The 136,581-nt window shown below is 33.0% G+C and overlaps 1 protein-coding gene and 4 long non-coding RNA genes across 6 annotated transcripts; 1 reads left to right on the top strand and 4 right to left on the bottom strand.

Annotated features, from left to right (window-relative positions):
* Window positions 1-13,630: 13,630 nt before the first annotated feature.
* On the bottom strand, window positions 13,631-14,305 carry LOC136273848 (uncharacterized). The gene is made up of 2 exons (XR_010712103.1): window positions 14,263-14,305; window positions 13,631-13,865 (listed from the first exon to the last, which is right to left on the bottom strand). It is a non-coding gene; the product is annotated as an uncharacterized lncRNA (long non-coding RNA).
* Window positions 14,306-57,957: 43,652 nt separating this feature from the next.
* LOC136273846 (uncharacterized) lies at window positions 57,958-96,248 on the bottom strand. Its single transcript, XR_010712100.1, has 4 exons — window positions 96,149-96,248; window positions 79,229-79,277; window positions 72,548-72,598; window positions 57,958-59,133 (listed from the first exon to the last, which is right to left on the bottom strand). It is a non-coding gene; the product is annotated as an uncharacterized lncRNA (long non-coding RNA).
* LOC117690639 (uncharacterized) lies at window positions 84,021-91,099 on the top strand. Its single transcript, XM_034475084.2, has 9 exons — window positions 84,021-84,472; window positions 85,494-85,755; window positions 85,922-86,102; window positions 86,352-86,437; window positions 86,824-86,961; window positions 87,174-87,820; window positions 87,958-88,097; window positions 88,354-88,535; window positions 88,920-91,099. Exons 1-9 carry the CDS (start codon window positions 84,239-84,241, stop codon window positions 89,726-89,728), a joined length of 2,679 nt encoding a protein of 892 aa, XP_034330975.2. The 5' UTR covers window positions 84,021-84,238; the 3' UTR covers window positions 89,729-91,099.
* Window positions 96,249-110,598: 14,350 nt separating the features above from the next.
* LOC109618614 (uncharacterized) lies at window positions 110,599-128,833 on the bottom strand. Its single transcript, XR_010708563.1, has 3 exons — window positions 128,132-128,833; window positions 114,621-114,646; window positions 110,599-111,489 (listed from the first exon to the last, which is right to left on the bottom strand). It is a non-coding gene; the product is annotated as an uncharacterized lncRNA (long non-coding RNA).
* On the bottom strand, window positions 115,076-116,458 carry LOC117688019 (uncharacterized). Of its 2 annotated transcripts, XR_010708562.1 has the most exons (3): window positions 116,183-116,452; window positions 115,545-115,777; window positions 115,076-115,191 (listed from the first exon to the last, which is right to left on the bottom strand). It is a non-coding gene; the product is annotated as an uncharacterized lncRNA (long non-coding RNA). The 2 variants fall into 2 exon arrangements; XR_004600805.2 differs by lacking the exon at window positions 115,076-115,191 and having other exon boundaries at window positions 116,183-116,458.
* Window positions 128,834-136,581: the final 7,748 nt, after the last annotated feature.

The raw sequence follows: 136,581 nt of genomic DNA, 5'->3' as shown, positions 1-136,581 counted from the left end.
TCTCATAGCATAGAATTGAAATCTCATACCATAGCATTGGAATCTCATACCATAGCATACAATCTCATAGAATTGCATTCGTCATATCATACCATAGCATACAACATTATTTTAACTCGGTTTTAAATGTTTTTATTTGAAAAAATAAATGTTTACATGATAGATTTGTGGTAAACTTTAGCTTCTTATTATTTTACTTCGAAATGTGTGGAACTCTTCTGTGTATGGAGGCGTTTTTGTTCAAATCCCATAGCATATCATAGCATACCATATCATTAAGCCCTTCATTTCAATTTCTTATAGCATAGCATACAAATCTCATAGCATACCATACACATCTCATAGTATATCATTAAAATCGCATACCATAGCATAGCATTAAATTGTAATGCATGGAATGACTATATGTCTGGGTACACTTGTAAGAAATACATGTACATGTGCATGTATATGTCATAGAAAGATGACCACATACTCAAGGTATATTGAAGGAAAGGCAAGGTAAAGGGCAAAATGCGTATTGTTTTTTTTTTGTCAAACACATAGGAGCGATTTTCTCTTTATGATCATATATACCTACAAAGGTAATTGTGCTAATATGGGGAATCTTTCGAAATAATTTAAAATGACAAAATACTGAATAAACAAGCTTCCTAGGTTTAATAAATGCACATTGTTGAGTACATTAATTGAAATACTATTATCTCTAGCCAAGTGTCCTATTCTTTATTTCCAGATAATAATGAATTAAACACATGTGGTTGTAATAATGTAAATCATCAATTGAAGCATATGTGTTTAAGATTTCAAGGTGTTTGAATTGAACTTAGTTTACTTTTAAATTGTAAGTAGTACAATGTATAAGTTACTGTACAGAGGGGGAAAACAATGGGCGCTATTGTTCTTAATCGAATGGAGCTATTGTTCTGGGCGCTTGCGCCCTTAGAGAGGGGAAAAAGAATTGAGTATTGTCTGACCAACGGTGGCTGGAAATCAAATCGGTGCCCCCAAAGGCAACATCGATACCCCAACGAGGAGGGGGGTGTTACTTTACAGAGAGGTTAAACATACAATAGAGGGGGTAATTGTTTTCGAATGAATACGATCCAACTTTGATCGATTGTGTTTTTAACAATGAATGAAAGTTCAAAGGAATGCAATGTGCGATGGCGCAACGCACTGATACTGACGTCTGAATTAAACGATGGTTATCACTAAAATGGTTTTTATCAGATGTAGAAAAGGCACCGATTAACGAAGTGTGGTTGAACATTATCAATGAACAGGATCAGCTCCTACACTCGAATTTCATTTTCTGTTTCGGACAGAAAACGTCATATAATAGGTCGAGCTAGTCGTTTTCATGGTCAGATGGGTTATCTGATCCAAAAAAGTACACAGTGATCCCATTTGTACTATTTAGGGGGGTTATTATCCATAAAACTTTATACAGTAATAGATATTCATGTTTTCAGTACATCTACTCTTGGAACATTAGATTTGACTTCATGTTTTGACCGTGTAGACAGACTCCAACCAATTTATAACGCAACTCAGGTGATTATGTTTCCTACGATTGAATTTTACTACGTGGCTTTGCACACTTTTCAAATATCAATCAATAGATGAGGAACGGGGTTTACTTACTCTTAGTCATATAAAATCAAAACTGTTGAAGTTTCAGTTAGTTTATTTAAACAAACAATAAAAGGAATCCAATAAAATTTGATCAAATACAAGAATGATTATACATGTATACATATACACAATACATAATATACACAGATTCAACCTTAATTAAAATGCCACATGTATGACACATAATGAAACAGGGGTACAAGCGTGAAATAGTTATATGCAATAATCGTCTCATATAGTCCAAAATGTTACAAGTTTTTAAAAATATTGTTTGAATGACATTAAATTTAATCTCTGTACGAGGAAAAAAAAAGGAAAATCTTCTTATGACTATGAAAATTAATTCAACCAACCCATACCGAGTGTTAAGGAGAATCATTGTATCAAAAAATGTAAAATGTAGAATGTGGAAAGCCGGATATAATTCTTTATAATTAACATAACCAAAAAAGAAACATTGATGATATAAAAGAAGTATGAATAATACCTAAATTCTCCTTTGATGGTAAAAAAATATACGAGCGTTTTCCTAATCTATTTTATAAGAAGTTTATACTTATTAAAGACTTTTATTTAATCTCATTTCCTACATATATAAGCATTAAAATCATTATTGTTTAATGATATAAATTAAGGGTGAACTATATAAATAAGTAACAACGATAAAAAAAATCAGCCTTTGATTTTATCCTTTTTATTAGGCAATCATAGATACAGAGTCAATACAAATACAGTTACAGATATGATAGTTGAAAACATTGTACAAAATACGATAAATATATTAATCTTTATCAACTCTGAGTCAAGTTTTAAAGAACCTTAATCCTTGCTAAAACAAGATTAATTTTCAAAATTATCTTTTACCATAGTTTTGCACCAGAATTTAGAATCTCGATCATAGAATTTGAAGACAAACATTTTGAGATGTTCATAAGAATTGTTTTATATAGAAATAGTTTTATGTAAATATTACGTAATTTTTTTAAAATGGTCCCATAAAAGTGGAAAAGGGGTGGGGGCAACTCTTTTATTTCAATTTATTGTATGCTAATCTAATAAAAATCTTTGCTGCGTAAAAAAGTGGGGGAAGGGGGGGGGGGTGCAGGACCCCCTGATGCTACGTGCCTGTATTCTTACGCCATAGCTAGGTCACTGGATCATGTAGATCACTGTCCTGTCATGAATGTAATGTATTAACTACAATCGATTTTTCTTAAGAACAATGAATCTAATAGCAGTTTAGAATGTGCATATTCTTACGCTACAGCTAGGTCACTAGAACACGTAGATTTCTGTCCAGTCATAAATGTATAAATTACAATAGATATGCATTTGAGTAAGTGCAAACTCTGCAAAGAAAATGATCGAAAACTGCTAATAAATGGAATTTTTCTCAGTCCAAGGGGCATAACTAATTAAGATATTGTTATGATAAATCTGTAAACAAAAATTTCATTTTAGTATGTGCAACTTCTGTGAGGAAAATGAACAGAAACTTGGTAACAGACAGACGGACAGCAACAAAGCAATATACCCTCCCTTCTGCAAAGGAAGGCATAATTAAAAGGCGAGAATTATATGTCGCAAGCGATTAGCATTTTACGTGTTTATTGATTGCTAGCTTTTACCAAAAAATCATATCGAAAATTTTCGAAAAGTTATTCGGCGTGTTGTTATATCATTTTAAAACGCCTGCACTGGAATGAAGATCTTGTAAACATTGAGAACCAATTATAAAGCTTACACAAAGAAAGCAAAAAAATTTAATATATCATAATTTTGTATCAATTGTATTAGATTCCTCTGTTGACTCTCTTTTAGCTTCTTTAGTGTTGTACGAATCTTTTTGGACTGTGCATTTACAATTCATGATTCGTTTGTTTAAGAAAAACGCTATAAATATCGTTGTTCCCTGCAAACTGTTGATTATTGATGAGATATATTAGAACGTTGTAAAAAGGAGGAAACCGTCGATAATCTGAAGAGACCAGGTGATCTCGGTTATTGTGAATAAACGACAAAATATTCCGAATTCATTCCTAACAGATTGGTATCCTGGAACTTTGGGGACACGTTTTATGGAAATAATGGTTCTAACAAAGAAAAATAGACTAGATAGACACATAATACCAACATGTATAATGAATGAGGCTAATCGTGAATAAGGATTGTCGATAAAGCACATCCCATTTCCATACCCAATAATACCATTGCCAGAAACCTGCCATGATATTATAATGTTTAAAACTACTACCACGCATGGAAAAAAAGTGATAAAAGCTATATATACTCTAAGAATATCATTAAAACCAACGCTTGTATTTATGTTTGAAAATTTAAAAATTCTGTACATATGAAACGAACTCACCGTCATGGTTAAAAACGACACTAACCAAAAATAATGTAGAGCTATACCAATTCCAACACATACCACATTAGATGATGAACCAAATTTACTTAACTGAAAAATTATGAGTTAGAATCAGCGAGACTATCAGTATCATGTTTATTTTTCCGGGTGTTGTTCTCAAATCTTTTTTAAAAAACATAAATCAGAAATGAAATCAATAAATACAGAATGGAAGTAACGTTTAAGATAAGCGTAATTTTTGAAAGAAGGGCATTTTGGTTTTGTTCGTCTGAAGAAAATGCGGCTATGTAAGATCCAACATTGTATTCTTCAGTGCAATTCCTTGCTGATCCATCGGGTAAAATTTCAAACAACTCATAATTGTAGAGTTTATTTTTCCCAATTACCAATAATGTTCTCGATTGTTTATCTACACGATATTCGCCAAATTCAAGTGCAACTTGAACGCAAGTTAACAGTTTGGATATTCGAACAGTTTTATATTTCTGCCTTTTTTGTACTACCTGATATTTCACAAATTCTGGTAAAGTACATCGAGAAAAATATTCAGAGAGATATATCTTAAATGGGTTATAAGGTAATCGATTTTGATGCATATTGAACGAAAAGTGAAGATTAAAAGTTTCATTTCTCGATATCGCCATCTTGTTTTTAATAGCGATTAATAACATTTCAATATCAACTCTCTTTACAGCGTGTTTGATAAAAATGCCTACTGCAATGCTCCCTGAAAACTGGGGGGAAGATAAGATTTGATTCCTCTTAAAGCAAGGCTGGTCTATTTGAACAAACAAATATTCTATCGAATCTGAATCTATCTGAAGCTTGGACAGTATTGCTTGTTTGATTTCCTCTGATATAATGACTAACAGATCATGTACAGGTAACAGATAAGAAACATTTCCTTGGAAGTCTGTTGTCAGAAAATATCCCAAGTTTTTTGTTAATGTGAGGAGTGCTTGACATGTTCCATTACGGAGATACTTTCCCGGATAACAGGTCAAATGTCTGCACTGATTCTAAATGAGAACAAGAAAAACTTTAGGCATGCATATTCAGTAAAATTAATTTAATGTAAAAAAAACAAATTATATCAAACTTACCACTTCTGTGATGTATGCTTGTGTTGATTTACATTTTGGTGATTCGTTTTGGGGTAATTTATCTTCATATTCAGAATACGTAAAAAAATTTCTGTAGATCGGATAAAATTCCTGTCTCTTTGAAAGAAACTTTTCCGGGCGTTTAAAGGTGATAAAACCACAAAATGGACTTTGCCGTTGCTGGTCAAATTGATGATTGCAATGTTTACAAAATAAATTTTTGTATGGCGAATAAAAGTTGATTTGAGGGAAAAAGTGACAACCACTCACGTCACGTTTTTCGAGCAAAGACAAATTTCCAGCGTCCATACACGTAGAAATAGTGACACTCTTATTGGTAATTCCTGGATTGCATAATGCACAAAAATGGTTTTTAAAACAACTGGACTCTGTATAGAATCCCATTGATACCCCTGTCGAAACGTTTTCACAAGCATATTGAACTCCAGGATCTTTCACAAGCCATTCCCTAGTAAAATTACATGTTTTCGTGTATCTAGCGGTTATGGTATAACACAAGGCTGCACGATTCTTATTAGTGTCAGCCATAAATGAATGTGGTAAATATGTCACATTGCAGTGGGTTTCACTGATCGTTTTAAGTAGCTGCTCTACCGTTAGAAAGTTTCTATAGTCAATTAATTTTTTACAATATACTTCAACGTCCCATGGTTTGCCTGATTCAAAGCTACGTCGTTCCGGCGATGTATTACACAGATAGCAAAACATGTTGAGGTACGATATAGCTGTATTGACATCATATACGGGATGAGAAGAAAGTATGTTATTTCCTCCCTGTTGACAAAATTTCTCCATATACATTGGGTATTGGAATTGCATGTAACTTCCATTAGTTACAAGGTATTCTACATCAGGGAAAGTTTTCTTAAATTTATCGCCCGCCAGTTGTTTCGAATGTATGCATTTCGTTGGGTATTTTAATGCAAAATCTTCACAACAATCTCCATGCTGAAAACACGAAGGTTCACAGGAACAGGGGAGGAAAAGACTTGAAAAACTTTCTGGAATCCCATAATTTTTGCATACTCCCAAATGCTTTTTCAGAGAAAACGATTTATATATTAAGTCTGTCATATTCAGATTTAAATAAGTAAACGATTTTCTTTTTATCTTGTGCTCGAATTTAGGAATAGTCTTTTTTTACAAAATCGAAGTAATCTTCGAGAAATTCGTTCATTTTTATATATAAATAGTAAACGTTGGTTTTATAGGAATCATAAAGAACTTTTGTGCTAATTTCTGCATATGCATCCATAAAGGTATTTTCAAAGTGCTTATTGGTATTGCAAATTCTGCAAAATATGTTTTTAAATGGTAAGGTGCCCTCATTCGATCCAAAACGGGAGCAGGCTTCTTTGATATTTTTATCAAATAAATTCCACTGTCCTGTAACATTACATTGTGATATTACGTTTCCTTTGTAGAAAGTGGGATTGCACATTCTACAGAATGAGTTTTTGAATAAGGTATCATTATTAACGTAAAGTGATTCACATGCATGTAAAACATCAGCATCCATTGTTTTCCAAAATCCGGTCTTGTTACACACATTAAAATGATGTCCTCGCAGGTGGTAGCAGTTGAATGCAGTTTTATTTTCAAGTGGTACAGACTGCATGACACATCTATTTTTTATTCAATTGTCAACAACTTCTTTGAATGACGACAAAAAGTTTATATCTAGAAATTCTTGACAATGAATATCCAAACTCCAGTACTGATAGGATGTTTCATTATTGCATTGTGCGCAAAATCTATTAGCGTATGTTAAATTAGTTATACTGCTTGTCACTGGTGGATACTTTAGTTTGTTAAGACTGTCATATTTCTTTTCACATTCTTGTGCTATTACTTGTTCAGTTTCCTGAGGGCATTCTTTAATCATGAGAAAGGATGATCTCTGATCTCGACTTTCATCTCGCGTGGCATTAACAAAGGTCACATTATTACAGGACAAGCCACTGAGACCAAAATATTTGTCTGGACAGCAATCTCCTCTCCCAAAACATAAACTGTCACAAAAGCAATCGGTACACAATTTGTGACTTTTTGACATACTAAAATCTAGAGATTTTAAGTTGATTTGATTGATATTGCAAAAGCCCGCCGGTCCACACATGGTTAACTGATGCATCATTAGGTTTATAAAATTGATTGGCGATGAATTTAAATATAAATTTATATACACTAGGTGGTAAGTAACACCGAATGAAATAAAATTACCTACCTGTATAATACATGCATCTGATTTGTTTTGTCTGTCTATCTATATCTGATGTGAAAAATCCAAATGGTGTACATTCCTGAAGTTTTAAACCACACTAAAATATACTGACCAGAAAGTATCCTACTACGTAAGTACAGAGTGTTTTATATTTAGTTATTTAGATGTTGGCAACTTTTATGGATTGCTATTTTTTTTAGCTAAGTACATGTATCCCCCTGCTGTGGAAACACTGATCATTTTGCCCATATTTAGAGCGAACATATTAACTTCTAGGACTAGCATTGAGCTCGGAGTTGAAAGATCTTATTTGTTTATGTTATGTTTCATTATGTCGTGTACAAATTCATTTTTAAAAAAGGGAAGGAGTTTTAGAATTCTTAGATATAAAAATGTATGTAATTGAAATATTTCAATGATATAAAAATGTAACATTATTGGTACAATTCCAAGACTAAATTAAAACATGGATTTACTCTCCTTAACAAATACGTATTCATTAGTTGCCATTGGTATCCCGTACATGCACGTACGAACTTGATTTATTGAATTTAACTTTTTTCAAACGGTAAAGTCAATGCTGTATTAAAATGCAACAGTCAACATTGCTTTTAAATTGCATCCATGTTAAGCTTTCATTATTGCAAGGAATCGTAAAATCTGAACAAGACACGTTAACTTTTGGAGATCTTTTAAATCATAATCGCATGCTGTTTTCAAATACACAGAGAAATTGCTTTTTGTTTACAATTCCGCGAATTTTTTCATTACAGCCATATGCATCATTTGGGATTTATTTGATTGATCTGCACAGACTGGCAAATTTAAAATAAATATTTCATAACGAAAACACATTGTTGTTTTACTTTATGTTAGGAAAATTATATCGCTATATCGTTGCAATCATGCAATTCTTGCATCAATTTTGATTGATTAACATAGATTGTGCATTATGCATGAATATTATACACAGAAAACCATGTAGTGGTACACTTAAAATTCTGAGAACCCATTTTATGCAATCCTGCACCAATTACGATTGAGTTACAAGTAATGGTACACTATGAAATGAATATTTTATACAGAAAAACCTCGTGTTTTATTTAAAGTTCAATCAGAATTCTTTTATTGCAATTTCCTGCACCAATTTGGATTGAATTTCACAGATAGTACATTATTAAATATTTTATACAGAATATATTGTGTTCTTCTTAAAAAAAAGATATGTTGTTGCAACCTCCTGACCCATCTTGATGATTTTCACGGACAGGTAAAAAATCAGGATAAAATACATTGAAATTCTCTGCACCTGTTTTATTAACATGGAATGGTTTGCCGGTGCATTATGAATTTATTATTTTATAAAGAAAAAATAATTTGTAATTGGTGAACACGGAATGGTACATTATGAAATGATCCCTAACATTGTTCGGCATTTCAGCTATCATTCAGTTGGACGTGTAACACAGGCTCATCCTGTCATCATGACTTGAATTTGATAGTATAACATAATTACATCAACCAAGACAAACCGGAAAAGAGATACGATAATCATAGATCTAACAAAAAAATTTTTGAATTATTGTGTTTTTTTGTAATTCTGAACAATATGCCTTTTTGAAACGTAAATATAGGTAATAACAGCAATGTTAAATAAGTGATCAAATATTTTTGCTCAAGTGACCAACCAAGTTCATATCCCAGTAAACGTTTTAAATTGCTCTCTATTTCTTGAAATATTTTGCAATATTATATTTTGCGTTGTTCTCAACGAAAATAGTATAACACATACATGTAATGTAATGTTTACTTGTGATCACTCAAAACCTGCCAAAATGTGCTGTGATTACAACGAATAAACGTATTCTATACGGTACTGTATGAGAGAGCTATTGTTACAGTCTTGATCAAGTTACTAGGGCACCTGTACTTTACATATTATTGAGAAGTATAAGTGCATAATTAACTTATATAGAACAATTATTTTAGTAATTTTCATTGGTTGTAAGAAAAGCACGTGACATATTATGTTCCTGGACAATGAGTCTTTACCGTCAACTGACTTTGTCTTCTGTTTTGGATGATTACATAAAGAATTCAGCAAATCTGGTTGTCTGAGTTTAGCTAATGTTCTAAATTTGCTAGTTATATTAAGACAGTCACTATGACTGTCAAATCGGATGATTATATAATATAACTATTATGGACGACATCATTGTAACATAAATTTATGTCACTATTAAGACCCATGTCAAGTGATATCGACCGAAGACACGGAAAAGTGAATTCAGTCTATATTCATCGCTTCGGTCAACATCTATTGACATGGGTACTTATAACCATATATCGACCTACAAAGAAGTCCATTACAAAGTGCTATAGTTAAAATTTACTACGATTCAAAGTCACAATTATTTTTAGGTTTTTTTTTTTTTTTTTTACATCAAAATTGTTTTGGCGTTGTATTTGCATAACACGACGTTACATTTTTCCCTGTATAACAGTTTCACTGAAAGCGGAGAAAATCTGACTTTAGAACTGGATTCTAGCCATAAAAAATTTTGATTTGACAGCATTGTCAGAGATGTGTTTTATTTCATTCTTTAAAAATCTCAAACTGTGCTAGAAATAGTTTATCTAAAATCAAGTTGGTATTTTTCATTACTTAGTATACCGTTTTTTCTTCTAATAAATCAAACTGTCTGGACCCACAATCGCCAAACTCATTAGGCTACATACGTGGATCCATACTTTTAGGGGGTATAAAGGTTTGTGTTTGCAAGGATAGTCCGAGGCCTATATTTGATGGTTTTACTATGTAAATGTATAAATTTGAAATTTCCAGGGGGTTCTGGAACCCAACCCCCCCCCCACCACCACCACCAACACCACTTGATCTGCGCTTGGGCTGAATGAAATTCTTCTTAGTTTAGTAAGATTATTAAGTAGGAAAAAAGTCCAAAATTAAAAGTCAAATTATATTCCATAAAACCTCGGGATTTCAGATTAATAATTTGAATATCAACACCTTCAAATTTAAATTTTGTCGGAAACTTGTAATTCATGATAGAGTTGATAGATTATTAGTAACATATAAGTCAGTATTTGTCTATAAAGCTTTAAAACATGATTATAAAACATATCTACAATTAAGATGTGAAAGTTAAGCAGCTGAATCAAGATAAAAATACATGTACAATGAATGCAATATTTTTTTAAGGTTTAACATTTCTAAAAAAAAAACTTTCGTCTTAGGTACCCTAAAAATTTGCCGGATTTAATAATAAGCCGGTTTTGAAAATAACCCACTTATTTCTTGCACTGAACATTACTTGAAAATAAGCCTGGTTTGAAAAAAAAAGCCGGTCATGAGTTGACAATGTCATTTTGGAAAGATTTTAGAATACTTGAGTTCTTATGTGCAGCACACACCTGTGTACTTTATGCACTCAAAATGTTGTGTGTAAGCCACTGTTCCTGTGCATTATACGCATCCTCTAAAAGAAGGGATTTTATATTAAGATATTTTAAAAGTCATCGATATGCATGCGTTGAGAATGTATTCAAATCGTTTAAAAGTATTAACGTATGTTTGTGGATTTAAACTAAAACAGCAAACAAAGTTAAATATTTAATTGATAAATGATTTAACTTTTTGATTATTGTAACATAAACATTGTGAAGAAACGGCTGTATGTCGTATATCGTCCTTATCAAGTCGTTTAAATGATCGGTCTATTTTTAACAGTGTCCATCAGTATGCAAACCGATTACCACAGAACGGGGCCTAAAGTAGACAAGTAATGTTTTTAATCAAATCATAATTATTGCTTATCATCCTATACACAAATTAACTGTAAAGTCCGACAAGAAAGTGCATGCTTTTGACACCGAAAATTGTTACACAAACATTGGCAAGTCAACAGGTGGCTGGTTACGTAATGGTGAATACACTGGCTTAAACTTGCAAGATGCTAGGAACAGTGGTCGGAGTAGATAAATATTCCTATACATGAAAATAAAACCGAATCAAAGACACTTGACCATTGTTCATTTAACTCACCGGACAGCTACAGACCTATTGCCTTACTTCCGTGTTTCCTTAAAATCTTGGGAAAACTGCTGCTAAACAGAACTAAATCTGCTACCTTTCCTAATCTTCAACAACAAGGTTTTCAGCAGAGACTTAGGTGTATAACTGCCTCCTTTAATCTACAAGAGACTCTTTACCATTGTATTGAACATAGAAGTCCTGCCTACGTCGCCTCCCTTGACACCCAAAACAGCGCTCGATACAGTCTGGGGACACTGCCTCGCGTACAAACTGCATACACTCGACTTGAAGGGACGTCTGTCGACCCTTATAGACGGCTGCCACGTAAATACATCCTGTTCAGTTGTATCTAATCAGTCGTACTCTGACTGGTTCCTCGAGCTCAAGGAGTAGGGAAAGGTGGAGTTCTTTCTACATTCTTATACCTTGTGTTTATCAACTATCTGCTACAAGAACTTGGAGATCAGTCCATCCACATTGGTATATAATTACAGATTTTAAAGGAAAACATTTGAACTATGTTCAAGTATTAAGCATTGCTTTTTTTTTTTATATTTTACATGTATATAATTTGTATATATGATAAAGTTTATCGTCATTTTGTTATTAAATTACCAATTGCGATTTATAATAGCTAAGTGTTTCAGTCCATAATTTAAAAACATCGAACAAAGCAGAAACATTCAGAGTGAAGAGTTGACAAAAATGACATAACTAGCTCAAGTCCAACATTGGCTGATGACATTTCTCTAATAGCACTTTCGCCCAGCGGTCTTCAAAGAACGCTAGAAATAGCATACGACTACTCAAAACGATGGAGATTCAATTTCAACGCAAACTAATCCAGTATTCCCAAATTTCGCCAATCAGAGACCCCTATCGACTATTCCTTTATATGGCAACTTGGTGCTCACCCCCCTCACCTTGCAAAAACCTACAACCACCTAGAAATTCTAGGTGGTTCTAGGTTTAAAATTACACTGAAAACTAGACCCTAATGAACGAACACCAAACGCATCTTAAAAAGGAAGAGGAGCTTATTTTGCACTGAAGATATCCGAGCATCTAAATCCAAGAAATATGTCTAAACTCTTCAAAAAAGTTTTCCTCCCCTCCCTTCTTCATGGAGCTGAGTTATAGTGCGACTCGTGGTAAAAGGATACTCAAAATCTCAACACCTCTCTCATTTAATCTGCAACATGCACTGACGCTTCCATAATGTCATCTGTCATTGTGTGAACTCAAGAAACAATTTTTGACAATTTGAAGTTCTTGAAATAAGTCATGCATATTATCAGAGATGTGATTTTCATCTAATTCACATATTGTGCAGTTCGTTTTTGTGAATGATCATAGTGTAAACATTGTTGTTTCACGTGGGAAATGTATGTATCCTTTGAAATGCACATGGAAGATATGAAGCACAAAGTACCATTACCAAAATCGTGGATTTTAATTAGATTTAAGAAACATAATAGCTCAAGACGTCTGCGACAAATCCAAATAAAAACTAATCTAAGAGATTATAGTTTAGAAAGATTATAGAAAAATATATAGGTTGATTATCCCTATGGCTTCTTTTCCAATTGCATTAAAACAGAAAACGCTATTCCATTGCACATTTGAGTTAAATCATCAGAAAAAGTTCTGGTCCTGAATCCAATTTTGAGTCAATATAAATATAAAATGTCTGCTCTGGTCAATGTCCAGACAAAGATTGTCAAACTTAGTGGTAAAACACATAAAGCAAAATATATATAACAGTGGGACGGACAACTTCGGAATGGACATTTTTCCGGCGTTGCGCACCCCTTTCCATACACACTATTGACCAAAGTTTAGTACCAAATAGTGGAGTTTTTTATTCTTAATAAATTTATGGAAAAAAAATTGAAACATTTTTAGATAGTTTTTTAGATATTTGAACTTAAAAGTTCCAACCCCATGGGATTTAAGTTTGGAAAAAATACCCCACAGAAAACCCCATGCAAACCCCATGGGGTTTTGCAATAAACCCCATGGGGCAGAAAACCCCATGAAAATAATGTGGGGTTTAAAAACCCACTTTTTTCTTAAATAACAGTTTAGGGTTTTTTATCCCATAAAATAGATGTCATGGGATTTATTATCCCACATATGCATGGGGTATTTTATCCCATTTGTTCATAATATAAATTTACTAAAATATTTTACCAATCTATTAAAATACCAGTACTCACAGTGCAGACAGTATGGGGTGACGTTAACTAAACCAATCCAAGCAAATAAATCAGATTCTCAATGATAAGTTACTCGAGACTGATTTATTCATGTTTGCATTAGTTTAATGACTCTAGATTTTCTCTTGCTTTGAATTATAATCCACAGATGTTGGTAATGTCTTCCAAAAATGCTTTTTTTTTTCAAATGAAAAGTGTCAGCATCAGAGGTATGCTCTGTCATCCTTTAATTTGCCTAAAAATATGTCATGAAAACTATGTAAATTATGTTTAAAAGTTATAACTAATTCAAAATAAGTATTGCCCTGCTTATTATAAAACTCTTTAAAATCTGACAGGTTGTAAATACTTATCAATACTGAACAGAACTGTATTGTATGTACCAATGTTATATGATCCACTAATAAAGGCATAAATTTACGGTTTATGCAATCACAAAGATTACATATAATGTTTAAATATCATAGCATATTAAAACAGTCTTAAATCTATGGTCTCACTATTTCGAGAAAATTCGGTCCAAGAATAAATGTTGGGTTCTTTTTCATTACCTAGCTTTTCACTGGAAGTTATTAAAGAATATATAGACGTATAAATTTAAAATGAAACTGATTTGCAGTCAATGGAATTACCTTTGAAAATGGACAGAAGAAACACAAACTTAGCAACACTGGAGTTGAAAACCGGATGTCGAATTAGTTACAGACAAATCGGGACACAGATATTTCGATTAGAGCAGTCGATCTTTCGTGAATTTTAAGTATAATGCCGTTTAATGAACTCGAAAATCCTATTAGTTATTTAACATCCTGAACACCGTATTATTATATAGATTATTCATCTAACTATAAACATGATGAATTCAGTGTCAATGGTGTGTATGTGTGTGTGTGTGGGGGGGGGGGGGGGTGTTAAGGGTTGGGGAGGGGAGGGGCGTTATAACAATATTAAATGCAGTACTAATAAATAAAGTATGCAAAATGTTTTATATCAGTATACTATTAGTAAAACCAATAATTATAAAATTCTTAATTTAACAGGAGATAATAAGGTGGTTATCAAGGTATATATGTACAATAATACTTTTCGACGGATAGTTTCAGCTTGTGTACACGTTTTCTCATTAGGGGGTGGGGGTACTTGATGAAAAGTCGCGTTGTTTTTTTCTTTTCCGTAGAATGTTATAGTGTAAGAGTATAAATTTTTTGATAATGTCCAGGATGATAAAAAATAGATAGTACATCAGAAGCACGTGACAAAATCAGTGCGTTTAAATATACTGTAGAAGCCTCTCACAATAATTATTTTGTTTTTAAATTAATTCATAGCATGTATACCGGTAAGTACCTCTTATCTTTTTCTTTCCCACTCTTCCCATTGTATAGGACTTATCTCAAGCGAGCAAAAGCTGGAATTTTATTTAAAATCGAATTTCCCATTGCAATTAATTTGGCAAATATATATAATCATAAATGGATAACCTTTATACAAAATAAACCAGTGCTTGAAATACATAGTCATGGAGAACAAATCATGCAGTCTTTGGAATGATTTTAAAGCTTTATCATGAGAATACTTGGAGGGATTTCCACACCGGCAATAATAACAGAGTATAAGACCGACAAAAAGGCATCACTAAATCTAAGTCAAAGGATGAGGCCCAATGCACATTTGTATCGTTTAATATATTCCCACGATTTCATAATAAACTGAACAAGACCAAGCCCTGTGTATACATCACTGTCCAAGTTTCAACACGTGTATACACATCATCGGAACGCTGTGTATACTAAATATATCAATGCATGCTTGATTTTATGTTGTCAAATTTGTATCGAGCCGAGAAGTAACTGTTACAAGATTTATATTATTTTAATTTTTGTGGCATTTTACAGAAAGAAAATTTGGAGAAAAATCATTGCCGGCCGTGAGATCCGAACCCACGACCCTTGGGTCCGTAGGCCAATGCGCTACCATATGCGCCGCGGCGCTCATTAATTTCCACTGATGTAATTAAATATTTGAACGATATCAAAAAGGGCCATTAACTGATTACGGAAAAATAATAAATAAATGGTGTTTTTTTAACTAAGATATTTTAAAATCTCATTACCTATTTTTATACTCACCAGATATGATTCAGTATTCAATAATCGTTTCTCGTTTAATTACCCTGGGCGTTGGAAGGTATTCAAGTTCAAGTTCAAGTTCTTTATTCCAAGAGACAAATGTCTCATAGGTTATACATATGAACATATACATATTAAATAAACAGTAAGAAAAACAAAGTGACACGTACATAATCAATTTGGATAATTCACACGGAGAGTTCGTTGCTTGTTTGCATAATATAAATATTTACCTAAATTACATAGTTATTTAGTATTAGAGGTAGATAATAACTGTATAACTTTATAGACACTTGGTTTTCGGGAGTAGTATTTTTTGATATACTTATCTCTTAAACTACAAAGTGATGAACAAATAAGTAAAAAATGGAACTCATCTTCAATTACATTTAAGTTGCAAGATTCGCATTTTCGACAATCACGTGTTAAATTATCATACCTCCCTGTTTCAATCTTTAAGTCATGTGAGGTTAACAGTAAGCGTGTAATTAATTTACGATATTTTACATGAATTGGTTTCTTTAGGTAAACTTGTAAACAAAAATGATCAACAACATGTTTATATAATATACATTTTGATGCATTGCTTATATCGTTAACAACTTTTTGTTTAAAGACATCACACATGTTATTAAATATAATATCTAAAATAACAGACTCTTTCACAGTACTTTGATATAAATCGGCTAAGCCTAAGATGGACAATTCTTTCCTAATATTTGAAATCCATATGTCATTATTTTTCACCATGTCTTCGTAGCATGCTTTTAAAATACAGTTTTTACTGTTTCTTAATTTAAACAAGTCTTTAAAAATTTTTTGTTTCCTGAAAATCTCTAATGGAAATCTACCTACTTCATAATAAACTGCACTGTTGCAAGTATTTTTTCTGACACCTAAAACCTTCTTACAAAAATTTATATGAACTTTTTCTACATCTTGACCTTTATGGAATCCCCAAATTTCAGCACCATAACTAAGTACACTTTTTACATAAGTATCAAAAACATTCAATTGAGTTTCAACATTAAAATTCAAATCTTTCATTTTACTAGATATGCTGAACACTGCTTTATTTCCCTGTGCTGCACAGTGCTTTTGTGTAGATAAAAATTTACCATTGTAGTTAAACAACATACCAAGATAGATAAATTGATTCACTACTTCTACGTATTTGCTATTGTATTCCCATTTTTCATTATCTTTAACACATTTTCCGTTTCTAAAAATTACAATTTTGGTTTTTTGTACATTAACAGATAAGTTCCATTCATCAGTATATCTGTGCAATGTGTTCAGCATATCCTGTAAACCCTCGGGCGATTCTGCCAAAAGGACAGTATCATCAGCATACATAATTAAAAACATATTAATCATTTGTTATTCAATTGATGTACAATTACTATTTATAAAATATCTTTCAAAATCATTAAGGTACATTGAAAATAATAATGGAGACAATATTTCACCTTGTAGAACTCCAGCTGAGATTCTAAATGTTTCTGTAAATGTACCTTTATGTTTAACACATGCTCTTACATTTTTATATAGAGACTTAATAATACGTAACAATTTTCCTCCAAAACCCTCCATTTGCAATTTATACCATAGTTTTGATCTATCAATTAAGTCAAAGGCCTTTGTATAATCCACAAAACAACAGTACAATCTTTTTTTGTTTTTTAAAGTTCTACTTATGAGATTCTGTAGTACAAATATGGCATCAATTGTACCTACCCCTGGTTCAAAACCAAACTGAGCATCAGTAATGATATTATATCTCTGGTCCCATTCTATTCATACCCGTGCGGCAAATTTTATCGATAACAGTGGGGGGGGGGTCGAGATTAAACCTAATTTGACTCGAAATAATGATATATTCTACGACGTGTCCAATGATTTTTACATGTAAAAAATGTATGTTATATATCATTGTTACATATTTACTACTATCAGAACCAACCCAAAATCATTGTACTTGATCTTTGTTTCCATTTGACGACATTTAATTTAATTAGTTTATATTAATGTATGATCATTTACTTGTTAGTCTCTGTTGCACATCCAGAACGTCTAATATTTGCCAAAAAAACTTTGAAATATACTGATTGTTATATTTATCCTTCCAGTATTTATATTAGAATGCAGAAATAATTCATTACTGATAATTGTATTAAGTTGTTTAAGATGTAGAAAGATATTTTTTCTACAGTAACTTTCACTACTATGCACAATGTTTGATATGTTTATTCATTGTTACAGTAATATTCTCCGATTATTGGTAATGGCTTGCATCTTGTTATAAATTATAAAAGCTAGAGAACGTATTTTCTTTACTTTTATTTAATTAATGCCCTGTTAATTGTGACCACACGCCAGAAACACTTCACCGCTCAATTGAATACAGATCGCTGTTATCATCGCCGCTGCAATAAACTGGTCAACAGTGATACATCTTTGCAGAAAAAATCCGACGAAGGTCATTAAATAGATGATTAACATAACATATCCTTTAACCATTCAATTATTGCTCTTTAAATCTAAGTCCCAACCCATTGCCTTTAATCCCAACCCCCCGATCCGGTAGCGATATACTTCCTGATCAGAGCCGTTTAAGTGTGTTCAAAATGCACGGTTTTATGAGCAGGTCCAAGTTGCATATATTTTAATATGGATTATAAAATGCGCGCGCGTGTGTGTGTGTGTGTGGGGGGGGGGGGGGGGTGATAGCGTGTAGTCTAACTTTAACTTCATTTTCCTCTCTTAACATCTTTTCTTTCCAATTTTTAATATTCTCCCCCAAAAGCTGTATTGTGTGTGTGTGTGGGGGGGGGGGGGGGGGTCGGGGTGGGCTCTTTGATAACTCAATTATAATAAAAATCTTTGCTGCAGAAATAGACCCCCCCACCCCCACCCGGCCCCCAAGTTGACATCCAGATTAATTACAGCCGCCTGTCCATTACTTTGTTCCTGCTTACACGTGCACAGCTCGATCGGGCACCTGCTCTCACGTGTCGTGTGTATGTACCTTTGCTCCGTTGAACAATAGGGTGGTATAATTGGTATACACAGAACATACCCGTTACAAAGACACGTAAGAATTCTTTGTTAATTGCAAGGTCTGTGAAAGAACAATAGGTGCTAATGAGGTATACACAGTGTGTCTGCTTGGTTCATCTCAGGCCAGCCCACTCTCATCTAAGTTACAAAAACACCCAGAGCTACATAGTAATAATTAAATTATTAATTCAAACAATATGACAGGACAAATGTAAAATTATTAAAACACACATGCTGCATTTTCCTTAATTTGGGAAGGGTTTATGGATTTTTCTTTAACTCTCATATTCTTATTTAGCCGTAACGTACAAACACCAAATTTTGCAGATTAATTTCACCTAGGTCCACTTTTCAATGATAGAAAATCTTACATCATTAGACTATTTATTCTTCTTTTTTTATCTAAAGTTGAACAATCCAATACATTTGTATAAAATAAAGGGATCACAACAGCTTTTAAGTACGTTTACTTCAAATCCAAATTGTTCAGAGAGAGACAGAGAGACAGAGAGAGAGAGAGAGAGTAGTTGTTGAACATAAAATGATAATTGATTGACAGCTTTATATAATCTATATACAGTCAAATTTGAGTATAAGTATATTTAGAAGAAAGAAGAAAAAGCCAAGTTTCCCATCTCTTATAGAAATCATCTAATCTGCAATTTTTTGTAGCGATATATTTTAGAGTCGATAAATGTCTTTCAATATCTATTATTAATTCATGAATTGATAGTATTTCCTTAAGACATCTTTTCCAATAGATATGGGATTTCATAATCAAGAAGATAGAATAAATGTTTGTAGAAATAGGCTCAGGGTGTAGCCCGAATATAAAAGTTATTTTAATCTTATATGCCAAAATATCTGCACACAGTAGGAATAAATAGGGGGAGATTGGGTCGCCTTGGCACAGACATCCTCTGCTATGTTTGAAAAATTTTGAAAGGTTTCCAGCTTGTGTGACTGATGATTCTATATTACATTGACAAGTAGATATCTATAATTAAAGATTGAATGGATGCTCCAAAGTTGAAAAAATCTTAACATTTGTGAATAAATTTCCATGAAACAGTATCAAATGCTTTTTAAAAAAAAAATCAATTATGAATAATACACTAGAAATGTCCCCCCCCCCCCCATATGTTGCATAAGATCATATATCAGCTTAGTATTTTCACCAATATCTTCCTGCAATGAAACCTGTTTGATCAAAACTACTAATTATATCAAGCATATTTTTAATTCTCTGAGCATTACACTCATAACTTATTTTATAAGCAATGTTTAGAAGTGTTATTGGTCTCCAATTGTTTAAATACCATCTTTTGGGATACAGTTAATTATTCCTTGTTTCTGTTAGACTAAGAGTTCCCGAACTTTGCATGTATACCCATATAAATAATATGGCAAATAATAAGAGTCCAGGCAGTGATGGATTTACAACAGAATTCTATAAAAAAAAAATTGGAACAAGATAGGACATTTTGTGGTTCGCTCATTAAATTTTTAATTTAAAAACAAAATGCCTATCTTGTTCCAAATTTTTTTATAGAATTCTGTTGTAAATCTATCACTGCCTGGACTCTTATCATTTGCCATATTTTTTACAACTGTTGTACTGCTTCTTTAAAGGAAATTTCACCTTCTAAGGAGTCTTTTTGTTCATTATTATTAAGTGTTTTATTTCAATGTATGTTAAAATTTTATTTCGATTATAGATAATGTTTTCATTTTTATTTTATAAATTCTTATAAAAACTTTTTAATTTCATTCATTCAGATTCATTCAGAATTTCCCTTTGTTTTGTAATTTCTTACAAATAATCAATTTCTCATGTGTCGTGTGTATATAGTGCTTGCTCTGTTGATTGTAGCATTAGGAGAACAAAAGGGTGGTTTATAGGTATACACAGAATGTGCCCATTACAAAGACTTGCAAGATTTCTTAGTTAATTGCAAGGTCTATGAAAGAACAATAGGTGCTAATGAGGTATACACAGTGTGTCTCTTTGGTTCATCTCAGGCCAGCTCAGCACTCTCATCTTCTAAGTTACAAAAACACACAGGGCTATACATTCTAGTAATTAAATTATTCATTCAAACACATTATTAGAAGAAAAATGTAAAATTGTTAAAACATACATGCTGCATTTTCCTTAATTTGGGAAGGGTTTATGGATTTTTTATAAACTTTCATACTCTTATTTAGAATGTTTAGACATAATATATATGTACAAACACCAAATTTTGCAGATTAATTTCACCTAGGTTCACTTTTCAATGATAGAAAATCTTAAAGTATTAGAATATTAGACTATTTAATCTCTAATTGAATGTACAATGTATCTATACATGACATGTACATATTCTGGGTACATACATGTATTTACATGGATGTCAAGTTTCATTTATATCAATATCATCCTGGTCTCAATCAATTTAATTCACGCAAACCCATCGGCATTTCTTGAATCTCCTAAAACAATGTCCAGTCCAGTCTTTAATAAATGCTATCATACAATGCATTATTTTGTAGTAATGATGTTAATTCTTAAAATTATTGATATTTTCATAATCTCATTATTAATCAAGCTCTGTAACTTGATACATTAATATGTTATCCTATTGGGAATGCATAACATTAAACTAAACAAGTCAAAATTTCAAAAGTCTATAAACTCAGTCAGCTATAACTAACTACATGTAATTTGCATGTATCTCTGGTATTCATTAAGTGCTCAGATGATAAGTCTTATTTGGGTCACACAAAATTGTAGATCATAATTAACACATAATTTTTGCAATAAATACTGCTATATGCTACTATGCCAGATAATCAGTAACCTAATGGCGAATTTGGATTGTACATGTAGATGTACATGCATGTAATATCAAAATACAATTTTATATTTAACTGAATAGCGCGTACTTGTCACTCAGATTTATAAAATTGATATTATGGAATCATACCAGCAGGATTTTTTTGGATAATGAAATTCAAATTATGACTGCATGCATTGTTTTATGCATTAATTAAACATACATGTAAATGTCAAGGAGGAGAAAAATACATTCAATGACTTAGTGGCTAATTTTCTTATCAATCTTTTTGTATTAATTAGTGAAGATCAATTTATTAAGGTTCTAATATTTTTTTCAATATGAAGATTGAGATAACAATTATTTGCTCTAATTAATATTTATATTGACAATCAGGGAAAATGAGCTGCCAATGCACTAGCGGTATTAGAAGTTCTTGATCAGTTATCAGTTGTATTCGATACCTTATTACACCTCATAATATTTATCCAAGAATAAGGGTTGTCTGCCGCAATCTACATGTAACTATATATGTAGAACTAGTTTAACTTTTTAAATACATGTATAATTTTATCACATACATGCATGCATATTGAGATACAATCTATGTTAATTTTCTAAATACAACTGAGACAGTTTTTTTGTCGATTAAAGAAATATGTCAATTAAATATATACATGTAGTGGATATAGTGTATTTCTTACATGTGGGTCGGGGCGAGGTTGTTAAAAATTGTTAAAATTGTTCTGCATGCAAAGGTTAACATAATCCTGACTCTTGAGATTTTCAAATGATTATACACTCACTAGAGGAGCCCAATCTCAATTTGTTTTCTAAAAATTTTACCTTTCTTACTGGCCAGCATGCACAAGCCCCTAGTAACTGCTGGGAGCAACTGTACTTGGGATATTGTCTACCCATGCAAAAAATTATCAATTATTGGGGGGACCCATACATCCTCTTTTTCAAGCACAAATCAAAAAGTGAAAATTTTGGCAACATTGTTACAGTAGCATTTTCTTAATCTATTCGATAAAATAAACAACCAATATTAAAGTGTCATTATATGAACAATGGACATGTGCTCCACTCCCCAACAAATGATTGCAATAATCATTCTGACTATACTCCTAAAATAACCATCCAAATGTCTGGTTTCCCCCCTCCTTTTTCATAAATTAGACAGGTCTTTCAGACAAAACTATAAATATATCCACTGCCATCTTTGACATTAAGTCTAAGAGTTTATTTCTCACAAAAACACTTTATAATCATAACGCTAAGGTTGTGCAATTTTAAGTAGAAATTTTCAAATTTAATCTTATTTTATTGAAAAATTAAAAAAAGTTAATTCTGTTTTAGTAACATCCCCATTCCCGGCTGAACCAATCACCTTGTACCGGGTAATAACAGTTTCTGTAAATTACTTTTAAGATTAATTATGACCACTTTTAATTCAAAAGCCATTTTTATTACAATCAGTTACATCACGAACTCTGTACATTTAAACGATGTACCGGTAAACACATTGACTATTCCCCTTTGAATAAAATGTTTCATGTTATATTTTACCCCTTGTCTAAAGTCAACACAACAGTCATAGCTGCAAGATGAATTAAAAGTTTACCAGTACTTTGGATCATAATGAACTTAATATAAGTCATTAGGGACCTACATATTGCATACCAATTTCAATAGGAGCCATCTCTCTAACTAATACTAGTCACTAAAAACTATTTTATGACTTTTTGCAACACAACATAAGCCTGAAAGTAGAGCAATTCTCCATTTCACCAAATAATTGACAGGTACCGTACAAATAATCTGAAACAGTCCCTTGCTAACTTTCACTTTCACTAACTTTCTATAAAAAAGAGTTTTGTATAATACATTATGTAATAAGAAAGAATATGCAGTTCTAAAAAAAGTAAACCCCATAATGCCACTTCCATTGAGGTTTAAGAAAAAATATAACCATTTAAGTGATCCCACTATCTCCACTTCACTTAATCATCTTTCTATAAGTATAAACATGCACAGATTCATGGGGTTTAGATTTTCTTCAGTAAAACAGTTTTACTAAATAATCATTAAGAAGTCAATTGCTCTTCAGTCTCCTCTAATAAGAAACCTTAATTATTCAATACTACAAGTATCTTCATGATATTATCATGATAAAATCATAACATCACATAGAAATACCCTTACATGTATACCCTCCCCCTAACTTTTGATTTTCATGAAGTGCAGCTAGATGTTAAAAACCTTTCACATATAGGATCATAAAACCTAGCTATGGCAATTTCCTCGTGTCAATTCTCACACACACATTTGAAAACAATTGTCATAGAAACTAAAAATTGACCTTTAGATTTGTAGCATTTTACATGTATATATTTATATATAGCCACAGACAAAGAGACATTCCATCCGACATATGATATTTCTTGATTCCATGAAAAAGTGAGCTTAATTAAAAACTCATTTTTAGTGAATATCTTATATATACTTATAGCTATATGGGGTTTCTACTCTCTTGTCAACCATGCTAAAGCAATAAGACCTACATGTATAGCTACCAGTGTGATGCATGCTTTTAAGTAAAATAAGATTAATATACAGCTGGATAAAGCTGCATGGTGATAATAGAATTTCATGGGAAAATGTTCAAATTTTATCTATATGTTTTTCTACATGTATATTAAATAAATATTCCAAATATATATATTTTTTGTTCATTTTGAAAATAATTTTCAAAGTAGATGTTATTTTTAAAGTCAAAGATACATTTACATATTCTACATGTTAACTGAAGGATGAGGTGATTTTCAACATGTACTAGATGTATCTAACATTATTCAAATATAACTTTTGGACAGAAGAAGCAACAGAGCAAACATGGGTCTTTTCACATTTTGTTTTCTATGATAACTTTGTTTGTCTACATGTCAACTTAATTTCAAAAATATTTTTTTACTGTAACAGAAACAAACACTTGTGCTAGGGTCATAGACCCTTCACGGTAACTGTGATGACTGCTCTTTTGCAGGGCAAAATGACTTTATTTGGCGAAACATGACGTACCATTAAACCAGGCCCCCTGAATCTCTAGGCAGGTGCTCTACCAACTGAGCTATCTGGCGCTGGTATTTGAACAGGTCTGACCATCACATTCCTCCCCCCTTAAATGATCTTCGCCCTTGAAGATCAACCCAGACTCTTCCCCTGGCAGGAGTTAACCTGTCAGTTCCAGGGGTTGGTCATGGCACCAAATGTAACAGGATGGGAGAAATAATGATGGCTGTGATTCAAACACGGGCCCCCTGATTCTCTAGTCAGATGCTCTACCAACTGAGCTATCTCGCCCCAGTATTCGAACTGGTCTGCATGACCATCACAAGTACTTAAACTTCACCATAATTGATCATATTTCCCTGCAAGAGAGCAGTACCACTCTTACAGTAAAGGGGTCTATGAGGTTTATTGAAACCCTATTCCAAGTAAATGCATTTCATAAATTGTAATTACTTAAAATAACAGTTTAATGATCATTCTTGCTGTTAATCAACTGCACTTATTATAACTTAATGAAAGTTTACTGATCTATTTTCATTTAGTATAATTTTCATAAAAATATGGATTCATGGCAGTTATGATTTGTATTCATATCAAACTGAAACATTTTTTTTTAAAAATTGCTGCCATATAACATGTATAATTCATATTAGTTTACTTATTAAATTTATCCTCATTATTGACATATAAAAACCAAGACAATAAAATCAGTATATCATATAATAATTCAAAAAATGGAAAGGGATAAACCTTATTTACTTATGTAATATATATAACATTTGCTATATTAATTCCAGGTTACATGACATGTTGCAATCATAAAGTTTTGGTTTTTTAATGATGCAAAAAATTCAGTCTAATGAGTCTAAATATGTTCAACATTCAGGGATGTATTCATCATTAGGGATCAAACCCATGCAGACCAGTAGAAGTAATGGGGGGGGGGGGGGGCAGGGGTGAATTCCTAGGGAGGGAGGATGAAAAACAATTTTAAGGGGTAATTAGCACATTAAGGGGAAGGTGTGTGGGGTGTCTTTAGGTATCTTAATTGGGGTTTTCTCTTTCTTTTAACTTGGAAATGCATGCACTTACACTGGGAAGTGTATGAAATAGGGTTTGCCAGAAATTAGCAATTAAGTTGCTAGCTAGCTACTACTATAAGATATACCCAATTTAAAATACCATGTTAAATGTCAACATACACTTGCCTCGGAAGTATATATCTTCACCACGCTTCGCGCTTGTGTATACAACAGAGTTAATGACCACTGTTCGCTGATCAATGCAGCCGTTGTACAATATATTCACCATTACACTGCAGTACTGTACTCCAATATATGGTCGAGGATACACCTGTACACTAATGTAAAAAAAAAAACGATCTTTTTTCTGAGACAACAACCGTCACCGCTGTTCCGCCGGCCTTATAACAATGTTCTGATCTAATTCTAGAATATTTTAAAATATTTTTTTTTAAATGAAATAACTTCAAAACAGACAGTATCGTGTATTAGCTTCCCCAGTGGCATGTTCTGATTTTAGTCAACACCTGTCATAGTCTTAAAAGCGCTTACTGTTACGTTATTATCAGTCTGGAAAGAACAATATGAAACAAACACGATGCAACATTTGAACAAGATTCTCATAGTGACAGTCACAGTGTTTGGACTGAATCATGCATTTGTAAATTGTTTCTCGTGTAAATAATTTTCCGAGAATCTAATTTTCGATGCCGTGAATCAGTTCACTAAACATCACCTTCAAAGAATTCATTTGCTGTAAGTACAAAATAAGGGATTGTAGATTTCTGCGTGTGAAATTTGCTATCGTAGTCATTATATACTCATAATATCACGAGTTCAACACAGAACCCCAGACAGTATATATATGTTGTAGATTGATATTGAATAGGCTAACGTTAACTGGTCCAGTTTTATTTTGCTGTTTGTGATTTTTTCCTAATCGTTTTGCTGTTATATATTTTCACTTTTAAAACTTCATTGCCATCAAAATTTTTGATTGGAACATTACAGACTACATGTAATACGTCCTAGCTGTCCAAAATCTTGATAAATACCACATCTTGCCATTGCAATGTGAAAGTCACAATTAATTTAGGATAACTTATGAAATTAATTAATAAGTAGACTTTGTGAGAATACATGGACAGGTACTTTCCAACAATTTATTGACATTAGGTTAGTTAAGTTTTCACCTCGGCTGCTATATATTTTCCTTGATTTTTAAATGCTAATTTAAGCATAAACTAGCTAATATGGAAATATTATACAGATTTATTCAAACAACCAAAAATTAAAATCACTTGCAACCTGGTCTGTCACAAAGAGATCCATCATACATTTGATGAGTAAATTCAACTTTATTTGAAAATTGCTTAGTAAAAATTTGTAAGGTATATCAACTATGCAATCAGCCTTATATCAGACATTAAGCAGATTCTATTACTTCATTTCAGATTAATATCTTGTGGGTTTTTTTACCCCATTATCATTACTTTAGTAAATATGGGGGAAAAAACCCAACATAAGCATTAAATATGGGGATAAAAACCCCATCTGATTTTTTTCGGGAATGGTGGGTTTTTTTTCCCCATAAAAAACTACATGGGGTTTCTTGCCCCATGGGGTTTATTGCAAAACCCCATGGGGTTTGCATGGGGTTTTCTGTGGGGTATTTTTTCCAAACTAAAATCCCATGGGGTTGGAACTTTTAAGTTCAAATATCTAAAAAACTATCTAAAAATGTTTCAATTTTTTTCCCATAAATTTATTTAGAGTAAAAAACCCCACCATTTGGTACTAAACTTTGGTCGATATTGTGAATGGAAAGGGGTGCGCAACGCCGGAAAAATGTCCATTCCGAAGTTGTCCGTCCCACTGTTATATACCAACCAAATTCAACCTGACACAAACAACTAATAAAAACCAAGATCACAAATATCAACTGACCAACTCATGATCAAGCAATGTCCTAAGGATACATGTACAGGTGTATGAATTAAAAGAAAGTATATTGTTAGATGTATCTTTTTACACTAACTTTATTTATTTGAATAAACAGTTTTTATACTCATACATCTATAATTGAAATGTTGCTCGTAGTTACATGTAGGTAGACCAATTAATGTATTTTTGCGCCGCCTTTTGTTACGGCAGGTGTGACCAGTCAGCAGAGGATGCTCACTCCTCCATGGCACCTGATCCTACCTTTATTTATGTAGAGGTCCATGTTACCTCTGCTCCTGTTTGTATTTTTCCTTTAGACTTTTGATTTTGTAACACTATTTGTTATCACCATTTTTTATCTCTAGCTACTTTTACTTTGTACATGTATGGTTTTTTTTCTTGTTTTAATTACCATTACGTTGTAAAAAATATACAGATATGCATGTTAAAGTTTTTTTTAGAGCAATGAATAGATAACAATTCTAATTTGTTTATATTATCGTTGCATTCTACTAATTTTGCATTTATACAGTTGAAATAAAATCATAATAGTAACATGCCACGTTCCATAAAAATGCTGCCCTAATTTGAAAATAAAATCTATTTTATTCTATATTACAATTTATTTTTAACAATGGCCAGTTTGCATATTTTTCACACACAAAAAACAAAGATAATTCCCTCAAGCTTCGGTGGTGTCAAAACTTTAATTAAAATATTCTGGCTCTAGAAGGATATATATAATTTTCTGTTGCTTCCAGTACTGACTCTGTTCGGTCAAACCAAAATGGTTTATCTAAATGCTTTATGGGGCACTTAAAAAGAAAAAAATCCGAGATTTGCAGCTCTTTCTTTCAATAGCTTATTGAAAATGACAGATTTATACACGACTATTACTACATGTAGTAACCATGTTATTTTTTGAAATCAACTTCACCTTTTATATATCCAAGCTGTTGCAATTAAAATTTCAGAAATCTTTAGACTCCTTTCATTTATCAGATATAGCCCTTAACAATCAATATAATCCAGAATAAAAATAGTCTTGTGTCCTCCACATTTCCAAATAAGTCCTCTCGCAAAGAAATCAAAGAATGATATAAAGTATATAGTATGCATATAAAGTATAACATAAAGATTAATCGATTGCAAGACAAATGGTATTTATCTAATATACGCCAAATCTGATCTAATACGATTATCCTCTTCTTCTCGACTTCTGTCATCCGTGTCCAATATAGTTCTGTATCTTGCTAGAAGTTGCGACTTGAATACCTCTGAAACAGGCGCAATGTTTAACAACTCAAACCAGACAGCGTAACTAAATGCACTGACCACGCATCGGCCGTGCGTCATCATGTCTTTTAGCCCAGTAAAGTTAGCTTTAAAGTCGGTTTGGGAAACAAGTGAATAATGCTCTTCACTTTTGCAAGACACCCTTCGTATCTTGTACAAATTTGTGACATAAAATACCATAATAACGTGAGTGTTTTCATTGAGAAACTTGATCAACTGCCTGGCGCAGTCGTGACCCTTGTTTGAGCAAGGAGAATTATTTGTATATACGGTTATTGTTGTCAGTAACGATTTATCCCTTTGATTCAGTTCATCTGCAGATTAGATACGTTGTCATGGCCTTGCTCCACCAAGTCGGTGATTCATAACTGTCTCGTACATATGCCGTATCTTGGAATCATGGTGTCTGTGTATGTATTGAAAAACATTAAAAAAAGATTTTAAGAAAGTTAAAAGAAATCTGACAAAGTAAAAAATCATCCTGAAAATTGGGGAAAAAAATTAAAGTATTAAAAGAGTTTGCTAAAGCCTACTTCGGCTATTTCAATTTAAATGCAAAAAAAAATAAAGATTTGAAATATATATGAAATTGCAATATTTTTAAACAGGGCTGTTCCAGAATTAAATCTGTGGGGAGGTTGTGAGGAACATTTTTTTACCCCCACCACCCATTTTTTTTTCTATATTCCTGTCGCAAATATATCCAAAATACTACAATCTAAAAGAACTTGACCAAAGTATTGGGGGTATAAGCATTTGGTATAAATTTAATGAAAATCCGTCAAAATTTTTAGGCATGAGAGCGCTTACAAGGTCACAAAGTCCCATAACTCCAACAAAAAGTATCGACCAATGCTGATTTTCGAACTTGACCAAGGTAATAGTGGTATAAACATTTGGTATAAATTTGATGAAAATCGGTCAAAATTTTTAGGCATGAGAGCGCTTACAAAAACGTGCGATAAATCCGTCAACATTTGTAGGCATGAGAGCGCTTACAAGGTCAATTTTTGGATAAAACAGAGTCATTATTGTGGTCAAAGTCCCATAACTCCAACAAAAAGTATCAACCAATGCTGATTTTCGAACTTGACCAAGGCTATAGTGGTATAAACATTTGGTATAAATTAAATGAAAATCCGTCAAAATTTGTAGGCATCAGAGCGCTTACAAAAAACTGTGACGGACGGAAACAATGACAAACGGACGGACGGACACCCGGCATTTCTATGTCCCCGCTCCGCGTGGCGGCGGGGGACAACAATGTTTTGACTCATAGTCACAAAATCAAATCTAGAAAATCTTCTTCTCTTCTCACATACATTCTTTAAAATATTAATTGCATAGTACTGATTTCCACGAATTCCCTACCTACATATTTTTTGGTGAAATATATGGCTCTAGGATGCGGCCAATATTCCCATAGAGAGAAAAGGTATTAAATATTCTGAAAAAAATTCTTCTTTACTCCCATGTATATTTGAGAAAAAATAAATGTATGATTCTGATATCCACGAAGTCCTCTATCAGATTTGTAAAAACTATGGTTAATGAGGCAGGGGTTTAAGTCCTACAGAAGGGACAGTATGACCATACAGTTAAAATGTATTTAATTTTAGTTTCTTCATCTTTAATCCTTTAATATAAATGATGATTTACCGTTGTGTCGCTGGATGAACCATGCAATTACTTTTTTTTATACACTTCTTATTTCGACACATATTGACACCTTGAAAGCTATCTCTTATGTTGTGTATGTATTTACGGTGGAAAGTTGAATTGATGAAGACTTGACGAAGGCTGCAATAAGTGCGACGATAAGTTCATGTAGTTGGTCGATATCAAAACATTTAAATAGAGAGTATCATAAATCGACAAGTACATTAACTAGTTATAATTTTCCAATTATTTGCAGCTTGAAGATATATTAGCAACATCTTTGCAGTGGATATTGCAATTATATAAAATAATTTCTTATTGATAGGATTTTTTTTAATTAACTTACCTATTTCTATTTCGCCGGGCATCATCCTACATGTAAATAAATTAAATGCATTATAAATAAACACATTTGAGGTCTTCAAAAATGTTTAAACTTTAATAATGTTTAAATGAAAAAATGCATAATATTCTAAAAACTGCTTCAATTTTAAACATTATTCTGACTACATTAGTTCTATTCATTATCAATTTCTTCGCCGATTTTCTTAATATTTCACGGTTTAAAATTGTAAATAACCTACTGTTCTTTAGTTGTCCATACTAATGTTCATTAGGGTGCAAGTACATACCTTGTTGTACCTAGACTGGTTGTAAGTATACATGTTTTTTTCACGTTATGTACATGGATGTACCTACCGTTCTTATAATAATTTCTAGTTAACAAAAACTAAATGATCTCAAGATTTTCATTAGTAATGACAAGTCTAATATATATATTAGATATAGATATATATGTACGATTTTCTGAAGGTTCAATCAAAGGTTTACAATTAATATTTTCTTTTCCTACGGTCTTGTTTCTTTATATTATCCTGCTGTGATATCAAATGGCCAAAAAAAAAGATACACTTACGAAGGAACAAGTAAGGGTTATTACACAAGTAAGTGTTGTAACTTGCTTGCTTTGGGCGCTCTTTTCGTGCCCGAGGCGGCCTTGAACAAACATTTTGTCGCATTTTCTTACACTGTATATTGTGGTTTACAAAAATCATTCATGTTCAGTACATAATGACGACTGTATAATTATACATGTAGCTTTAATATTGTTTGGTGTCTATTCATTTACCTTTTCCTTTTCTTCCCGCTTCTGGTCACAAATGATGCCTGTGATATATAGCTTGTACAATAGGTGTTTCAATTTTAATTACTAATTTTACACTGGTCGAGTGTTTGCCTTCGACCCTCTTACTCAAAAGAAATCAGTTGACTTTGTTTTCAATCGAGACAAACTGTGAACAAACATTTTACCCAGCAATCAGTTATAAAAATGGTTCAAATTTTTTTTGCGCATAAGCACTTTTGCCTTTTTGTATCATCTTTAACAAACACAAAAGACTGCAAGATCAGTTGCAGAACGATTCATTATTGCAACGACAAGGTCACTGGAAATCTTAAAATCTTAAAAGGTTTCCTTGTAATTAAATGGAAACAATGTCCACAAATAATTGGAAATAGTTTGCTATACTCTCTTTTGATTTGAAAAAAAAGTCATTCTTAAACGCATGGCAGTTTGTTATTATCATACCAATCAAAGTTCTGAAGTACTGACGGGATTTGATGTTATTTTGATTTTTTGTAATTTGATATCAACTGTAAGTAACTACGCATGGTAAATAGTTTCTAATTTTTATTTGAATAATTATGCACATTTTATTCTAATATGAATTATTGAGCTTTTTCGACAAAAATTCCGAGCAATATATGTAAATTGAAAACCACACGTGAATCACGTCTTGTGTAATATCTAAAAATAAAATTACCACTATCAAAGGCTACGATGCATTATGTATTAGTAATCTAGAAATATTCCTTGTAAATTGTATCCAAGCAATTTTTAACAAACAAATATTTTAAATTCAGTCGCGTGTCTATGCAAGTACATATACTGTATTGATTGAGTAGTATGCCCATAAGTCCAAATGCTACCGCGATAGTGAACCAGTCTTATTGAACTCTAGCGAAGTTGTTCGTACCATTTGTGAATCTTACTATTTTCAAGGTATACATCGATAAGTTTTCTTAAAAACAATGCTTCTGACTACATTACATCGAATTTATCGATGAATTTCAAGTACTGATTTTTGTCAGCGGTGATGGTTTTCCATTAATGATTTGTGCTTCGGTCCAAACACTGTTTCACTTCCACTTTTCCAGAGTAACTGCATAAGAGAGTTGAAAATCAAAATCAAGTTGAAATCAGAGAAAATCAACTCCCCAAAAACACAGATATTTCAGGAATAAATTGCTTTCTTTGATAATTCGTGCGGGCTTTGACGATTACAATAATTGCATGAAACATTAATAGGCCGCTAAAATATGTTTCTTTTGATAAAATACTATCATACGGAATATATAAAAGTAACTGAATAACATGAACTTTATTTTGTAAGATATAAACAAAAAGCAAAAACAAAATAGCTATTTCGTGCATTTAGTTATTTTTCCCAGGTTGTTTAAAGTTTTAATATATCAATAAACTGGCAGGAGCGGGATGCATAGATCTAAGCACTTTAAATTTCTATAATCTACAAATCACAGTCATTTAACACAGTCGGTTAATTAAGAAATAGAGGAAGACATGCTCAGAGGATGTAAACATGCATGCATTAAAATTCGGTTTGTACAAACATATATATAAACTTTTATTAATTGTAGGTTGCTACAGGGATTGGAAACAATTAGCATGTACAAGCACAAATTAAAAATGAATGTAAATATCTCTGTTAAAAGGCGAAGTTCCAGTAAAGTTAATTTCCTTGTGCTTATTGTATACAAAGTTAGTCAATAAATTTGCCTACAGTTAATTTACATCATATCTGAATACGCAGTTGTGCTTAAATTAAAATGTTATATTTATAATTTGTTATTTTTTATATGATCCAAATCTGTCTGAATACGTTAATCTTCATCCTTTCTACTTCTCTCATTTCCGTCTTCTATATTGTCGTAGTCATCAGGAAGTTGGTTTGATTCGGTTGTAATTTTAAATAGCTCGTCTTGACATTTCATTACGCTTGTCGGTGATATCGGACCCAGGACTAGAAGAGTTGTTGGACTCCTTCACTTTGCTAAAAATTTATAATATTGTAATGACGACCACCTCCCTGCCTGAAATCTTTCAAAAAGGACTATGAAACCTATAATTTTAAAATCTAGTAAAAATCCTTAAAATCATAATAGAGTGAAAGACCTGATACTGAAAAGGTGCAAGACTCTGATTGAAAATAATTTTTCCACAATTGTTAACTTTAAGAATAGGTTTTATGTGTATACGTTTTCATAGATAAACTATATCAAGGTGGCTAGTATACATGTTTTATTTGAAACAACCTCCCATCCTCCATCCCCAGGGGCAGACAGAAACTCTCCCTGTGGGCATTTAAACAAAAACAGCTTTTTTGTGTTACTAACTTCTCCTGTTCCAACTTGTTCCATCCTGCTCCTGTACTGCGTATAGGTGATTTTGGTCAGCCAATTCATACTTCACTATTACCCTAACTACTAGTAACAAGTCTATCGAAATCAATATGCTAGAAAATGTGATGTTTTATTTACGTTGACTAAAGTTATTATGATATTATCAAGTTGTAAGGTTTGCTATGAGCAATACGTTGGGGGAAACATGTGACCTCCGCAAAAGAATCAACAACCACCGTTCTACGACAACGACCAAAGAATCAAAGGAGCCCGTCGGGAAACATCTCAATCTCAGTGGTCACAAGTAGGAAGACATGGCAGTAGTGGTTATTGACCATAACCCGCATTGGACAGACACGGAGTCTCTAAGACCCGGGAGGCGGGGAATTCCCCCGGCTATAGTGATGTAATTACCCGGCTATTTTTGCAGTTCAAATTTGATAAAAAGAAAAATTAAAGTGATATGTAACTAGAAACCAAAGTAATACAATTTTCTTCAATTGTAATCACCATTGTTAACATTTTCTTCGCTATCGATAAACGCGAACGCTTCCGGTTCGGGATTAGTTTTTCGGATTTTTAAATTCCGTTTTGTTTGATTCTACAATGCTTTTTCGATTTAAACTTCCGGTCTGTATGTTCTGATGAGAGCTCAGAAGAAAACTAGCATTTTTTGGATTTAAAAACAGGTAGGCCCTAAGTCTACGATCATGTTCGATTTTAGGGAGCTTGAACGTGTCACAGAAAATATTTACCAAATGTATAACTAAGGTTTATTACACGTTATTGGTTAGCAATTATTGTAGCAAAGAAAAAGGAGAAAACACACAAGATCAAGCAACTGAAGTCCAGTGCAAACGCAAACGAATAGAAGATGGTAAGCGTTAATACTCTTCCTTGTCAATAACTAGGTAAAGTAACACAAATGCTGAAAATGAAAATAAGAAAACATTAATTTTTTTTTTATTCCAAATTATCTTGTTGAGTTGAGGTAAGTTTTTCCCGTAGTCTCCCACATATAAATGCTGTAATGTTTGTATGCATGGCAGTAGGTTTTCTGGTATCTGCTTAATAATATCCATTTTTTTATGTATGCCTGTGATCTCTGTATTATATTCTGCTTGTAAAAGCCACGCTCTTGTGCCTGTTTGTCAATGTAAAATTAGATGTAAAAACGATAAAAAATATTTGATATATAATCAATTTTAAATAATGATGAATTGATTTTTATTGAAAGAAATGAAATGATCACACAATACAGTTTGTTTGTATTTATTTTCATTACTCATTTATTTTTATCAGTAATAAAAATAAATGCAAACAAAATGTGTATTACTGCCATGCAAAAATAAATTGCATTTTTATTATTGTAGAGTCAAACCCAAAAGAAAATTCAAGTCCTAGCAGTAGTTCTGAAGTTCTCGGCAGCAGTCATCAAGTTCCCAGCAGCAGTCCACAAGTCCCCTGCAGCAGTTCTCTAGCAAGCAGCAGCAGTTCTCAAGTTATAAGCCATTCAATATCAGAAGAAGTTACTGATTTATTTCCTGAGAAACATGTTCACCACCATGACATATGCAAGACAAAATGTTTTGAAAGTTCTAAGTCTTTTTGTCTTAGTCTTACTGTAAAAGAAAACAAAAAAACCTACAAGTTGCAACATAGCTGGCTTGAGAATAAGAAGATGTCATTCTGTGAAACAACAAACATATGGTGGGCAATTTTCTCAGAAGGAGAGGGTTTATATTGTTACCTTTGTAGAAAACATGATACTATGAACACCCAAAAAAAACCCAAAGATTTTCAACAAAGATCCAAGGAAGAGAATCCGTCTAGAGGCATTCACTGATCATTGTAAAACTGTACAACATCAAAATACTATTTCCTCAGAAATGGTGCAAAAAGTCTCATTTTTTCAAAGGGAAATATCGGAAAAAAAGAGAAGGTAGCTGATGAAGTGCTATTGAAAGTGTTTGAAACTGTATACTGGATTATTAAAGAAGAGTTGCCAAACTGTAAAGTCAGACCAATGTTGTTACTTTTAGAGAGATTAGGGTTGAAAGAAATGAGGCATTTTCAACATAGATCACAAACAGCACTGTATGAAATAATAGATTTACTTGGTAAAACAGTCCAAGATACATAGTTAAGAGAAGTTAGACAAGGAAGCTGCTATGGGCTGATGGTGGATGAAGTAACTGACATCTCAGTAGCTGAACAAATGGTAACTTTCATTCAATACTACAGCAAAGCTGATGGCAAAGTGAAGACACAATTTCTATCTGTGAATGATCTTCTTGAAGACTCAGAATCTGCAGATGCAAAAACTATCACAAAAACAATATTCAACAATTTAGAAAAACTTGAACCAGACAAAAAAGGACTTTGTGCATTTGTTTCTGATGGTGCTGCTGTGATGACCGGTGTAAAATCAGGAGTTGCAACTCTATTGAAGAAAGAAAACCCTCAAGTTATCAGTGTTCATTGCATATGCCATCGTTTGGCTTTGGCATGCACAGATACTCTTCAGAATGTAGGTTATATTAAAAGCGTACATACATGGTTGATGCAGCTGTGGAACATGTTACAGAAATCCCCAAAGAAGATGGCGTCCTTCTTGCAAATACATTTGAGAATAAAGAATTTACAATTGACAACTCAAGAGTCAAAAACTGGGGTCTCTAAAAGACTGAAAACAGCATGCACCACTAGATGGCTATCTTTTGAATCTTCTGTCAAGGCCATTGACTCTGAATATGAGGCAGTTCTCCAAACATTGAACGCATTGAAAGAAAAAGACTTAACATCCTTTGGTTTGTATATGTACCAAAAGCTGAAGTGTGTAAAATTTATTGGCATCATTTATATGCTTGTTGAAGTCTTGCCATTACTAACAGTAGTTGGTAAAACTTTTCAGATTGGAACTATTGACTTTTCCAAGATAGGACCAACATTAGAATACACAACAGAAAAACTCAGTTAAAGAAAATAAGTCACCAATAAAAAGGCTGAAGGATGATTTAAAGGAGGGACAAAGACTCTCAGAATTAGGTATAACAGCAACAGAACACCAGATTCAGCTGATAGAAAATCACATGAACAGTAACATTGATGAATTGATAAAAAATATTGACAGAAGATTTAGATTGTCTACCAGTTGCTGTCAGTGTTTTTGATCCTCTAAAGGTCCCAGGCAAAGACTCCCCGGGATTTAAAAGCTATGGAAAATCTCAAATTCGTGTACTGTGTGATCACTTCACCAAAAATCTAAGTGAAGATCCCAAAGGAAGAAATGATGTGACTGAAGAAATAGTTGCAGAGTATGGAAAGTTTAAGTATGACATGCTGAATATGAAAGCAGAGGTTCCAGAATAAAGTAAGCCTGCGAATGGACCTTGCAAGGTGACTTCATTGCAGTGGTGTTTACAAAAAAATTGTTGAAGCATCACACTTTTATCCAAGGTTAAGCTTTATTGCTGAGGCAATTTTAGTAGTTCCTGTATCTAATGCATGGCCAGAGAGAGGAGCCAGTTGTGTAAAGAGACTCAAGACAAGATTAAGATCAAGACTACAAAACAAAACATTAAATGCATTGATGACAATCTCCATCAATGGAGAAGAAGCTGGGAGTGAAATGGCCAAATCTGTAATTGCAGAAGCTGTAGAGTCATGGCTTGCAGCAAAGAAAAGGAGAAGATTACCAAAGAAAACTCATCAAACTGGTGAAGAAGATGTTGAACAGAATAGACTTGCAAATGAAGCCAATAAAAATGTATCACAGACTGTAGATGCATGTGTGCAGACAGATAGAGACATGCTGAAGGAAATTGTGAAGGAAGAAATTTCAGCCTATGTGAAAGCTTATAAACTACATCAAGAATATACATGTTCTCCAGATTCTGATGAAGGTTTTGATGATGAATCTGATTATGATTATGAAGATGAATTTTAAAATTGAAAACTGTCAGTGATCAATCTGAATCATCATAATTCATGGATGTAAATCTGTAATGAGTTAATAAATAACTTGTTAACATTCTGTTATAATCTTTTATTTCCATAGATTACAAGAAAAATAATAAACAATTGTGTAAGTATGAAGTTAAATAAATGTCAATTGAATTTATATGAATGAAAGATGTAGAGATAATTGAAATTATTTAGTGAAATGACTAAAAAATGAATTGTAGAATATGAGTGTTATGCCTCTTCAGAGGCCTCCAAATCAAAATTAAAAGTTCTGAAATTCATTTTCGGTCGGGGGCCTTCGGCCCCCATGATTCGGGGGCTCTGCCCCCGCAACCCCAGCTGGGGGAGGACCCCCAGACCCACCTTCTACTTTAATTTTTCACCCTGCTACTTCAATTCTTAGAGACAACCCTGGGAGAGAAAAAGCAATGAAAAGATCTCAACTTATTACTAACAGATTCGAAGAATACTCTACGAACAACTGCGCTACGCTGTTACGTGACATTATTGGGAAAGAAACTACTTATATAATTACACTTCATTATTTTTTTTTTCGATAAACAATACGTCACAACATGGAGGTATCCAATACCACCTTAACATCGGGCGTTTAAATTTTCGATTTTTTATTTGGACCTCAATTTTAAGTAGCGCAATTAGCCTCATCAGGCATCCATGTTAGTACTATTACAAGAGTGGAGGCATAGGCGTCGGAACCGGGGGGGGGGGGCTAAGGGGGGCTTAGCCCCCCCCCCCCCCACTTTTTTTGCAAAGTTATACCTAACCATTAGAAACATAGCATGATAGAGGGTTCAGCCCCACCCCCACCCCCCCACACTTTTTTTCGCAGGAAATATTATCGTTCCTAATTTACCTTGAAAGATTGAGAAGTTAGATTCAGAAGCATACTAGCCCCCCCCCCCTACCCCCGGAGGTCATGATTTTCACAACTTTGACTCTACACTACCTGAGGATGCTTCCACACAAGTGTCAGCTTTCCTGGCCGATTAGTTTCTGAGAAGACGATTTTAAAGATTTACTTTACATGTATATTCATATGTTAAACTTCGACCCCCCATTGTGGCCCCACCCTACCCCCGGAGGTCATGATTTTCACAACTTTGACGCTACACTACCTGAGGATGCTTCCACACAAGTGTCAGCTTTCCTGGCCGATTAGTTTCTGAGTAGAAGATTTTTAAAGATTAACTCTATATATATTTATTTGTTAAACTTCGACCCCCCCCCCCCATTGTGGCCCCATCCTCAGGTGAGCTAAAAAGGTTAAGTTTACAATACAATAAGTTGTTAAAGTTGGTTTCCTGAAGAACGGACTTTGAAAATTTTCTTAATAAATATTAACAAATTTTTTACTTTTTTAATCTTTAGTTTTTAGATATGGATACAAGCATAGAATTTTGAGCAAATCTCTGTATCTTGCTTATAATTCGAAGCTTAACACTCAAATATGGTTAGTAAATAGATATTGTAAACAATTAAACAAAAGAAACATGCACTTCATGTAAAACAAATAAAGAACACAATTTATTTTTTCGAAATGAATCATATATATACATGTATATACCTACATATTTCCGTCAGCGATATCAAACTCTATTTAAACTGAATAAACTCGAGAAAATGCCGAGCATCTCAACAAAACCTATTGCATTAATCTACCATTACGCAAAAGATAATGCCGAATTACCGATAGAATGAATTGTAATTCAGTACCCCTACATCAGATTTTGCTTAATATGTGAGGTAAACAGTTAACTGTTTGATTTACCGAAGTCTCTGTTTGATTTGATACGTAAAAATCACGAAATACAGACGATAGTTTCCAAGTTACAAAGTTACAAAATAATGAAAACGAAACGAAAATCAGAACAAGCTAACACCAACGTCATGTGTGAAAACTGTCAACGCATTGAAATATTTAGCCTCAATTTACTTCACAAAATCGGCACCAATATATTTTGCATGTTTCAAAATTCCCCTTCATACGCGAACTGTTGCACAACAAGCAAATTCATCATAGTCAGATCGACCCTTTTTCGTATAATGTCATGGCTGCTCTAAACAAAGAACCTCGTTTTAGAAGTATGGAATACGAGTCTTTTTTTTTTTTATAATTTATTTCTTTTTCAAGGAACAAACATACAGAAAAGACATTCAGTCACACACACACACATACACACCCACACTTATGAAAAACACCTAAATGTATTATTTAGTGGTTACTTGCCTACATGAAAAGAAAAAAAAAGAAAGTTTAAGTGACAAAACAGAAATAGGAAAAATAGTCATTATGAAAATAGATTAGATGTCCGCATCAACGATACCTTTCCAACTATCCCATAATTTTTCAAAATATTGTAATTATACCCCCGCAAACGAAGTTTAGGGGGGTATATTGGTTTCACCCTGTCCGTCTGTCTGTCCGTCCGTCTGTCCGTCTGTCTGTAGACGCAACTTTGTCCCCCCTATAGAATTTTTTATTACTGCATGGAACAGTTTGAAAATTTGTACATATGTTGAACACCATCTGAAGATGTGCACCTGCAATTTTTTTTAAGATCAGACAAGATTTAATGATTTTATGACAGTTTTCATATTCCTTATTCTATATATTGTACACTAATGTTGAAAAGTAAGGGAGGTAATCCTTACAGATTTTATTAATTAATTAATAGAAAACACTCTAAAATATATTTATATAAATACATCCAGATGGAGTTTTTTGTCTTTATGTCTTAATTAATAAAAAAAAATATTTTTTATAAGTATTCTATCAACTGACAATGCAAAGTTTTTGTTTGTCAATGATAAATTCTTAGGAGCTAATAAGAACATCAAAGACAAGTGTGGCTGAATTCATTTGTCTCAAGGGAGCCATTATCTGAGCCATGGTTCAGATGGAGCATGTGTTTAGGGGAAATTGATAATCTGTAAAATGGGTGATGGTTTTGGGGCTATTTTAAAACTGTTTCATGTAAACCAAAAGGTCTATCATAATAAGGAAATAAATAATATAATTATTAATAAAGAAGTTAAACTATTTTTAGAGGTTGTTTAAATTCATTTGTCAAGTAAAGTGATGAAGTGACCCTATTGGGCATTAATTTAAATGAAATTCAAAATTACTGATATGATTGTAGTGTTTTGGCAATTTTAAAATTGTTTGTAATATTAAATTTTCTTTTTTACATATTTTTACATAGTATGGTAATTATGGTAATGTTTTGGGATTTTCAAGATCATCAAAGAAAATCATAGTCCTATGGGATCAATTTTCTGATATGGAGTTCCATTGTGCCATAGGAGAAAAGTGAGGAAAATTTGAAACAACTAATTGCATCTGTCAAGACTCTACTTAGAAAGATATTGAAAGTTTTATCAACAGAAGAGCATTGCTTGGCTACCAGTATTTCGATTCACTGCCTAGGGAGGGTTTATTGTCATTTTGTTGGTTTTTCTTTAAATCAATTAAATTAAAAAAATATATCATCAAATACATACATTTGTAAATGTATTACTGTTATAGATATGTATTTACAGTGAAATTCTGACAATTTTGATTTTAATTTTTCTTTGTTAACTAACTTTTTTTTTTTACAATTCTAGAAATTTTTTTTTGTATGTGTTCCAAACCTTTATTATTCAATTCATTTATTTGTCCCATTTGAAATTAGCCTAGCGGGGGTATTAGTCCCATTAGGACAGTTCTAGTTTACAATTTTGTATTGCAGCATATCTTTCAATATTGTATTTTAGTTTCTTAATGACAAAGGAAACCAATTAAACATGGAATCTTATTTGACATAAGACAACAAAATATATATTGTTTCATATAAAGAATTATAAAATTAATGACTTTGTTATGAAACGACAATGGAAGTTGGCCAAGTATAATATTAGACATATTAAATCCGACTCTTTCAGAGGTCTTTCTGTAAATGTATAAACTAAGTTCACTCCACAGGGTATGTATTTTCTCACAAGAAATAAAAACATGTATAATAGTTTCAACATTACTTTTACAGAACCCACATCTGTCAGTAGTTTTGACATTAATTTTTTTAAGGGAGAAGCCAACTGGAAGAATTTTGTGTAAAATTCTAAATTGAAGCCATTGTACAGAAGAATCTTTGGTAGTGTTAAGGTAGTCCATCCATAACTAAGGTGAACTTAACAATTTTGATTGATCTATCCTACATCAAATACATATTTTGAAGCTATTATGTGGCTGACATAAACCAAACTTTGTGTGTGTATGTAGTCAATTAAATGAACTTTTTGCACTTAAAACTTTTTTAAAGAGTTTTCTGCCCTTTAGGAAAATTAAAAAAATCATTTTCTGAAAATATGTATGGTAAACTATGAATTATTTTCACATATTCGAAGACAGAGAAAGCTTTTGCAACTTTTTACCAAGAGAAATGTGAGAAAATTACTTGATCTAAAGAAATATATTTAAAAATGCATTTTTCTCATAGACTTCAATGTTAACTTCAACATATGATAAATTTATTAAAATTAATTTTTTCTAAAGATTTCATCCGTGAAACTTTATTATTTAATAAACTCCTTAAAATCACCCTAGGATTTTAGTGATCAAACTTGCAATCTATTAGATATGAAATGTGATAGTTATGGATGGACTACCTTAAAACAAATCTTAAAAATGTCACATACAGTAAGATCTTCAACATTATAATCCATTAGATCTGTTTTCCATTTGGTTACAGCAATTGGAACAACTACATTTTCATTCAAAACATTGTAAATAATTTTTGTACACTTTTCATGGGGTATAACTGTTTGGAAAAAAAATGGTATACATGGATTAGGATTTCTTTTAACAGAAGTCCTGTCAATATTAGACATTTTGAAAAACTTAAAAATTGCTGTTTTTACACTAGTGTATTGCATTGTACATATAACCTTGAGACTGTTTTTACATTTAAATTCCTCAATATAAAAAATTACAATTTTCATCATAAAAATCTTGTATAACCTTTACACCGGTCTTGTACCAAGCTTTAATAAAAACATATTTATTTGCTATGTGTATATTCGAGTTATACCACACTGGAATACGAGTCTTGGTAAAATGGGTATGCAAACCCGGGCCGTCGCAAAATAAAAGCCGGGGTAGATCGGCAATCGTCAATTCCAAATACGCATTATTTTGCAGCAATATTTACAGCGAATACAAATATACTAGTCCATCAAATATCCTGAAATTTTAATGAGATTGGCAGATTAATAACTTCCAATCTTTTGTCTCAGGTGAGCTAAAAACAGGAGGTGGACCCCCGCGTGAGATTAATTTCAAGCCATGGGAATTGACAGTGAGTATGATTTTTTAGTACTTAGTTTACACTTGAAAATACACTTTATCATTTCTTTGTTTAAATGTACATACACGTATTTATATATACAGAATATTTTAAATGTTACAAACACAATAGATGAACTAGAAAAAATGCACATGACGTACATCACAACTCCCTCCTATCATCTATTTTTTTTTTCAAGAGAAAAACCCAATTTGTTTATAATTGAGAATGGTAATTGATTGATTAACAATTTCAAATTGTCTTCCCCTAGATTCTTAGTACCATTCCATTGGTGGCGATTCATGGTCTTGATGGGGGCGCTGATACAGGGACCGATTAAGACAGAGGTATTTTGAAGATAATATTTTTAGGGGGGGGGGGGTAAACAATAATAAATGAAAGAGTATGCATTTGGTAATTGTAAATAAAAGAAAATGTTCATGTAGACTTAGCATGATTTTTTATAACATGATTTTATCAACAATTATTTAGTAATTATAAATACATTTTGATTTTTTCCCTAACATTAAGATAACATGACAGATTCAAGTACTTGTATGACAATTTCTGAAGCTATCCAAAACCCTGGGGCAATGGGAGATACATGTCATCAGATAAGGTCACAGGTATGCATGCATTTTTTCAGAAGCATACAAATATATGGGGATGGAAGAGTTTCAATTCTATTGAATAGACAAAATGGTTATCACAATGCTCAACTCCACCTAAAATAGTAATCTTATTTTATTCTCAAGAGTTCAGAGTGACATGCATTTATATAGGGTATAATTGAGAGCGAGAGAGAAAGAGAGAGAGAGAGAGAGAGAGAGAGAGAGAGAGCAATACACAGGCAGTCATGATGACCTTATATAATAATACATTTTTTTTCTTTTCTTGATTTTTAATACTTGACATGTTTTAATTTAATTGTTCATTGATAATTTGTTATATCTAAAACTTTTACAGATTGTGTAGTAGACAATATACCTGAGAATGAATGTTCGGAGTCACCCTCTCCATATCCATCTTGTACCCTTACATGTACATATAGGTTTATGATTTTTAAAGCCAAAAATTATTTTTTTTTATCTTCGGTCCGAATAAAAAGCATTCCTGTTTCCTGTCACTAAACTGACCCAAAAAGATTTATTTTGTTGAAAAATAAATTTATTTTTCTTATAAAATAAAGTACTGGTAGATGTCAATAAAGATAATTCAAAACAAATTTTTAATTGTTGATTTTAATTTAAAAAGCAAAAAAAAAAAAAAATTATCATATGGAGATAGTTGTTTTTGAACAATTTTTAATTAGTTAAACTTCATGTTTGAAAAATAAATTCTCTCCCCTCCTTCCAGGGTCTAAAGACCTCATGGAACAATAATTCCAAACAAACATTTTTCTTTAGGGGTGGCTTTATCTTCTAGAGTTATTGGTTGTTTTATTTCAGCAAAAAAGAATAGGAGCAGTTTGGGACTCAAACAGCTTTCATCCCAAGTGGTCCGAAGTCTCTATGATAAGTAATAAAAAAGTTTGAAGTGATTTTATGGAAATGTAAATACTTTCAGGGGCAATACCTTCTAGATGTGGACCTCAGATCCTTTCGGTATGAATAGATTGAAGAACCGTCTATGTGTACTGAAGACATTGGTAAAAGTTTCAAGTCTCTATCTCTTATGGTTTCAGAGGAGTAGCGATAACAAACATTTCGTACAATAGGGGCAATAACTTTGTGTTTATTCAAAGGTATGAGCCGAGGGGCTATATTTTCAAATGTCTTAAGATGTCCTAATACATCCATGAAAAAGTTTTTCTCTACCACCCTTAACAAAAGAGATCTAAAAACTCATTAATTAACAGATTTCTAAATGACTTTGACCTTTGACCTTTATGTTTTTTTGTTCGGCCAAGGTAGACACTTCCATCCCAAGTGGTCCGAAGTCTCTATGATAAATAATAAAAAAGTTGGAAGTGGTTTTATGGAAATTCAAATACTTTCAGGGGCAAAAACTGATAGAAGGGGGGCTCAGATCCTTTCGGTATGAATAGATTGAAGAACCCTCTCAGTGTTCAGAAGACATTGGTAAAAGTTCCAAGTTTCTATCTCTTATGGTTTCAGAGGAGTAGCGATAACAAGCGTTTCATACAAAAGGGGCAATAACTCTGTAACTATTTAAAAGAAGGAGCCAAGGGGATATATTATAAGATGTCCTATTACATCCATGAAAAAGTTTTTCTTTACAACACTAAACAAACGAGATCTAAAAACTCATTAATTAAGAGATGTTCAGCTGACCTTGACCTTTGACCTTTATGTAATTTTGTTCGGCCAAGGTAGACGCTTCAATCCCAAGTAGTCCAAAGTCTCTATGACAAATAATAAAAAAGTTGGAAGTGATTTTATGGAAATTTAAATACTTTCAGGGGCAATAACTGATAGAAGGGGGTCTCGGATCCTTTCGGTATTAGTAAATTGAAGAACCCTCTAAGTGCACTGAAGACATTGGTAAAAGTTCCAAGTCTCTATCTCTTATGGTTTCAGAGGAGTAGCGATAACAAGCTTTTCGTATACAAGGGCAATAACTTTTTAAGTTCATGGGGTCATTAGGCACAGGGTCATTTGGTATCATAACTTTTAATGTTCAATCACATAAAGACAAATTTGTTTCAATATCTCTTGAAATAAAAAAGTTTCCCGAGGAAAATATAGGAGAAAAATAATAATAAAAACTAGACTCTTGTTGCAAAAGCAACAAAAAGGTCTTCCGTTTTGATATACATGTATCAATTTAACTGTAAGACATTGCTTCTCTCAGTATTTCATAACCATTAGACAACAGGACTTAATTGACTATCAATTTGTCTTACTTTGTCAAACAGAAGCAGTAAATCTCTTAAACAACATGAATTGTTTGAACTCTTCCGGTGTGGACCGGAATTGACGGTTGACAAAATAAAAACGGTTAAACACATCTTCTATCAAATGTCTATCATCCGTGTAAGTTTTGTGTCTTGGTCACTTACAGTTTATGAGACTTCGCAGTCATAATATTTGTTTTAAAAAGACTACCTGAGATATTTGAGATATCTCACCGGAGGTAATTTTTTTTGTTTATTAATCATCGGATAGATGACATATGAAAGTGTTTATACCTTTATATCATTTCAGTGTTAAACAAATAAAATGCGTAAAAACATAATTTTTGAAGAGCTTCCGGTGACGACCGGAAGTTACGACGAACAAAACAAAATAGTTTAAACACATCTACAGCTATAGGTCTATCATCCCTCAAAGTTTGGATGTTCAAGTCTTTATCGTTTCTGAGATCTCATTGTCCATAGCTTTTTGTCGCGGGACAGGAAACGGACGACAGGAAGGGAATTTTGAAAAAATGAAAAAAAATGCCAAGAGATATTTTTGTTCTCTATCAAACCTATAAATATCAAGAAAATCCATCCATGCATCTCTGATAAATCGAGTTAAACTTTTAAAAAACTTGATTTGTTTGAACTCTTCCTGTGTGGACCGGAAGTGACGGTCGACAAAATAAAAACGGTTAAACACATCTTCTATCAAATGTCTATCATCCCTGTAAGTTTCGTGTTTTGATGACTTACAGTTTCTGAGATCTCGGGGTTCAAACATTTACTTTAAAAAAGGCTTCATGAGATATTTGAGATATCTCACCGGAAGTAGAATTTTTATGTTTATTAATCATCGGATAGATGACATATGTAAGCATTTATACTTATATTTCAATTCTCCGAGAAATATATTAAATGCGTAAAAGCATAATTTTTGAAGAGCTTCCGGTGACGACCGGAAGTTACGACGAACAAAACAAAATAGTTTAAACACATCTACAACTATAGGTCTATCATCCCTCAAAGTTTGGATGTTCAAGTCTTTATCGTTTCTGAGATCTCATTGTCCATAGCTTTTTGTCGCGGGACAGGAAACGGACGACAGGAAGTGAATTTTGAAAAAATGAAAAAAACGCCTGGAGATATTATAATTTTCTGTCAGTCCTGAAAATTTCAAGAAAATCCATCCAGCCATCTCTGAGAAATCTTGTGGACAAAAAACGGACAAAAAAAAATAATAATAATAATAATAACTAGACTCTTGTTGCAAAAGCAACAAAAAGGTCTTCCGTTTTGATATACATGTATCAATTTAACTGTAAGACATTGCTTCTCTAACAGAGAAAAAAGTGGATATGATAATTATTGTGAATGATATATACGGACGTTACTTACATGTAAAACAACGAGAATGAAAAAGAAATTAATTTCTGAAGTACTTTCTGTGACGACCGGAAGTAACGCCGAACTCAACCAAAATGTTAACCATTTGTACATTCATAAGTTAATCTTTCCTCAAAGTTTGGTTGTTCACGTCTCTGCCAAATCTAAGATCTCTTTGAAACAATATTTTTGTCTCGGGACCGGAAACGAACAAACGGAAGTGATTAATAAATACAAAAGCTGGTATTTCCTATACATTTGCTCAGCATACATCACTGTTTATCAAGCTAGATGAAACACCCAAGAAAGTCAGTTAAACTTGTTAAAAACATGATTTGTTTGAACCAATCCGGTAAAAACCGGAAGTGACAGTTGACAAAATTAAACCCGTTAAACACATCCCAATCAAATTTCTATCAATCATGAAAGTTTCGTGTCTAATCCGCTTACAGTGACAAAAATCTCGCAGATATCAAATTTGTAAAAAGGAAAGCTACATAGAGACATTTGAGATATCTCACCGGAAGTAAACTTTATTTGCTAATTTAACATTATATAGATGACATATGTAAGATTGTATACTGATATTTTCATTTTATGTAAAATGAATAAAATATGGAAAAAAAACAAATTTTTGAAGTGCTTCCGGTGACGACCGGAAATTACGTCGATCAAAACAAAATAGTGTATACACATGTACATACATAGGTCTATCATCCCACAAAGTTTGATTGTTCAAGTCGTCACCATTTTTAAAATCTCTAGGAAACAAAGTTTTTTGTCTCGGGACAGGAAACGGACAAACGGAAGTGTTCAATGAAAATGAAAGTAAGTATTTCCTAACCATTATACAACAGGACCTAATTGGCTATCAACATATCTTCTATTGTCAAACAAAAACAGTTAAACTCTTAAACAACTTGAATTGTTTAAACTCTTCCGGTGTGGACCGGAAGTGACGGTTGACAAAATGAGAGCGGTTAAACACATCTTCTAGCAAATGTCTATCAGCCATGTAAGTTTTGTGTCTTGGTCACTTACAGTTTCTGAGATCTCGCTATAATAATATTTGTTTTAAAAAGAGTACCTGAGATATTTGAGATATCTCACCGGAAGTAATTTGTTTTTGTTTATTAATCATCGGATAGATGACATATGAAAGCGCTTATACCTTTATTTTAATTTTGTGTTAAAGAAATAAAATGCGTAAAAACAAAATTTTTGAAGTGCTTCCGGTGACGACCGGAAGTTACGACGAACAAAACAAAATAGTTTAAACACATCTACAACTATACGTCTATCATCCCTCAAAGTTTGGAGGTTCAAGTCTTTATCGTTTCTGAGATCTCATTGTCCATAGCTTTTAGTCGCGGGATAGGAAACGGACGACAGGAAGTGAATTTTCAAAAAATGAAAAAAACCACTTGGAGATATTATCGTTCTCTATCAGTCCTAAAAATTTCAAGAAAATTCATCCAGCCATCTCTGAGAAATCTGGTTAAACTTTTAAAAAACTTGATTTGTTTGAACTCTTCCTGTGTGGACCGGAAGTGACGGTCGACAAAATAAAAACGGTTAAACACATCTTCTATCAAATGTCTATCATCCCTGTAAGTTTCGTGTCTTGATCACTTACAGTTTCTGAGATCTCGGGGTTCAAACATTTGCTTAAAAAAGGCTACATGAGATATTTGAGATATCTCACCGGAAGTAGAATTTTTATGTTTAGTTAACATCGGAAAGATGCAATATGTAAGCATTTATACTTATATTTCAATTCTCCGAGAAATATATTAAATGCGTAAAAGTATAATTTTTGAAGAGCTTCCGGTGACGACCGGAAGTTACGATGAACAAAACAAAATAGTTTAAACACATCTACAACTATAGGTCTATCATCCCTCAAAGTTTGGAGGTTGAAGTCTTTATCGTTTCTGAGATTTCATTGTCCATAGCTTTTTGTCGCGGGACAGGAAACGGACGACAGGAAGTGAATTTTGAAAAAATGAAAAAAACGCCTAGAGATATTTTCATTTTCTATCAGTCCTGAAAATTTCAACAGAATCCATCCAGCCATCTCTGAGAAATCTTGCGGACAAAAAACGGACAAAAAAAAATAATAATAATAATAATAATAATAATAAGAAACATTACAATCACTATAAGGTCTTCCGTTGGAAACGGAAGACCTTAACTAGTAGACTAATTGTTCTCGAACAATTAGAGGTCTTTCCACCTCATTGTTTTTTATGTTTGAAATAAGATTGCTTCAATAAATTTATGTATTTTTTTCTCCGTTACTTCATAAAAAAAAGTGTCAAACGATTAAGTTTGCAATTTGTTATTGCTTGACCTTGACCTTTGACCTTTATGTCATTTTCATCTGACAAAGTAGACGCTTCAATACCAAGTGGTCCGATGTATTTGTGATTATTGATTCAAAGGTTTTTTGTGTTTTTTATTGAATGTTCGAAACTTTCAGGGGCAATAACTGCTAAAAAGGGACTTTGGATCCTGTCGGTATGAGTAGATTGAAGAAGCGTCTAAGTATACTGAATACATTAGTAAAAGTTTCAAGTTTCTATCTCTAACGGTTAATGAGGAGTGGCGATAACAAGCATTTTGTCCAATATGGGCAATAACTCTATAATTGTTATAGGGTAAGGGTCAAAGGCTGATATTTTGAAATGTCTTACGATGTCCTACTACATCCATGAAAAAGTTTTTCTCTACCATACTAAACAAAAGAGATACAAAAACTCATTAATTAAAAGATTTTCAGATGACCTTGACCTTTGACCTTTATGTCATTTTGTTCGGCCAAGGTAGACGCTTACATCCCAAGTGGTTCGAAGTCTCTATGGTAAGTAATAAAAAAGTTGGAAGTGGTTTTATAGAAATGTAAATACTTTCAGGGGCAATAACTACTAAAAGGGGGGTTCAGATCCTTTCGGTATGAATAGATTAAAGAACCCTCTAAGTGTACTGAAGACATTGGTAAAAGTTCCAAGTTTCTATTTCTTATGGTTTCAGAGGAGTAGCGATAACAAGCTTTTCGTACAAAAGGGGCAATAACTTTGTAACTATTTAAAAGAAGGAGCCGAGGGGCTATATTTTAAAATGTCTTAAGATGTCCTATTGCATCCATGAAAAAGTTTTTCTTTACTACACTAAACAAAAGAGATCTAAAAGCTCATTAATTAAGAGATGTTCAGATGACCTTGACCTTTGACCTTTATGTCATTTTGTTTGGCCAAGGTAGACGCTTCCATCCCAAGTGGTCCGAAGTCTCTATGATAAATAATAAAAAAGTTGGAAGTGATTTTATGGAAATTCAAATTATTTCAGGGGCAATAACTGATAGAAGGGGGTCTCAGATCCTTTCGGTATTACAGTCATTTCATGCATATCTTTTACAATTTTATGCTATGCTATGGTATGCGATTTTAATGATATGCTATGAGATTTGTATGGTATGCTATGAGATCTGTATGCTATGCTATGAGAAATTGAAACGAAGGGCTTAATGATATGGTATGCTATGCTATGGTATGGTTTGCTATGATATTTGAACAAAAACGCCTCCATACACAGAAGAGTTCCACACATTTCGAAGCGAAATAATAAGAAGCCAAAGTTTACTAGAAATATATCATGTGAACATTTATTTTTTCGAATAAAAACATTTTAAACCGAGATAAAATAATGTTGTATGCTATGCTATGGTATGCTATGGTATGCTATGACGAATGCGATTCTATGAGATTGTATGCTATGGTATGAGATTCCAATGCTATACTATGAGATTCCAATGCTATGCACTGAGATTTCAATGCTATGCTATGCAATGGTGTATGTTGTAAAAGATATGCTTGAACTAACTGTAGTAGATTGAAGAACCCTCTAAGTGTACTGAAGACATTGGTGAAATTTCCAAGTTTTTATCTCTTATGGTTTCAGAAGAGTAGCGATAACAAGCTTTTCGTACACAAGGGCAATAACTTTGTACGTTTTGGGAGTTATCAAGCAAAGGGTCATCTCTTGAAATAAAAAAGCTGTCCCAGGAAAAAAAGAGGAGAAGAAAAAACTAGTAGACTAATTGTTCTCGAACAATTAGAGGTCTTTCCACCTCATTGTTTTTATGTTTGAAATAAGATTGCTTCAATAGAATAAACTATTTTTTCTGCGTTACTCCATTAAAAAAAGTGTCAAACGATTAAGTTTGCAATTTTTTATTGCTTGACGACCTTGACCTTTGACCTTAATGTCATTCTCATCTGACAAGGTAGATGCTTCAATACCAAGTGGTCCGATGTATCTATGATTATTGATTCAAAAGTTATTTATGTTTTTATTGAATGTTCGAAACTTTCAGGGGCAATAACTGCTAGAAAGGGACTTTGAGCCCTGTTGGTATGAATAGATTGAAGAAGCGCCTAAATGTACTGAAAACATTAGTAAAAGTTTCAAGTCTCTATCTCTAACGGTTAATGAGAAGTAGCGATAACAAGCATTTTGTACAATAGGGGCAATAACTCTATAATTGTTACATGATAAGGGTCAAAGGGTTATATTTTTAAATGTCTTAAGATGTCCTACTACATCCATGAAAAACTTTTTTTCTACCATCCTAAACAAAGGAGATACACATTTTCATTTATTTAGAGATTTCCAAATGACCTTGACCTTTGACCTTTATGTCATTTTGTTTGGCCAAGGTAGACGTTTCCATCCCAAGTGGTCCGAAGTCTCTATGATAAGTAATAAAAAAGATGGAAGTGATTTTATAGAAATGTAAATACTTTCAGGGGCAATAACTGATAGAAGGGGGGCTCAGATCCTTTCGTTATGAATAGATTGAAGAACCCTCTATGTGTACTGAAGACATTGGTAAAAGTTCCAAGTTTCTATCTCTTATGGTTTCAGAGGAGTAGCGATAACAAGCTTTTCGTACACAAGGGCAATAACTTTGTAAGTTCTGGGAGTGATCGAGCAAAGGGTCATTTGGTACTATAACTTTTAATGGCCAATAACATAAAGAAAAAATTGTTTCAATATCTCTTGAAATAAAAAAGCTGTCCCTGGAAAAAAAGAGAAGTAAAATAATAATAACTAGTAGACTAATTGTTCTCGAACAATTAGAGGTCTTTCCACCTCTTTGTTTTCTATGTTTGAAATAAGATTGCTTCAATAGAATAAATTATTTTTTCTGCGTTACTTCATAAAAAAAAGTGTCAAACGATTAAGTTTGCAACTTTTTAATGCTTGACCTTGACCTTTGACCTTCATGTCATTTTCATCTGACAAGGTAGACGCTTCAAAACCAAATGGTCCGATGTATCTATGATTATTGATTCAAAAGTTATTTGTGTTTCTTTATTGAATGTTCGAAACCTTCAGGGGCAATAACTGCTAGAAAGGGACTTTGGACCCTGTCGGTATGAATAGATTGGAGAAGCGTCTAAGTATACTGAATACATTAGTAAAAGTTTCAAGTCTCTATCTCTAATGGTTAATGAAGAGTAGCGATAACAAGCATTTTGTACAATAGGGGCAATAACTCTATAATTATTACATGGTAAGGGTCAAAGGGTTATATTTTGAAATGTCTTAAGATGTCCTTCTACATCCATGAAAAAGTTTTTCTCTACCATCCTAAACAAAAGAGATACAATACTCATTAATTAAGAGATTTTCAAATGACCTTGACCTTTGACCTTTATGTTATTTTGTTTGGCCAAGGTAGATGCTTCCATCCCAAGTGGTCCGAAGTCTCTATGATAAGTAATAAAAAAATTTGAAGTGATTTTATGGAAATGTAAATACTTTCAGGGGCAATAACTTCTAGATGTGGACCTCAGATCCTTTCGGTATGAATAGATTGAAGAACCGTCTATGTGTACTGAAGACATCAGTAAAAGTTTCAAGTCTCTATCTCTTATGGTTTCAGAGGAGTAGTGATATCAAACATTTCGTACAATAGGGGCAATAACTTTGTGTTTATTCAAAGGTATGAGCCGAGGGGCTATATTTTAAAATGTTTTAAGATGTCCTAATACACCCATGAAAACGTTTTTCTCTACCACCCTTAACAAAAGAGATCTAAAAACTCATTAAGGGTGTTGTTTACTCAGGGTTTGAGTTCTCAAATTTGGATTGTTATAAAGTTCAATGTCATGAGTAAAATTTGTTCTAAACATAAAAATTATTTGTGAAATGAATTATTATTGACATAAAATTCGATATTTCTACTATATTATGGAATTAGGCTCAAACAAAAATAGACTTTTAGCCAAACAGAGGAAATTCGGACTAAATTTTGCAGATTTTGTTTTCCGCTAAAACATTTTTTGCAGTACTCTAAAATTAAAAGTTAAAATTTTATATTTTAGTCTACATAATTTTGCATATTTTCTGATTGGTTTATCTCACTTATTCATTAAAATAATCGTATGGCACGAATTTCAAAAATATTGAAAAATGCATAAAAGCGATAAAAAACACCATATCTCAAAATTTTGATCATTGACCTCATATAAATTATACACCAACAAAATAAGAGCACTATAAGTAGTTTCCTACCATAAATGTCTTTGTATTATCATCATTCAATTTTTTGTAAAATTTGATCAAAAATGAGTAGGAATTTTAAAAGTGATAGAGGAAATTCGGACTGGAATATTTATAAAAATTGTGAACGAAAACGTAATGCTTAGTATCTATTTAGTGGCATTGCCATTCATAAACTGTATTTCATTTTTAAAAGTGTTGAGCAATTTGTATTATTTTCACAATTAAAAAAATCTCAATCATAGTGTAAAATTTTAAGGGATTTTCCTTTAATTTTCCAAAAATATTTAATGGCCATTAACTCAAAAAGTAGGTCATTGACCTACTTTTTTGAAAGTGAAAAATAACAGTACATTAAAAGGTCTATAACACACAATAGATGGATTTTCATTATCATCAGTGGAATTTTTTTTCATTTTGAGTAAACGTCATCCTTAATTAACAGATTTCTAAATGACCTTGACCTTTGACTTTTATGTTATTTTGTTCGGCCAAGGTAGACGCTTCTATCCCAAGTGGTCCGAAGTCTCTATGATAAGTAATAAAAAAGTTGAAAGTGGTTTTATGGAAATTCAAATACTTTCAGGGGCAATAACTGATAGAAGGGGGTCTCAGATCCATTCGGTATTAGTAGATTGAAGAACCCTCTAAGTGTACTGAAGACATTGGTAAAAGTTTTAAGTATCTATCTCTTATGGTTTCAGAGGAGTAGCGATAACAAGCATTTCGTAAACAAGGGCTATAACTTTGTAAGTTCTGGGGGTTATCAGGATCAGGGTCATTTGGTATTATAACTTTAAATGGTCAATTACATGAAGAAAAAATTGTTTCAATATGTCTTATAATAAAAAAGGTGTCCCTTGGAAAATAGAAAAGAAAAATAATAAGAATAAAAAACATAAAGAAAACAAAAGGTCTTTCACCTGAAAGGTGGAAAGACCTAATAACTAGTAGACTAATTGTTCTCGAACAATTAGAGGTCTTTCCACTTCATTGTTTTTTTATGTTTGAAATAAGATTGCTTCAATAGAATGAATTATTTTTTCTGCGTTACTTCATAAAAAAAGGGTTAAACGATTAAGTTTGCATTTTTTATTGCTTAACCTTGACCTTTGACCTTTATGTCATTTTCATCGGACAAGGTAGACGCTTCAATACCAAGTGGTCCGATGTATCTATGATTATTGATTCAAAAGTTTTTTGTGTTTTTTATTGAATGTTCGAAACTTTCAGGGGCAATAACTGCTACAAAGGGACTTTGGACCCTGTCGGTAAGAATAGATTGAAGAAGCGTCTCAATATACTGAATACATTAGTAAAAGTTTCAGGTTTCTATCTCCAACGGTTAATTAGGAGTAGCGATAACAAGCATTTTGTACAATAGGGGCAATAACTCTATAATTGTTACATGATAAGGGTCAAAGGGTTATATTTTGAAATGTCTTAAGATGTCCTACTACATCCATGAAAAAGTTTTTCTCTACCATCCTAAACATTAGAGATCTAAAAACTCATTAATTAAGAGATTTCCAAATGACCTTGACCTTTGACCTTTATATCATCTTGTTCATCCAAGGTAGACGCTTCCATCCCAAGTGGTCCGAAGTCTGTATGATAAGTAATAAAAAAGTTGGAAGTGATTTTATAGATATGTAAATACTTTCAGGGGCAATAACTACTAGAAGGGGGGGCTCAGATCATTTCGGTATGAATAGATTGAAAAACCCTCTAAGTGTACTTAAAGACATTGGTAAAAGTTCCAAGTTTCTATCTCTTATGGTTTCAGAGGAGTAGCGATAACAAGTTTTTCGTACAAAAGGGGCAATAACTCTGTAACTATTAAAAAGAAAGAGCCAAGGGGATATATTTTAAAATGTCTTAAGATGCCCTATTACATCCATGAAAAAGTTTTTCTTTACTACACTAAACAAAAGAGATCTAAAAACTCATTAATTAAGAAATTTTCAGATGACCTTGACCATTGACCTTTATGTAATTTTGTTCGGCCAAGAAAGACGCTTTCATCCCAAGTGGTCCGAAGTCTCTATGATAAATAATAAAAAAGTTGGAAGTGGTTTTATGGAAATTCAAATGCTTTCAGGGGCAATAACTACTAGAAGGGGGTCTCGGATCCTTTCGGTATTAGTAGATTGAAGAACCCTCTAAGTGTACTGAGACATTGGTAAAAGTTCCAAGTATCTATCTCTAATGGTTTCAGAGGAGTAGCGATAACAAGCTTTTCGTACACAAGGGCAATAACTTTGTAAGTTCTGGGAGTTATCAAGCAAAGGGTCATTTGGTACCATAACTTTTAATGGCCAATCACATAAAGAAAAAATTGTTTCAATATCTCTTGAAATAAAAAAGCTGTCCCTGGAAAAAAAGAGAAGAAAAAAAATAAGAATAATAATAAAAAACATAAGAAAAACAAAAGGTCTTTCACCTGAAAGGTGGAAAGACCTAATAAAAACATAAGAAATACAAAAGGTCTTTCACCTGAAAGGTGGAAAGACCTAATAAGAACTAGTAGACTAATTGTTCTCGAACAATTAGAGGTCTTTCCACCTCATTTTTTTTTATGTTTGAAATAAGATTGCTTCAATAGAATAAAATATTTCTTCTGCGTTACTTCATTTAAAAAAGTGTCAAACGATTAAGTTTGCAATTTTTTATTGCTTGACGACCTTGACCTTTGACCTTAATGTCATTCTCATCTGACAAGGTAGACGCTTCAATACGAAGTGGTCCGATGTATCTATGATTATTGATTCAAAAGTTATTTGTTTTTATTGAATGTTCGAAACCTTCAGGGGCAATAACTGCTAGAAAGGGACTTTGGGCCCTGTTGGTATGAATAGATTGAAGAAGCGCCTAAATGTACTGAATACATTAGTAAAAGTTTCAAGTCTCTATCTCTAACGGTTAATGAGGAGTAGCGATAACAAGCATTTTGCACAATAGGGGCAATAACTCTATAATTGTTAAAAGGTAAGGGTTAAAGGGTTATATTTTTAAATGTCTTAAGATGTCCTACTACATCCATGAAAAACTTTTTTTCTACCATCCTTAACAAAGGAGATACACATTTTCATTAATTAAGAGATTTCCAAATGACCTTGACCTTTGACCTTTATGTCATTTTGTTTGGCCAAGGTAGACGTTTCCATCCCAAGTAGTCCGAAGTCTCTATGATAAGTAATAAAAAAGTTGGAAGTGATTTTATAGAAATGTAAATACTTTCAGGGGCAATAACTACTAGAAGGGGGGCTCAGATCCTTTCGTTATGAATAGATTGAAGAACCCTCTAAGTGTACTGAAGACATTGGTAAAACTTCCAAGTTTCTATCTCTTATGGTTTCAGAGGAGTAGCGATAACAAGCTTTTCGTACACAAGGGCAATAACTTTGTAAGTTCTGGGAGTTATCAAGCAAAGGGTCATTTGGTACCATAACTTTTAATAGCCAATAACATAAAGAAAAAAATTGTTTCAATATCTCTTGAAATAAAAAAGCTGTCCCTGGAAAAAAAGAGAAGAAAAAAAAAATAATAATAATAATAATAAAAAACATAAGAAAAACAAAAGGTCTTTCACCTGAAAGGTGGAAAGACCTAAAAATAAGGAATACAAAAGGTCATTCACCTGAAAGGTGGAAAGACCTAATAATAAAAAACATAAGAAATACAAAAGGTCTTTCACCTGAAAGGTGGAAAGACCTAAAAACATAAAGAAAACAAAGGGTCCTATTGATAACGATAACGATAAAGAATTAATCATTAATAAACATTCAGTTAATAATGTATAGAGTCAACCATGGATAAGGAACTTAATACCCCCGGCTCAAAATACATGAGTTTATTTTTTCTTCTTCTAATTACATTGTTTAGCCAATGTCGACAGTTGATTAGGTCGGATTCATTGACAGCTCTCTCTGTACTCAAATCCATGTTCAACAGGTGGTTCTGCTTCATAGGAAATAAGATCCTGTGTGAAGTTCTTTGCCTAGAAAGTCAATATGCACACAACCATTGCATTATATATACATGCGTTTTATAGATTACATAAAACCTATTTCAAAAGTATTATACAAGAATTTTTAGGTCATTAACAATATCTGTCTTACTCTTATGCTTTTCCTACGTAATATATGCATAATTTGATTGAGACCAGTGTCATTAAAACTTGTTTTGATACAGAAGGTCGATGGTACCATCATACCGAAAGTCCAAAGTCTTGTTAAACTGGATATAATTACAGAATAAGCGCTTTTATGAACAGCTGAAACTGTTCACTGAAAGATTGGCTTTTTAAATATCCCTTAGATCTGATCTGATGTATTCATCTTCTTCTGCTCTGCTCCTGGCAGAGTCTGGTTGTGCTTTGTTGTATTTTTCCGAAATTTGTTCTTTGTATTCAGGAGAAATCTCCATGAGATCCAGTAGCTCCGTCCAATTTTTCATTCTGAAACCATCTATCGAACATTGAACATGGCTTTTAAGCACCCTCAATTTTTTGTTGTTTGATGTTTCGTGTTTAAAACATGATAAATCGCTATGATGTTCTTCACAAGACTTCCTCTTGACTATGTACAGACTTGTGACAAACAATGTCAAATGCACATTTTTATTTTTATCCAGATATTTAATAAATGCTTCTGCGCAATTGAAACAAGGAGAGTTGTTCGAATATAGAGTTATTTTTTCGACAGTTTCTTCCAGTTTTTCCAATTTCTCTTTCAATATCATCTCTGTGTGCATGTCTTTTACATTTGTCAATTTTACAATGATCATTCTACCTTTTACTTCGATTTTTCCGATTATATATGTTGTTTGTGCGTTGATCCAGTCTTTGTGATCGAGAACTGTTTCATACATGTGGTTTATTACTTTCTCATCTGAAAAGATACATTAGATATAATATAACGTATCTTTTACTGCACTTCCCGAGATCAGCGTGTAAAACGAACCTTCGGGCAAACCCTCTAGCCCATTGCCTGAACTAATAAATCTGAACAGCATGAGATAACAAGCCTACCGGTAACCCCTTTGATTGAGAATGGCAAAAGTTTGAGACCCTGCATATATGAAATATCCCCTATCATAAATGCAGTAATTGTATAGTATGAAATTATGAAAAATGATTATATTAAACAGCAAACAATCTCAAAAATCCATTAAAAAAATACATATTTGAAGCAAAGCAAACACAGAAGTCTATTATTCAACAGCCCAAACCCGATAACGAACCCGATTGTAATAATAGTATTGATAAAACCCTGCCGTTCAAATGTATAACACAATATTTGACACCATTTTACAGAACTTATTTGTTTGTTATTAGAAATGATAAATGTAATGATACAAATAATGTACGATATTATTACTGACTACTTAATGTCATCGTTCATTTAGTACACACCGATCCCGATAACGAACCCGATCATTTAAAAATTTGGAGTGAAAAAAATTAATTTTCTGGAAATTGTGTTCACCAGACGCTACAAAAGTATAAACTTGGTTTGCTGTTTGATATTTTGAAGCTGCTCAGCAAGTTTCACATCATTCGTCTTACGCATAAAGAAAAAAAAAACAGTGGAAAACTGAAGTGGGACAGACGGACGGACGGACAGACAGATGGACAGACAGACTGACGGACGCAGAGGAAAGCTATAGTCCCCTCCGGTAAAACCGGTAGGGGACTAATAATGGGTGTTTTAATAGTGCTTGTTAAGTAAATTAATGAGGTTATATTACAAAGATTAAAAATAACACACTTTGAAAAAAAAATTAAAGTGCGTTTAATTAAAGTACTTTAAATTTTCAAAGGAGTTGATATGGTCTATTTGAACGCACTTTAAAGTGGCAAGGTGACTCAAAATACTTAAGATGTTTTCCTTTTTGATTATGACAAAGGAAATGAAAAGAACTACACGAGAAATCATCATACGGAAGATTTCGCGCATCAGTAGTCATCACCTATTAATTTACAGGTCATTAAAACTCATCCGGAAATTGCACATGTAAACAAACCGAGTTGTTTTGGACATTGGTTTAGTGTCACGTGATTGCGATTTCTTTATAAAAATAGTTACAATGGGATTGACACACTAAAAAAAGAATTGAAATTTGAAGCTATTTGATGATTGTGGTGAGAAGTATGTATTTATAGAGAATGCATCTCAATAAATATATAGTTCTTGGAGACATCATGTTTCAATGAGAGGTTTCTGGGTCATGATGTAATTCATGCTGTAGTATTTACATTCCCCTGCGCTTGCGTGGCTATGAAGCGGAAGGAAAACTCAATATTTTTGTGTTGGTCCAATGCGTTATTCTTTTTTGTCTTTTTAATTTGATTTATTTACTTTTAAACACCGTAATCTTTTAAAAGTTCATCTTTTCATATGATATGTAAAATATGCATAAATTGTGTAAAAATTCGATATTTGCTGAATCATGGGTTTATGCGTCAGCATGTCCCTTTAAAAAGGTACGCTGTCCTGTCGAAATTCTTGAAACTTTCAAATACAATAAGTGATTGTTTTGACTTAATTTAACTCCATAGGACATTAAAGGGAGAACCCATGAGATTTTTAGCTATCCTGAAAAGCATTTTTCTTTATTTACGAAAATAAAACCTCTATTTACATTGTGAGTACTGACTTCGTTAAAAAAATATCTTGTTTGGTTTAAAACCTTGGGCTATTTTCAATACCGAATTCCGAAAAATTTTGATATGTTACGAGGAAATCTAGCGAGTAAAACATCAAAAAGCAAGGAAAAGGTCAGATATTTAAGACTATTTTTTGTAGGCAGCACAGTTTGCTTGCTGTTGTGAGAACAGCAAAATGAAAATGACAACTATCTTAAAATACTGCTGATCAATTTTTTTCGAATATGAAAAAAGCTAACCTCGGTACACTCTCAATCAAAATATAATCGATTGACGTCATAATGGTTTGCACATTGAACAGAAAGTATTTTGGCGTCAGTAAATGTTTTCCCCTAAATCCAATGTAAATTGCATATGACTTGTCATCTCTTGTTCCCGTGAGAATTAAAGTAAATCTTTGTTTTGAAAAACCAACAGAGAAACCGGAAAAAATGTATTACATGGAAGTTTTGCTTATAAAAGGTAAAAAGTTAATTATAAAATGATTTTGCTTTAAAAGTCACCCGAAAGAATGACATCATGAAGTTTTATTTCGCTCTCCCTTTCAAAACAAGGGAACCAACTCTGTATTGGTGTTCTTATTGAATACCGGAGCCCGCAGTAATCACCGATATTCTGTCAAACTTTAGCAAAACCTATCGAATCAGAGCATGTACCGTGATTCATGCATGTATTTTAAAAAAATAAACATTATTATTTTCATTGATTTGAAATCTAATATATAGTGTTTACTAAATATTTAGGGGATTCTGGTGATTTCTGCGGATTTTTACGAAATCCCATAAGGCTTATTTGAGATTCTAGATACCAGATTCGAAGTACGAGAATCGACATTCAATGTTCAATATCTACATTATGCAATCAAATCATGGATATGAGAACATGTATCCAAGCGACATCAAACGGTTCTAAATAAAAATTATTCGTGCCATGTAGGAATTGGGGATTCCTAGTTAAAACGAAGGTTGTTAATTCTACCATCGTAATACTGCACCTTTTTTGCGAATACATTTTCTATGAAATTATGATTGAGAAAGACAGATTATTATAAATTGTAAACCTGATTTTTTTTTTCGTGAAATACCCAGACTCATTTAAAATTTTGAGTGTATCAAAGAATGTACCATACTCTGATTCATAAACAGGTACTACTTACTAGTCCCATTTTTATATTTAATTATATATTTTTAGGATAATACATCTATGTAATTGGGTACATCTGTATTTGAATGATAAATTATGATGATAAATCTGTGCATGTATAAATATATCTTAATAATATATTAAAGCTTACATGAATTCATAAATACGCATTTATTTCCCTTTTACCACCGACTACCGTCATATAAGTTGTCGATTCCTATTGTTCTGCTCATCGCTACACATCCCCTATATAAGGCCGAGAGCACTATTTATGCTTCATCGCATTCAGGTATTTCACACACCCAAACAGGTTACCTTGAACGAAAAGTCGTGTAAAAACGCGTTTTGAACAAAATTAATATGACAACAATTGCACTGGTAAAGACAATTCAAGAAACGACAAAACAAGACCGACTAAACTCGAGGCACAGATGCTTTAAAAATCCTCGATAATTGTAGACCGTTTTGGTGTGTATGTTATAACACCGCACATGCGCAAACCACACACACTGTGGCAATATCAATGATCACATGGATTCTAGAAACGAAGAGTTTTTGTAGAAACCGTTAAATGGTGTTACGTTGCTACTTTCTTGGATTTTCCATCATTTAGCTACTGTGTTGGATATAGTGCCGCCGGGGTTTAAAAATGATGCAAACTTTGTGTACTCTGTATGAACGACACACGTGTTCGATGTGCATGAAAGGTAAGGCAGCACTTTCTTGGCAAAATAATACGGATACCTTGAAAATTCTTTCAAAGAATAAATAGATTTTGTTGTGTCCTTTATTCTTTATTACAAACATTTTACTTTAATGTTCATGCATTTCGAAGTCCGTGCAACCTGAACGCCTCGATCGGAAAGAAACCGACCGTATACTCGTATACCCCAGTTGCAGTAGAGGAGCGATCGACACTAATGCTTTTACGAATTCATGTCAGCTTTAAGATTCGATCTTTCATCATACTATAATTCCATCACTAAGTACTTATAGTAGATAATGAGAAAAATTCTGGATCAGAAAACTGGGCACAGCATGTCATTACGGTTGCAACAACAATATCAATAGTTAAGGGAATCTTTCAATTCCATAGTGTAGCACTGTAAGTGTGATGAGACTTTTTAACAATACACAGGGACGAAAGCGTTGTTCTTTAAACTTTAATATGCCAACAAAGGCATTGATGCTGTAAACATTAGTAATATCCTAAAAAGTGCATTGTACATTTGTTCATGTATGATTTACTATTGTGCATGTGAAAAAAGTATTTCCGGCTATATGTTGTCAAGGGTGTGTGTCCCCATACCAAGTTATGTTATGCAATTCACGCTTTCACGCCCCACCCACCGATGGAAACCAAAATCATGTGACTGTATACTCCGACAAAAGTTGTAAACAACATGGCGGGGGATTTAAAACTTGTCCCTGACAACTTCACAATAGCGTCGTTTAATCACGCTTTTTCTGAAAGAAGTTTGTCAAAGAGCTTAATTTATTTTCAAGAAGGGTACATTTATGGGCAGCGGAAAGGGCAAAAAATATATTTTTACAAAATCAACGATAAACTAAATTCAGCAATCTAAAATAATATTATCAATGGCCATAGGTGCAAAACAAACAGTCTTCTCTGCAAAATAAAAGTACATTAAATCAACCAAAGATATCTAAATACAAATCAAACACAAAACCAATAGACATAAATGTAAAACGAACATACATCAACATGAAACAAGCTGACGCACAAATAAACGCCAGGTGGTGTTTTTTGGGAAGCAATATGCGTCATCGATTATTGGAATCCGGGATGGTTCGCGCCTATTCTGTTTCGCCCTGAGATGTTGATATATTTATTATGATTTATTAAAAATTATAAATAATATTTTAATGACCTGTTTATACTCGTACATTTGTTCGAAATATTCATAATTATTAAGATAAAAACATGCATAATCAACTATCGTATAGTTTTCTATAAAAAAAAAAGAAGAGAAGTCATTTCATTGTTATCCATCAGCCATGTAGCATCTTTTTGAAAGTGTGGGGGGGGGGGGGGGCAGGCTCATCCAAAAAATCTTGACAAGCAAAAAAAAAGTGGGGGAAGGGCAGCCCTCACCCCATCCCCCCGATACTACGTGCCTATCCATAAACATGATGATATACTTATTAAATATTGAATATTTATATGAATATCGCTCTCTCTCTCTCTCTCTCTCTCTCTCTCTCTCTCACGCAAACACAATTGACACGTTTCTATCTTTTTATGTATTTAAAGAATATCTATCTATATATCTTTTATCTATCTATCTTCCTTTCTACTGTTTATCATCTGTCTGCGCATGTGCATAAGCTCGTTGTCAAGGACGTAATGGCCTTGACTTAGTCCGATACTAGTGTTTTACGTACCCCTCTTAGGGAAACGCAGTTTACGCCGCACTAAATTTTGGCGTACGTCCTAAGGCCTAACTTAAGTTTCGTCGTATCTTACGCCTTTTAGTGAAACGGGCCCCTGCTCAACAAGCAGGTACCAACCAATCATTGGCGGGAAATCTTCGTCAACCCCAAAGACATATGGGTCGTAGAGTATTCTCCATTAATCATTGGTCAAATTACCAATCATTTGAGTCAATACCCAAATAGGACCCAAGCAAGATATTTAGAGGATGGGCTAAAACATGGCTTTAAATTTCAATATTCTGGACCACGCATTTTAGTCTTTTCAAAAAACTTGTGTTCAGCTTCTGACAATGGGATATTCTTTTGAACTTCTTTTAAACGTATGGTATGTCTGGCCCCTACTTACTCTCTCCATGCTTAATTTACCTGTACAGTACCCGCAACGTTATTTTTTACAAGATAAACGATAGGATAGGATTCATGCACGATAGGATAGGTTTAACGCTGATAGAACAGTATACACGCACGATAGGATAGGATTGACGCACGATAGAACAGTATACACGCACGATCAAATAGGATTGATACACGATATGAAAGGATAAACGATGTTCATGATAAACGTATAATCGCTTTAAACGATCTTCACGAATAAATTGATAATGGCAGAATTTGAGAAAGAACACGTTCGAATAAATATTTACGTGGAATGTTTTTTAAGAAACAATTGCCGAGTTGTTAATTATTGCTTCATCATTTATAGAATGTATAAAATGACGAATTATTTTTTTAACTTAAACTATGAGCTTTAATGATCAATAAATTTTCTGTATTGTGAACATTGTTTTAATTACCGAATACCCTAGCCGATCGCCACGAATATTTCAGCTCAAGATCAACTCTTATTTAAATCAAATATAAAATCTATCATAATTACATTTCCTTCTGTATAAGAAAATGATGCATTAAAAACGAGTTATATTACATACAAGTTAAAAAAAATATTTATGCAGATACAAATTCGGCTTACGATTTGTTAACATTGTTTTCATTACCACACACTCTAGCTGATTATCGAGAACATTTCAGCCCAAAATCAAATAACGGGTTCAACTAAAACACAATTCTGGTTTTAATTAAATATAAGCTATATCATAAATACTTTTGTTTCTGTTAAACATGATGCATGAAAAAAAAAAAACAAATTATATTGCATAAAAGTTATTGTTTACGGAGGTATTTACTCAGCGTACGATTTAATATATTCGATATACAGGTACATGTAAATATGTTACCTTGTTCCTAAGAACTTCGATGGTTTACATTAATTTGTTTAGAGATATGATTTACATGTAATATTGGTTAATTTTGATCTAAAAAAAAATTAGGAAATTAGTATCATGTTAGAATGCTAGTAGATAGGATTTTTAAAATCTTTTTCGATAAATTTTCGTATACTGCGCGCTGAACGACTTGCAACTTTGAAATTAATTCACTTGTTTATATAAGGCACGAAACGATCAACACGATAGGATAAACGAAAAAAATTGTTAAAATTGAACGATAAACTTGATAGGACTAACGCACGATTGAATATGATTAACGCACAATAGAACCGCATACACGCACGATGCGATAAGAATGATACACGATACGATAGGATAGGATTGTAAAAATTAACTTTGCGGGTACTGTATCTCCCAAAGGCGTTGTACCCAAAGCTGATGGAGGATGGCGAATGATAACAAACTTATAAACACATTGATCCACAACAGTTATTGATACACTATTCGACAAAGTGGTCAAGACTATAAAGACACTAGGTACCAAGGTCGACATTAACAATAGGCCATTAGGCCTTAACGGTCACCTGAGTAGCATATAACCCATACAGAAACTTGTCGAGGAGTCTCATATTTTCATTAAATTGGGTTTCATTCTGGAGTAGAAAAAATATAAATTTGTAATGACGACTACCTTCCAGCCTGAAAGTTTTCAAAAAGAACTATGAAACTTATAAATTTGGCCAAAAACTTAAAGATCTGGTCTACAAAATCATGAATTCAGTTTTCCCTCCAGGTGTGTGGGAGTGAAAAAGATGATTTTGAACATTATATGCATTACCACCTATACATCCATTATGGCCCTGACCTAGAGTCAAAACCCATAATCCAGAGGGCATGAAATTAAAATCTTTAGTAGAAGACTTTTTTTGAAGTCAGTTTTTTATGCAGATGTGTGAGAATAGAGAAGAAGATTTTAAAACATTATATGCATTAACACCATATAACCCCCCCCCACCCACCCCCAAGTCCTGAACCCCTGACCCAAGGGCCATGAATTTCACAATTTAAAAAGAGGAGTTAGTGGACATTATAACCATGTATTCAGTTTTTTGCCCACATGTTTGGGAGTAAAGAAGATTTTTTAAAGATTAAATTGTTTACTATATCGCCATTTTACTCCACCGTAGAGCCTGAATCCCTGAAACAAGGGTCGTGAATTTCACAATTTTGGTAGAGGGCTTCATGGATATCATATTCATGTATTTAGTTTTTAACAAATATATATGGGAGTAAAGAAGAAGATTTTCTAAGATTTAATACATTTTACTATATGGCCACACCCTAAAGCCAGAAACCCTGACCCAGGGGCCATGAATTTCACAATTTAGGTAGAGGGCTTCATGGACATCATAATCATGCAACCAGTTTTTTCTCTCACATGTGTGGGAAAAGAGAAGACGATTTTATGAAATATTGACTTTTTTTTGCACATTTGGCCCGAATTGTATTGCCCCGGGAGTGGTAGAGCTACGAAATTCACTATTTAGTTTTCTCTTACCACAAAGATGCCTCACACCAAAAATGGTAACAATTACATGTACAATGGTTTTTTTTTTATTGTTTATGACCCCATTTAGGAGTTAAAGGGTCGGCGCCTAAAACACATTTGTACAGATATATCAAGAACGGTTAACATTTTTTGAACACTTGTGACAAAAAATATTTTTATTTTGCAAGACCTTTCATTTGATATCAAGAAAAGGGGGCTGGGTCTTAAAATTAGGGGCCAATAGGGCTCTAATGTCTTCTTACAATAACTCTTAACTGAACAATAATTTGCTTTTAATTATAGAAGCAAACATGTTTATTGTACAGCTGTTTATCTATACAGTACCCTACCTAAGTCAGATATTACGTAATTAGGGGTTTCAAGGGGCCAGAAGTTCAAAACTTTAATCATAAATATCGGAAAAAGGAGAAATATTTTGAAAAGCAATGTAGAACAAAAGTTGTTCAAAATAATTTTTTGTACAATATGGTACCAACACTTTTGTTGTTAGTGAGTGTGTTAGTAAGGGTTAAATGTTTCGAGAACGGTTTACAATTCGTGATTACTTGTGGAACAAAATATGTTTTTATTGGCAAAACCTTTTATTTGATATCAAGAAAAAGGGGCTGACCCCTCAAATTTGATATTAAGCATATAACAACAAAGGAGCTTTTATTAAGCTTAATTTAAAACTAAAATCTGTTTTAAAATCGGACGATGCATTACAGAGATATTGTCAAAAATGTAAATAATATAAATGAAGCGGCGCGTATGAATACAAAACAACAACAGCAACAATATTCAAAATGGATGCGCCTTCAGCTGATGCAGAGCTATTAAAAACGAAAGGAAAATACATGCAATAGCTTGTGATATTATTCACTGTGTAGAAAGATTCGTAATAAAACTAGTTTTCATGTGAGATCGCTGGAATATGCAACTGGATATAATTATCCAAGGAGAGGCGATCGTGAACGAAAATAGTTGATATGTCGACAAAGAATAGTATGTATAAGCGACTTTTGTAAACGTTGTTGTAACTAGATAGCCGGTGATGGTATATCTGCCGCTTGGAACGCGCCGAAGGAGTTGATTCATTACTTGAAGCTTTGCTTCACGATGCTTATTCTGATGACCGATCATGTTCGTGTGTAAATTTAAAAATCTTCGTTATTAAATTTGAACAGCAGTGTTACCGTGAAAGTGTATCAGCCTATATGTTCGTTATAACTATTCTGGAAAAGGAACAGCCAGCCTCGCAGTAAAGTTAATTGATCTCAAGCAGACGAAATCGTGAGAAGACGACTAGTTTTCTATTTCATGAATCAAATAATGTGTTTTATTTATTTTTGAAAGTTAAGCTTTCAAGTTTTTATGATTATAAAGTTGTATTTTGTTTGCTGACAATAAAACAGACACACCTTTACAGTTTACAGTGTTTATTTTGGAAATTCCCGTTTTATAAATAGTGTTACATTGTAGATCAGAACAGTTGAAAAAAGTATATCCGTCAAAAATTTTATTGATGCAGGTATCAAAGAAATTTTTCGAACAATCAGAAAGCGCCAATATCTTATCAAACGAACTATTATTAAATGATATAAAGATCTGGACTATTTTTTTTTTGATATTGCATTACGCTTTAATTCTATTTAAGTCAACTGATTATACAAATAGGATGAAGAAATCGGAAAAAATAGATATGATTTTTCCTGACATATTACGACAAGACATGAAAAATGAGACGTCGAGAAGCCCTTTCTTTTTGTTAAGACAAAAAAGATCATAGTTACCTTTGAGATTATTTGCAATTTCATTTGCTTATAGACTTGTTGTTGAGTGGTTGTTGGAAAGTGAAACATTAATACCTGACAGTGTCCAATAAAAATTCAAACAATTTGCTAATGTGTATGATTTAACCGCTTTGCATGCTTTGAGGAGACTCACAAACAGCTGTTTCTCTTCTGTCTAAAATATTGTTAAAACTTTCAAAGGAAATAATATCACATCCTCAGTGATATTCTTGATTACAATAGTTTGTAAATTTCAGTTGACTTGCTTGTTGAAACAATGGCCTTTTATTGAAATTTTCTTCATTTACCAATTCCGTGCTATTTTCCATGCCTATTCTGTATGAAAGTATTTACATAAACCAATATCACATTTCTTGGCGTTGGTGGCTTTTTGTTGACAATTGCTGTCATAATTAGACAAATGAGGTCATGTTTTCCAATTTTGATGCCTGAAATTTCTACATGAAATGCATAATGTTCATACTTGTATTTGTAAATTGTTCTATATTCATAACCTTTTGCATATCTAATTGTACATGTATAACTCAGCCAAAGAACCAGATGTATGTAACAATGTGGTTTGGAATGGCATCAACAAATTCAGTGAATAAGTTGATGCCAGCTATCCCTAAGGTGGAAGGGGATAGTTTCGAAGGAAAGACCCGGTCAAAATTTTGAAATAAAGAGAGAACCTGGGTTTGGCTGGTTATTTGAGGGGTATAAATTGCTAGAATATGTACTGCATTCATTTTGTGGATAGAGGAGCTCATGTCAATTTCATTGATATATGAAACTTTAATACTGGTAGCACTTTTCATCAGATATGGAATGAAAATGCGAAACTGTGGCCAAAATGTTCACTTTCGGTTTTGTGCTTGAAAAGTAGGATGGGTTCAGAACACGAAATGTCACTCGAAAAGAAGGTGATTGACCCCCCATCAATTGGTGATGCATGGGTATACATTAAGGTAGTATGGTAGTTTATGGCAGTTGCTCGGGACTGGAGCGTGGTTATGGACCCGTGAAAATGTGAAAAAAGGGCAATTTTTCAGAAAATTTTGAGACCGTCCCTGGCTATTCTTTATAGTGCTACATGTAAGTTGTACTTGTTTTATTCTGAAATGTTTAAAAATTCTCAAGAGTCGGGACCATGTGTCCCCTGCATGCAGACCAATTTTAGCAAATTTAGAAATCCACTGAAAAATTAAATCTCATATATGAGCACTATCTGCCTCACATTTCCTCGACCAAAAAAACTATCCCCTGCCACCTAAGGTGTCCCGATAGGGCCATTAGCAAACGTGTAACAGCGCTTTATGAACTACCTGCTAGCGAAAAGTGACAATGCGCTAGAGCTAAGTCAACGCGTGTTTTTTTTTTAAATATATTTTGCAATGAAATAAGATTATACTGATAATATACCTGTTATTTTGGAAGTATGTATCAAACGACTACCAAAGCTGGACAAAAGACTATCATTTCTTGACATCAGATTTATATTTTGGAGATTTGTCAATGTTTTATCCATGAAAAATGACAATTTTAAATTAAACCGTTCTCAAACAAGATAGATTCCAAGAAGAAACATTATCGTTTCCTTTTTGATAGTTTTTTGCAGAAAATAAAGTTTTCACCGGGCATCGCCCACAACAAAATAAATATAAATTATGTAATTTCACATGGTAAAGTAACAATGTGAATTTCAACGAAGGCAGACATAGTTTTCTTTTTTAAAAATATCAAAACATTGGTTCAGTCTGCCCACTTTATAAAATAAATGCAATTTCAATGATGTAACAATCACCCTTGTGAAATTCCAATTTGGGTAACTTTACATAGATTTTTAATGTTTAGGGATTCCTGTGCAAAGAAATGTAACATTTCTGTTTTTAGTGATATTAAAAAAACCCTCTAAGGTGATGTTTGCGTTAACAGGGAGATAACTCTGGTTCCCATTGTGACGTAGCACAAACTACCTTTTATTTCAAATCAGGATTTATCTGACGTAATAACTTCCTGCAGTATTTATTTAAAATTTTATTTTGCGGCATTTTGTAGTTTACCGCGAAAAAGTAACGGGATACAAGGACCGCTAAAAAGAAATCAGAAACATATGTTTTGGATAGTGTTTTGAAACACCAGATTTCATTGTTATATATTGTAAAAAGGGTTTTTTTTCTTCTGAAATCGGTAGACTTGGAAACGTCTCAAATAATGAATTTTTGTTTATATAGAAGCAGTCCAAAGCTTTAAGTTTTGCTGCATCTTTTTGGTACATTTAAAAGTATTTTGAAATAGTTCACTTGAATTGAAAAAAACAACTCATGATATAATTAGTGACATTACATGTATTACAACTTTTTATATTTTATCAAAATGATAATTTGAACTTTGACCTTTCTTAGTAATTAAACGGGCTGGCAAAATCATATGAATTTAATAAGAAAAATAAATTAAGCATAGTTTAAAAATGGTACGTTTATAGCTTTGGTACAATTTGTAAAAATAAAATACAAAAATTCTACACACACAGCTTAACCATATATCAAAAGAAAATGTTGGAGTTAATATGCTTCGTTCGGCGCTACAACGCATTTTACATGACTTTTCTGCACTGAAAATGCAACTAGCAGATAAATCTCATTTCCCTTTATTATTGTTGATAGGGATGACCCTTGGTATAAATACAAGTTCATTCTATTCAAAATTAATAAAATTAAAATAATTTTAAAGAAAACGTTCACAATTCCATCACCTATAACTAATATTTTGACTTTTTTGCTCTAATAAAAGGTTGGGTGTTTTTCAGTCATAATCGATAAAACATGCAATAAATTTATTATATAGTCTCAAATGTTTACTTAAATTAAGACAGACTTGTCAAACAAATCTTAATATTTCAGATTAGATTTATAGTGTGGGTCTATTGAAAGTAACATTTTAGATATGACATAAAATAAGCTTCTCTTAAGCAAAAATTGACATTAATATTTTATTGACTTTTACAATGTATTAAGTATATGCTTAACATGTCAAAATCTGTACAAAAATGTTTTTGGAACAATATAAAGATATCGCAATGCACAAACAATCTAGACGTTTGGTCTTCACTGCAAATAAGGACAATTAATTAACAGTACTCTTAAACTATTAAGTAATGAAAAAAAAATCTGCCACAAAATAAAGTACCTTACCAAACACTATAATTGTAATTTTCTCTTAACTATTTTATTCAGTATAGTTTCCTTGGCATTGTTGAATAAACCATACGAACAGAATAAATACACGACAAAGAATTTTCAAAATAGAGGTGACACAAAATAGCTTCCAAGAAACAGAGGAACGAATCTCTTTAAAAGACAGTGTCTGTTTCTGATATTGTTATCAAAAACACATTTCTTTTTAATCAATGTAAAAATAAAATATTTTCGTTTTTACTTTCTTGAAATGATCTATACGATTATATACCTGATATGCTCTCTGCAATTTCCCTTATTACCTCGACGACTTCGTTTTTAACTGAAAAAAAAACATGGGATGACTGTTAGTATGTGACTTTCTTCAAACAAATAAAACAAATGCAATGTGATTATAAAAGCAAATTTGTTACAACCGCAAATTTCTTTGCTGTATTTTATTACTGCTTTATAAGAATGATAACATATAAATTGCGTTTTAGCCAAAAATCCGCATTTTAAACAAATCAAATTTAGATATAATATTCTATAACGTATTCTCTACAAGTTTTAGTGGTAAAGGGAAAAGAAATGGATCTACTGAGAGTAGAGAAACAAAATTGCAAAAAAGTTAATATGTCAAACCAAGTCGAACATCAGGATGTAACATTAAGAACAAGATACGGTATTGGCAGTATTTCTGTAATGAAAATTCCTTTGATTATGTAAATAGAGCAATCAGGGTCAATCAAATATATTCAATCATAAGCTATTCCTTGGGTGTGGTTAACTGTCTCAAACGTTTTGATGACCCTACGATGAGTCAGCAGAATTGACGTAGGGTATAAATAGGAAGCGTGTCTGCGCATAGTGGTTAGTCTGCTGATAGACGCAGAGGAGAGAAGACCTCAATCAGAGAGCAGAGATACAGCGATTATAGTAGGTACTGTTTATGTTTTCTTTGCGGGACCCCAAGATACTGCGGGTGGACCATTTGAAACATTAGAGTATATCATATAGTCCGGGAGCATAGGCTCAGAAATAAATAAGTTCGGACTAGGTTCAGAACAGGGTCTGAAGCGGTGGTCTGAAACAGTGGTTTCAGACCAAGTGCTGTACAAGGATAGCGGAAGGAAAATTATACGTTATAAATCAGTTAGAATCATCGTGTTTGATTTAATTTGATGGACAGTGTTTAAGAGTTGATTTTACTCCAATCATTTAAAAACGTAGGAAACGTTTAGGGAAAATTATTATCCGTGGTTTGAACCCACATTACACGTTACATTTCGTTAGCCGCAAAATTTACGATATTTTTAGAGTCTTTGTCTTGGTATTTGATGTTATTTATTGTATTAAGCATGATATAAACTAAATCCTACAGGCAATAAAATGACGTCATTTTTCATGTTATATACCATTGGATTTGATACATGCAAGGCTTTTGAAAATGTTTTGTGCTATACATATTTGAAACTCGGCAAATTTCGGCCAATAACGGGTCCTTTGTTCTTTAGAATGTGACGCAAGCAATGTTGAAAGTACATGAGGACAAAACTAGGAACTAGCTTGTTGCATAGAAACGACTAGGTCTTCCGTCAAATATGCGTCATACTTGTGACGTAGTACAAAATTGATTACCTAGACTGATTAAATGTTAGATGAATAGATCCGTAGTAAAAAAAACAATTGCTTTCGATATATACATAAAAGTTTGTTTTCTAATGATTTGTTTGTTAAGGTACCTCACTGCACCTAGACTTATACTTTTTATGACACTACGTCACAAGATGGCGATTTAAACGTTTTGTCAAACAGTATATATCGTTCTGTTGGCTTGTATAACGTCGTAGCTCAGTGGTTAAAGTATTGGGCTTCTGAACCGCAGATCATGAGTTCGAATCCGTCTTGAGCTTTTGTTCATGTTTACTGAATTAAATTTTCGAAAATGTAATTTTTCATCCAAAATTGCACATTTTTTGGCCTATTGGACTGAAATACTTCTTATCCATTATGATATCTATATTAATCAAGTGATTTTCTGCTAATGTGAGAAAAGATTTCAAGATGTAGTGAGCCATCTTAAATACAATCTAAAGCCATATACATTAAAGTAATTGATATGCTATCGATATGTTGCGTTATAATATTCTTAATAAGGCATAAAGCCTAATTAGGGTAATACATGAAGATTTAGTCTAAAATTGGATGAAAATATGGTCGTTGGCCTAAAACTCTTAGCCAAAACATGTTTATTTTTCTATATTGACAACATCGCGATGTAAACAATATTGATACGATATCGATTTTTCATTGTCAACATCGCCGATATTTCTTTGCCCTTAACATCGTCGACATTGCAACGTCAACGATGTAAACCAATATCGAATTTGCATTGTCTACATATCGCGGATATTTCTTCAACGTTTACATTGCAATGTCGACGATATTGAATCTATATCGAGTATACATTGTCCACATTGACGACATTTCTTTGACGTTGACATCGTTAACATCGCAATGTATACGACATATAACCAATTTTGAGTTTACATTGCCGAAATCGCGGATTTTTCTTGTACGTTTTCCTTTGCAATGCAATGTCGACGATGTAAACAGAAAATATGTCATGCAATAAAAAAACAACGTCTACTCGATGATAGTCAACATTGCTATGTCGACAATGTCGACGATGTAAACAGGATATAAAAGGTACGATGTTAATGTTAATGAATATAATGTTTTAAAATCTTCTTCTCTATTTTCACACATCTTTATGAAAAACTGACTTAATAATTATGTTTACCAGGAAGTCCTCTACTAAAATTTAAATTGTTATGCCCCCTGGAGTATGACAGGGCCATAATTGATGTATAGGTGTTAATGCATATAATGTTTAAAAATTATCTTCTTTACTCCCACACACCTGAAAGGAAAACTTAATTCATGATTTTGTATACCAGATCATTAAGTTTTTCGCCAAAATTATAGGTTTTATAGTTCTTTTTGAAAATTGTCAGGCAGGGAGGTGGTCGTCATTACAAATTTATAATTTTTCTACTCCAGAATGAAACCCAATTAAATGAATATATGAGACATCTCGACAAGTTGTGTACGGGTTATATGCTACTCAGGTGACCGTTAAGGCCTATTGGCCTCTTGTTTAATGATTCAGTTAGATTCATGTCAGGTTCACATATCCTTAAATATTTTTGTATAGTAATTCTTTTCCATAAGATATGTCTTTCAAAAGATTTTAATTATACGTTTGAAAAATATGAACAAATTGAAAATGTGTTAGATATTATGATGCAAAATTGTTTAGACGTTTGACTACTGATATTTGTTTTAAAATGTCAAAGATATAATTTGCTTTCTAGATATTAGAACATTTCTCTTAAAAGGCATCGGCCTCGCGCATGGGAGTTCTCAATGGGGGCATATATCAACAATTTGATATTGACATTTACACCCCTGTTATTTAAGTTTAGACCACATGGTTTTATTTGACCCTTTGAGTTTCGCAGCAAATATCGTGCCTCGTGTATATAGTCTATTTCCTAGAATCTAAGTAGTTGTAGTCAGATATAAAATATAGACATTTATTGCTTTTAAACTTTATTTTCATTAATTGCTTGATAAAATGAGTTATAAAAATAAATATGACAATAGAAGATATAGTTTTTTCTGCTTTTGCAACAGTTAACATGCTCAGTAGCGATCCCGCAACGGCTTTATTTTTTATCTGCGCCTTAGTTAGTAATAGCATCAATAGTGAAACAGACTAAACTATTTTATGCAGATTGTTCTTTGAAATTGTCTCGATATCTGAAGTATTTATACAAAACGGACACCAATTTATTTTTTAAAAAGCATCGTATTGCAAACCAAAAGCAATAAACATGGCTACGATTTTATTAAGCAACCTTATGTTTATATTTTCAACCACGTGCAGAGTGGTTAAACACGAACGATAACTGTGTTCTCAATATCATCGTTTACCTAGAATAGCCAGTAGATGATAAAATAAGACTTATATTTTAATAGATTTTCATGTTTTAACATAAATCAAAGTAGGATGTGACATGAAAAACGACCAATACTTACGTATTTTGAGAATATTATCCGAACTCTTATACTTCCGCTAAAAATTTCGGAAATTAAGTCTCGTAAATTTTCATTCGAGCATCTCTGGATTTATTACATACTTAGTAACGATGAAAAAAAACATTCCGAACACATTCGCGGGGATGAATAAGGACGGAAAACCTGCACGTTACGAACAACGGGATCGTATCTAGTTTTTTGTTTTGTTTTGTTTTTTTGCCGGGGGGGGGGGGGGGGGGGATTAATTTTTTATGTTCAAGTTTCTCAACAATTTTCTAAATCTATACGACACTTTTTGTGAAGAGATGTTAACAAATATTATTTTATGATACAAATGTGATTTTTCTTTTAGTATTGTCTGATGGTGGGTTGAAATTGAACGAAATTGCTTTTATAACTGGGTTTCCAGAGGAAATTCTGGTTATTGAAATCGTGAAAATGGCGGACGGGCGGCTGCCAAAAGGGTCCCCCTATTGAACGGATAACTCCTCCTACAGTTTTTAAGATAGCATGTTTTGCACACCAATTGTACATATATCAGAGATGTGCATATTACTTGGATTAAATTTTTTTTTTTTAATTTGATTTTCTTGCAGAATATTGCATATAGGGTACATTTTTCTGGATAGGTACATGTATTCTTGATCAATTCAGGGGTATACAAATGGATTTTGGACATTGTTCATATAAAAGAAACCCGGTTTGCTGTCACATTGAAATATTTTCACTTGTTATACGCTTAATGCGCAAGGCTTTGGAGCTCAATAGGGCGCAAAAAAAATTGTCATCATTTTGACACCTATTTTTTCATATCTTTTTTTTCTTTTATACTACTAAAATTAAAACTAAAACTAAAACTATAATACTATACTACTTTGTACTACTAAAATCGGTTAAACATACAAAATAAAGATTGAACAAAATCATAAAACCTGTTTAAGTATGCTAAGATATAGGAAACAGCTCCTTTAAATAGAGAAAAATAAGGATACATGTATAGAGTCTTTAGCAAGTATGTAAAAATTGATCGAGTATTTTTGTTATACATTATTTAAAATTTAAAAATATTGTAGCAAATTTGTTGATATTTCGGATATTTGTTATTTACATTTCTCTCTTACAATCGCTATTTATCAGCTAATGCATCCTCATAAACCGTATAAAACAAAGCATGTTAACACTGTCTGGGTGTTTTTTTAACACAATATATTTAGAATGTAAAGTAGGGTTTAATCGTGCAAAAGCAAAAGGTTGTAATAATATTAAAATATCAGATTGGTTTGTCTTCCGTTTAAACTTCATTTACGATGCCTCGATTTTCTAACAAGATTTTAACAAAGCAAACACTGAAGATGAAAAGAGCTTCTTATTGTTATGCCCCCCCCCCCCCCCTTCGAAGAAGGGAGGGCATATTGCTTTGCTGCTGTCTGTTTTAGTTTTTTGCAGTTTCCGCCTATTTTCTTTGCAGAGGATGAACATATTGAAATGAAATTTTGTATACAGGTTTATCATGATTATTTCTAGGTCAAATTTGATATTGGGTACGATCGAGCAATTTTCGACAGAGTAATGGCCCTTGGACATAGAAAAATTCTAGTTTTTTGCAGCCTCCGCTCATTTTCTTTGCTGAGGATGAACATATTAAAATGTAATTTGGTATACAGGTTTATCATGATAATATCTAGGTCAAGTTCAATATTGGGTACACTCGAGCAATTTTCGACAGAGTTATGGCCCTTGGACATAGTAAAATTCTAGTTTTTTGCAGTTTCCGCTCATTTTCTTTGCAGAGGATGAACATATTGAAATGAAATTTTGTTTACAGGTTTATCATGATTATATCTAGGTCAAGTTCGATATTGGGTACGCTTGAGCAATTTTCGACAGAGTTATGCCCCTTGGACGTAGAAATTTTTTAGTTTTTTGCAGTTTCCGCTTTTTTTCTTTGCAGAGGATGAACATATTGAAATGAAATTTTGTATACAGGTTATCATGATTATATCTAGGTCAAGATTGATATTGGGTACGATCGAACAATTTTCGACAGAGTTATGGCCCTTGGCCATAGACAAATTCTAGTTTTTTGCAGTTTCCGCTCATTTTCTTTGCTGAGGATGAACATATTGAAATGAAATTTGGTATACAGGTTTATCATGATAATATCTAGATCAAGTACAAAATTGGGTACGATCGAGCTATTTTTTACAGAGTTATGGCCCTTGGACATAGAAAAATTCTAGTTTTTTGCAGTTTCCGCTCATTTTCTTTGCAGAGGATTAACATATTGAAATGAAATTTTGTATACAGGTTTATCATGATGATATCTAGGTCAAGTTTGATTTTGGGTATGATATAGCAAATTTCGACAGAGTTATGGCCCTCGGACTTAGAAAAATTCCAGTTATTTAAGTTTACGTGCATTTTCTTTGTAAATGTTTCCAAGGGAGGGGGCATAAGTGTTTCACAAACATCTCTTGTTTCATGTAGAGTTGCGTATAGTCTACTTGTTTTAATTAAGGTATCGGCATACAGTTTTACAAAAAACAAACATGTGGAAAAAATCATTAAAGATCATTACTGTAAAGGCATATCTAAATCATTGAACATGCACATGTATGATTGGCAAACCTGCTTCGTAATCTTCAATTTCTCTTTCAGGAGAGCTATTTTCCAATGACGAATATGCAAGGGAAAGAATGAATTGTTCCTTCTTTTTAACTTTTATGCAGATACTAGTAAATATAGTTTTTTAATCTAACTGACAACGAGAGCAGTTTCTCTACAAAATTTGCAATGGCATTTTCATCTCCAAATTTCCTTTTATTTAACATATCCCTACACTGCTCACCACATGAAAAGTACATACCATCTTCATCTACACCTGCCATTCTCTCCAAATCAGATTCTGCACTTTTCTAAAAGAAATAAATATAATCGGGAAAACTAAGTTAGATAAAATATGACAATAATGAGATCAATAAATATACAAATACAAGACTTTATTCATTTTTTTTATCACGTGAAAAGTGAAAGGTTGCTTTTATCATTTTGAAAAACTCTTGATTTTTTTGTGGTGAAACCGGTAGAGTTTTAAATCGGCTTTCTATAGTTTTAATATATATATTTTGAGATAAATAGATAGAGAGAGAGAGAGAGAGATTTGACAAAGAATATTATACATCTTTGCAAGTTGTAAGAACCTTCAAGCATAAAAATTCTAAAAGTAATGGGACACCAGAAGAGGGAAAGGGCAAATGGTTAGATGAATACATGTGAAAAAAGACGGTATCCGGGTGTTAAAAAGAAAATTTCAAGTAACATGTCTTGTTCAGAATACCAATCCATGATGGTATCATTACAGAGCATGATTATTATACATGTACCAGCAGAAAAAATATCTGAGACAGTAGTGATTAATAAAAACGTCGACCAGTTGGAGAACGAATTCATGAGCAGTGCATCGTATGATGAAGTTAACGAAGATAAAAGCAAACAAATCACCGGCAATATTAGGAAGCTAGTAAACATGGGCCATGGGCCACATCGCTCACTTAAGGAACAATAGCTATGATAAAATCAGTTAAATGGAATCATAATACAAACTATCTGGACAATGTACAATAATACATGTAGATTCTGTATAAATAAAATCCATTTTCCCCATTGATATTCTTATGTTTATAATCATTAGTCCCTTTTCTAACAGGATGATTTTATAGTCATATCACATGATAAGTATTGCAGTTCTCAAAAAGATCCTTAACAATTGATTATGTTTAGGATATAAACCTACATCAAATCCTGAACCTCTTGTGGGGCCGACGAATCTTCCTGGGGCCAAAGTCTTAACAATAATAAAGAATCATCTAGCTAATTAGTTTCTGAGAAAAGGATGTTTAAAGATTAATTTTTTATTTTCCTATGTAAAACTCCCCACCCCGCCCCCCCCCCAAATTGTGACCAACCCTACCCCCGGGGGTATTGATTTTCACAACTTTGAATCTAAACTACCTGAGGATGCTGCCAAGTTACAGCTTTCCAGACTGATTAGATTCTGAGAAGAAGATTTTTAAAAATTTACTCAATATATTCCTAACTAAAATTTCAACCCCCCCCCCTTTTGTTGCCAACCCTACCCCCGGGGATCATGATTTTCACAACTTTGAATCTACACTACCTGAGGATACCTCCATACAAGATTCAGCTTTCCTGGCTGATTAGTTTCTAAAAAGATTTTTAAAGATATACTAAACATATTCCTATGTAACACACATCCCCCCCCCCATTGTGGCCAACCCTTCCTCCGTGGATCATGATTTTCACAACTTTGAATCTAAACTCCTGAGCATGTAAAATTTTGACCCCCACTGTGGCCCCATCCTACCCCCTGGGGGTCATGATTTGAACTTTGGATCTACACTACCTGAGGATGACTCCACACAAGTTTCAGCTTTCCTGGCTGATTAGTTTCTGAAAAGAAGATTTTTAAAGATTTACTCCATAAATTCCTTTGTAAAACTTGGACCCCTCATTGTGGCCCCACTCTACCCCCGGGGGTCATGATCCTTACAACTTTGAATCAACTTTATCTGAGTATGCTTCCACAAAAGTTCCAGCTTTCCTGGCTGATAAGTTTCTGAGGAGAAGATTTCTTCAGATTTACTCAATATATTCCTATGTTAAATTTCAACCCCCAAATGTGGCCCCACCCTACCCCTGGGGGTCATGATTTTCACAACTTGGAATTAACACTACCAGAGAATGCTTCGACAAAAGTTTCAGCTTCCCTGGCTGATTTATTTATTAGAAGAAAATGTTTAATGATTTACTCTATATACTCTATATAATAATTTAATTGCCTTTGCCTAAGGATGATTTGTACGAAGTTTGGTTGAAATTGCCCAAGTAGTTCTTGAGAATATGTTGAAAATATGAAAAGTTTACGGACAAAGGGGACGGACGGACAAACAGACGGACGACAGACAAAATGTGATCAGAAAAGCTCCCTTGAGCTTTCAGCTCAGGTCCGAGTTACGACATTGTTTTTCCTACATAGCTATTTTTAGGGAAACTACAAACATATCTAAAAATTCATAAGAAAAACGACCCATAAATAAGGATTAAAATGGCGGTCACCATTAAACTGAAAAGCTAGCAGAGTATGTAGTATCGCAACTTTAGGAGGCAAACCGATCGCTATAAGGTCCTAGACAAGACACTGCAAAGTTTTAAAACACACCTCTAGTGGCATTTAGGAGAGACAAAAGCTAAAAGTCATACTAGTTCATAAAAAACATAATAACTTCTTCTTTAAAGCTGACATGAATTCATAAAAGCATTTGGTCGCCATATTAGTTTTGATCGGTCCTATACTGCCACTGTGGTATATAAACCGGTTGAGAAAGTAACGGTTGGTTGCTTTTTGATCGAGGCATTAAGGATGCAGGGACTTCTAAATGTATAAACTACACATTGTAGTAAAATGTTTGTAAAAAAGAAAGGAAATACATTCAATAGAACACAAAATATATTTATTCTTCTAAAGAATTTCCAAGGAATCCGTGTTATTTTGTACCGATATAACTGCTTTACTTCGCATGCACATCAAACACGTGTGTCGTTCATTCAGAGTGCATAACGTCTGCATTTTTTCTAAATACCCAGGGGCACTTCATCCAACACATTAGATATATGTCGATAGTTAATCCAAGAAAGTAAAAACGTAACATTGTTTCCATCGGTTTCTACAAAAACACTCCTTTCTAAAATCCATGCGGTCATTGACATTGCTCGATCTGCCACAGTGGGATTGCGCATGTGCGATGTTATAACATACACAGGAAAACGTTCTACAATTATCGAGGATTTTTAAAGCATCTGTGCCAGGATTTTAGTCTGTCTTGTTTCGGCGTTCATTGGATATTCCTTACCAGTGCAGTGGTTGTCATATTATTTTTGTTCAATACGCGTTTTTACAAATTTCGTCCCATGTAACGTGTTCGGGTGAATGAAATACCTGAATGCGATGAAGCATGAATAGTGCTATCGGCCTTATATAGGGGGTGTGTGGCGATGAGCAGAAAAATAGAAACGACAATTAATATGGCGGTTGTCGGAGATAAAAGGGAAATAATGCGTATTTATGAATTCATGTCAGCTTTAAGAAGGAGTATTTAGAAGGTATTGCAGCCTTCAAAGAAGTATGGGACGCTAAAGAAGTTCAATTTTTTTTCAACCGAATCTCTCAAAAAGCTCCTAGAGCATGTTTTAAAATTCAATTAATTTTATGTTCAATGGAGAACATTTTCTTCAAACTAGTGGCTCTGCTTTGGGCACCAAAATGGTACAACTGTATCATATGCCAATATATTCATGGGTAATCCAGAACGCAATCTGTTAACACAGTCACTTTTCTAACCTCTTAGTTGGTTAACGTTACGCTTCATTAACGCATCGAAATGAAGTGAGTTGACAACAAAAACAACCTCGATGATTTTATTACCTTTGTTGTGCTGACACATTCTAGAATATTTTGTGCCGTTTCGGGACGGTTCCGTGTTTTATGTTTAGTTTAACCTTCATTCTGATAGCTCACGAGACTTAGGCGGATCTAGAGGGGGCCGGGTGGAGGGGGGGGGGATCGAGCAACCCTTGAAAATGTAAATTTCTAACATTTACATACTAGTAAAATTATCGCAAATATATATGCCTGGGACCCCCCTCCCCCCGGCTACCCCCCCCCCCCCCCCCCCGCCCATGGATTAAATATTCAATGATTTTGGGAATATTTTTTCCTTGGTATAATTTCGTTTTGGAGCTATAGGTATACTACCACCCCAACCCCCCCCCCTTTCCACGGATTAGGAAATTCATATAATTCTGGGAATTTTTTTTTGTTGTTGCTTATCATGATTTCTGATGATTAGTGTAGTCCCTCCTGCTCCGACTTTCAATTCTTCAATTCGGACCTCCCCCCTACCCGCCTGAAAACATTTTCTGGACCCGCGCATGCAATTGCAACCTGATTTGTGCTGCTATGTTGAAAATATATTGTAATGGTGTGTGTTTGTATGCTCTGCTTAAAATCGGTATTGTGTCAGTGAAATTTTCAAATGTTTACTATATTTTTCAATCATGGTGAAGAGGAAATTGAAATGTGATTCAAAATGTTTTTAAATCTGTAATTGCGAAATTTTATTGTGAAATTTATTCATCAACTTTGTAATGGGCATATTGTGATTTTTTTCTTCTGTTTTTGACCCTCTAATGTCCCGTCAATTGAATACGTAAACTGTTTATTGTTATTTTGTTAGACCTAGCAAGGCAAAGGTTATATTGAAAAAAGCCCATAACGAGAGAACAGTAAATAAACCATCCTCCCCACATCGAGTTGTGGTTCCATCCCGGAGGTTGGCGTCCACAGATCAGAAATGACAGGGCAGTGTGTTTACCAAAACAGCACCATTATCATGATTAGTCAGTTATTTAATCTTTGCTTTGATATTAACATTTAATAGTAGGCCTTTCACGTTGTGTATTGACAAGTCATAAATCAACGAACCGTAGATGTGTGATGTTTGCTTATATTCGACATACATGTACTTTTATCATCAGCATTCTATTAGCAAACTTTAAGAGACATTGTATGTACATTAAGGATGGATTCTTCTTATCATTTTTTACCTCAAGTGGGTCTCCATATATGAACATGTCGTAAAATTCAAACTGTTGCAATTCACAATGAAACTACATTAATAATTATGAATATATTTCATTTCACAAAATAATAACTTATTAAATGTGTTGAGACCAAGGAAAAGGTAAAATTATGTCGTTTACGACATGCCGTAGTCGGCGCGAATAACAACAAAAACAAATGGAGAGGGGGAGGCCGAGATTGAGGGGTCGTTTTGTGTCAAAACGACGGGAACGCAAATACGACTCCATAAAAAAGGGGATTCGACAGAGATGGGAGAACACAAAAATAGCCGAGACACATAGCTATTCTAAAATCGCTTCCACCAATGAAACAATTGAGTCAGACGACTGTCACTCCGTTGACAATGTCCCAGTAGATCTCGAAGAGGTTGAGATTGTTTACACTGAAAATGTAAGTTCTAACTGCTTATATATTAAATATATTTGAGAAAAATGATATTTACGCATTCTATGTTCACTAGTATCATAACATACACATTGCAAACTCTATAACATCGCTCATACTGTATTCGTTGAACATATACCGGTATATCGCCACTGCACAGGCAGACGACAGAGATAGCGTCATTTTTGTTGTTCTCTAAATAGATTGCAATCTGTAACACATACCATGTTTATTTCTCTGTTAAATTTGTAAAAAGGTAATAGTTATCCAAATTATTCCCAGAGAAAACGATCAGAGAATAATTTCCCACTGTTTACACTCAATCATGAAATATGGCGGCCCATACGGATAAAAAATATGGCATTATAACACCCCCCCCCCCAATAAATCATAAAATACTTTGTATCTATTAAACGTCTTAGGTGTATATTTCAAAGTCACAGATATACCAAAAAAATCATTTACAATTTTTATGATGAGATTAGTAATATTAAAAGATTTAATTTAACTCTTTATAAATTTATTCCTTGTTTGTTATAACCCCCCTTTTTAAATTTTATGGTCACAAAACTGAAATTAACTAGCACAGTAGAACCTTTTTATATAGAATTACCTTAAGTTAATAAGAGATCTGTATTAAGATGAAGTAAAAAAAAATTAGATAAATTTGAAATTTTTATTTACTATTAAAATTGTCTTTAAAATCTTTTTCAATTTTCTTTTTCTTTAAGTCAGGTCGCATAAGTTTATTTTTTAAGGTATAGCAATATGGATTTTAAAAGTTTAAACCTTCACTAATACAAAATAAAGATGGATATCATAAGTCAGTATTTTAAATTCATATATATCATTATACCTATAAGTATTATTTCATTAAAATTTATATATCAAAAGAAATATGCATACATTGAAGAATTCGAAGGAAAAAAAATGACAAAATACAACATGGAAAAAAATGAATTTTAACCAAGATCAGAGTTTTTGCATAAAGAAATCTCAGAACAAGAATTTTCTTTTTTCAATTAAGGTAATAGACTCCCCTCGTCTTGAAAAGGACTGGAGATGTGGCCGTAGGTTGATTGAGCTTGGGGTACTTGCTGATGGCTTGTCTGCCTGCAAGAAATGTGGCTTACCCTTACAACTTTCCCACTGCCAAGGAATAACAAACTTTGGTCTTTCAGCTATGCTTAAAATACCTTGCATGAATTCTGCTTGCAAAATGATCAACAATGTTTCAACAGGAAAAAGGCATAATAAAATTTGGGATGCCAATACAAAGTTAGCAGCAGGTCAGTATATTCATGTACATTGGATGAATAAAAATTGACAAACATTCAAAACAATAATGATAACTAAGTTTAAAATAATGAAAATTGTATTCAAATGAATATTATATTAAATAATTGATGGTATGTATTTTATTATTGGATTATTTTTCTTTTCATGTTCTGACAGCTGTACAACACACTGGGATAGGCTTTGACCAGATAAGTGGAATACTGGCTGAGCTAAACATGCCACCCATCAGCAGAACACTACTTAGCAGCAGACAAGTAGAGATTGGAAAAGCTACAGAATGTATTGCTTCCTTATCGATGCAAGAAGCTCTAGAAGAAGAAGTTATGGCAACAAACATGTAAATTTTTATAATTCATACACTTAAAATTGATATTATATAGGCATATGGTCATAAGTAATTTGAAATAAGTCTGAATTGCCCCCCCCCCACCCCACCCCTATGTACCCTTTTAAAACTACAAGAGCATGATATAAATTCTGAGTTTTAAACAGAGATACATTTCACAAAAACATAAAATGATATTATATATATATGGCTGTTGAATTATTAAGAAATGTTTATTACATATATTATATCTTCCCACAGAAAGAAACAGTCATCCAGCATAAGTGTCAGTGTAGATGGGGCTTGGCAAAAGCGCGGAAGTGGCCGGTCATATGATAGCCTTACAGGTAATATTATACAATTATGGAGTCTTCACGATTATCATATGGTTTGATATTCAAAAAAAAAATTACTGGGTCAAATGTATTATTTATATCATACCTGTATTTGTAATTGATTATCGCTTTTTTCATACAAAAATAAAGTATGATTTTTTTAAAATTTATTTCTTGATAAATATATTATACTTGATTATGTAAATATTTTATTATTTATTTGAAAGTTTATATAAAAGTTGATATATGTTATATACATACATGTACTAGAAAGAACTTTACAGTTTAAATAATTATGTCATTCCTTGTAGATGTGAATTATCTATGTTATTAAAATGCAATATGATTTTTATAGCCAAAATTTAAGAACACTGATTTTCATCTTAATTCATGTCTAGGCCATTGCTCAATGATGGGTGTAGAAACAGGGAAAGTCATCGATTACAGTGTCCGTAGTAAAACATGCAAGATTTGTGAGAATGCGGAAAGGAAAAATACACCACCTGCTCCACATGAATGTACAAGAAATTGGACAGGTAATGTCACTTAGAAAACTTCAACAAAATAATTTAATTCATGCAAATATTTACAAGCATTATACCTGCAGAAAAATTTAAGCAATGTGAAATACTTTACTTTAAAATCCTATTCTCTTAATTCTAAAGTCTATATATAAGGTAAAAGAGATATATTATACTTTTTAAGAAAAAAGATTTTTTGATATTAAAAAAGAATGTTATATTTACAGGAAGTTCAAAGTCCATGGAGCCTGATATGATAGTGGAGATGGTAGGAAGGACACTGCAGAAAGGAGTAAGGATGGAAGGTCTGGTTGGGGATGATGACACAACTGCTATCACGCGAATCAACAAAGAATTAGATGCAAATATCCAGAAACAGTCCGACAAGAACCATGTAAAAAAGAACATTGCAAATTCCCTGTACAATCTTCAAAAAACGCATAAAAGTCTCTCCACTAAAATCATAAGATACATTCAGAAGTGCTTCAACTATATGGTTTCTCAGAACCAGGGTAGCCCAAGTGGAATTGAAAAAGGCCTGACTGCTTTGTCCTTTCATCCCTTTGATAATCACAAAGAATGTGATCAACTTTGGTGTCACCATAAAAGAGACCCAGCCAGAAAGTTTACATCCCTTCCTTATGGTCGACCATTGGAGAATAAAGCTCTGCAGCAAGACCTGGAAGGCATTTTTAACAAGTTAAAGAAGCATTCACAGAAATTAGCCAATCTTGGAAGCACGCAACCAAACGAAAGTTTTAATAAAACTGTGGCATCCAAAGCTCCAAAAAATCGCCTCTTCAGCAGAACAATAACCTACAGAGTAGCAGCAAGTGTGGCACAAAAAAATATTGGTCAAGGCTATCTGGTGCAGGCAAGCAAAATTTGCATTATATTTAAAATTAGGCTTTGATTACTGTATGTATGAATATATATGTATATACTAGTGCAAGAATTGTAACTATGAATTTAGCGATTCATTCTTTATAAAGTCCCTGTTTTTATCAATAGGTCAACAAGAAGATTGGCATTTCCCCGGGAACTTATACAAGGAGGCTAGCTGCTCTCAAAGACAGAATAAATAGACGGAAAAAAGCCATGTCGATCACCAAAGAAGCAAAAAGAAAAAGACTGCACCTGAAAGCAGAGAGGTTTGAATGAAATTTACCTTACCATTACCATAATGTTAATGTTATTGATTTTTTTTTTACAAATAGAGGTTGCGTAAAGATACGTAATTAATGCATGCATGCCAACCAGTGTCAAGACTTAATATGATGACAGTGAAATGATATTTTATGCTGACAATTATATGATGAACAGTTTACATATACAGTATACTCTTAATAATAAGTGATAATCATACCTGAATTCACATACAGTTTAGATTTTTTTATTCATATATAGAAAGCAAATGACAGCAGCAAGGGAGATTAGAGAGGGTCCTACCTATTGCTCGGAAATTGCCTTGCAGACCCCTACTGGTATTGGTGAAATACCACCACCTTTGAGTAAACCGTCCTTTCAGCCAATTGAAAATTTAGGCATTTACCAGCACGTCTACTTTGACCTTGAAACAACAGGGCTAGGTTTGTACTGCGTGTTTGCATAAAAACAAAAACAAGTACACAAGAATTTCAAGTACATGCAGTCCAATATAAGATTTTTTCAGCATGTGATTCTAATGTCTTTTACCATACTGAAATGATGTCCCATTATCGAATGTTATTTTATTGTCTGGATGATATGCTTTGAATACATGTAACAAGATTGTATTGCTGTAAAGTTAAATAAGTAATATATATATATATATAATATATATATATATATATATTATATATATATATATATATATATATATATATATATATATATATATATATATATATATATATATATATATATATATATTGGTGTATCCAATTTTATAAGATAATGGTAGATCATGAAACTGATATGTTTAAACCTTTCAGCCAGAAGCTCACACATCACACAAATTGCTGCTGTGTGTGGATCAGACAGATTTTCCCAGTACATTTTACCAAAGATCCCAATCACAGACAAAGCTACTGAAGTCACTGGATTAAGAGTTATGGATGGGAAAATGTTTCATGGCGATAAAGTAGTGGATGCTGTACACTTGGTGGCTGCTATTGATGCACTTTTGAATTTCTTCACAAAATTCCAGTCAAAAGTTGTTTTAGTTGGACATAATGTCAAGTCTTTTGACTGCCATATTTTTCTGAACTCTCTGCAAAATTGTGGTAAAACACAGGAAATTGGTAACTGTGTTGCAGGGTTTGTTGACACAAAACAGTTGTTCAAAGTTTTTGATTCAAAAGTTGGATCATTTTCCTTAGAAAATTTGTACAAACGCTATGTGTGCGAACCTTACAAGGCTCATGATGCACTAGAGGATGTTTTAGCGTTACAAAAACTAGTGACCTCTGTAGGTGTGGATTTGACTGATCCAAAGTATTTGTCTTCTTCATTCACATTTTCAAATGCAGTTGATAGCCACTCTTATAGTTTAGAAGTACGCAAGAACTTGCCCTCCTTAGAACATTTGATTTCAGAAAAGATAGTTAGTAGACACATTGCTAACAGGATTGCAGGGAGTGGACTTTGTTTTAGTTTTTTACAACTTGTTTATAACAGAGATAGCAAAGATGGAATATACAATCTCTTTTCTGAAAATGTGAAAAAAGCTCCACGTGTTACAAAGTCTTTAAAGATATGTTCATCTTTAAACAAATATTTTTCATCAAGTTGTGAAAGTTAAGATTCTAGACTAGTGTTTTGAGTGTACATGTACTGCATGGTTAATAGTATAGTTACATGTAGCATTTGTTTAGCATTTTTTACACTGATAACCAAATTAGCCAAATTTCATTTTTAACTTGAAAATATAATTTCATTCTACATTTTGAGATTTGTGATCAATATATAGTTACATGTATATGTACAGCTAAGCTAGATGCTATATATTAATACATTTAGTATTTTTAGCATTTTTTACACTGATATCTGTTAATCACATCAGCCCAAATTTCATTGTAAACAGGTAGATATAATTTAATTCATTGTACATTTTGAGATTTGTGATCAATATATATTTTAAGTACAGCTAAGATGCCATATATAAATTGTATTTTTAGCGTTTTTTACACTGATATCTGCCAACCATACCAGCCAACTGGAAGATAACATTTTCTTGGTACATTTTTGAGATTTGTGACCAATTTTATAGTTATACTATCAATTATTACAGTGTATATCATAATTAATTAATATTAATTAAATGTACATGTACATACATTTTAAAAATTTCATAATACAGCTTCATTTTGTGGCTTTGTTTTTCAATGTAACATTATTAGATTCAGGAAAAATATGTAACTTTTTTAAAATCAATTAATCTTATAAATTTTGTATCAGAGGAAATTCGGACGGAAAATTGTACTCTTTATTGACTTGAAACATGATAATAACAGCATTAATTCATAATATCACATTTTATAAAGAATATATTATCCAACTGCTTGTCTGGCCTTATTAATTTTTGTTCTATAAATTACAATAAAATATTTTCATGTTTTTATTGAAAAATTTTAAGATGAGGAAATTCGAGCTAATCTGAAAATCTTATATGCATGAATACCTAACAATTCCTTTACTGTAAATGATTTGCTCACTACTTATCTTCACTATGAATGTAAAACAAAAAAATTCTGAATATATAATACATCGAAAAAAATCCATTAGATGGGGATTAACGAACACCAAAATATTAATTCTTCAAGTGTACAGAGGAAATTCGGAATACATTTTTTGTGAGATTCAAGCACAAAAGTTCGTTTTTTTTACTACTTAATATCATGCTTTAACATAGAACCTTAGACTTAAGTTGCTTTTTTACATCTAATCATATTTTATTTTCTTGAACAATCAATTTAAGATACCACCATGGAATTTTTGTGTTATTACACTAAAAAACTCTATTTTAAGCATTGACTTTTCAAATGACCTTCAAGGAAAATCAAGCAAGATTACCCTAAACTTTTTTTGTTTTATTGAAATGAGCACATCTTAAAGTCTCTACATGCTTAATTTCATCATTTTCTGAATATAAGAAATATGAAAAGAATCCATCCTTAAACATACATAAAAATTAGATATGATTGCACGCATCATTAGTGTTGTCTATCACGTGCATGTTATTTTTACTTTACATTAGTCATGTTACTGAAAGTCAATTTGATAAATTGATTAAGAAATGTGGTTTGCATGCGATGTAATTTTAATAATGTATAATGCATCATAATGTAATATCCTGTTGTGATTTATATCTATGCAGTTTTTTGTGATTCTATGTGCATATGTCAATTGTTGTAACAATTTCGCGTGATATTTCGAGTACATTTTCAACAAATTTGACACATGGACTTTGCTGATATTAACAGCTTAGTGTTACAGTTCCATGTATGTTTATGTTATGAAAACAGTACCGTGATTAGAATTGCACATTTTGCACATTTTTGATATCAACCATGTGTGAACCAATGGAAGAAAATGTTAAACAGGAAGAAAACGTTCCTCACAACCCTAGTCGTCAAAAAACTTTGAGGGTGTTGTTTACTCAGGGTTTGAGTTCTCGAATTCGGATTGTTATAAAGTTCAATGTCATGAGTAAAATTTGTTCTAAACACAAAAAGTATCTGTGAAATGAATTATTATTGACATAACATTCGATATTTCTACTATATTATGGAATTATGCCAAAACAAAAATAGACTTTTAGCCAAACAGAGGAAATTTTATAGATTTTATATTTTAGTCTATATAACTTTGCAGATTTTCTGGTAGTTTTACCTCATTTATTCATTATAATAACCGTATGGCATGAATTTAAAAAATATTGAAATATGCTTAAAAACGAGAAAAGACACCATATCTCAAAATTTTGATCATTGACCTCATATAAATTATATGCCAACAGAATAAGATCAATATAAGTAGTTTAATATTATAAATGTTTTTGTATTATCATTCAATTTTCTGTAAAATTGGATCAAAAATGGGTAGGAATTTGAAAAGTGATAGAGGAAATTCGGACTGGAATATTTATAAAAATTGTGAAGGAAAACATAATGCTTTGTATGTATATAGTGTCATTCCCATTCATGAATTGTATTTCATTTTCAAAAGTGTTGAACTATTTGTATTATTTTCACAATTAAGAAAATCTCAATCATACTGTAAAATTTTAAGTGATTTTCCTTTAATTTTCCAAAAATATACAATGGCCATTAATTCAAAAAGTAGGTCATTGACCTACTTTTTTGAAAATGAAAGATAACACTACAATAAAGGGTCTATAACACACAATAGTTGGTTTTTCATTATCATCAGTGGAATTTTTTTTCATTCTGAGTAAAAGTCATCCTTAACAGAGAAGAAAAATTCTTTTTATGAATCTTGTGAACAAAAATTAACAACTGCATTTGATTGCAAAAGAAAAGATATAGAAATATATTTATATATATATATATGTAATATTTAATGTGGATTTTAAAATCCACGAGGGTTGCTTTTCGCGATTTTACGTGGAAATCAACAAAGCAACAGGAGCAGCAATAAAATTTTAAATTGCGTTTTACGCTTTTACTTATCAGAGTCTATTTAACTGTAAATCGATGAATGTACATGAGTACTCAATTTAAATTATTTTTATATAAAATCAACATTACTTTATACATGTAAATGATCTGTTAAATCAATAATTTTTTAATTTTTTTCCTACTAAGTGACAAAAAATTTAATGATTTTAAAATTTCTGCAATAGCTCTGTTTTTGTGGGAAAAGCCATTAAGAAGCCTTAATTGGAGCAATATTGAATTATTGTCGTCCTGTACAAAAATTGATCAGCTATGTATTCCTCATAAGTAAAATCTCTCTCTTGACAAAAATTAATGATTTTTTCAAATCTAATTTATCATAAAAGTTTAAGTTACAGGCAGACTTACAGTACTGATCAGACCCAAACTAACAGAAAGTAAACCTAAATTAAACCCTTGGTTTACTTTCTGGGTTTATTCTAAGTTTACTTCGGATTTACTAGAGTGGACCCAGAGTAAACCCAAAGTAAACCCAGTTAGAAGTATACCCCTGAATACAGACGCTAACTGTGTATTCAGATTACACAAGGGGCAGGAATTACAGGCAGTCGGATGGTAACATGCAAGGTGCATACTGTGACCTCAAAAGCAATATCCAAGTAAACCCAAAGTAAACCCGGGGTTTAGTTGAGGTTACTCTGGTGTTAGGTTGGGTATGATCGGTACTGCATCATACTAGCAGGTTTTTGCAGCAAAACAAAATTCTAAGAAATACAGCTCAGTTTGCTTTAAAAATTTAAAATGAGGGTTTTAATTCATTTGTTTTGAGTTAATCTATTTTATTATGAAGAAATGCATCACTATACGAGTACACTCTAAAGGCTCTGTTTTTACTCAAATATACATTTTTAATTCAAGCTACTTACTGTTTCAAAAATACAGCTGTCCACATCACTACTAAAATTTGTACGGCGTACCCGCACATAAACATTGCGGATTTATACATGTACAATGACGTGTTTTCTTTATCAAGGCAACCTGTGTCCTTAAAACATTGTATTTACGATCAAATTAATTCAAAGAGTGTCCAGTGATGAACACAGTCAATAAAGATAAATGGTATTTAAAAAAAAAACATATCTCCAGTATTAAGAAGCTATTAAAATATGTTGGATTGATTTAAATGTCTCCACAGACAAACTGCGACAAATCATCAAGCTATACACAACTTCACCACTGAAAATAAATATCTGTGCCGTACCCACATATAAAGCTCGCAGGTTTATACATGTACAGTGACGTGTAGATAAAGCATCATGTTTACGAAAAGATTGTTTTGGGGAGGGTGTTCAGTGATGCAAAATGACAAAAAAAAATCAATTCTTTTTGTAAAGCAGATGCGTTTATGCTGTAACTATTGAAACATGTTGTATTGATTTAAATGTCTCCACCAACATACGGCGACGAATCAACAATCTAAATTAATGTTTTAAATGCATTTATATTGTACATCATTGTTAAAACAATTTTGATGATTCATACTTAGATTTTTAATTAAATGAAACAATAGGCCTTAACGGTCGCCTGAGTACCATAGCCAATACACAGACTTGTCGAACAGTCAAATTTTTATGTTTACGTTTTAATAGTGCTTAATGTCCCAGTCACACATTCACGAATTAAATGCCGGATTAGCTACGGAAGCGATCCGGAGTCATTCGTGGCAATATGTATTGACCCGTGGCTTTTCCGTCTGTTATCGTATCCAAACGTAGCAATACTTGTATAGCTGCGACAATTTTTTAAAACATGTTCAAAATTCCAGTACGGATGAAACCACCGTAGTACTTCCTTAGAAACACTAACTTAACCGTTTTAGAACGTAGAAGTCTGTTTGAACTCCGTATAAATCCACAGTAATTCGTATGTATCAATTTGTATCCATTCCGTAGTGCATCCGTACTAACTCCGTATCATTAGATTTTCCGGTGTCAACCGTGGAAAATATTCCGTAGTAGAACCGTGGAGTTGATCCGTGAATGTGTGACTTGGGCATTACGTTTCATTAATGCGTCAAAGTATGAATGTAACTGTGCATTACAACTCCATTTTCATTTCTTTGTATATATCGTTTAAAATTGATAAATTGTATTTGCTTATTCATTAGTTTCAATTAAATATACATGTATCTTATTTGTGAAGATACAATGTATATCTTTATAAGTACACCACAAAAGCTGTGTTATTAACTTAAATATGCATATTAAATTCATGCTATTTACAGCCTGGTGTCCAATTCACCACTTAAAATGAATTTAAAGATACCGCACCTGCACATTAACTTCGCAGTTTCATACATGAACATGTGCAGTGGTGTGTTTTCTGGACCAAGACAACCTGGAGTAAATAAAGCCTGCAAGGCAATCGATTCCAAAGTTGCTACTCGGTTATTCGCAATTAGTTTCGTTGGATTTACAAATTTTTAAATCAAAGTGCATGTGCATATTATTCTGTTTGCTTTATTTACTGCAATCGTCTTTAGTGCCACAAAAAGAATGATAGGGATCTTCTGTATATAATTAAGTTAAACTATTATATGAAAATTGTTTATTTATTAATGCATTTATCATCATTTTTTATTTGCAGAAAAAAGGTTCAAAACAAAGAGCAAACAGTCGTGAAATAATTTCCCTGCCCTCAATTTGGTAATCAGTTCAATTAAAGGTCGAATAAAGTTTTCAAAAAGTTCTAGATATACCGTTTAAAATAAACAACCCTTATGGTCTTAGTTACTTATACATATGTGTATCTATTATAGACACAATAATTTGCTTGGCAATTAAATAATGTCGTGTTAAAAGAAAACAAAATGGAAATAAACACATTGAAAGGTTCAAAATATTGAGTGTAACAGCACCCATAATAATTTTAAATATTATTCATTTATAATTTTTTAAAAAAGCTGAATAAAAACAGCATTTGTGTATTAATAATGAAAATGCGTGAAAATATACAACTTATATTTTTTATACGACTAACCGATTACTGATTTGTGTTCGTGAACCATTGTTCCGACCGAGTAACCGGTTGCCATTCCTAAAATTAAGCATTGCGTTCAAAAAGAATGACTGAATTATTAAATTCAAATCTGCCGTAGCCTTACATAATCTATAAAACCACACCTTTAATCGTCGAACAATATTCCGTCCCCCGTGAGACTAACAAAAGATATGTTGCTCTCAACCCCAGGTAAATTTAATGTTTACATAAAGATGTTTAAATTTGGCAAAACCGAATAAGTTTGCTTTTTTATTTAGCATGCTAAAATTCACAAGTAGTGTTGCATTAAGTTAGGATAAAATACATATAAGATATAAATGCTGTCGAAACCCCATTGTTATGTTAGATGAAGAAACAGTAAACGACTTCAATTTTACATTGGCATCAAGAATTATATTGATAACCCGCATTTGATTATTCGTTTGTTTCAATGAAACATCTTATTTTCAAAGATATATCTTGATATGAGTACACTAAAACCTTTGTTTTAACTCAAAGATACATATTTAATTCATGCTACTTACAGTTAAAAAAAATACAGCTGTCCACTTCACTACTGGATATGAATTACTAAATTACAAATATATGTGCCGTACCCGCACATAAACTTTGCAGGTTTATACATGTACATGAACAGTGACGTGTTTCCTTTTTGAAGGCGTTTACGATCGAAAAAACAACAAAAGATGTTCAATGTTGAAAACTATTAATCAAGATCATTGGAATTTTAAAAAAACCCAGATCTTAATATCGATACGTGTACGCCATAATTATTGAAACGTGTATTGATTTAAATGTCTCCACAGAGAAACTGCGACGAATCATCAAGCTTAACTAATGTGTTTAATGCAGTAACATCAATATTCAATCGCCTAGACGTAAATCATTAGGTCAACTGGCTGGTGAATGAATAAATAAGAAGTATTTGATTCGTGTAAAAAATGGTTTACACATTTTAATCCGTGGTTACTTGTTAAAATATTTGAATAATACATAAAAAGCTTAACAATTACACGATGCATTCAAAGACTGGGGATTCGTAAAAATGTATAGCTTTAGTGGAATGCATGGCACTAGCGATTTTCTCTCAATGAAGATGTAATCTAACAAAAGAAGTGGTCCAAATGAATGAAATCTATTACAAAAATTGTCACAATAAACAACTGAATAAACAAAATAACAAGGTTTAACAAATTCACAGATCCACGTTTCGACTTAAAACATAAAATCGTTATAAACATGAGTGCATTGTAGTATTTGATATTTCAATCTGTTTCAATTTTATGATTTGCAATAAATTTCAAATTTGGATCTGATAAACAGCAGTTTAGTTTTTGTTAAATGATTAAACAAGTTTATAAATAAACAATGTCCTCGTGTAATTTGTAACAAAAATTCTAATTATTCTTGTCAATATCTTATTGACTAAATTTCAAGATTCTAAGATCAACGACAGCACATGTTTAGTGATACATTATGGAGAAATGGCATTTTCCGTAATACAGATATGTATCAGGTCATGTACGAAGTAATCATTGAAACCTGTCGGAATATCTACCTGACTCTACACACAGGCTGCAATAAATCGCCAAGACAATGCCGCATGCAATAGCATGAATATGTCTACATAAGAAATATTCTGACAGGTGAAATGCTGAAAATATGTTCCTCAAACTCTAGTTTTCAAGCAAAATGAATCCATTAAAAGATTTTTTGTATGAGGCATAGGACCACAAAAGGATTGATCACTGACAACATGTGTCCTTGTTACAAATATTATCAATAAAGAGCAACATTATATCTTTAATAAGAAATATCAAATATCAAGACTTGTACGATGCAATCATTATTATTATAATTGATTTACCTGTCTCGATAGACGAAATGCGATGAATCATCAAGCTACACTACTGTTTTATGCAATTATATCAATATTAAATTGTGTAGATGTAAAACATTGTTGTTAAATAGCCGGTGAAAAATAGAGAATATGAGAACATTTTGTAAATGAAAATAGTCCACAATACAATTGTTTTTGTATGTATGGGTACACTTGTAGTAAATGCATGTACATGTGCATGTATATGTCATAATAAAATGACCTCATACTCTTGGTATATTGAAGGAAAGACAAGGTAAAGGGCAGAATGCGTATTGGTTTTTTGTCAAATACATGACAAGCGCGAATTTCTCCTAATATCATATATACCTACAAACGAAATTGTGCTAATATTGGGAATCTTTTGAATGAATTTACAATGAAAAAATACTGAATAAACAAGCTTTCTAGGTTTAATAAATGCACATCTGAGTACTTAAATTGTAATACTATTATCTCTAGCCAAGTGTCCTATTCTTTATTTCCAGATAATAATGAATTGAACACATGTGGTTGTAATAATGAAAACATTATTGAAATATATATATTTAAGAATTCAATGTGTTTCAATTGAACCCAGTTAATTTTTAAGTTGTTAGTAGTATAAGTGGCTGAACAGAGGGGGAAAACAATAGGTGCTATTGTTATTTTTTGTATGGAGCTATTGGTCTGGTCGTGTGCGCCTGTAGAGAGAGGAAAAACAATTTGATTTTGTCCGAACAACGTTGGCTGGAAATCAATGGATCAATGAACCACATCGGTGCCCTAAACGGGAACATCGACACCCCAATGAAGGAGACGGGGTGTTACTTTACAGAGAGGTTAAACATACAGTAGAGGGGGGTAATTGTTCTCATATGAATACGATACACCTTTGATCGATTGTGAATGAATGTTCATCGGAATACACTGTGCGATGGAGCAACGCACTGATACTGACGTCTGAATTAAAAGATGGTTATCACTTAAACGAAGTGTGGTTGAACATTATCAAAAAACAGGATCAGCTCTACACTCGAATTTCATTTTCTGTTTCGGACAGAAAACTTCATGTAATAGGTCTAGTCGTTTTCATGGTCAGATGGGTTATCTGATCCAAAAAAAGTACAAAGTGATCCCACTTGTACTATTAAGGGGAATTATTATCCATAAAACTTTATACAGTAATAAATATTCATGTTTTCAGTACGTCTACTCTTGGTACATTAATCGATTTAACTTCATGTGTTGACCGTGTAGACAGACTCTAACCAAATTTTACGCAACTCGCCTGATTATGTTTCTTACGATCGAATTTCACTACCTGGCTTTGCACACTTTTCAAACATCAATCAATAGATGACAGTGACAGAGGAACGGGTTTGACTTACTCTTAGTCATATCAAATCAAAACTGTTGAAGTTTCAGTTAGTTTATTTAAACAAACAATAAAAGGAATCCAATAAAATTTGATCAAATACAAGAATGATGATACATGTATACATATACACAATACATAATATACACAGATTCCACCTTAATATAAATGCCACATAGATAACAGATAATGAAACAGAGGTACAAGCGTGAAACATCTATATGTAATAAGCATCTCATATAGTCCAAAATGTTACACTTTTTAAAAAATATTGTTTGAATGACATTAAATTTTATCTCTGTACGAGGAAAAAAAAGGAAACTCTTCTTATGACTATGAAAATTAATTCAACCAACCAATGCCGAGTGTTAATGAGAATCAGTTGTATCGAAAAATGCAGAATATGGAAAGCCGGATGAAATTCTTTATAATTAACACAACCAAGAAAGAAACATTGATGGCTAGATAATAAAAATGAATTATACCTTAATTCTACTTTGATGGTAAAAAATATATGAGCGTTTTCCTAATCTAATTTATAAGTAGTTTATAATAATTAACAACTTTTATTTAATCTCATTTCCTACACATATAAGCAAAAAAATATAATTTTTTTAATGATATAACTTATGGGTGAACTATAGAAATAATTAGCAACGATGAAATAATCAGCCTTTGATTTTATCCTTTTTATTAGCCAATCACAGATACAGAGTCTACACAGACAGAGTTACAGACATGATAGTTGAAAACAGTGTACAAAATACGATAAATACATTAATCTTTATCAAGCCTGAATCAAGCTTTTAAAGAACCTTAACCCTTGCTAAAACAAAATTAATTTTCGAAATTATCTTTTACCATAGTTTTGCACCAGAATTTAGAATCTCGATCATAGAATTTGAAGACAAAGATTTTGCTATGTTCATTAGAATGGTTTATATGGAAATATTTCTTTGTGAATTTTTCCTCGTAAATTTTTTTACAGGTCCCATAAAAGCGGAGGGGGGCAACTCCATGTTATTTCAATTTTTTGTATGTAAATTTAATAAAAATTTGCTGTGTAAAAGGGTGGGGGGGGGCCCCCTGATGCTACGATCCTGTATTCTTACACCATAGCTAGGTCACTAGGTCATGTATGAAATACAATCGATTTTTTAAGAACAATGAATCTAATTACAGTTTGAAATGTGCATTTTCTTACGCCACAGCGAGATCACTAGATAACGTAGATTTCTATCTAGTAATAAATGTATGAATTACGATATATTTTCTTAAATAGTACAGGAGAAAAACTTACTGTACGTCAATATTTACATTAAAATATATTTTTACATTCTTTAACTATGTATATATATTAATTTTCGGTGGATAACTATTTTACAATACACTTGTGAGTATTAGATTTTTTAGTACACACTAAAGCCTTATGCATATCAATCAATAATAACTCTACATTACATTTTTCTTTGTAGCATACAGCTAATTTTAGTTCTATGCCATTTAAATCAATTAAAGCAAACAACAAAAACAAAACCAACAAACAAACAAACGGAGGCTTGTAAAATACTTATGCCCCCGTCCCTTTGACAACTTTGCAAAGAAAATATATTGAAAGTGTAAATAAAAAGAATGTTTCTACGTCCATGCTTAAGGGGCATAACTCAAAAATTTCTTGATCGTACCCACAATCGAATTTGACGTAGACATTATCATGATATACATGTATCTGTAAATTTCATTTGAGTAAGTGTAAACTCCACAAAGAAAATGAACGAAAACTGCAAATAAATGGAATTTTCCTAAGTCTAAGGGGCATAACTCTGTCGAAAATGGCTCTTAATTTAGATATTGTTATGATAAATCTGTATACAAAAATTTCATTTCCGTTTGTGCAACTTCTGTGAGGAAAATGAACAGAAACTTAGTAACAGACGGACGGACAGCAGCAAAGCAATATACCCTCCCTTCTGCGAAGGAAGGCATAATTAAAAGGCGAGAATTATATGTCGCAAGCGATTAGCATTTTACGTGTTTATTGATTGCTAGCTTTTACCAAGAAATCATATCGAAAATTTTCGAAGAGTTATTCGGCGTGTTGTTATATCATTTTAAAACGCCTGCACTGGAATGAAGATCTTGTATACATTGAGAACCATTTATAAGTTTACACAAAGAAAGCAAAAAAATTTAATATATCATAATTTTGTATCAATTGTATTAGATTCCTCTGTTGACTCTCTTTTAGCTTCTTTAGTGTTGTACGATTCTTTTTTGACTGCGCATTTACAATTCATGATTCGTTTGTTTAAGAAAAACGCTATAAATATCGTTGTTCCCTGCAAACTGTTGATTATTGATGAGATATAGGAGAACGTTGTAAAAGGGAGGAAACCGTCGTTAATCAGAAGAGACCAGGTTATCCCAGTTATTGTGAATAAACGACAAAATATTCCGAATTCATTCCTAACAGATTGGTATTCTGGAACTTTGGGGACACGTTTTATGGACATAATGGTTCTAACAAAGAAGAATAGTCTAGATAGGCACATAATACCAACTGGTATAATGAATGAGGCTAATCGTGAATAAGGATTGTCGATAAAGCACACCCTATTTCCATATCCAATATCTTCATTGCCAGAAACCTGCCACAATATTATAATGGTTAAAACTACTACCACGCATGGAAAAAAAGTGATAAAAGCAATATATACTCTAAGAATATCATTTAAACCAACGCTTGTATTTATGTTTGAAAATTTAAAAATTCTGTACATATGAAACGAACTAACCGTCATGGTTAAAAACGACACTAACCAAAAATAATGTAGAGCTATACCAATTCCAACACATACCACCTGATATGATGAACCAAATTTACTTAACTGAAAAATTATAAGAGTTAGAATCAGCGAGACTATCAGTATCATGTTTATTTTTCCGGGTATTGTTCTCAAATCTTTTTTAAAAACATAAATCAGAAATGAAATCAATAAACACAGAATGGAAGTAACGTTTAAGATAAGCGTAATTTTTGAAAGAAGGGCATTTTGGTTTTGTTCATCTGAAGAAAATGCGCCTATGTAAGATCCAACATTGTATTCTTCAGTGCAATTCCTTGCTGATCCATCGGGTAAAATTTCAAACAACTCATAATTGTAGAGTTTATTTTTCCCAATTACCAATAATGTTCTCGATTGTTTATCTACACGATATTCGCCAAATTCAAGTGCAACTTGAACGCAATTAACAGTTTGGATATTCGAACAGTTTCTAATGTCTGCCTTTTTTGTACTACCTGATATTTCACAAATTCTGATAAGTACATCGAGAAAAATATTCAGTGAGATATATCTTAAATGGGTTATAAGGTAATCGATTTTGATGCATATTGAACGAAAAGTGAAGATTAAAAGTTTCATTTCTCGATATCGCCATCTTGTTTTTAATAGCGATTAATAGCATTTCAATATCAACTCTCTTTACAGCGTGTTTGATAAAAATGCCTACTGCAATGCTCCCTGAAAACTGGGGGGAAGATAAGATTTGATTCCTCTTAAAGCAAGGCTGGTCTATTTGAACAAACAAATATTCTATCGAATCTGAATCTATCTGAAGCTTGGCCAGTATTGCTTGTTTGATTTCCTCTGATATAATGACTAACAGATCGTGTACAGGTAACAGATAAAAAACATTTCCTTGGAAGTCTGTTGTCAGAAAATATCCCAAGTTTTCTGTTACTGTGAAGAGTGCTTGACATGTTCCATTACGGAGATACTTTCCCGGATAACAGGTCAAATTTCTGCACTGATTCTAAATGAGAACAAGAAAAACTTTAGGCGTGCATATTCAGTAAAATTAATTTAATGTAGAAAAAACAAATTATATCAAACTTACCACTTCTGTGATGTATGCTTGTGTTGATTTACATTTTGGTGATTCGTTTTGGGGTAATTTATCTTCATATTCAGAATACGTAAAAAAAAATCTGTAGATCGGATAAAATTCCTGACTCTTTGAAAGAAACTTTTCCGGGCGTTTAAAGGTGATAAAACCACAAAATGGACTTCGCCGTTGCTGGTCAAATTGATGATTGCAATGTTTACAAAACAAATTTTTGTATGGCGAATAAAAGTTGATTTGAGGGAAAAAGTGACAACCACTCACGTCACGTTTTTCGAGCAAAGACAAATTTCCAGCGTCCATACACGTAGAAATAGTGACACTCGTATTGGTAATTCCTGGATTGCATAATGCACAAAAATGGTTTTTAAAACAACTGGACTCTGTATAGAATCCCATTGATACCCCTGCCGAAACGTTTTCACAAGCATATTGAACTCCAGGATCTTTCACAAGCCATTCCCTAGTAGAATTACATGTTTTCGTGTATAACGCGTTTCTGGTATAACACAAGGCTGTATGATGCTTATTAGTGTCAGCCGTAAATAAATGTGGTAAATATGTCACATTGCAGTGGGTTTCACTGATCGTTTTAAGTAGCTGCTCTACCGTTAAAAAGTTTCTATAGTCAATGAATTTTTTACAATATACTTCAATGTCTCATGGTTTGCCTGATTCAAAGCTACGTCGTTCCGGCGATATATTACACAGATAGCAAAACATGTTGAGGTACGATGGATAAATTTTAAGTTACTACGTAAAGAAATGTTATATCTTGAACTTTGGTTACCATGACGATGGGTCAACATATCAACATTCAACATCAACGATTAAGAGTTTTGCAGTTAGTATGAAAAATATGTCACTAATTTTTGTCGTGACTTTTACGTATTGAACTTAATTCTATCAGAATGCAATTTTCGCAAGACATTCAATGTAAAATAAATGAAAATTAAAAGATAATTCATAACTACCTTAAACTATAAAATGAACAAATTAAAAAAAAAATAACAATTTCCTTTTCATACTTGTGAAGAATCTTCTTTAGTCTTCTCGTTTTTTTTTGTTTTTTTTTTTTGTTTTTTTTTTTTTTGTGTGTGAGATAAATTGACAAATATTTTTAAATGACATACCTTTTTCCTATATCACCAAATCCATCAACTTGTGGAATTTTAGATGACTATCGCATCATGCTTTGAGTTGCTGTATTTAAAGGTGCAAACGGTAAAGAGATCAATAGCAAATTTTTAAACCAATAAGAATCATTACATGAAACCGTGGAACGTTTTCCGTCTATTATCAAAGCAAAGTGTTGATACACCTGTATTCTCGCTTATTGCAAAAATGTATATAGTAGGAAAGCTTTGGATAATCATGGCAAGAATTAAAAGCATTTTATCAATTCACAAACTAAATTAATGGTCAATAGAAAAACAACTCAGTATATGATTTTTGCAATCGTTTTAATAAGAATTACCCAGCGGCTCGTCATCAGTGTGCACTAAGATATTAATAACTAATACAAACGATATCTATTCAGTAAAGCTAAATATTGTACATACTAGTATTTGTCTTCAATAAACGATGTTTATACTACTATATTAAAATAATAGACTCGACTTTTTGAGCATTAATACCAATAAATCGGAAGAATACTGTAGTTTGTTTTATATATTTTAAACATCATTGGTACTTGAAGATTACCAATTTGTATTAATTTTTTCTCAGGCAAGCTTCGCTTAAATTCCGGAAATAATCTGGATTTTTTGGATTTTACAATCCTGTGCATGCGCATTACATTCAATCTAAATCACGGGAGGCTCTTTAGTTTAGGTTTCCATAATATCACATTTGCATGGATAAACTTAAAAACAATAATACAAAAAACGTGTAAATTTTCATTTTAGGCTCAAACCATATATAGTCCTTTGCTATATATTCTGTTCATCAAAGAAATAACTCTAACACAGTGTATTTACTATGAAAAATCCCGAGAGTTCCGAATGTCAACATGGTGTGTAAATTTTAAGCAAGTACAAATACGTCGGTGAAAAATTGTTGAATTCTTCTAAATCGTTTCGGAGCGATTCTGCAATTTCCTTCTATATAACTGGTGTTTGGAGGAATATTAAATGTGGTGAAGGCCTGTCCCGAGACAGTTTTATTATTATAACTTTGCAGAGTGTAGTGAAATTAATAGCATTATTTTGGTCTTATAGCTTTGTTATGAAAATGTCAACAATACGATGTGTCGATGTATCTATTTTGTAAAGGTTCGATATTATATGCAATGTCAACCCGTGCACGCACGGGTCAAAATCTAGTTGTTTCTGAAATAAATAAGAAACGTCATGCATTTAGAGCATTAACATTTACAAAAAAGAAAAATGATGTTTTCAAAATTACAAATTTGGTTACAAGTTGTAACTTTATGAAAGAAATGTTTACTTACCACCCACTACTACCTATCCTTCCTCCCCGCTGTTTTTTATAGTGACAATTTTGTTTGTCGCAGATAAAACTGAATACAGGAAGAAGAAGTAATCGTGTCTATGACTAATCTGAATCTATAAAGCGCTTCATTGAATGCGAGTTGACTGTTGTAAAGAGATATAAATTTAAATGTAAATTTCTAGGTGGTAAGTAACACCGAATGAAATAAAATTACCTACCTGTATAATACATGCATCTGATTTGTTTTGTCTGTCTATCTATATCTGATGTGAAAAATCCATAACTTCTAATACTAGCATTGAGATCGGAGTTGAAAGATCTTATTTCATTATGTTATGTTTCATTATGTCGTGTACAAATTCATTTTTAGAAAAGGGAAGAAGTTTTAGAATTCTATATAAATAGATATAAAAATGTATGTTATTGAAATATTTCAATGATATAAAAATGTAACATTATTGGTACAATTTTAAGACTAAATTAAAACATGTATTTACTCTCCTTAACAAATACGTATTCATTAGTTGCCATTAGTATCCTGTACATGCACGTACGAACTTGATTTATTGAATTTAACTTTTTTCAAACTGTAATGCTGTATTAAAATGCAACAGTCAACATTGCTTTTAAATTGCTCCTGTTAAGCTTTCATTATTGCAAGGAATCGTAAAATCTAAAGAAGACACGTTAACTTTTGGAGATCTTTTAAATCGTACTCGCATGCTGTTTTCAAATACACAGAGCAATTGCTTTTTATTTACAATTCTGAGAATTTTTTCATTACAGTCATATGCATCATTTCGGATTTATTTTGATTGATCTGCACGGACTGCCAAATTTAAAATAAATATTTCATAACGAAAACACATTGTTGTTTTACATTAGGTTAGGAAAATTATATCGTTGCAATTTCTTGCATCAATTTTGATTGATTAACATGGATTGTGCCTTATGCATGAATATTTTACACAGAAAACCATATAGTGGTGAACTTACAATTCTGAGAACCCATTTTATGCAATCTTGCACCAATTACGATTGAGTTACAAATAATGGTACATTATGAAATGAATATTTCATACAGAAAAACCTCTTGTGATTTATTTGAAGTTCAATCAAAATTCTTTGATTGAAATTTCCTGCACCAATTTGGATTGATTTTCACAGATTGCACATTAATAGATATTTTATACAGAATATATTGTGTTCTACTTAAAATTCAAAGATATGTTGTTGGAACCTCCTGACCGTTTTTGATGATTTTCACGGAAAGGTAAAAAATCAGGAAAAAAATCATTGTAATTCTCTGCACCTGTTTTATTTACATGGAATGGTCTGCCGGTGCATTATGAAATAAATATTTTATAAAGAAAACATAATTTGTAATTGGTTTTGGTTGATGAACACGGAATGGTACATTATGAAATGAATATTTTAAACGACTTTTATCGTTGAAATCCCCATCCTTCATCATTTGTGGGGGTTTTTTGGATAATTTTCACGGACTGGTACATTTTGAAATTGATATTTCATGTAGATGTTAAAGGGATTTGGACACGATTTGACTTTAAATTTTCAAATTTTACTTTTCCATTTGCGATGTTTATACTGATAAACATAGATGTTTATAATGTTATGTCAAAATTTGAAAGTCAAATATCAAGTTATAAGCAAGATACAGAGTTCATAATTTTTTGTTTTGTACACAAAGCTTGAATATTGTCATTTTTTAAATATGTGTTGTATTGGTGCAAGTTTCAATCAAATAAATCTTTCTTTTGTTGAAAATATAGTATTCATGAAGATACTGAATTAGTTGAAATTGTTTTTACAAGTCATTTTGTCTAAGAAATAGTAATTGTCTACATTACATTTTTTTTTACACAACTACAAGACACGAGCTTTGTTTACAAAACATCCAATTCTCACCCTAGTATCTCACTTGTAACTTTGACATTCAAAATTTTGGTCAATCATTTAAAATACCCCAGTAAACCATTTTATACATAAAAAAAGAAAATACAATTTTTGATCTCAAATCGTGTCCAAGTCCTTTTAACAGATTATTTGTATGTGCAATGAAACGTAGCTGTGATATTTACTCATCCCTAACATTATTCGGCATTTCAGCTATCATTCAGTTGGACGTGTAACACAGGCTCATCCTGTCATCATGACTTGAATTTTAATAGTAAAACATAATTAAATCAACCAAGACAAACCGGAAAAGAGATACGACAATCATAGATCTAACATTTATTTGAATTATTGTGATTTATTGTAATTCTGAACAATATGCCTTTTTCAAACGTAAATATAAGTAATAACAGAAATGTTAAATAAGTGATCAAATATTTTTGATCACGTGACCAACCAACTTCATATCCCAGTGAACGTTTTAAATTGCTCTCTATTTCTTGAAATATTTTGCAATATTATATTTTGCGTTGTTCTCAACGAAAAAAGTTTAACACATGATGTAATCTTTACTTGTGATCACTCAAAACCTGCCAAAATGTACCATGATAACATCGAATAAACGTATTCTATACAGTACCGTATGAGGGAGCTATTGTTTTAGCATTGATCAAGTTACTTGGGCACCTGTACTTTACATATTATTGAGAAGTATCAGTGCATAATTAACTTATATAGAACAATTATTTTAGTAATTTTCATTGGTTGTAAGAAAAGCACGTGACATATTATGTTCCTGGACAATGAGTCTTTACCGTCAACTGACCTTGATCTTCTGTTTTGGATGATTACACAAAGAATCTAGCAAATCTGGTTGTCTGAGTTTAGCTTATGCTCTAATTTTGCTAGTTATTTTAAGAATATGACTGTGAAATCGGATGATTATATAATATAACTATTATGGACATCATTGTACCATAAATTTATGTCACTATTAGGACGCATGTCAAGTGATATCGACCGAAGACACGGAAAAGTGAATTCGACCTGGCAAGCCCAGTCTATATCCATCACTTCGGTCAACATCACTTAACATGGGTACTTATAACCATATATCGACCTACAAATAAGTCCATTACAGAGTGCTGTAGTTAAAATTTACTACGATTCAAAGTCACAATTATTTTAGGTTTTTTTTTAGATTAAAATTGTTTCGGCGTTGCATGTGCATAACACGACGTCACAGTTTTTCTTTGTAGAATAGTTTCACTGAAAGCGGAGAAAACCTGACTCTAGAACTGGATTCTAGCCATATAATTTCTGATTTGACAGCATTGTCAGTGATGTGTTTTATTTCATTCTTTAAAAATCTCAAACTGTGCTAGAAATAGTTTATCTAAAATCAAGTTGGTATTTTTTATTACTTAATATACCGTTTTTTCTTCTAATAAATCAAACTGTCTGGACCCACAATAACTAAACTCATTAGGCTACATACGTGGATCCATACTTTTAGGGGGTATTAAGGTTTGTGTTTGCAAGGATAGTCCGAGGCCTATATTTAATGATTTTACTATGTAAATTTATAAATTTGAAATTTCCAGGGGGTTCTGGGACCCCCACCACCACCACCACCACTTGATCTGCGCTTGGAGTGAATCAAATTTATCTTTATTTAGTAAGATTATTAAGTAGGAAAATAGTCCAAAACTAAAAGTCAAATTATATTCCATAAACCCTCGGGATTTAAGAATTTAGCAAATTAACAATTAACATTTTGCATATCAACACTTTGACTGAAACTTGTATTAGAATTTCATGATAAAGTTGATAGATTATTAGTAACATATAAGTAAGTCTTTGTCTATAAAGCTTTAAAACATGATTATACAACATATCTACAATAAGATGTGAAAGTTATGCAGCTGATTCAAGATAAAAATACATGTACAATGAATGCAATATTATTTTTAAGGTTTAACATATCTAAAAAAAAAACCTTCGTTTAAGGTACCCTAAAAATTTGCCGGATCTAATAATAAGCCGGTTTTGACTCAAAATCTCAACACCTCTCTCATTTAATCTGCAACATGCAATGACGCTTCCATAATGTCATCTTGTCATTGTGTGAACTCAAGAAACAATTTTTTACATTATTAAGTTCATGAAATAAGTGATGCATATTATCAGAGATGTTTTTCATCTAATTCACATATTGTGCAGTTCGTTTTTGTGAATGATCATAGTGTAAACATTGTTGTATCGCGTAGGAAATGTGTGTATCCTTTAAAATGCATATGTAAGATATGAAGCAAGAAGTTCCATTACCAAAATCGTGGATTCTAAATAAATTTAAGAAACATAATAGCCCATGACCAAGACGTCTGCGACAAATCCAAATGAAAACTAATCTACGAGATTATACTTAAGAAAGATTATAGAAAAATATATCGGTTGATTATCCCCATGGCTTCTTGTCCAATTGCATAAAAAGCAGAAACCACTTTTCTATTGCACATTTGAGTTAAATAACCAGAAACTAGCAAGTTCTGTTACTGAATTCAATTCGGAGTCAGTATAAAAATATAATGTCCAGACAAAGATTGTCAAACTTAGTAGTAAAACACATAAAGCAAAATATATATACCAACCAAATTCAACCTGACACAAACAACTAATAAAAACCAAGATCACAAATATCAACTGACCAACTTATGATCAAGCAATGTCCTTAGGATATATGTACATGTGTATGAATTAAAAGAAAGTATATTGTTAGATGTATCTTATTACAATTATTATATTTATTCAAATAAACAATTTTTGTACTAGTACATCTATGATTGAAATGTTGCTCTAAGTTACATGTAGGTAGACCAATTAATGTCTTTTAGCACCGCCTCTTGTTACGGCAGTTGTGACCAGTCAGCAGAGGATGCTCACTCCTCCATGGCACCTGATCCTACCTTTATTTATGTAGAGGTCCATGTTTGTTCTGCTTCTGTTTGTATTTTTCCTTTGGACTCTTGATTTTGTAACAGTGTTTGTTATCACCCCTATTTATTTCTAGCTACTTTACTTTGTACATGTATGTTTTTTAACTTGTTTTAATTACCACTACGTTGTAAAAAAAATATACAGATGTGCATGTATAATTTTTCTTTAAGCCATTAATAGGCAACAATTCTAATATGTTTATATTATCATTGCATTATAGATAAAATCTATTCTACTCTATATTAAAATTAATTTTTAACAATGGTCAGATTGCATATTTTTCACAAGAAAAACAACCCAAAGATAATCTCCTCAAGCTTTGGTAATGTCAAAACTTTAATTAAAATATTCTGGCTCTAGAAGGATATATATAATTTTCTGTTGCTTCCAGTACTGAAACTGTTCGGTCAAAACAAAATGGTTTATCTAAATGCCTTATGGGGCACTTAAAAAGAAAATTATTCACGACTATTACTACATGTAGTAACTATGTTATTTTTTTAATCAACTTCACCTAATATATATCCAAGCTGTTTCAATTAAAATTTTAGAAATCTTAAGACTCCTTTCATTTATCAGATATAGGCCTTAACAATCAACATAATCCAGAATAAAAATAGTCTTTTGTCCTCCACATTTCCAAATAAGTCCTCTCGCAAAGAAATCAAAGGATGATGTAATGTATATATTATGCATATAAAGTATAACATAGAGATGAATCTGTTGCAAGACAAATGGTATTTATCTAATATACGCCAAATCTGATCTAATACGATTATCCTCTTCTTCTCGACTTCTGTCATTCGTGTCCAATATAGTTCTGTATCTAGCTAGAAGTTGCGACTTGAATACCTCTGAAACAGGCGCGATGTTTAACAACTCAACCCAGACAGCGTAACTGAATGCACTGACCACGCAGCGGCCGTGCTTCATCATGTCTTTTAGCCCAGTATTGTTAGCTTTAAAGTCGGCTTGGGAAACAAGTGAATAATGCTCTTCACTTTTGCAAGACACCCTTCGTATCTTGTACAAATTTGTGACATAAAATACCATAATAACGTGAGTGTTTTCATTGAGAAACTTGATCAACTGCCTGGCACAGTCGTGACCCTTGTTTGAGCAAGGAGAATTATTTGTATATATGGTTATTGTGGTCAACAACGATTTATCCCTTTCATTCAGTTCATCTAGCAATAGTTCCTCTGCATGTTTGTTGCCATGTGCGTTTTGTATTATCAAAGGGGTGTCTTCAGAATTGATCCTGCAGATTAGATTTGTTGTCATGGCCTTGTTCCATCCGTGTCGGTGATCCAGAACTGTCTCATACATATGCCGTATCTTGGAATCATGGTGTTCTGTGTATGTATTTAAAAAAAGATTTTAAGAAAGTTAAAAGAAATCTGACAAAGTAAAAATTCATCCTGAAAAGTGGGGAAAAAATTAGAGTATTAAAAGAGTTTGCTTAAGCCTACTTCGGCTATTTCATTTAAAGTAGTCCGAGTATCGCACTGCGTCATAATACGGGTTTTACAATATTGGTTCGACTTTTATAAAGCGTTTTAGATACCCGGTATTGATTTTGCTCTACATCGCTGTTGTAAACAATGGCAATAATAAGCAAGTAGAACGGTAATATATGTATTCTTTGAGAGATGAAATGATTAATGTTGAAAAACTCGATTCTATTAAAGTAAAATGAAAAACGAAGTGTCTGATTAACCAGGATCTCAGATATGCTTATATCTTCTTTGTTTTGATGCCCCCCCCCCCCCCCCCCCCCGAAATTTTATTTTTCTTTTACCAAAACCGGTTTAAATTTAGAGACAGAAGCTATTTTGAATTTATTCAATCGTCAATTAATTAATGTTTAAATGATATCTAACATTGTTGACAGATCTCGGCAGAAAACTGTAGCGAAATGTGATTTTTATGAATTTTTTCGTCAGGGTCTACTTGGTTTAGAGCTTATAGCGTGAAAAGTAATCCGTCAACATATAATTTATTTTACCAAATCTTTTTTCTAAGATGTCAATCTATAGAATAAACACCATGAATTTAAGTTTGAGTCCATAAAATTGTAAAAAAAATTACCAAACGCGATACTAGCATTGCATTTTTTGTATTCTATTTTGATGCATCAGGTCCATAAAGCGTATTTATTTACAAAAATTTGCGCAAAATTATTGATGAGATATTGCTTAAATAAGTATTTATACTCTATTTTGTATGTTCAGTTCTAATTTCCCCAAAATTGGTAATTATTTTTAGGAAAAACGGACGTCTGACAAATTTCGTGATTGTCAATAATTTTCGCAAGGGGGTACACCCGTCTGAGAGGTGATAACAAACAAACTAGCATGTAAACATACATATTTTCTTTTGTATATGTATTGCTAGAATGTATATTTATCATTTAAAGCTAAGCTTTTAATGATTGAGCCCATTTAGTGCCGAGTATAGGACTACCTTAAAATGCAAAATTTCAAACCAAAGATTTGAAATACAAATAATCAACCTTTGACTTGTTGCAGACTCGGTTTTATAAATAAGTTTGTTGGCAAATTGTTGCCATTACTGTATACACGTATCAGATATATGTTCAGCCATCACTAAACTATCAGTAAAAAGTCAAATAGACACTATCAATTACACCGAAACATAATGCTCCCTAACACAGAGGGTTAAAGTATTCAAAACACGAGTAGTCACCACCGGGATGCCAAAAATTAAATGCATCTATACTACTATATTAAAATAATAGACTCGACATTTTTAGCTTTAATACCGATAAATCGGAAGAGTAGTGTCTTTTGTTTTATATATTTTAAACATCATTGGTACTTGAAGATTACCAATTTGTTTTTATTTTTTCTCAATCAGGCTTCTTTAATTAATAATCAACGAAAATTCCTCAAAAAATCCCGGAAATCATCTGAATTTTTTGCATTTTATAATCTTGCGCATGCGCATTACATTCACGCTAAATCACTAGAGGCTATATCATATTTGCATGGATAAACTTGGAAACGATAAAACAAATGTGTGTTAATTTTCATTGGAAATTTTTTTATGTTCATCAAAGGAAATACGGGAGATAACTTTTAGACAGTGTATTTACTAAAAAAAAATCCCGAGAGTTTTGAATGTCAACAAGATGTGTTAAAAGCGTTATTGAAATATGTTGGATTCTGCAATTATAGATTTAAACTTTTCGAGGAAAGGTATTTACAGCTTCAAAATGGTTTTAGTGAACAATTTGACTGTTATATTCAATGTAACTTATTTTCTCCAAAATCGTTTTGGAGCGATTCAGCAATTTTCTGCTACATTACGGGTATATGGGAGGTATTTCATCGTCGGAACCCACGGGTTTTCTATCCGTTGCACTGCAGTGTAACGGATAGAAAACCCGTGGGTTCCGACGATGGAGGCATTTTGACTGTGATGAAGGCATTTCCCGAGACACAGTTAGATTATTTCAACTCAACAGTGTACTGAAATTAATAGCATTATTGTAGGCTTGAAGTTTCGTTATGCAAATGTCAACAATATACGGTGTTTCGATGTATATATTTTGTAAATGCCCGATATCATATGCAACGTCAACCCGTGCACGCACCGGTAAAAGTCTAGTTGTATTTAAATCCATAAAACCCCTCTACCAGAATTGTAAAATTCATGGTCCCTGGAACAAAGGTTGATGCCCTAGAGAAGGGGCCAATATGGTCATACAGTGAAAATGTATTGACTCGTAGCCACAAAATCAAATCTAGAAAATCTTCCTCACACGTACATTCTTTCAAATATTAATTGCATAGTTCTGATTTCCACGAATTCCCTACCTACATATTTTTTGGTGAAATATATGGCCCTAAATTGCGGCAAATATTGCCATAGAGAGAAAAGGTATTAAATCTTCTAAAAATCTTCTTCTCTATTCCCATGTATATTTGAGAAAAAATAAATGTATGATTCTGATATCCACGAAGTCCTCTATCAGAGTTCTAAAAACTATCTGGTTAATGAGACAGGGTTTCAGTACCTACAGAAGGGACAATATGACCATACAGTTAAAATGTATTTAATTTTAGTTTCTTCATCTTTACTCCTTTAATATAAATGATGATTTACCGTTTGTGTCGCTGGATGAACCATGCAATTACTTTTTTTGATAGACTTCTTATTTCGACACATATTGACACCTTGAAAGCTATATCTTATGTTGTGTATGTATTTACGGTGGAAAGTTGAACTGATGAAGACTTGACGAAGGTTGCAATAAGTGCGACGGTAATTTCATGTAGTTGGTCGATATTATAACATTTCAAAAGAGATTGTCATAAATCGACATGTACATTAACTAGTTATAATTTTTCAATTATTTCCAGCTTGAAGATGCATGTATATAAACAACATCTTTGCAGTGAATATTGCAATTATTTAAAATAATTTCTTATTGATGTGATTTTTTTTTAAATTAACTTACCTATTTCTATTTCGCCAGGCATCATCCTAAATGTAAATAAATGAAATGCATTTTTAATAAACAAATTTGAGGTCTTTAAAAATGCTTAAACTTTAATAATTTTCTTTCAAATTGTTTTATTTAAACATTGCATAATATTCTAAAAACTGCTTCAATTTTAAACATTATTCTGAATACTTTAGTTCTATTCAATATCAATTTCTTCGCCGATTTTCTTAATATTTCACGGTTTAAAATTGTAAATAACATACTCTTCGTTAATTGTCCATACTAATGTTGATAAGGGTGTAAGTACATACCTTGTTGTACCTACACTGGTTATAACTATACATGTTTTTTTCACGTTATGTACATGTACATGGATGTACCTACCGTTCCTAAAATAATTTCTAGTTTACAAAAACTATATGATCTCAAGATTTTCATTAGTAAAAGACAAGTCATATATATATATATATATATATAACAGTGGGACGGACAACTTCGGAATGGACATTTTTCCGGCGTTGCGCACCTCTTTCCATACACACTATTGACCAAAGTTTAGTACCAAATGGTGGGGTTTTTTATTCTAAATAAATTTATGGAAAAAAAATTGAAACATTTTTAGATAGTTTTTTAGATATTTGAACTTAAAAGTTCCAACCCCATGGGATTTTAGTTTGGAAAAAATACCCCACAGAAAACCCCATGCAAACCCCATGGGGTTTTGCAATAAACCCCATGGGGCAGAAAACCCCATGAAAATAATGTGGGGTTTAAAAACCCACTTTTTTCTTAAATAACAGTTTAGGGTTTTTAATCCCATAAAATAGATGTCATGGGATTTATTATCCCACATATGCATGGGGTATTTTATCCCATTTGTTCATAATATAAAATTACTAAAATATTTTACCAATCTATTAAAATACCAGTACTCACAGTGCAGACAGTATGGGGTGATGTTAACTAAACCAATCCAAGCAAATAAATCAGATTCTCAATAATAAGTTACTCGAGACTGATTTATTCATGTTTGCATTAGTTTAATGACTCTAGATTTTCTCTTGCATTGAATTATAATCCACAGATGTTGGTAATGTCTTCCAAAAATGCCTTTTTTTCAAATGACAAGTGTCAGCATCAGAGGTATGCTCTGTCATCCTTTAATTTGCCTAAAAATATGTCATGAAAACTATGTAAATTATGTTTAAAAGATATAACTAATTCAAAATAAGTATTGCCCTGCTTATTATAAAATTCTTTAAAATCTGACAGGTTGTAAATATTTATCAATACTGAACTGTATTGTATGTACCAATGTTATATGATCCACTAATAAAGGCATAAATTTACGGTTTATGCAATCACAAAGATTACATATAATATTTAAACTTCTGTTAAATATCATAGCATATTAAAACAGTCTTAAATCTATGGTCTCACTATTTCGAGAAAATTCGGTCCAAGAATAGATGTTGGGTTTTTTTTTCATTACCTAGCTTTTCACTTGGAAGTTATTAAAGAATATATAGACGTATAAATTTAAAATGAAACTGATTTGCAGTCAATGGAATTACCTTTGGAAATGGACAGAAGAAACACAAACTTAGCAACACTAGCCCTACCAACTTATCAAGTACCAAGCGATGGAGTTGAAAACCGGATGTCGAAATAGTTAGACAAATCGGGACACAGATATTTCGATTAGAGCAGTCGAAATTTCATGAATTTCAAGTATAATGCCGTTTAATGAACTCAAAAATCCTATAAGTTATTTAACATCCTGAACACCGTATTATTATATAGATTATTCATCTAACTATAAACATGATGAATTTAGTGTCAATGGTGGGGGTTTGGGGGGGGGGGGGGGGGGGGGTTATAACAACTAATAAATAAAGTGTGCAAAATGTTTTATATCATTATACTATTAGTAAAACCAATAATTATTATAAAATTCTTAATTTAACAGGAGATAGTAAGGTGGTTATCAAGGTATATATGTACAATAATACTTTTCGACGGATAATTTCAGCTTGTGTACATGTTTTCTCATGGGGGGGGGGGGGGGGGGTACTTGATGAAAAGTCCCGTTGAATTTTTCTTTTCCGTAGAATGTTTTAGTGAAAGAGTATAAATTTTGTGATAATGTCCAGGAGCTATTTTGGATAATAAAAAATAGATACCATGGCTATAGTGCATCAGAGGCATGTGACAAAATCAGTGCGTTTAAATATACGGTAGAAGCCTCTCACAATAATTATTTTGTTTTTAAATTAATTCATAGCATGTATACCGGTAAGTACCTCTTATCTATTTCTTTCCCACTCTTCCCATTGTATAGGACTTATCTCAAGCGAGCAAAAGCTGGAGCAAAAGCTGGAATTTTATTTAAAATCGAATTTCCCATTGCAATTAATTTGGCAAGTATATATAAAGGATAACCTTTTAGTTTATACAAAATAAACCAGTGCTTGAAATACATAGTCATGGAGAACAAATCATGCAGTCTTTGTAATGATTTTAAAGCTTAATCATGAGAATACTTGGAGTGATTTCCACACCGGCAATAATAACAGAGTCTAAGGCCGACAAAAAGGCATCACAATCTAAGTCAAAGGATGAGGCCCATTGCACATTTGTATCGTTTAATATATTCCCACGATTTCATAATAAACTGAACAAGACCAATCCCTGTGTATACATGTACTTTGTATTCACTGTCTATATTTCAACACATGTGTATACATATCATCGGAACGCTGTGTATACTAAATATATCAATGCATGCTTGATTTTATGTTGTCAAATTTGTATCGAGCCGAGAAGGAACTGTTACTGGATTGATATTATTTTAATTTTTGTGGCATTTTACAGAAAGAAAATTTGGAGAAAAATCATTGCCGGCCGTGAGATCCGAACCCACGACCCTTGGGTCTGTAGGCCAATGCGCTACCATATGCGCTACGGCGCTCATTAGTTTCTTCCGATGTAATTAAATATTTAAACGATATCAAAAAGGGTCATTAACTGATTACGGAAAAATGATAAATAAATGGTGTTTTTTTTAACTAAGATATTTTAAAATCTCATTTCCTATTTTTATACTCATCAGATATGATTTAGTATTCAATAATCGTTTATTTAATTACCCTGGGCGTCGGAAGGTATTCATTACCGTGCGGCAAATTTTATCGATAACAGCGGGGGGGGGGGGGGGGGTCGGGGGGGGGGTCGAGATTAAACCTAATTTGACTCGAAATAATAATATATTCTACAACGTGTCCAATGATTTTTACATTTAATGTTATATCATTGTTACATATTTACTACTATCAGAACCAATGCAAAATCATTGTACTTGATCTTTGTTTCCAATTTACGACATTTAATTTAATTAGTTTATATTAATGTATGATCATTTACTTATTAGTCTCTGTTGCACATCCAGAACGTCTAATTCTTGCCGAAAAAACTTTGAAATATACTGATTGTTATATTTATCCTTCCAGTATTGATATTAGAATGCAGAAATAATTCATTACTGATAATTGTATTAAGTTGTTTAAGATGTATAAAGATATTTTTACTACAGTAACTTTCAGTACAATGCACAATGTTTGATATGCTTATTCATTGTTACAGTAATATTCTCCGATAATTGGAAATGGCTTGCATCTTGTTATAAATCATAAAAGCTAGTGAACGTATTTTCTTTACTTTTATCTAATTAATGCCCTGTTAATTGTGATCACACGCCAGAAACACTTCACCAGTGTTCACTGCTCAATTGAACACAGATCGCTGCAATCATTGCCGCTGCAATAAACTGGTCAACAGTGATAATCTTTGCAGAAAAAATCCGACGGAGGTCATTAAATAGATGATTAACATAACATATCGTTTAACCATTCAATTATTGCTCTGATAAAAGTCCCTAGAAAATAAGGGCGACCAAAAGGAGTTCAACTAAATAAATACCCAGGGATTAATTTCAAGCGCATACATGTACCCAGTACACTTTTATTTTAAAATTTAAATCTACGTCCCAACCCATTGCCTTTAATCCCAAATGTTCAAAATGCACTGTTTTATGAAAAGGTCTAAGTTGCATATATTTTAATATCGATTATAAAATGCGTGTGTGTGTGTGTGTGTGTGGGGGGGGGGGTGATAGCGTGTAATCTACCTTTAACTTCATTTTCCTCTCTTAACATCTTGTTTTCCAATTTTTTTAATATTCTCCCCCAAAAGAGTGTGTGTGGGAGGGGGGGGGGTGGGGGTGGGTGGGCTCTATGATAACTCAATTATAATAAAAATCTTTGCTGCAGAAATAGACCCCCCCACGCCCCACACCCGGCCCCCAAGTTGACATCCAGATTAGTTGCAGCCCCCTGTCCATTACTTTGTTCCTGCTTACACGTACACAGCTCGATCGGACACCTGCTCTCACGTGTCGTGTGTATGTACCTTTGCTCCGTTGAACAATAGGGTGGTTAATTGGTATACACAGAACGTACCCGTTACAAAGACACGTAAGAATTCTTAGTTAATTACAAGGTCTGTGAAAGAACAATAGGTGCTAATGAGGTATACACAGTGTGTCTCCTTTTTTCATCTCAGGCCAGCCCACTCTCATCTAAGTTAGAAAAACACCCAGAGCTACATTCTAATTAAATTATTCATTCAAACAATATTAGAAGACAAATGTAAAATTATTAAAACACACATGCTGCATTTTCCTTAATTTGGGAAGGGTTTATGGATTTTTTTTAAACTCTTATATTCTTATTTAGCCGTAACGTACAAACACCAAATTTTGCAGATTAATTTCACCTAGGTCCACTTTTCAGTGATAGAAAATTTTACATTATTAGACTATTTTTTCTTTTTTTTAATCTAAAGTTGAACAATCCAATACATTTGTATAAAATAAAGTGATCACAACAGCTTTTAAGTATGTTTACTTCAAATCCAAATTGTTCCTTGAGAGAGAGAGAGAGAGAGAGAGAGAGAGAGGGAGAGAGAGAGAGAGTAGTTGTTGAACATGAGTTAGTAGTTGATTGACAGCTTTATATAATCTCTATTATACAGTCAAATTTGAGTAAGTCTATTAAAAAGAAAGAAGAAAAAGCCAAGTTTCCCATCTCTTATAGAAATCATCTAATCTGCAATTTTTTGTAGCAATATATTTTAGAGTCGATATATGTCTTTCAATATCTATTATTAATTCATGAATTGATAGCATTTCCTTAAGACACCTTTTCCAATAGATATGGGATTTCATAATAAAGAAGATAGAATAAATGTCTATAGAAATAGGCTCAGGGTGTAGCCCGAATATATAAGTTATTTTAATCTTATATGCCAAAATATCTGCACACAGTAGGAATGAATAGAGGGAGATTGGGTCGCCTTGGTGAAATCCTCTGCTATGTTTGAAAAATTTTGAAAGGTTTCCAGCTTGTGTGACTGATGATTCTATATTACATTGACAAGTATATATCTAAGATTCAATGGATGCTCCAAAGTTGAAAAAATCTTAATATTTGTGAATAAATTTCCATGTGAAGTATCAAATGCTTTTTTTTTTAAAAATCAATTATGAATAATACACCAGAAATGTCTCCCCCCCCCCCCAACCCATATGTTGCATAAGATCATATATCAGCTTAGTATTTTCACCAATATATCTTCCTGGAATGAAACCTGTTTGATCGGGACTACTAATTATATCAAGCATATTTTTAATTCTCTGAGCATTACACTCATAACTTATTTTATAAGCAATGTTTAGAAGTGTTATTGGTTTCCAATTGTTTAAATACCATCTTTTGGGATACGGGTAATTATTCCTTTTTTTTGTTTGACATAGTTCCCGAACTTTGCATGTACCCATATAAAAAATATGGCAAATAATAAGAGTCCAGGCAGTGATGGATTAACAACAGAATTCTATATTAAAGTTTTTTGGAATAAGATAGGACATTTTGTGGTTCGATCATTAAATTTAATTTAATGATCGAACCACAAAGGAAATTTCACCTTCTAAGGGGTCTCTTTGTTTATTATTATTAAGTGTTTTATTTCAATGTATGTTAAAATTTTATTTTGATTATAGATAATGTTTTCATTTTTATTTTATAAATTCTTATAAAAACTTTTTAATTTCATTCATTCAGAATTTCCCTTTGGTTTGTAATTTCTTACAAATTCTCAAGTTCTCATGTGTTGTGTGTATATAGTGCTTTGCTCTGTTGATTGTAGCATTAGGAAAACAATAGGGTGGTCAATAGGTATACACAGAATGTGCCCATTACAAAGACACGTAAGATTTTTAAGTTAATTGCAAGGTATGTGAAAGAACAATAGGTGCTAATGAGGTATACACAGTGTGTCTCCTTGGTTCATCTCAGGCCAGCCCAGCACTCTCATCTTCTAAGTTACGAAAACACACCAGGCTACATTCTAAAAATTAAATTATTCATTCAAACACAATATTAGAAGACAAATGTAAAATTGTTAAAACATACATGCTGCATTTTCCTTAATTTGGGAAGGGTTTCTGGAATTTTTTTTAACTTTCATACTCTTATTTAGACATAATATATGTACAAACACCAAATTTTGCAGATTAATTTCACCTAGGTTCACTTTTTAATGATAGAAAATCTGACAGTATTAGAATATTAGACTATTTAATCTCTAATTGAATGTACAATGTATCTATACATGTACATATTCTGGGTACATACATGTATTTACATGGATGTTAAGTTTCATTTATATCAATATCATCCTGGCCTCAATCAATTTAATTCAATTTTATACATCCTGAAAAAATTATCCCGATATGCAAACAAATTACATTGTTTCTTCAATGAAGTGTTTCTAAAAATACGCAAACCCATTGTGCATTTCTTGAATCTCCTAGAATAATGTCCAGTTCAGTCTTTGATATATGCTATCATACAATGCATTATTTTGTAGTAATGAGGTTATTTCTTAAAATTATTGCTATTTTCATAATCTCATCATTAATCAAGCTCTGTAACTTGATACATTAATATGTTATCCTATTGGGAATGCATAACTTAAACTAAACAAGTTAAAATTTCAAAAGTCTATAAACTCGGTCAGCTATAAATAACTACATGTAATTTGCATGTATCTCTGGTATTCTTTGAGTGCTCAGATGATAAGTCTTATTTGGGTCACACAAAATTGTTGGTCATAATTAACACATAATTTTTGCAATAAAACAAACACTGCTATATGCTACTATGCCAGATAATCAGTAACCTAATGGCGAATTTGGATTGTACATGTAGATGTACATGTAATATCAAAATACAATTTTATATTCAACTGAATAGCGCATACTTGTCACTCAGATTTATAAAATTGATATTATGGAATCATACCAGCAGGATTTTTTGATAATGAAATTCAAATTATGACTGCATTGTTTTATCCATTAAGTAAACATACATGTAAATGTCAAGGAGGAGAAAAATACATTCAATGACTAAGTGGCTAATTTTCTTATCAATCTTTTTGTATTAGTGAAGATCAATTTAAGGTTCTAATATTTTTTTAAACATGAAGATTGAGATAACAATTATTTGCTCTAATTAACATTTATATTGACAATCAGGGAAAATGAGCTGCCAATGCACTACTGGTATTTGAAGTTCTTGATCAGTTATCAGTTGTATTCGATACCTTATTACACCTCATAATATATATTCAAGAATGAGGGTTGTCTGCCGCAATCTACATGTAACTATATATGTAGAACTAGTTAAACTTTTTAAATACATGTATAATTTTATCACATACATGCATTCTGAGATACAATCTATGTTAATTTTCTAAATACAACTGAGACAGGTTTTTTGTCGATTAAAGAAATATGTCAATTAGATATATACATGTAGTGGATATAGTGTATTTCTTACATGTGGGTCGGGGCGGGGTTGTTAAAATTGTTCTGCATGCAAAGGTAAACACTAACTAGAGGAGCCCAATCTCAATTTGTTTTCTAAAAATGTTACCTTTCTTACTGGCCAGCATGCACAAGCCCCAAGTAACTGCTGGAAGCAACTGTACTTGGGATATTGTCTACCCATGCAAAAAAATTATCAATTATTGGGGGGACCCATACATCCTCTTTTTCAAGCATAAATCAAAAAGTGAAAATTTTGGCAACATTGTTACAGTAGCATTTTCTTAATCTATTCGATAAAATAAACAACCATGCAATCTTAAAGTGTCATTATATGAACAATGGACATGTGCTCCACTCCCAAACAAATGTTTGCAATAATTATTCTGACTGTACTTCAAATGTCTGGTTTCCCCCCTCCTTTTTCATAAATTAGACAGGTCTTTCAGACAAAACTATAAATATATCCACTGCCATCTTTGACATTAAGTCTAAGAGTTTATTTCTCACAAAAACACTTTATAATCAGAACGCTAAAATATTAGGTTGTTCAATTTTAAGTCGAAATTTTCAAATTTAATCTTATTTCATTTAAAAATAAAAAAGTTAATTCTGTTTTAGTAACATCCCCATTCCCGGCTGAACCAATCACCTTGTACCGTGTAATAACAGTTTCTGTAAATTGCTTTTAAGATTAATTATGACCACTTTTAATTCAAAAGCCATTTTTATTACAATCAGTTACATCAAGAATTCTGTAAATTTAAACGATGTAAACACATTGACTATTCCCCTTCGAATAAAATGTTTCATGTTATATTTTACCCCTTGTCTAAAGTCAACACAACAGTCATAGCTGCAAGATGATCAATTAAAAGTTTACCGGTACTTTGGATCATAATGAACCTAATATAAGTCATTAAGGACCTACATATCGCATACCAATTTCAATAGGAGACATCTCTCTAACTAATGCTAATCACTAAAAACTATTTTATGACTTTTTGCAACACAACATAAGCCTGAAAGTAGAGCAATTCTCCATTTCACCAAATAATTGACAGTACAAATAATCTAAAACAGTCCCTTGCTACCTTTCACTTACACTAACTTTCTATAAAAAAGAGTTTTGTATTATAATAAGAAAGAATATGCAGTTCTAAAAAAAAGTAAACCCCATAATGCCACTTCCATTGAGGTTTAAGAAAAAATATAACCATTTAAGTGATCCCACTATCTCCACTTCACTTAATCATCTTTCTATAAGTATAAACATGCACAGATTCATGGGGTTTAAATTCCCTGCAGTAAAACATTTTTACTAAATAATCATTAAGAAGTCAATTGCTCTTCAGTCTCCTCTAATAAGAAACCTTAATTATTCAATACTACAAGTACCTGGTATCTTCATGATATTATCATGATAAAAGCATAACATCACATAGAAATACCCTTACATGTATACCCTCCCCCTATCTTTTGATTTTCATGAAGTGCAGCTAGATGTTAAAAACCTTTCACATATAGGATCATAAAACCTATGGCAATTTCCTCGAGTCAATTCTCACACACATTTGAAAACAATTGTCATAGAAACTAAAAATTGACCTTTAGATTTGTAGCATTTTACATGTATATATTTATACATAGCCACAGACAAAGAGACATTCCATCCGGCATATGATATTTCTTGATTCCATGAAAAAGTGAGCTTAATTAAACACTCATTTTTAGTGAATATCTAATATATACTTATAGCTATATGGTGTTTCTACTCTCTTGTCAACCATGCTAAAGCAATAAGACCTACATGTATAGCTACCAGTGTGATGTATGCTTTTAAGTAAAATAAGATTAATATACAGCTGGATAGCTGCATGGTGATAATAGAATTTCATGGAAAAATGTTCAAATTTTACCTATGTTTTTCTACATGTATATTAAATAAATATTCCAAATATACCAGTATATATTTTTTGTTCATTTTGAAAATAATTTTCAAAGTAGATGTTATTTTTACAGTCAAAGATACATTTACATATTCTACATGTTAACTGAAGGATGAGGTGATTTTCCACATGTACTAGATGTATTTAATATTATTCAAATATAACTTTTGGACAGAAGAAGCAACAGAGCAAACATGGGTTTTTTCTCATTTTGTTTTCTATGATAACTTTGTTTGTCTACATGTCAACTTAATTTCAAAAATATTTTTTTTACTGTAACAGAAACAAACACTTGTGCTAGGGTCATAGACCCCTTCACGGTAACTGTGATGACTGCTCTTTTGCAGGGCAAAATGACTTTATTGGGTGAAACATGACGTACCATTAAACCAGGCCCCCTGAATCTCTAGGCAGGTGCTCTACCAACTGAGCTATCTGGCACTGGTATTCGAACAGGTCTGACCATCACATTCCTCCCCCCTTAAATGATCTTCGCCCTTGAAGATCAACCCAGACTCTTCCCCTGGCAGGAGTTAACCTGTCAGTTCCAGGGGTTGGTCACGGCACCAAATGTAACAGGATGGGAGAAATAATGATGGTCGTGATTCGAACACGGGCCCCCTGATTCTCTAGTCAGGTGCTCTACCAACTGAGCTATCTCGCCCCAGTATTCGAACTGGTCTGCATGAACATCACAAGTACTTAAACTTCACCATAATTGATCATATTTCCCTGCAAGAGAGCAGTACCACTCTTACAGTAAAGGGGTCTATGAGGTTTATTGAAACCCTATTCCAAGTTAAATGCATTTCATAAATTGTAATTACTTAAAATAACAGTTTTATGATCATTCCTGCTGTTAATCAACTGCACTTATTATAACTTAATGAAAGTTTATAACTGATCCATTTTCATTTAGTATAATTTTCATAAAAATATGGATTCATGGCAGTTATGATTTGTATTCATATCAAACTGAAACTTTTTTAAAAAAAAGTGCTGCCATATAACATGTATAATTCATATTAGTTTAATTATTAAATTTATCCTCATATAAAAACCAAGACAATTAATAAAATCAGTAAATCATATAATAAATCCAAAAATGGAAAGGGATAAACCTTATTTACTTATGTAATATATATACCATTTGCTATATTAATTCCAGGTTATATGACATGTTGCAATCATAAAGTTTTGGTTTTTCAATGTTGCAAAAAAATCAGTCTAATATGTCTATAAAATATGTTCAAAATTCAGGGATGTATTCATCATTAGGGATCAAACCCATGCAGACCAGTAGAAGTAATAGGGGGGGGGGGTTGAATTCCTAGGGAGGGAGGATGAAAACCAATTTTAAGGGGTAATTAGAACATTAAGGGGAAGGTGTGTGGGTTGTGTTTAGGTATCTTAATTGGGGTTTGTTCTTTCTTTTAACTTGGAAATGCATGCACTTACACTGGGAAGTATATGAAATAGGGTTTGCCAGAAATAAGCAATGTTAAGTTGCTAGCTAGCTCTCAGAGAAGTTCAAACAGTTTGCAGTTACTACTATAAGATATACCCAATTTAAAATGCCATGTTAAATGTCAACATACACTTGCCTCGGAAGTAAATATCTTTACCACGCTTCGCGCTTGTGTATACAACAGAGTTTATGACCACTGTTCGCTGATGCAGCCGTTGTACAATATATTCACCATTACACTGCAGTACTGTACTCCAATATATGGTCGAGGATACACCTGTACACTAATGTAAAAAAAAAAACCGATCTTTTTTCTGAGACAACAACCGTCACAGCAGTTCCGCCGGCCTTATACAATGTTCTGATCTATTTCTAGAATATTTTAAAATATATTTTTTTAAATGAAATAACTTCAAAACAGACAGTTTCGTGTATTAGCTTCCCCAATTGCATGTTCTGATTTTAGTCAACACCTGTCATAGTCTTAAAAGCGCTTACTGTTACGTTATTATCAGTCTGGAAAGAACAATCTGAAACAAACACGATGCAACATTTGAACAAGAGTCACACTCACAGTGTTTGGACTGAATCATGCATTTGTAAATTGTTTCTCGTGTAAATAATTTTCCGAGAATCTAATTTTCGATGGCGTGAATCAGTTCACTAAACAACACCTTCAAAGAATTCATTTGCTGTAAGTACAAAATAAGGGATTGTAGATTTTTGCGTGTGAAACTTGCTCTCGTAGTTCATTATATACTCATAATATCACGAGTTCTTCTTCTTGACGAACACAGAACCCCAGACAGTATATATATATGTTGTAGATTGATATTGAATAGGCTAACTGGTCCAGTTTTATTTTGCTGTTTGTGATTTTTACCTAATCGTTTTGCTGTTGAAATATTTTTACTTTTAAAACTTCATTGCCAGCAAAATTTTTGATTGCAACATTACAGACTACACGTAATACGTCCTAGCTGACCAACATTTTGATAAATACCACATCTTGCCATTGCAATGTGAAAGTCACAATTAATTTAGGATAACTTAGGAAATTAATTAATAAGTAGACTTTGTAAGAATACATGAACAGGTACTTTCCAACAATTGACATTAGGTTAGTTAAGTTTTCACCTGGGCTGCTATATATTTTCCTTGATTTTTAAATGCTAATTTTAAGCATAAACTAGCTAATATAGAAATATTTTACAGATTTATTCAAACAACCAAAAATTAAAATCACTTGCAACCTGTTCTGTCACAAAGAGATCCATCATACATTTGATGAGTAAATTCAACTTTATTTGAAAATTGCCTAGTAAAAATTTGTAAGGTATATCAACTATGCAATCGGCCTAATATCAGACATTAAGCAGATTCTATTACTTCACTTCAGATTAATATTTTGTGGGTTTTTTTACCCCATTATCATTACTTTAGTAAATATGGGGGAAAAAACCCAACATAAGCATTAAATATGGGGATAAAAACCCCATCTGATTTTTTTCGGGAATGGTGGGTTTTTTTCCCCATAAATAATTTCATGGGGTTTCTTGCCCCATGGGGTTTATTGCAAAACCCCATGGGGTTTGCATGGGGTTTTCTGTGGGGTATTTTTTCCAAACTAAAATCCCATGGGGTTGGAACTTTTAAGTTCAAATATCTAAAAAACTATCTAAAAATGTTTCAATTTTTTTTCCATAAATTTATTTAGAATAAAAAACCCCACCATTTGGTACTAAACTTTGGTCAATGTTGTGAATGGAAAGGGGTGCGCAACGCCGGAAAAATGTCCATTCCGAAGTTGTCCGTCCCACTGTTATATATATATATATATATATATATATATATATATATATATATATATATATATATATCTTTTAAATATAACTGTCTTTAGCTAATTAACATGCACTAAATGATGTCAATGCATTTTAAATATTTATATATCTATTTATTCAAAAAAGATTCTGTTCACCTACGATAAGTTGTTTTTTTTTTCGATTAGTTGCAATGCCTGAAATTGTCATAAGAACTAGGTTGTACTATCTGTAGAGCTACTTAGTGACACAGTTGCGATCATTAATTAACTTATATGCAAATGCACAATTACTCACTATTTTTATAAGTATTCTAAATTTATTAAAACTATATTTACCTGCACGATTTTCCGAAGGTTCAATCAAAGGTTGACAATTAATATTTTCTTTTCCTACGGTTTTGTTTCTTTATATTATCCTGCTGTGATATCAAATGGCCAAAAAAAAAAGATACACTAACGAAGGAACACGGTAGGGTTATTACACAAGTAAGTGTTGTAACTTGACTGCTTTGGGTGCTCTTTTCGTGCCCGAGGCGGCTATGGAACAAACATTTTGTCGCATTTTCTTACACTGTATATTGTAGTTTACAAAAATTATCCATGTTCAATACGTAATGAAGACTGCATATAGGCTTAATATTATTTGGTGTCTCTGCACTTTCCCTTTTCCTTTTCTTTCCGCTTCTAGTCACAAATGATGCCTGTGAGATATAGTTTGTACTATAAGTGTTTCAATTTTTACTAAGTATTTTACACAGGTCGAGTGTTTGCCTTTGACCTTCTTACTCAAAATAAATTATTTGACTTTTCAATCGAAGCAAACTGTGAACAAACTTTTCACGCCGCAATGAGTTATAAAATTGGTTGAAAACTTCTTATTTTGCGCAGAAGCACATTTGCCCTTTTGTATCATCTTTAACAATCACAAAAGACGGCAAGGTCGGATGCAGAACGATTCATTATTGCAACGACAAGGTCACTGGGGATCTGAAAAGATTTTCCTCGTAATTAAATTGAAACAATGTCCACAAATAATTGGAAATAGTTAAGGTTTTCCGCTGGGAGCGGAAAACCTTACTATTATTCTGAAAAATTTTCAAATTTCTTATTATTTTTTTTTCTTCTAGACGCCAACTTTGATCCTTAATATCTCGCTCCTTTGTTCACCGATTGTTTTGAAATTTTCAGGACTGATAACAATCCGCGTGATGTTGTCGTTGCATATTTTAGTTGAGGAAAATCCCTATCCGGTTTTGAGTTATTCCCCTTTTAGTAAAATTTAACGACTTCTTTTGTCCAGGGGGTTTAGCTTTAACGATGACTGGCAGAGTCTCAAAGATGGGCTCGTTTGGAAGCTAATACATTGAATTTGTGCGAGATATATTTTATTTATTATTTAAATGCAAATATAAGGGGTGGTATAGATGTTGAAACAAAGGTAAGAAAAAAAATCAAAAAAAATTCGCGTATTTTCCGTGTTAGTTTTCTACCTGATAAAAATTTGTTATAACATGTATTTTAAAAGTTCTTGGTCTTACTCAGACCTTTCATTCGGTATGCCGAATAAAGGGCTGGCCCTTATAATTAGGGAGTTAGAGGCGTCCAAAGTTTCTTGTCAATAACTTAAAAAGGAATAAAAATTTCTAATGCATTATTGAAGCAAAGTTGTAAAGAAATTAATTTTGAATCCTTCTATAGTATTCAATTTCATGTTTTCGTAATTTATAGTCAGTATTTGCAGAAACAATTGTTGTCAGTTCGGTCCATTTTTGTGGGGGTGCGCACGTTTATGAGGTTATGAAAGGGCTTCTTGTAATGCACTAACTGATACAAGTAGTGCGCAAAAATAATTCCACATAAAATTCCCAAATGTTTTTATTCATATGTACATTTTCATTTCATATAGATGAACCTCTTTGACCTTATTTTTGTTGTTTGTTTCATAACTGTGCCCCCGTCTATATTTAGATGCATTACGAGACTCAGGTAACCGATCGATAGGAGAGTCGCTAGCTGTATTCAGGCCGTCGCCTAGACGATAGTGCATGTGCTTGTAGAGCTGGACGTACACGTTTAACGCGTCGCCCCACTGTGTTACTGTAACAGAGACATTTTGAATTGTTTCAGTACTGGGAGATGTGTTAATAAAATGGTTCCAATGCATGGTAATTAAACTCAACTTTTCTACAATACGTTTACACGACAGTCTTATAAAGCACAATGTGTATTACTGACATGACAAATGTACACTGGCAATTTAAACGAACGCGGGATTGCTCCCGATAGAACAATTCTTTTAAAGCAAAAAAAACAATACTGATTTGCGATGGATATAATATAATTGTAACGTGTTTTGGGTTCGGTGATTGAGACCAGTCTGGGGAATGTGTTTATTTAATAATCATATATGAATACTGACATGAAACTATCACAAAAACTACGAGTCAATATATACAGATATAGTTGTAAGGATGACCTATCCTTAAGCATGCAACACAAATAATTCACAAATTATTGAAAAGGGATGAGGCTTGATGATTTGTGGGTTACAACCCGGGGCTCTATCCGAGGCACAGGTCTCAGCCTCGAGACCTGCGAGATCTGTCCTGATAAGGCTCTATGCCTATATCACAAGTACAGGGCTGTATCTCTGCAGCCGACACAAGCTGCAGCCAGGTACACTCAGTTAATAAAATACGAGTAAATATTAACGCGCTATTTAAAGATTAACCCAATACGAACACTGTGCAGTCGTATTAACGTACCTACTCCTTTGACAGCCGAACACAGAGTCAGCTCTTCTCTCGAGTGTGCTCTTATATATAGTAGTGTCATCCGGACTATCCTCGCACATTACCATTAGCATCAAAGATAACACCCGTATGATATAAAAATTATCTGAATCCCAAACCCGATCATTTGTTACATAACCCACGCCTCATTGCTTCATGCGTCCTCGCATGACAAAACGATAACATAGATATATAAATATATATATTTTTTTCTTTTTATCTAAAAAGGATGACGTATCAAACATGAATATTGTACAAAATGAATGATGGATGTATAGCACCTTCTTGGGGATGAACATGAAAAAGCATACATACACATGCAAATAACAAAAATGTAAAATGAAACAAAATGTTCGACAAACACAGTACAGCTACAATGTTTATAAGTATCTACAAATCAAACAGTTCTTCACTTTCTTTGATTCTCTTAATTTTCTGCCCATTTTCATGGTATTTGGTGATGGTGATCTCCTTCACTCTGCGATGATAGCCCTCTGTTTGAGTAGATTCATCTACCATGATCTTGGATAGGACAGGATCCAGGTTGTCAGTTTGAATCCCAAACTCCACACTTTTCTTCGACACGGTTTCTTCAACAACGCCAAGGTTGGTTCGTTTAGACGAAAACACTGGACTTGGCGCTGTTCTTTTTCGAATCACTCTTCCTGAGATGAAGTCATCCTGAGAGGTTGATGGTAAAGCTTCCATCTCTTTTTCTGCGGGTTCAGTCCGAACCTCGCCGAGTTGAACTTCTGGGTCCACGTCCCAGTCACTGTCGTCTTCCTGATCATGACTTGTGTCCTTATGTGTTGAGGAAGGGGCATCGGGATGCTTTGTCCGCATGTGTTTCTGCAGATACTCCTTCTTCTTAAAGGATACATGACAGGCTTTGCACACCATCATACTGCTTGCACAGCTCAGCACATGTTCGGACCATGCGTCCTTACCATCCAGTTCAACAAAACACACAGGACATATTTCCTTTGCCCTCCGGGGGGTCGTCTTTGTGTTAACCATACTACAATGTAAAATAAAAGCTTTCATAAAATCGATGATGCATCTGAGCATGAACATTTCTCTATATGAATAAGACTATCTATCCACTATACACAAAATCAGAATCATTCCAATAAACAACACAACTAATATGTACAATATCTAATTGTTTTATTGAACAATTTATTCTGTCACATAATCTCTCATCCAGACTGGAGCACGTCTGTTGCGCTTGGACTCGAATTCCCCAGCTAGTTCATCTGTAACCTCTACTTTTGACTGACGCTCATCAATAACCTCTGACTCAAACTGAACATCAAGTTGGCTTTCCGTGCTGCTCTCCAGAGGGGCCTGTAATTCGTCCTCTCCTTTCAAAATCTGCGCTTTGCACGTTTTCAGGCGGTCACAATGTATAACCTGGTCTTTACCATTCCGACCACAGTTAACTTTATACAAAACTTCCGATAGTTTTGTGAGTATCTTGAACGGTCCCCGCCAGTAGGACGTGAACTTCGGTGAGCATCCAACTTTGCGCTGGGGGAAGTATACGTATACATTTTCTCCTTCCTTGAACTTCTCATAGGACATTTTCATGTCATGATAATGTTTCTGACGAAACATTGCACCTTCTGCATGACGCCTGACAAAGGCGTGTGCTCTCTCCATCCGATCTTGCATTATCCAAACCCATTCACTTCTAGGTACTTCTTTCCAAGACGAAGGCATATCATACATGATATCTAGAGGTGTAGCGACCTCCCTTCCTAACATGAGCATGTTAGGACTATAGCCAGTGGATTCATGTTGAGACGCTCTATAAGCCATCATCACAAACGGAATGCTTTCATCCCAATCTCGATGATTCTCATCCACGTAGGCGCTCAGCATAGTGGCTAATGTTTTGTTGAATCGTTCCACCATACCATCTGACTGCGGATGATATGGGATGGTCCTTGTCTTGCGGATCTGGAGAAGCTTACATACCTCAGTGAAAAGAATGCTCTCGTATTGTCTTCCCTGATCTGAATGAATTGTCGCTGGACATCCAAGCCTACAGATTACTTCATTAGTGACAATCTTAGCTACGGTTTGTGCTTCCATATTTCGCATCGGAAATGCCTCGGTCCATTTTGTGAAGTAATCTGAGATAACGATAATGTATCGATTTCCATTTTCTGTCTCAGGAAATTCGCCAAGAATGTCTGTAGCTATCCTCTCTAAAGGGTAGCCTACCTGTAAAGGCTGCATAGGGGCTCTTTTTGTTTTGAGAGGAGCTTTCCTTCTGGAGCACACATCACAGCCTGAGATATAGCTCCTTACATCACTCTGTAGCCCTGGCCAGTAATAGTTCTGCCTGATTTTATTCAAGGTTTTTGTCATCCCTAAGTGAGCAGAAGTTTTTGCATCATGCATCTGCTGTAAGATATATCTTCGTTGGGATAAAGGAACAACTATCTGATATGTTTTCATATTACTGTCCTCGACTTCCCACACCCTGCATAGAAAGTTATCCTTAAGGGTTAGCCTGCTCCACTGTGCCCAAAGTGACTTAACTACATAGCTCTCAGAGGATATATCACTATATTCAGGACGTGTCTTATCTTGCAACCAAGACTTAACAAGTCTTATGTCCCTACATTCATCTTGCAATGTAGCTAAATCTGATTCACTATTTTCTCTCATTTTGTCCTCGATTATTCTAACATGTCCTTCAGACACCTCTGACTTGTCCCAGTCATCGAAATAACCGCATTGGCCACATGGCACTCTGCTGAGTCCGTCTGCATTCCCGTGAAGTTTACCAGCCCGATGCTCTATCTCCATGTCATAGGTGGATATAACCTCGATCCAACGAGCTAACTGTCCCTCCGGGTCTTTAAATCGAAGCAACCATTTCAACGAGCTGTGATCTGTTCTAACTAAGAACTTGTGTCCATACAAGAAAGGTCTAAAATGCTTAATGAAAGTGACAACAGCCAAAAGCTCCTTTCTGGTGACGCAGTACTTCTTTTCTGATTTACTCAGGACTTTACTTGCATACGCCACAACCCTTTCTTGGCCATCTTGCAGTTGTGAAAGAGCAGCACCCATAGCATACTGACTCGCATCTGTATCTAATATGAACGACTTCGTAAAGTCTGGATGCGTGAGAATAGGCGCTGATATCAATCTATCTTTGAGGAGCTGAAATGCGTCCTGGCATTCGTCAGTCCACTTGAATGGAACAGACGCCTCTGTAAGTTTATGCAAGGGTTGAGCGATTCGAGCAAAGTTAGGGATAAACTTTCTGTAATAACTGGAAAGACCGATAAAAGAGCGCACCTGTGTCTTGTTTACTGGCTCTGGCCAATGTTTAACAATCTCTACCTTCTCAGGATCAGTCTCGATCCCCTGTTCCGAGATGATATGCCCCAAGTATTTCACCTGTCGAGCAAACAACGAACACTTCCTTGCCTTCAGCTTCAGTCCAGCCGCAAGAAGCTTTTCGAACACAAGTTCTAAATTTTGCAGCATGTCATCAAATGTCTTTCCATAAACGATTATATCATCAAGATATATAAGACAAATCTGCCATTGTAAGCCAGCCAGCACAGTCTCCATCAATCGTTCAAACGTGGCTGGGGCATTGCACAACCCGAACGGCATTACGTTGAACTCATATAGACCCTGTCGGGTGACAAATGCCGTCTTTTTCTTATCCTCTGGATCTAGCTCTACCTGCCAATACCCAGCATTCAGGTCCAAAGTACTGAACCATTTGGCGCCTCGTAGTTGATGCAGAGACTCGTCAATACGAGGTAATGGGTAGGCATCCTTCGTTGTAATACTATTTAGACGTCTGTAATCGACACAGAACCTTGTGGATCCGTCTTTCTTCTTTACAAGCACGATTGCTGCTGACCACGGGCTCTGAGAAGGTTCTATGATACCTCTTCTTAGCATGTCAGATACGTGATTTTGTACCTCTTCTTGCATATGAAACGGCAGACGCCTGGGTGCTTGTTTAATTGGTGCATTGACACCAGTCTCTATCTTGTGTCTGACCTTGGCGGTTCGGCCTACATCTTCATCTGTCTCTGAAAAAAGAGCTGCGTACTTCAAAAGAAGAGCCTTTGCTTTCATGACATCCTCTTTATCTATATGACTTGTGCTGCTAATGAATAGCTCTTGCAAATGAGCTGGCAACTCTCTGTCCACATCCAAGTCTCTATTTCCCTCTGACACCAAAGAAAGAACCTCATCAACAGCATGTAACTTCCCAACAACAGTACCTGGGTAGATGGTCTTGCTATCATCCGAAATATTCATGATACGGAGCGGAATAGTGTCCTGTCTACGGACAAGTGTTTTAGCCAGCATACATGAATTCTGAAACTTTTCAGAGGGTTCTATCAGTCCAGCTTTGGTTGGAAGTCCTCCATCAGAACTTGCACGTATTTGCCCTTCAACTACCAGTTCTGATCTAGGCGGTACAGTCACTCGGTGAATAATGGCCACCTTATAATAGCTCGCTGACCCCTCAAGCTGAATCGGGTGTTCGATACCAGATATTGATATCTGATGCATCCTCATGTTAATGACGGCCTCATGCCTCACTAGGAAATCTAGTCCAAGTATCCCATCTACTGTCAAGTCTGCGACAATCATTTCTTGCTGTAGGGCAATGCCATTCAATGTAAAATCTACTGGAGTTCGCCCAAGCACTCGTAGTACTGAACCAGTAGCTGATAGTACATCCCGTTCTACCTCAGTCAACGCGTGATTTGCATCCCTTTTAATGTTCTCATAACAAATTGTGGATAGCAATGATACAGTAGCACCTGTATCAACCAATAGGTAAGCATCCATCCCATGTATGCGAGCAGTGACATAAACCCCTTTTTCATTTATAGAGTGTACTACTCTTGAATACTGATCACTAGAACATTGGTTTTTCTGGAAACTTGTATCAGTTTTGGGATTCGTTTCTCTTGTACTATTAACTTGTGTTAATTTGTCATCAGACCCCTTATTCAATTGTGGGCAATCTTTTCTCAGATGCTTGTCAGATCCACATTTATAACATTTCCTCGTCCGGTTACTATCTCTTGCATGTGTCTCCGGGCGAGGCATGCGTCTCTGGCTTTGAGACTGAAACTTCCATTGTTTCAAATCTCTCATATCGCGCTGTACATAACGACCGCATGTTTTTCTCGACGGTCTCTATAAAATTATCGAGTTTTGAAGCTTTGGACGAGTCTTCAGTATTTTCACTCATTGTCCGGACAGCATCTGTGTGGCGATTCTCTGCCCTATAATATGCTTCCAGCTCAACAGCTCTCTGTATTGCGTCATTCAAGTTTATGGGTCTAGCCTGCTTTATCTTAAGACGCATTTCCGAGTTATGTAGCCCATCTAAGAACTGTTCAGTAGCTAGTATTTCCCGAACATCATCGGGGGCTGTCGGGTAAGCTAAATTCACGAGTCTCCTTATGTCCTGTCCCATCTCCGGTAAACTTTCAGAAGCCTTTTGTCTCCTTTCCCTCAGCTGTGCTCTGTATAGCTCAGTTTGATTCATAGGGGCGAATCTATCTTGCAAGGCTTTCACTAATTTCCTATAGTTCTGTCTCTCGTCTCTGGGCTGATTTCCTAACACACCTTGTGCTAGTCCCCTCAGGGATGCAGCCAAATATAGCCCTTTCTCAGTCTCTGTCCAGTCATTCAAAAGACAGACTGATTCAAAATGGGACAGATAATCATTCCATAAACCGGATCCGTCGTATGTTGCAGGTTTTACAAAGTTCCGAGATCGGACCGGTCCAGGATTCGTATTACTTGTTCTTGGGTTTGCGTTGTTCTGCACTGGCGGCCGGTCACTAGGTACAGGATCCTCATCATCACACATGCACACATCTCCAGACACATAGCCACTCACACTGTCTCTCCGTCTCACGTACGGGGTACTGGTACTCATGCCTGGTCTGGGTCTCCGGCCTCGGCCTGGAGAATTCGTAACCC

This window comes from Magallana gigas, chromosome 1 (genome assembly GCF_963853765.1).
Source record: "Magallana gigas chromosome 1, xbMagGiga1.1, whole genome shotgun sequence".
Lineage (NCBI taxonomy): Eukaryota > Metazoa > Mollusca > Bivalvia > Ostreida > Ostreidae > Magallana > Magallana gigas.
This window is presented reverse-complemented; position numbering and strand designations above follow the sequence as displayed.

What these genes read in the sequence shown, in the direction of transcription:
- LOC117690639 (XM_034475084.2), top strand. Translation starts at nt 84,239, where the DNA reads ATGGAGAGGGGGAGGCCGAGATTGAGGGGTCGTTTTGTGTCAAAACGA. An exon ending in AGATTGTTTACACTGAAAAT is followed by an intron (nt 84,473 to 85,493) that starts GTAAGTTCTAAC and finishes TTTTCAATTAAG; the next exon opens with GTAATAGACTCCCCTCGTCT. An exon ending in CCTTGAAACAACAGGGCTAG is followed by an intron (nt 88,536 to 88,919) that starts GTTTGTACTGCG and finishes TAAACCTTTCAG; the next exon opens with CCAGAAGCTCACACATCACA.